This window comes from Nyctibius grandis, chromosome 6 (genome assembly GCF_013368605.1).
Source record: "Nyctibius grandis isolate bNycGra1 chromosome 6, bNycGra1.pri, whole genome shotgun sequence".
In the NCBI taxonomy this organism is placed as follows: Eukaryota; Metazoa; Chordata; class Aves; order Nyctibiiformes; family Nyctibiidae; genus Nyctibius; species Nyctibius grandis.
Window position 1 is genome coordinate 34476833 of NC_090663.1, and position 144179 is coordinate 34621011.

The 144179-nt window shown below is 37.5% G+C and overlaps 1 protein-coding gene across 1 annotated transcript; it reads left to right on the top strand.

The window, feature by feature from the left end:
- Window positions 1-9344: 9344 nt before the first annotated feature.
- TUSC3 (tumor suppressor candidate 3) lies at window positions 9345-100560 on the top strand. The gene is made up of 9 exons (XM_068403411.1): window positions 9345-9499; window positions 19972-20089; window positions 22470-22610; window positions 23198-23338; window positions 33003-33092; window positions 77718-77781; window positions 92124-92198; window positions 94533-94623; window positions 100483-100560. Exons 1-9 carry the CDS (start codon window positions 9360-9362, stop codon window positions 100496-100498), a joined length of 876 nt encoding a protein of 291 aa, XP_068259512.1. The 5' UTR covers window positions 9345-9359; the 3' UTR covers window positions 100499-100560.
- Window positions 100561-144179: the final 43619 nt, after the last annotated feature.

Below are 144179 nucleotides of genomic sequence, written 5' to 3' on the forward strand. Positions count from 1 at the left end.
ATCTTGGAGTTCTCCGTTAGACCTATGGTTTCTTGTGTTGTGAATCAAGAAATGACGTTTAAGAAAGTTCGTAAACATGACATGACCCGTGGTTTCTATTCCTGATTATAGACAAGTTCAAAATAGGGAATAAATACTTTGGATAAAGCTACTGATGCTGCGTGTCTTACTTTGAAGAGGAATAAACTTTCATAAATGTGAAATATGTTTTAATTTTTTGCCGGGTTCCAGAATAACCTAGGAAGTGTTGGAGAGAAGAGTGAAGATCTAGACAGATCAAAGAAATTACTCTTCTTTAGCACCTTCAAGTCCATGAGCCATGGGAGGTCTTGTTTAGAAGATTTGTGCAGGAAAGTAGTCATCTATCTTCTGCCTGTTTAGTATGTAGGGAATTATATAAGTACATAAATTACCTGAGTATATGCAAATATTGTTTGTCAAGGTTTACAAATGATAAAACTGTTTTTGATATGTTCGAGGATACTGATATATTGGTAGTGTAAATTATATTTATATGCAGGCATCAGGTGAACAAGGGACAACAGAGGAATGAATTAATGTAAATTTAAATAGGCTGTAACAACACTTTGAATGTTAATTCCACTGTCTTTCTACCATTAATGTAATGGAGTCATTAATGTGACTCCATTGTTCTTGCTTTTTAAAATAGCCCTTTATGCCTTAAGTTACCTATGTGGTGGTGTTCTTACTGAAGGCAAGGTAAATGAAAGGAGGTCTAAAGAAGAAACTTAATTCAAAATACGTTTTTGGTAATGTAAGCCCATCGGAAATATGTTTATATGATAAAGACAATCTGACAAAACTTTCGTGAGAACCAAGGAGAAACTTTCCTTTGCCATACTCCAGCTATTTTGCTATGATATATATTTCCCAGATTAACAAATCTGAATCAACAGGTATTTAAATCTTATTTTTTTTTTTTTTAATAAGAGGTTTGTCTTGAAAATGTCAGTGGCATCCATTGGACAGATGGAGAAGGCAGCATTTAGGAAAATCTGAGTGGGTTTTTGGTTTGGTTTGGTTTTTGTTTTTTCCCCAGAGAGTTATGGTTTTATTTGGGCCAAAATAAATTTAGAAAATCTGCCCAAGGAAGATTAACAGTCAAGTGAGGCAAAATGTATGTATGCAGGGTGGTTGTTGTTATTTATGCTTTGTCTTGTAGGCACTGTGTCTTGGGAAAGTTAATAAATAAAACTGTGTTTTGAGTAGCTAATCGCTAGTCACAGAGTATGAAAGGGAAGGCTTGTAGATGCCAAGCTCTGTTGGGTTAAGCAGCAGAGAGGAGATACAGGGGATCACTAGGAAGTAATCCCTAATAGGGAATTGCTTCAGGTGCAGTTGCCAGAAGCTGCACCTGCCAGCATCTTCTTTTTCATAAATTGTCACAGTTTGCCTGAGTTTTTGACAGGTGGCATAGTTGTTTCATCACATCACTGGAAACTGAGATCTATAATAGATGAACTTTAACTTTATTCTTTTGCTTTGTTCTTTATTCAATGATATGGACAAGTGCAAATGGAAAAATCTTTTGCTAACCATAGGGACAAAAGCAGAATTATTTAGAATTGCTGTCCCAAGCAGTTTATTTCAGTGGGGACTGCTCATCTGCTTAATGGGATTGAGGCCAAAATACCAGTGACTCTGCCCCTACTCCAGCAACAAAAATAATTTCCATAGGTGATCTCTTTATGGAGAAGTCACTGTCCTAAATAAAGAACTGCTTTCCTTGTTGGATCAGAAAATTCCTGGATTCTGGATTTCCTCAGTTACTTTTTAAAGGTTATTTAGTTTTGAAAAAATGCTGTTGGGCCATATATTTTCACTTGTTCCAAAATAGTGTAGGAACAGCAAGTAATGTTATAGTTCTGTTTATTTTACAGATACTAGCATTCATGTTGTTTCCACACATAGATCATACACGTTCTGCTATTCTGCTTGGGGCATTGGCTAATGAAAGTAAGTAAATGATACATGGCTGCCTCTTCATGCATTGATTTAAATATTTTCTATGCTTGTATCAATAGACTGTTGACCCTTTAGTAGTTACACCAATGCCACTGCAATTTTCTTTGTAAAGGAAGAATTTCTGTTCTGATTTATGCTTTTGGGGTTTTTTTTTCAGTGGTTCAACTAAACAGTCCCCTTGAGTTACCAGCATAAAGCTAGTAAATGCTCAGAGGAATTCTGTAAATAACGGAGTTTAAACAAATGTAGGGTCTTTACCTGTATGGACTGTGGAAAGGAGCAGAAAATTAGCAGTCTAGAGCAAAAATGAGATAGTGTCTCTCATTTTCTCATGGATGTCACTCATGGATGTGAGTAACAATTGTTCATGTCTCTCAGTCATCACAAGATGTATTTTGTCTAGTGGGTCTGATTTAGCCATCCTCTCCTATTTCCAGATTTTCTCTGGCAGAAGAGTTTCCCCAGGGGGTGGAAAGAGGCAAGTTAGTAAAGCTTCTGTAAAAGTCTAGAATCTTAGTGGGGATTCACTTTGGTGACAGTTTTATGTGTGGTTTTTATAGTTGGATGGTAAATGGTAGAAGAAAAATACTGGAGGACATGTTCAGTTTCAGTGCCTTCATGACAAGAATAATTTGGGATAGAACATTGTATTTTCTAAGAGTGCTTTCCTGGGTATTAATAGATTATTATTTTTATTATGATTCCGTAAGGGTAATGTAGAAAATTCTGCCATTTGTTTCTAAATGTTTTCTGTAAATTTTTCTTCACTTTTCAACACTGTTCTTTTACACAGGAGAAAATTTTTGGCTGGAGGTAGAGCTCATACATCTTTATTCAACAGTCTGTTTTTCTTTTTTTATACAGTTTTATCTTACAAATTTCTAATTTTCTTATACAAATATCAAAGTTACATTCTGAATTATGAAATTCATAAGGCCAGTCTTCTAGCTTGAGCATTTTTTTTAAATATACAGGGTTTTTTTCCCCTTTTAACAGACTGTAGTGTCTGAAAAGTGGGTGCTTTTTTGATCCAAAGCTAAAGTAGACAGTTGGAATGTTGAAATGTGCCATATTTCCTGAATACAAGTACTCAGCTTTAAAGTAAAATGCACAGCTAAAATGGAAACTCATTTAACACTGGATTTATTTCTTGGATTTCGTTATTAAATGAGATGAGGAAAAGCTTGATAGCTTACTCAGCAGCATATTGTGTGCAAATGTTTTATAAATGACAAAACAATATCAGACCTTCATCTATCTGTAAAGTGTTACAAATCAGAAAGCCATAAAATATAGGATATTCCACAGACTTCATTGTGAATTCTAGAGCTGTCAGTCCCAAGGTCTCTTCTATGAATTACTCTGCAAAAGGAGACTTTCTGGAATAAAGTGGGCTAAAGAGTGGTAGGGTATCTGAGTGCATTCAGTTACCTAAGAGAAATCTGGCCTATAGCAGAAAATTTCATGATGTACGCGATCTCCAATCTATTCAATGATAACTTTCTATTTGAAAAAAGTAGATTTCTTCAGAATCCAGTGAAGGAAGTAATAAAATCGTACCTAGTGACTTTATACTCCTGAACTACTAGCTACTAGCTAGTGTAGTAAACATATTAGGTTAGTTTAGTTACTAGCTTTTTACCTAGTGCATTTAGGAAAAGTAAAACAAAAGATACAAGTGGTTGAGAACATGGTGAACTTCACAGTATTGCACAAGAGCTTTGTGAAGGTGATGTTATACATGGCTGAATCTGAAGGAATCAAGGCAATTGTTTAGTGGCAACAAACTTCCAAGTAAAACTTTGTATGGGACTTCTCTGAGTAAGACCCTCCGATATCACTGATTATTTTGTAGAAACAGACCATATAGTAGTAATAGAGCTGGGTTTTTTTCTCCCTTGTTTTTTTCTGTCAAGATCATGCTTTTGCTTTAATACTCTTAATGATACTTTGTGGGTTTCTATTTCTTTTCTCTGAATAAGGCCTATTCTGAAAATTCTTTCATTTTCTGTACCAAGTAGGATATTATGCATCCTTCCTGTGTTAATTTGAAGGTTGTGTCTTTTTATTAGTTTTCTTTGGTTTATCTTTTTGCTTCAGTTATTAAAGCTTTTGGAAGCATGAGTACACATCCTTTTTAGCTCCTTATGTTTTATTGCACATTAACTACCAACTGGAGTGCTTCATGCAAAACTAGTGAATCTTTTGAAATGAACGGAAAGATTTAATCCAGGCACTGCTAATCCAAGGAAATATTACAAATGAGTAGGCTTCATTTTTATGTAACCTGCTTTATTATTCTTTTTAAAGAAAAGAACTTACATAATATCTTTTTTGAAGCAAAACTACCAAAACCATAATGTCTTCTAGCAGAAGAATAGTATTCACTGGTATTCTCATGATAAACAAAGTTGTAATCTCGTCTTCACATTTGTGGTTACAAATGTCAGCTAAATTCTGAAAATAGGAATGCAAACCTAAAAGATTTTCTTTTTTAAAGGCTTTATAGGGTCAAATAAATGTGGCTATCTCAGAACTGTTCATGATTTACGCTGATCAAAGCTTCTTTTGGACTCAAAACTTCTGATGACCAGCTGTGCCTTATAAGAAGCTCCAAGGGGCATCTTCTGCTAATTTTTAGGATGGAAGATCTGACAGGCAAAATGTAATTTTCCTTTATCCTTGTAGTTCACTCCTTCCTTCTCCTCATATATCTATCTCTACTCTTATTTATAGCTTTACTGATTTATCAAAATGTTACTAGATGAGCTATTTTTTTCTGTTTCATTCTGTTTTTTTTTTTAAGTCCTCGAAAAGCTGCCTTGTCTCCTTGCTCAGTTGTTTCTGCCCAGTATTTGAGTTTTATCCTTACCTTGCACGTCATCATGTTCTCTTTTCTCAAAGCGTCCCCATTTTAGTATGGTTTTTTAAGCTAGTTTATTCTTCACTTCCACAGTACACCCTCATCAGTTTGTGTACCCTTTTGCTAACTTGTGCATATTTCATCAGAGTTCTCATACCTTCCAGTCTTCTGAACGTAGTTTCTCTTTTGTTTGGTGCCCCTTCTTCACTTTCTGTCTCACTTTCTGTCTGTCCTCCTCTCTGTCCTTTCTACCTTCTCTCAGCAGTCAGCTTCTGTGCAAGTCGTAATATTCCAGTTTTCTCCACTCTTTTTTTAGCTCTTATTTGATATAGGCAGCTTCCACAGTGTCCTTGAGCAGGGAACTGAAGACTTAAAGCAAGATGTATTGTTTCATTGATCCTGAGATGCTGTTAGGTGTAGCAGTCCACCTAGAGCGTGGTCAGTGCAACCTCACTGAACCTAGGTAACTTAGAAGACTAAAAAGTCTGCTAAGCATGTGTGACATCAGGCTTACTTGATAAAAAAAAAATCTAAATAGATTTTCATAGGTGTAGAGGTTTGGTTAAGTGAGAAGGGGAACGATCTTGAGCCACTGAGCAGTCTGAGCAACCCAGGCTTTGAGCAAGGGTTAAGCCCAGAGCTAGCGACCTTGGACTCCCCTTGAGCGGTGCAGGGCGGGGGGGCTCCGCGGCGCCTGCTTCAGCGAGGGGGCGGTCACAGCTCTGAGTATGTAAATCTATAGACCAATCACAAGTGCGATCGGGGCGCGTGATTAGCGTGTACACAGTCTATATAACTGCTGCGTGCTTAGCGAATAAACGGAGAACTTCCATACTCACATTGAGATTGTGTCGTTACTCTGGACCGTCGCCCAGCACCTGCGAGCATGCCCCCCCCGTTTTCCCCCTTTCTTCAACTGGTAGCAGAGGATGGTTCCCTTCGGCGTGCTCTCTTCCAGACTGCGGTAAGCAGCGATCAGGAGGGTGTTGGGAAAAGGACGGCTGGGAGTGGTGCTGCTCAGGTCAAGAAGGCAGAGCAGACGCTGGAAGAGTTGGCCACTCAGCTCCCAGAGTAAAGGTGCTGCTCGGGTCAAATAAGGCAGAGCAGACACTGGAAAAAAGGGCAGCCATGGAGACAGAGGCTGCAGCCGTGTTACTCGCAAGTATTCCTTAGTGTATAACCGAAGACAAGCATACAGACTAGACCAGAAGCCATAGGGGAACTAGTGGGAAAGGGTAGATCTAGGATTATAGAATTAACAGGACTGGATCCAGCGGATATTAGTATTCCTGTTAATGCTGCAGACCTAGAATGGTGGTTCCGCAATTCTTGACCCATTCAGGAGGCGTTTTTGGGGTACGAAGGAAGAGTCCATTCACAGCAACCGAAAGGCAAATTATGGAAGATATTACAGAAAAATCAATGGATAGAAAAATCTAAAGTACAGAAAACACCAATAGTGGAAGGGTTAACAGTCTATACAGACGCGGGAAAGAAACGGCGCAAAGCGGTGTGCGTGTGGCAGGAAAAAGGGGATTGGGTACACCACATGCTGTATGGTCAGACCGATGATACCTCACAGACTCTGGAACTATCTGCCGTAGGCTGGGCCTTGACAAATTGGCTGGATGGGGCTATAAATATAGTCACAGATTCTATGTACGTAGCAGGTGTCATCCCACGCTTGGAGGAGGCATTGCTCCGAAACACACAAAATCCCTGCCTTGGGCAGTTATTCTTGCAATTACGGTCTATTATGTGACAACGCAGTGCGCCTTGTTGCATAATACACGTGCGGAGTCATCAATGGGATCTTGGTTTGGGGAAGGGCAATCAGGTGGCAGACTCCCTGATTACTCCTGCTTGCCATATTCCTCCTTTAGACAAATTTCAACAAGCCAGACAAAGCCATGAGCATTTCCATCAAAATGCAAAAGGAATACAGAGACAATTTGGAATAACAGAAAATGAGGCAAAATCTATTGTTCAAGCATGTCCGAGGTGTGGGGCTCAGGGACCAGGCATTGGTATTGGTGTAAACCCAAAGGGTTAGGCAGCACTTGAGCTATGGCAGATGGATGTAACACATATTCCGGAGTTTGGGAGACAAAAATATGTACATGTCACAGTAGATACTTTTTCGAAGTTAATCTGGGCATCCGCGATGTCCGGAGAAAAGGCGCAACAGGTTTGTAAACGTTTGTTGGCGTGTTTTGCCGTTATGGGGGTGCCAGAACAGATCAAAACAGATAATGGACCAGCATACACCAGCCAAAAGTTTCGTGTATTTTTAACACGCTGGGGAGTGAAACATGTTACTGGTATACCACACTCCCCGACAGGTCAGGGGATCATCGAACGTACCCATAGAACCTTAAAAGAATATTTGAGGAGACAAAAGGAAGTAGATACTGATCCAACATCACGGTTGCATAAAGTGTTGTTTACTTTGAATTTTCTGTGTTTGACGGGGGACCGAGAAGAACCACCGGTTGTAGTACATCACCAGCAGTTGAAATTTAATAATAACATCATTATACCTCACTTACAGGTGATTTATCGGGAACCTGCTACAGGGGGGTGGAAAGGACCGGTGCCAGTGATCCTTAGTGGACGGGGCTATATGTGCATGGCCACCGACCAGGGACCACTTTGGGTGCCGAGCCGATCAGTAAAACCACACCTCCCCGAGAAATCGGAGGGGCGAGGAAACGCGACAGATGTAAATGACTGCCCATGAATGAGCCAATTATTGGTGACGGGGCATGTCGCATTTGTTGGGGAGTGTGAGGATGAGGTAGAGCTATGGTCAAAAACTGAGACAATCTTCGCATCTATCTTTGCCCCCGGGGTTGATTCGGCACATGCGATCTCGCAGATACGAAGGTTGGCCTGCCGGAGTGGAAAAAGGGTCAATAAAACATCCCGGGTATTAGAAGCTTTAGCAAATGATGTAGACAGTGTTAGGCATGCAACTTTGCAAAATAGAGCTGCTATAGATTTTTTTTGCTTATGCATGGACGTGGGTGCCAAGACTTTGATGGGATGTGTTGTATGGATTTAAACGATTCTTTTCAGTCTATTCATAAGCAGATCCAGGATTTGATAAAATCCACAAACCGGTTACGTGAACACCATGGATCCCTGGATGACTGGCTTGGAGACCTGGGAATTGGCGGATGGGTGATGGAACTCGTAAAAATGGTTCTTACGGGAGTTTTTGTGATTGCAGTTATCTTGTTAGTGTTACCATGTTTATTTTCTTGCCTGCAGAAAGCTTTAATGAAACTTGCAAATCAGGCCTGGCTTGCTCACAAACAAGAAGGGGGAATTGTAGAGGTTTGGTTAAGTGAGAAGGGGCACGATCTTGTGCCACTGAGCAGTCTGAGCAACCCAGGCTTTGAGCAAGGGTTAAGCCCAGAGCTAGCGACCTTGGACTCCCCTTGAGCGGTGCAGGGCGGGGGGGCTCCGCGGCGCCTGCTTCAGCGAGGGGGCGGTCACAGCTCTGAGTATGTAAATCTATAGACCAATCACAAGTGCGATCGGGGCGCGTGATTAGCGTGTACACAGTCTATATAACTGCTGCGTGCTTAGCGAATAAACGGAGAACTTCCATACTCACATTGAGATTGTGTCGTTACTCTGGACCGTCGCCCAGCACCTGCGAGCGCGCCCCCCCGTTTTCCCCCTTTCTTCACATAGGAATAATTAGATGAATATATTTAACTTGAGGGCCATCTTCTAATATGTCTCATAGCCTGCTTTTAAATCATTCGTGTGATGGAATGCTTTCATGCAGAGGAAAAGCCACACACAAGCAACGTGGTTTTTTTTTTTTTACACACTTAGAGTTCAGCCAAAATATTCTGTAGATCTCAATCTTGAAAGCAACTAAAAACGTTGATCTCATAACAGAATGTGCCTAGATGGGTTTATAAGACAGTGCACTCCTGTCTGTAGGAAATTATAAAACTTATATTAATTTAAATTCAATATGATACATATTCATAAGGAAACTCTGAATGTAATAACTATTTCTCTCTCTTTGTAGCCACATTTTTCTTTCATCTTAATATTTGAGTGACTGACAATATCTTGCTGTGATTTTTACTAAATAGAATAAATATAACATAATGCTGCATTTTCTAAAGCTTCCAATTTTTAATGAAAGTTAAATGATTGATGTACTGGTATCTTGTATTTAGACAGTCAGCCTTAAGCTACTCCTTTGACTTTGGTAGCAACTTGTTTGATTTCATTTTATGTATCCTTTCTGTTTAAGACCACATTGAGTTATTTTTTTAAATATTTAAAATCTGCTTGTCTACATAGAACACTAAATTTTGCTATAAGCTGTATAGAGGTGCTCCCAACATCCTGCTTAAGTCCATAGGATCTCTGAGGATGCAAAGGCAGAATATAAGTATAAAGTGCTTGAAGTTTAAGCTTAAACATTCCTCATCCTTGTCCTCAATTACAGAATCTTTTGGTTGAGAAGGTGGAACAGCTGATGGAGTGGAGCTCAAGGCGCTCAGTCATCCGCATGAATGGAGACAAATTCCGAAGATTTGTGAAGGCTCCACCTCGTAACTACTCTGTGATAGTGATGTTTACTGCTCTTCAGCCGCAGCGGCAGTGCTCTGTTTGCAGGTAGTTTATACCTTAGTGATCTTTTTTATCTTTCTCACCACAGTTTTCAAGTGAACATTTTAATCAATGTGCAATACACTGAGTAGGATTGTTCTTTGCATGGGGTAGGTGCTTACTATTTAACAGGCTCATGTGTTTGTTACAGCGTCTTTTCAACTGCCTTTTAATCTATATGTCAAATTTTAAAAGTCTTCCTAGTTTTGGGTTTTATTAAATTACAGTTGAATAAAATGTACACAACTGAGGAAGACTTTCTCTTTAAGAAATCTGCTTTATTTTATTATGAGTCAACTATGATCTTTCCAAAGACGTTTTGTGACAGAAATGATTCATTACGATTTAATAATACAATAATTCACTGTTTTCTTCTGTTAAAAGATATCCAAGGCTCTGATGCAGATGTGAGTTACCCTGTGATTTCACAGCTTTTGACAGTTCTTTCATGGAAGCACCTTTTTCCATAAGGATGTGCTTATTGTGGAATACTGTCTGGCACTGCACTTTGATATGTTCTTGTGACTCCTTTTAGAATACATATTAGAGTGGCTCTGGTATTCTTCTAAGTTCAAGATCTTTCTCTGCAAGTTCCTAGTTCAATACGTTAATCCAAAAATGACTAATGATAGACATGGAAATAGGGCCAAGGGACTGAAAAGTAGTCATGCACTTAATTACCTTACTAAATCAGAAACTGAGCTAATAAAATCTTCTTCAGCCAAAATATGCGTTAGAAATTATTGTTTAGTAATAGATGGGATTATTGTGCAGGGAGTTCCAAACAGTCTTTAAATAGGCAGCAAAATACGCCATAGAACTATGAAATACATAGTCTGCGTATGAAGAAATATTATTTTCTTGGTTTTAAATAGGTGCACTTTAAACAGAACACAAAGTTGGTAAGTGTAGCAGCTTGTTAGATTTCTTAGGTCTTGGAATGCGACATTTACAATAGAAGCTTTAACTTGTAGTCATATATGTTTTTTCTAAGATTTTTTTAATAGATTTATTTTTTGTCATTGAAGTGAGTTGGTCAGTTTTGGGGGGGAGTATATAAATTGCATTCCCATGAGTTTACCCTCCCCATCTGAACTGTGAAGTTGAAGGAGTAGGTACTTCTAGCACTTGGTTGCTGTCATTTCTTCTTTATATTGCCAGAGTACAACTTTAGGAGATGAAATAGGAGTTAAAAGTTTACCATATTGTTTTAAATAGTTCCTTATTTTCCTATCCAGTAGATAAAGCTACAGGAGATGCACTAAGTTCAGCTTTATGAGGGTCAGTGTATTCATCATTATAATGGCCATAGCAAATTCTTCCCCTGTGCTATGTACAGCTCTTTTGTAGGGCATGTGAAAACAACATAAATATTGCTGTTATTAAGGAAGTTAATTTTGCTTACAACTGTATATGTTTACGGTACTGAAAAAGCACTTACAAACTTCATCCTGTAGTATGCCAGGCTAGCCATTTATGTACAGAAGCAACTGAAAATCTTTAAGCATAAAATGAAGGAAAAAATCAACATACCGCTTTCAGTTGGGTTTGTTTAAATAAATGTGAAGTTGGGAACCACTTTTTCATGTGAAATAAGGAATTTAATGAGGTTGATCATACTGCACATAAAACTGTTATCAGGAAAATTGATGTTTTCAAATCAATGGCTAATTAATGGACAGGAGCACTGAAAGGATATACAGAACTGAAATGCATGCATTATTTTATTATTAGGTATTCACTAGCCACTTTGCCTAAAGGAAAAATAGATTTTTAACTTTAATCTGTAATATTCTGTGAGGATGCTTTTGTCCAAGATTTAAGTTAACTGTTACTCATCAAAATATTTTCAGAACAATTGCATACAAAAAAATCAATGTTGTATTTCAAATACAAAAAAGCACCTAGTCTGAAATCTTTTAATAACTTTGTCACAAGAATTAGTACTTTTTTTTTCCCCTAAAAGTTGAGCCTGGTTAGTTTATGCACCACAGGATTATCTAAAAAGATGGGTTTTGTCTTTGGTGGCTAGATTTGACATTTCAGTATTTTATCTCTTCTAAATGTGCATTTTATAAGGAACAGGGACACATTATTTTCAAAAGGGAAAAATATATGTTTGCTGCTGTTGCACAGAGCTAGGTCAAATGCTAAGCATGTAAAACACATCATTATACAAAAAAAAATAAAAGATAAATAACAGGATGGGGAGCAGTGGAGGAAATATGGTCATCTTCTGGAGAACAGCAGTGAAAGGTGTTTGTTATTAGAGCAGGCCATTGCTGATTTGCACATTTGAGGCCAGACGAGATCATGTGTGCCCTATCTTGTTAAAATAAACTATATTCTTTGTGTGTCTGGTTTGCATTTGGTTATATTTAAATGTTGTTAAAATGAGGCCCTGCTTACAGTAAAATCAGTATGACTTTTCTGGCAGCTGTTTGAATGATTGTGCCACCAAAGATGGAGAGGTGGCTTCTTGCATTCAGGAAGTTAGTGTCACTTTTGGCACTCTTCAAAGTCCATTGCTGAAAAGTGCTGTAGTTTGGATGTTGTCTAGAAGGTGTGAAGGAAGGATTTCCACCCCCCAGCCCTCCTTTTTAACGCTGGAGAAGTTCCAAATTTTGGATAAAACTTGGTTGAAATGATCTTAGCTAAGTCTTAAAACACTTGGAGGCATGGTATTTAAATATTTTTTAAAAGGCTTACCTATCCATATAGCATGTGGAAAGCTGACCAAATTTGTCTCAGAGAATCCAAGGCTTTTCTGTGCACAGCAAGGAGGACATTGTAACCTCAATCACATAAACCACTTAACAGTTATGATATGTGAAAGTATATGGAAATAATACCAACTTACTCTTGAAATGCCACATACAAAGAAGTCCCTGGGACTCCAGATATTTGGATGAAACTTTTGTATGTAAAAAATGTCCTTTCAGTCAAAGGAGCTGATCTTTTTTCAGTAAAACCAAAGCATATTGTGTGTTTTGTAGGTATTCTCTAGCAAAAGTTACTTAACATATGATCTTTTTTTCCAATGGAATGAGTTTCTTTATCATTGCAGGAAATGAATACATAATCCTGTGTATCATCTTGAGAAAAATCAATTAGAAAAACTTTTTGAATGCTTTGTTTGCCAGTTTTTTGAAACTTACCTGTTCATCCAATGCTAGGCTTGTTTATTCCAGATATACTTCATATTGTTGTATTTAATGCTTTTCCTTTACTTAATTTTGCTTGATTTGCTTCCAGTTTTTGACATTACCCCTTTTCAATATATACTTTTGAAAGTTAGAAATCATATGTCTGCATTACTGATTGGAATTTGTTCTATGCCCGAAACAAATCAGGTTGATTTATAGATGTTTCTAAAAGACAACTACCAGTTTGTCATCTTTGAGGCAGAGATTGGTTCTATATTCATCTTCGTGAAATATTTTCACAAACTGTGTACTGGAAAATATATCCGTAGGCTATTTGAATCAATCCAGTCCGAACACATGAAGGCTTCTGTAAAACAGCAGCTCTGTGTACATGTTAGTAGTGTCTCTAGTCATGCCTCTAGAGTGTTTCTCAAGGAAATTGTGTCTCTATCCTAAAGCAGAATTTGGAGTACAGCATTTCTATCTAGCTTTGTGGACAAGCAAGTTTCAGTTTTCTGGTCCAAAAAACTACTGAAAGCCATCTGATGCCTTCACAACTGTGTAAGTAGTAGCATAAATGTCAGTCTTCCTGTTGACACAATTGTTTAGGTTCAATATGGCATAGCTGGTATTGAAAGATGAATTAACCATAACAGATCAGATATCCTATGTTCTCTCAAATATGAGGTCATTGGTGGGGGTGGGATGTGTTTCTAACAGTTGAAGATGTGGGGTGTTTTCCATGCATGTTCGGAAACATGTTTGATTAAACAGTTTTCGTCACAGGAAATTAAACTTGGTTAGTCTTAATTGACTTTACATGTTATTATTCTTGGTGTATATACTCTGCAACAGCACATTGGAAGCAGATACTAAAGGGCCCTTTGATGCATTGTGATGATGAATCAGTTTGGATTTTTTTTGTTTGGATGAACAGTCAGAAATAATCTAACTCTAAACAGTGAATCCTCAGGATATAAGACCAGCTTCCCTTTTTCCTTTGTGCTTACATATTCACTAAACTGGATAGTTTTCTCTGTTACCCACATAAGTCCCACTATGGAAAAAAAATTACTTATGTATATGTAAGAAGAACAAAAGAACAGCCACTCTGGCAACAGCATCTTCACAGAGATGAAGAGACTGTTTCTCAGCCTGTTCTTTGTATTGCATCCAGGCAAATGGTAACTGCTAGCCTGACTTGAATGCATTTTTGGGTGAAAATTCTCTTTCAGCTTCTCTGTTCTTCATCTTTTTGCCTCTTGCAATCTGTTCCCCCATTTTATTATCACTACATTTTCCCAAAGGGATCAGCACCATTTTACCAAACAGACTTCAATGACCCCCCCACTCCACTTGATTGAGTGTTAGTGCTTTGATTTTCAGCTGCACGTGGGCTTTGGCTCTAGCCTGCTGAAACCATCACTGTGCTAACTCTTCCTCTGCATCTTTAATTGTTATCATTAACTCATTCTTTTTTGTTAGTTGCTGTACCATCAAATCACTCCATAAGCAAACTATGTGAGGTCTTTTATTTTACTTTCTAACTCTGCTTCTCTCATCTCACTGGCAGAAGCAACGATCTCTGCTATGCATACAGGTGCATATCAGAGATGTCTTGTTTGTTGCCAAACAGTTCACATTTTTGTCTGGTTTATTTTTCAAATTCATTGCTACGTATTTTAATTTAGAAAGGGATATCTGGGTCAGAGAAATGAAACTGGTCACTTGAGTTTTTCCCCCGACAGCTGAAGCCCATCAACAAAAGGATGCATATTTTGTTTTGTTGTTTTTTTTCTTAGAGTAGCGTTCCTTCAAAAGATCAGAGCAGTGTCAGAGGCTAAAGATACTGCGTTTCAGTCGAATAGGGTCTATACCTTGACCTGTGCCACTAGTTTGTTATGTGATAATGGTTAAAACGTAAATTAGACATGTCCATCTCTCTGTGAATTTCAAGCTACCTGAAACAAATGGATTTTGTTTTGCATACATTCTAGTATGCTTGTTTATGCCTGTGAATTCCCAAATGTTTCTTTTAAAGATGTAAGTGAGCCTGTTTCAATCATTTCAAATCAAGATTAAAGCCTAGAATTAGCATCATAAATGACCAGGAGAAAAATGGGGAAATGCAACAGAGGAAGACTATAGTAACAGCAGGTGATCATTTGTGGAGACAAAACTGTGAAGTGCATGTTGTGGTTTAACCCCAGACAGCAACTAAGCACCATGCAGCCGCTCGCTCACTCCCCCCCAGTGAGGTGGGGGAGAGAATCAGAAGAGTAAAAGTGAGAAAACTCGTGGATTGAAATAAAGACAATTTAACCGGTAAAGCAAAATCCATGTGGGCAAGCAAAGAAAACCAAGGAATTCATTCACTACTTCCCATTGGCAGGCAGGTGTTCAGCCATCTCCAGGAAAGCAGGGCTCCATCATACATAACAGTTACTTGGGAAGACAAATGTCATCACTCCGACTGTCCCCCCGCTTTCTTCTTCTTCCCCCAGCTTTATATGCTGAGCATGACATCATATAGTATGGGATATCCCTTTGGTCAGTTGGGGTCATCTGTCCGAGCTGTGTCCCCTCCCAACTTTTTGTGCACCCTCAGCCTACTCGCTGGCAGGGCAGTATGAGAAGCTGAAAGGTCCTTGACTTAGTGTTAAGCGCTGCTTGGCAACAACTAAAACATCAGTGTGTTATCAACATTCTTCTCATCCTAAATCCAAAACACAGTACTCTACCAGTTACTATGAAGAAAATTAACTCTATACCAGCTGAAACCAGGACACTCTATAAACTGAAAATTGTGTTGTTTCGGTCCTGGATGATGTTTAATGGTATTTTACTGTGGAAGTAACAAACCTGCTTCCAGATTCTTGGAGAAAACAGTTTTCCAAAGACAGTGTTTATGAAGAAGAAGCTAGAAATAGCTGGTAATGCAGAGGAGTTTATGTAGCCAGTAATTTTTTTCACCCCCATATTGACCAGACTATTGCATTTTTAAAAGCGTCAGAAGTTTCCTTATATTTAAAGGAGCACTGATTACTCCCATTAGCTGAAGTTGTGTGTGTGTCTATAAATACTTATGTGTATGTAAATATGCATATAAAGTAGATACATAAAATATATATTTAGGACATGAGGGAGATAGGTCAATTTTACAGGTGTGGCACATGTTTTCTAAAGACTGACTTTGTTTCATTTGAGTGACAAGGTCGAATTCTGTCAGAAATTATTAATGGCACCTGTTGGAACAAGCTTGTAGTTACTGCAGAAAGCCTGCTGCAGGATGGGCTCAAAGTCAACTGCTTAAGCTATTCCTTCTGTATTTCTTACAGGATTATATAAAAGGTAAGTTATAATTCAACATAGAGTTACTGTATTTTTAAGTTTTGATCTTAATGTAGTGTGTGTTTCATAAAGGGCTCTGAATGTAGCTGCCTTCTGCTGTTGACTCACAATGTGCAGAAGGAAATGACAAAATATATGAGAGAAGAGATTCCACATAATTTTATTAACATCTACCCTATCAATGAGACCTCCAAGAGGAGGTTTTTAATCTAGGAAAGAGAAGAATTCTGTTAGTTTCCTTGTTCAAGAAGATATTTCAGAAAACTGTTTCAAGTAGCCAATCAAACAATAGGTCAACAGCAAAAAGAATTCTGACAGTCAAGGAGGTGTCATCAGAAAGAAGAAACAGGATCCTCTGCCTTTCAGTTTTTTTGCTGGTTGATCAAGAGTGGATAGTGAGAAAATCATTAACAGGTCTCTTAACTGTGCTGAGAGGGAATTATCTTTTGAACTTTTGTTCAAAGGTGGAACAGGAAATGTGGAAGGAGCTGTTGAAAGTTCTGCAATTGCTTTACCAGTTCACTTCAGGATCTTGATAGAAGTATTGATGAATCCTGTTTAACAAGGCACTAATTTTATACTTCGATCATGAGACTCCTTATTCTTCCTGTGGTCACAATTTTTTTTTTTTTTTTTTTTTACTTTACAACTTCTGCAAAATATGATCTCATAGCTTCTTTTAATCTGCAGAATATTGGAAACTTCATGGGATGTTGTAAATAGAATAGCATGGATTTTAGCTTGCTTTCTCCTAATATAGATAACTAGATTGCATAAATGGTGTAGTTTTCAACTAGTGTCCATACTCTCTTCATTTTGTCGTGTGTGTTGAATTTTCTGGACACATTTGTAGTTTCTTCAGTGCTTTTCGTCGTGACATTGAGTCACCCTATACAAAAATAAAAGCAAATAAGCATTCTGAATTTATCATCGTCTTGGTATACTGAGAAGAAGTCAAAATATGCACTTAGTCCCTTCTTCTCTTCATTTTGGGAAAACTATTCCAAATAAGAAACAAAAGTTGTTTTGGAAGTAAATTGCAGCATTGATCACAGTTTACTTTAAACAGATGGTTAAGAACGGGTAGGTGACCTAGTAGTGCATTCTTTGGCAATTCTACATTTGTAAGTGTTTTGTACAGTCCATAGTGTGCCAAAAATTACTGTACTGCTTTCTTTGGCAAATAATTCCACAGTCTCTTTTATTCTTTTCCTCATACTCCATTTGTGTTTTCCTTTCTATAATGTTGGACTAATAGAATAAAATTAATCTAATTTAATATAGGTCAAGCTATACAAATCTGATTACCTGCCATAGACACCCACATAATTAATCTTTTTAAATAAAACTTTTAATATTTCATGAGCACCTCTTACGTAATAGAAGAAATTTTTGTAGAGCATTTGCTTAGCAGCTTACTTTTCAGTATGTTGAATTTTCTAGGTAAATCTAGTAGTAGCATTCCCTTTTGATCTCACCACTGTTTTCTAGTAGCTGCATGATATTACTGTTGTTGTTGCTAGTTCCTGTGTTGCTGTTACGATGAAATTCTTAAGGGGTGACTGTAGCAGCAATAACATTTAAATCTGCTCCATCTATCAAAAAATCCTGTCAAACTAACAAGAGCAGTGCTAACATGTTATTATTCTGATGAAATATTCTGACTTCATAGAAACGAACTGATAGAATTGTTATTAACCAATGATAGAGATGGGTAGATAAGAAGTGACAGAGTTGATGTTGCCTGATGGTAATCGGAGGCTGAATTTTTTTTAGCCGAGTGCTTATGCTTTTTACTGTTATTGTATCTGAAAAGGAGAAACCAATGCTACAAAAAGTTATTAATGTGATTGTATCAGCATTGTATCCATTGGAAACTGGATGTAGGATGTTCTTCAGTTCTGTATGTGGTAATCCTGTAACTTTGTGTTCCTGCCCCTCCTTGTTTTGCTCTCGCTTCTCCACACTCCTCAAGAGCTGTTATGACGATGTATTACAGAATGCTTTGCTGTCTTCAGTGTGAGGATGAAATTGTGCTTTGAATCTGTTACAGATAATCTAAGACAAGCTTTTGCAAAATGATACTTTCTGAAGTATACTTTCTGCCTATTATATTCACTCAAAATAGTTCAAAGATGCAAAATACATAGAGATCAACAGGAAAAGGAGTCTTCTCTCAAATAGTGGGGGCGTAACTGAGGTGTCTGAATTTCCCAGAAATACTGTTTCATCACAAGTGAAAGGTAGACTAAGAAGAATGATGGCATCAAGATGAGGTGATTTTTATCTTGTTCTTGTAATAAACATGGTCCTACTTTAATATAGCAGTTTTAACAGAACAGTGCCCCACAGATATTACATAAGATTTTACAGCATTCCTTTGATGTTGTCTGACTGCCCTCTTCAGGATGACAGTGAATATGTTAGTTTGCTTAATGTTAATATCTGTTTGTAGAGATAACCAATCTAATGCCTAAATCACATTTTTTTTTTGTAATTGCAAACTTTTTCCGTTGAGTATGTTAAGTAGCAAATTTTACTCAGTCAGTTAATAAGAGTGAAAGTTGAGCTTTGTTGTGCTTCATAAGATTTATTCTTTTTTTATTCATATAATATATTTCATGCCTAAGGGTGATCTCAGTTATGAGGAAACAGGAGGGTCTTATGACATCTGTGATCCTGTCATCCTCTTCCCCCTCTTTGCTCTCTCAAAATACAATATGCATTGTGTGTGTTTAGTGCAGAGTTTCTCTTGCAACAAGCAGATTTTTACTCTACAGTTTTTAAATAAACAGCATTCTGCACCATCAAACACATGGAACTGGTTTTATAGAATCACTGTTTTGAGAAAAGCTGCAGAATACGTTTATTTATACTACTTCTGAATCTTACCACATGCAAAGAAGAGTTTCCAAGCAGTAGAACCTTGCTTTGGACTCTACAACAGTTATGATTTATTATTAATATGAAAATACTTAGCAAAGGAGCCTGTGTAAAGCCAAAAGTACTACAAGGATCCTTTTGGTTTTTTTTTATTTTCTTTTTTTTTTTCCTGAATTATTCATTGATATGGATTTGTCCTGTGGAAGAACCTGTGGTTTTATGGTTGTATGATTGTGTGCTTAGAGAACGTCTCTGCTGGTAAGGATCACAAATTCTTCTCCTGGATTTACTTTTTTCCTTTCCTCTCAGTGCAAACAGGGCAAAGTTGTTAGGTTTGTGGTGTTTTGTTGTTTGTTTGTTTGTTTGTTTTTTTTAAATGAACAAAAAAACCCAACCAACCAAAAAAACCTAATCTGAATAGAGTCATGAGTAAAGCCAAGAGGAAGCTCTCTGACAAAATTGAGTAGTAGCAATATGACTTTCTAGTGATGATAGAAAAGATTATTTAACCCTATATGTTTTGCAAAATTATCCTTTATCACTTTAAAAACAAGTTTTATAGAAATAATCTTGAGTGTATTATGCTACTTACAAGCCTACTGTTCATTTAGTTAGTATCATTTCCCCAGAGCTTAGCAGTTTCTATGGCTCTTTCTATGGCTCTGCTATTTTAGGAAGATTACTACTGTCACATTTCTGTGTTTCTTTTCCATTCCTTATGTGCAGCTGTCTCCAAGTAAATCCTGATATCGTACTCAAGGACCACATAAGCATCTCCTTGCATGGATCTGTTGGCAGATTTGCATGACACTTGCCACTCAGGCCACTCCTGTTTTCTGAGTCTTTCAAATATGGAAAACATTACTTTTTGTTAACATTATCTTGGGATGTCTCTGGTATAGTTTGACTTAACATATTTCTAATTTTCAAGAAGGCAAGTTTGAAGCAAAGAGTTGCATAACTAGCTGAAGCTTTTTTTTAATTGATAGTATGGGTGTTGAGAATGATACTGCAAGTGTAATTCATCTAACCACTGCAGCTGGTCTTTTTTGTCAGTGAATGCCCTGTGGAAGTACGTTTATTTCTTTTCCTTAACAGGCAAGCTAATGAAGAATATCAAGTGCTGGCTAATTCATGGCGCTATTCATCTGCTTTTTCAAACAAACTATTTTTCACAATAGTGGATTATGATGAAGGGGCAGATGTTTTTCAACAGGTAAATATTGGATACTGTAAAACAGTTTTTAGAACTATACATTGATTTGCCAAATGATAGAAAATAATTTGTCTTGTATGTGTAGGTGTGTACCTCTGTGTTTTGTATACAAATTGTTCCTGGTTACAAACACCAGGTACTGAAGTTTCTATGACAAAGACAGATTATACTTGGAAAATATCTAGTATTTTCCAAGTGTACTTTATAATGTTTGTTTATAGATTACATGTATGCAAATGTTTTTCAAACCATTGTTAATGCCATTTTTTAGAATTAAGCACAATACAACTAATATTTGCATTTAAAGATTTTCTTTATTTTATCTTTAGGGGAAAAAAAGCTCTTAACTAAAAGAGCCTTTTAATTGCTTTTATATAATACAGTATTCTTCAGCTCCAGTAATATTTGTGTTAGTCTGGAAGTTCTTCAAGGAAAAGAGAAGAGACTGGTTTAGATTTTATATATTGGCTACGAAGAGTGAAAACTCAATTGTTGGGGAACAGTCTAAGGCCCCCCTCTTAAACTGGATAGTCAAGGCAAATCAATACTAAATACTGACATGCTTTTCTCTGATATTTATCCATTGATTGAAGCTAAAAATGCAAATCAAGAGGAGTGACAAGTTTTGAAGTTCTCTGTACTTTTAACCACCTATTGGTGAGATGTGTGAGTTAAAATTTTCAGGGGAAAAGTTTAAAATTTGTTTTTAAAATACTTAATTTAGAAAGTTTAATTACTGTGTTTAGTAAATATTTTTGCTCCCAAATGACATCTTAGAATGTATTGTGTAAAGAATGGTTATTATTGGCTTAAGACTTTGCTTTAAAAATTTTAGTTCTAATAAGCTTTAAAATCCTCTTACGTTATCCTACATGGTTACAACAATACAAAATACGTTGTTTAATCTTGCCTTAAGCCAATCGACAGATATTAGAATAGTCCAGTCCAACTTATTCCTTGTGAAAAAGGGCCCAGATTCAGTTTATTTCAGGGGATATGCATTTGAAGTCATGTAAAAGTTAGACCAAATTAGATAAAATATGTACATTTTTATCTGTCTGAGAAATACAGTGTTAAGAATAAGTGATACTAATGACTATTTTAAGGTGGGTTTGAGGGAAAGGTAGTCTGACCTTATGTTTATGTCTGTGAACGAGTTGTGTAATACTGATGCCATAGCAAAAAAACCCCAATAAAGTAATGTGAATTTGATTTTTCAGCTTTTACTCTGTTTATAGAGAAATGACAAAGCAGTTGCAGACAAACTGCCCCCAAACTCTACACAATGTCAGAAGGTTTCTGTATCTCAGAATGTTTCTCTATCCTATGAAATATTTTATTAAACTATTTCACAACATTTGTCTTATCCTTTCTCAGAATATTTTTTTATTTCCAAATCAGTTCACTAAAGAGGAGGGCTGTTTTTTGTTTAGATGGAAAATATAATAGCTGATAATTTCTATCGATAAATTCAGTTCCATACTTGATTAAATATTTGGTAATGTGATAAAACTCATTTTGCAAGAATGAGACAAACAATTTTACTTTTCTTTTGTTATTTAAAGATCTCCACATTGTATCATCTCTAAGTATTTCCCCTGATTTTGTTTCCATTAATTTTCATTTTTTCAAGTGTTTTATTGCACTCTTTCTGAGATGGACTGAATATGGAGGAATTCTATATAGCAAAATCATATTCTCCTATACCACCTTGCAAAGTTGAAGTCAAAATTTAAAGTGGCAAATGTAAATGTAAATCTACTTGTTTATCACCTTTGAGTTTTTTGATATATAATAGTTCCAGTGACATCAACACATGGATTAACAATCATGTAATTTTTAGGGCAAGTTCTGTAGTTTAAGTTAGTTATCTAGGCCTTTCTGGATTCAAAAAAGACTAGGCACTAGTGGGTAGTCTGTCTTGAAGCCAGTGGAAGGCTAGATGAATAGTTTAGTCTAGTTAACTTTGGATTGGTGAGAGCTAGGCAAGAGAAACAATGTCAAGCTATTTGAACAGTTTTTTCCTCCCCTAGAATTATAACCTAATATACTTTAATATATTGGATGGGTGTGGGATCTCTGTTTTACTAACTACAGAAAGTTCTTGCAGTGTGTGAGAACTTTAAAGCATAAGATACTCAGAAAAGCTTGTGGGTGAAGTACTCTGAATAATTAAACATCCCAACAAATCTGCTGGAAGGAAAATTCTGAGCACTCTTTTTGCAGGATTACACATGAAGATTTATAAAAAAGAGTAATGAATGGAGGCCAATAATATTTTTCATGCTAATTAAACTTGTGTTGTCTCATACATAAAAGGTAAACATTTTTGAGGATAGAGTTACTAATTTTTTTTCTGCTATTTTTCCTGGTTTTGTAGCTGAATATGAACTCTGCTCCGACTTTCATGCATTTTCCTCCAAAAGGTAAACCCAAGAGAGCTGACACATTTGACCTGCAGAGAATCGGATTTGCAGCTGAGCAGCTAGCTAAATGGATAGCTGACAGAACAGATGTTCATGTAAGTCTTTCAACAATTTTAAAAGTTGAAGCCAAATGTATCTTTGTAGTCTGAGACAGGCTGATGTAACAAATTCTATCTTTCCTTAATACCTTTTCTCTCTCATGTGTAGGTTCTAGAACACATTTAAAAAAAACAAAGAAATGTAGTCGTGGTACTTGTGGTAACTTCTGCAGTTTGCAGATTAAGATTCCATTCTTGCTTTGTTAAATTTTATGTAGTCTTATTCTGGATGAAAACAAGCATTGATATTGTGATAATTAGTTGTTAATAAGTAAAACGTGCTTTGCAAAACTATAAACAAAACAGATAGATCCAAAGGTAGCTGCTCCTAATTCAAATGCAATGTGCAAATCTGTTGAAGAAATAATGCTTTGGAGTTGAAGAGTTCAAAATGATGCTTAAAACTTTTTTCGTATTGTGTGCTTATTAAAAGCAGTACTATTTTTTCTTATTTAGATATACCTTTAGGGATCAGTCTTTCTCACTCTGAAACCAGATTTCAGATGCTCCCTGTTCGTTTATATGGAAGATGATCTGTATGTATGCATTTATTTGCGATCTGTATTTGCATTTATCTTTTCCAGATTAGAGTGTTCAGGCCTCCTAACTATTCTGGTACAATTGCACTGGCTCTTCTGGTATCTCTTGTTGGTGGCTTGTTATATCTGCGAAGAAATAACTTAGAGTTCATCTACAACAAAACTGGCTGGGCCATGGCAGCTCTGGTATGCAGATTTTCCTTACTAATATGCTTTTTATTAGTTTCTTATCTTAGCATATGTGTCTTCATTACTTGCACAGTAAATTAAAAATCATTGCATTAATAAATTGTTCAGAATGGTACTATCAGACAAAGTTTCATAATCTAGATTTTGGGAGTAATTCTCATAAGCAGTGAATATCAGTTACTACCAGTGATTCGTTGAAAATTAGCAAATTCTCTGATAGTTAGCTGCAGATTTTTGTTTGAACTTTAACAAGAAAATATTTATAATAAAAAATGTTACTAATGTTCACTGCTATCCTTCATCTTGTCCTTTTTTGTAAAAGCGATGATGTTATGATTGGTTTGGTGTGGATATTAATGTCAGACTGTGTTGCTTTAGAGTAATGAAAGGTTAAGAAAAGTAACAAAGGTTTTATATGTTTGTAAGAAAATGACAAAAAGACTAAGAAACAAAGAGAAAGGTGGAATTCTTTCCAAAACTGATTTCAGTAGTACTGACCTTAGCATTCCACTGTTAACCTAAATAGTTGTAGGATGATCTTATAGGGTTAACTCTGAGGAAATTCTAAAACTAGCCAATAATCTGTTTGAAATATTAGTCAACTAAACGCTCAAGGCTGTAAATAATGAATTAAGGTTTAATGTGCTTAATAGTGTATTGCAGTGTGTTTATTTATATCATAGTTTTCAAATAACTGAGTAGACAGATGAAAAATGTGGACTGTGCAGCAGTCAGCTGTCTCAGTTTTAAATAGGAAATGGCATACAAGGATGGTAGATGATGGTTAAGGTGTATCAATAAGTACTTGTTATTCTGCCATCATTGTGACTGATAGAAGAGGAAAAAATCTGAGGAGCAGCGTCTAATGCTTAATTTTCACGGTCACAGTCAGGAGCATGGTTCTCAACACTAGAATAGTGTCTGGGGTTATCAAGTCCAATCCAACATTTTACAGCTTAATAGGGCTCCTTCCTTCTGTATTAGCAATATGTTAATTGAGAACAGTACTTTTAAAAAATGTATCCATTTTTTACAACATAGGCCAAGCTTTCCTTCTTTTTCCATGTAAATGGTTATTCATTCACTTCATTGTTTTAAAGACTTTTTCTCAACTTGCGTCAATATGAATTAACCTTTCCTGAAAACACATGAGTAGGATTGTAGATGGACTGAGTTTACTTGTGCAGTGGCATTCATGTTTTATTTCTCATTAGGCTCCCTTTGCCACGAAAGCTTGAACCAGATGGTCTTTTGAGGTCCCTTTTAACCTGGGCTATTTTATGATTCTGTGTATTTTAGCTCTGCTAGAAGTAGGTTACTGATATATCCTATAATTGTTTTTGCCCTTTCAAAGCCACATGACATTGATGCCTTGTTGTTCTGTTCCGATTCAACAATATGAGAAGGTACCTTCTTTCGTGACACATTCAGCTGATGGGCTCATTGGCAGCCTTTATTACATCAGTTCAAAGATGAAATTACCTAGTATCTGTTGGGCTCTAAGTCTTTTTTATATTTAAATGATTCACAAGATCTTAAAGCAAGCTGTTTGTTCAGAGGTCCTTAATATTTGGAATTACTCTTGAAAAATGACTAGTGATAATGCTGTTTTCCCTCATGTGCTATCATAGCATTTCCTACTAGAGTACATGGCATACATTCTTTGTTTAAGCAGTTTGTTAATCTACCCTGTACACTGAGGAAGGAATAAAGAACAAGATTTCAAATAAACCACCTACAGGTCTAGATTTCAAGGAGAATGTTGTTTCCTTTTGATCTAGAGAGCCAGGGGCAGAATGTCTGCTTTGTTACAGGATGTCGTTTGGAGTATCCTGAGCTCTAGCACAGAGTTTTGACAGTTCTCTTCTAAAGTAAGTCTGTCAGATTTGGTTCCATATATTTTTCTAGATTACCAGTATTTTTCAATGATAATACTTTTTAGAGATACACTACCACCAGAAAGCTCAAATTTGGTATGTATCAGTCTAACTTTTTTTTTTGGACTCCTAATCTTTAGAGATCAGCTGAGTAAAAGAGTAATTAGCACACCAAAATAGATATTTGTGTCAAAAATCAAATAAAGATATGTAATCAGTGGTATTTCCTTTGACCATGCACTGTATCTCTGGAGACAGCAATTTTATTCCAATTTCATACCCCAGGGTTTTAGATCAGAAGTTTAATGTTTGAATGTTTTGGGGAATTGTGTTTTTTGTCTTGCAGAGGTTAAAAGTCAGTTCTTCAAGTCAAGAATCATTCTATTACAATTGCATTCAATAACTAGTTGAAGACATAATTAACTTCCTAATTAAATTAAGAAAATGAACACATCACTTCTTTCTTAAAATATTTGCTTTTCTCCTTAGCAGCAGCTGGACACTTTACATCTGAACATAACTGTGAATTGCAACTGAACCCCTGTGGACAGGGTCAATGTCCAAATGTGATCAAACATTTAAAGAATTTATATTAATGCCATTCAGTAATTGTCATCCTGGTGATTGTATTGACAAACAATAATAGAGTTAAAAGGAATTAAAATGGCATTAATACCATTTATTGTTGTTGCTAAAACTATTTCCTGTAAAATTCTGTTTACTTTAAAAATGAATAGCACTTAGAGGATGTTTTAGAAAAAGGTCTTTTATCTGAAAGTATATAGCAATTAATCATGGCATTGAGCCCATGCTTCACTTTTTTAACCATTACTTTCTTTTGCCTTCACAATGTTGTCAAAGCCTCATACTGCAAAATGATGTTTTAGCAAAGATCATACAGTTACCAGAAGTCCTTTTGGTTTTATTCAGATCTACATGGACATACAAGTTAATGTTCATAAGTTCTTTTTGGTGGAATCAGCAGGGACTCCAGATTGCAGGCTTTTGCGCAGATGATGGTTCTGTAAAATGACTAGAATTTGTCAAGATCCGTAGAAGAAAATAGACAGTCATTAATATATTTATCTAAGGTGTTGTGTAGTTATGATTGTCTTAGATGGTGCTTTTTTCTGCCAGTAAAACTTAGAGCTTTTTTTTCATAAAAGCTCATTAAAAGGAGAAATGGAAAAGATGGTGTCTAGTTAAAGGGAGTGAGTCATGCCTAATAAAATGCTTTTATGAATGGTATAAATAACTAATAAATACTGAAGTTTAAAGAATTATATTCTTCATGAATATTTTTTCCTTTTTGAACTTTAAAAAACAAATTAAACAGGGAAAGCCTGGCAAGATGCATAAAAACTACAGGAAGCCCATGTTTTGACAGGAGTGTTGGCAATTATTTTTTTCCTTATTGGCAGTTCTTTTTATGGATGTTACAGAACTGAGAAAGCACAGAAGCTTTTTTCTAAAACCTTTGGTTTTGGGTTTTGATTGTTTTTGGGGAAGTGGTGTCCTGCTAGGTAGCCAGCATTCATTAACCATATGGAAAATAACATTTTTAATTTCAACTGAAACTCTTTCATAGATATCATGGAATTCAGTAACTAAAAACTGTATCACTGCAAACAGACAAGTCTCTTGTTTTCCTTTCCTTGTTTTTCAAAGCTTCTTAGTTTGTGTTGAAGAGCTTTTATGCTCCCAACTGTTGGATACTTTTTATTTAAATGAAAAATGGACAGTGAATTTCTGCCTGATTGAATGTTCAGCATAAAGTGCCTCTGCTGTTTTTACTAGCAGGAGAACATAGGATCCCAGAAACGTTGACCGTTTTGGTTTTTTTGTTTTTTTTTTTTTAATATCTCCATTGATACCAAAAAGTTCTGTCTCATAGGTAATATTTCCAGCACTGTTTTAGGAAAATATTTAGGAATGCAATTTTTAGTGATCCGTCTAATGGTTTTGATAGACTTTCAGAAGCAAGACCAGGGCTTTCATCTCACACATTGATTCCAATGCCAGTTCACACAAGACTGTTGAACTGGTTTTGTCCTCAACATTAGATTGCGCAACAGCCATGCTATTAACGGTTTCATCCCCGCGTTGAAGCACTGCAGACTCTGGTAGTATCATGTATGCCTTAGGCATTTTTACTTGCAACATTACCCAGAAAACATTTAGAATGGCAAACCAGGATGACTGAGTCACAGTACATAATATCCTAGAAGATGTCTTTTAAGATCACATCCAAAACTTATCCCCTAGATTATTTTAGACTTTAATTCAAATCCTACTATTCATGTATGGATATTTTTCCCTTTGACATGCTAGCACAAAGATGAGGTAGGACTTCAATCCCTAGATATTTGCAGAATCCTTTCCTTTTATACTGATAACAAGAAGCAATTCAGATTCCTGTCAAGACTCTTCATTTCTTAAGCAGAGGAATAAAAGGTCAGATGGTATAAACTGGGCAAATTTCTAACATTTTAGATAAGGAATTGTTACATTTTAGACAACAGTACTAGTGCTGAGAGTTTATTTGTTCAGCTGGCTAGAATGTGGGCTACTAAGGAGGTTTTTAAAGCATTTTCTTTACCAGGCTGCCACTGTAGTTTTCTGCATGTAATTTTCAGTTTTGTTTTATGTGTATAGTTCAGATTTGCCTGTATACCTGTGGAATCTGGGAAGGCAAAGTCTGTGCCCAGATTAGAAATCAGCTGCCTAGCAGTTGACTCTATTGGGCAAAATGCATCAAATCACTTGAATGAGGAGACAAAGCATGTGTTTTCTGCTGTCGTAACAGTTAATGGATATGAGAAATGTGTTCTGTATTGATACACTCCACAGTACCCGTACCGTACAGTACATTCATCATCAGTTATTGCTCCAAAAGAGTTTGAAGGGTATCGTGGCTACTAGTGGCTTCTTTTTACCCCCTTCTGGGAATAAGGACAAAAACATAATATGTTTTATTCAAAGATACAGCTAGAAAAAGTCAGGCTCCTCTACGTGAGTAGATAGGCATCTCAAAAGAACAGCAATAAATGCAGGTTATTAATTTCCTTTTCTTCCCATAGTTACAGGGTTTAGAAATGCACAGTACTTTTTAAAGATATAGAAAACCGTTCTCTTTGCTTCTGTGTTGTACTCCCTGTCCTTGAATCGTATCTCTCTTATTGGAGATTCTAATAGGTGATGGATTGTTATGTAGAAAACGGGTACAGATCTTGCAGCTCTGTAGCTTTCACTGAATACAAAAGCAAGGTTAAAGTGGATAGAAAGGATTACATTTCTTTAAAAGAGTAATTGTGAAATGGCTAAAACTTACGTATACAGAACAGTGTAGAAATCAAGTACAGAATTGGCTGCCTGTGTCTTCCCTTTTTTGAAACCATGCTTGAATTTAACTATATTCATAAATTAATCAGAATTTCATTATTTTTCTAATGTTACAAAGTATTTGCCATGTTCTTAGGACTAAACTTGCAGAGATAAATCTAATGATCTGCTTTGTATAGTATCTGCTAGTAGGAAGCTTCACGTCAAAATGCATACCAAATGGCTTTTTAAGTCTCTCAGTAATTTTGTTTAATAAACTGGCAGATAGTGTTAAACACTACACCTTTGAGAAAGTTGATGTATTAAACCCAAGTCATTTGACAAAGCTTTCAAGACCAAGAATAGTCAAGAAATTCTGCCCATGTATCTGTAAAGTTGTGTCTTGCTAGCAATTCAGTGTTCTGGTGAGACTCTTGGTGCTTATTTACTTTATGTCTGTTCTTAGAAGCCTTGTGGTACACACACAAATACACCACGAGTGAGCTCAAAGGAGTTTTCCATCTTGGCAAAACTAAGGGTGAAGTCATGCACTGCGAAACCATCAAGAAAGCACCCTTGACAATTTGTTAACAAGGTCCTTGAGCAGTCCTGTCTACACAAACAGTGTACTCACCTAGGACTGGTAATAGGGGTAAACTTCATTGCCTCTAAAGACATCCCGTGGACATTTGGTCCTGGAACCTTAATGTGTTGTAGCAAATCATTGTTCCTTCCCTCTGTATACTATACCAGCCAATAACGTAGATCTATTCTGTTTGCTTTTGTCATTTGTATGCAGAATAAGCTACCTAAATCTGGAAGCTCTTAAAATAGCTAAACCCTGAACGTCCCTGATAATTCAGGTGGCATGCAGCAGTTAGTGTTGATCTTGGAGTGTGACAAGGAGAAAGAAGGGAGCAGGTGGATGAAAGAGGTGTCTGTGGTACTTTTCTCTGTAGAACTGCTGAAGTACAGAGTCTATTCTGGATAAGTGGAGTTGAAAAATCTTTCTAAGTTCTCAGAGAAAAGTGCCTCAGCTTGAATCTGCTCCTGTTTTCCAGTTTTCATCCTTTGTACTTTGTCAAGGTCCAAGAAAACTACAGAAATGGACCATTTCTCTGCATATGAATCGTTCCATTGAAATAAATACAATGTAAACCCATAAGGTAAATATGAAGTCGTTAATCATGTTAGAAGTTGCTCATTTGTAGGAATGAATTTGCCAAAGTTTTATCTTGGGAAACACCAACTCAGAGTAATGGTGAGTGAACTAGGTGTTTTGGAAATTTTGGACCCCAAAGCATGGGATCCTGTGGAAACTGTGGGGTTTGGAATGGTAAGCATTGTGTATCAGCGTGATGTATCATGTATCGTAGATGCATGCATCTATTCTACAAATACTGGTGTGTATTTTACAAATAGTAGAAGTCTGTGGTTTCCAATGTTTTTGTTTTTTTTTTTTACCCAGATGATCATAATAGGAGAATATAGAACACAGCAAAATGAGCATGAATGTCAAGTGCTATCTGTAGTGTACCAAATGGAAATGCTCTCTTCTTAGGATACTTAAAATAGATGAAGAGTGGAAGAGGGCAAGGGAGAAGCTAGAGAATGTTTTTTGGCTCCTGAAAAAGTAATTTTGAAATACACAGTAATGGAAGGAAATCATGGTAGATCCAGGATGTCGTGTACTAAATTAGTTTTTTTGGTCACTTAAGAGTCTGAACTGGAAGAGTATGGAAGATGCCTTCAGGGTAAACAACCATATTGTTAAGTCCTTCCTTTTCAATAATGTTAATACTTGGAATTTGTTTCTCCCGGCTATGGTATCTCCTAGATATTTTTTTTGTTAGATGTTACCATGTTGTGAGACAGTGTATTTGTATTGGCAAGCATTAAAGATCCTTCGTAATTTGAGAGATTTATTTGTTATAAAGTATATGACTGTATATAAACTGTGTTTTTTTAATCTTGCCATATGGAAGCAGATTTGGCCCTAGAGAATGTAAATTAAATACAGTAATTTAATAATGAGTAAAATGACTTTTCACAGAAAACTCACTTTCAGAGAGCCACAGCTTGTGTACTCTATGCATGTGTTCTCTTTTGATGTTTTGGTTTTCAGCTAACTTCTTGTCTTTCAAAATATCTCTTTCACCTCACTTTTGTTACCCACATCTTCAGTTTCTACACTTATGTACTTTCACATAAGCTATCTGCTGTGTGATTCATCACTGAAATTGCAGTGTAAATTTCTCTGCTAAAAAAATCTGCAAGGTATAGAAATATCTATCTATCTATTACCCTTTTCCAGTAATGGAAGCGTATACTCTCTTCATTTCTTTGCATATTATTAATTAAAACATAATCTATTTGCTAATAATCACTACCAGTATGCTTTTATCTACCATATTAATTACTATACTGTTACATTCCAAATCCTGTTACGGGCAGAATGAAACACACCTTATATTTAAAGCCAAGAATCTGTTCTTAGTGTGACTGAAATCTTAACACTACAACAAAGAATTATTTTTAAACTGGATATGAAAATGTATTTTTTTCATTAGTTTCTTTCTATTACAAGGGCAAAAAGTCTCAATAATAGCAACACAATTAAAATTGTTATGCACACACATCCTAGTATCTTTCCCTTTCTCTGATGTCATGGTTACTCTTCCACTATTTCTCTCTGGATCTTGAGATCATTTATTGGCTTCAGTTTGGGGCAAGAGAGTGATATGGTGAGTTGTTAGCATTCCAGGTTCTTTGCTGGGAGGACTATGATGCTGCTGCTTTCATCCTCCTTGCTCTAGGGTCCACTTGGGGCTACTTTTACACTTTGTGCTACCTTCACTGATCTGCAACTAGATTTTACATCAAAATTTACTGGGTAAATGAGGATTGTTTTACATACATCAGATGCTTGTCCTTTGTTCTCTTTGTTACCCCTAAAACTGGTTTTGACCAGCTCCCATGTCTGTGTTTCTTTAATTCACTATTGGCATAACATTTATAGGCTTGGGGTCTCCAGTGTAATCCTGTCCCCTCTTTCTTATCATTCCATGCTGGTACACTGCATCCTGTGTTTCCACTTTTGTTGTCTCTGCTGTCGTTCCATGCCTACACTACCATCAGTATGTTGGTCATAATTATTTCATCCTAAATAAAACAGAAAATAAAATTACTATGCCATACAAAGATAAGCAAAAGTAATGTAAACTAGGCATAGGCTCTTGGTCTTTGGATAAATTGCTGTTTCAGCTGAACAAGTTAAAAAAAAATATCCAGGAAAGCCAAGACAGATTTGGATAAAGCCTGACAAGGTTCAGTCCTAAGCCTTGCAAAGTTTGTTCAAACCATATTGCTGGAGGTGGCAGCGCTGAATTTATGGGGATATAGAGCTACACTATCTTACATTTATTTCACGAATGTTTTACTAAACATTCTTTAAAGAAAACTCATTAAAGGGTGTTTTAGTAAACCCTGGTTTAGTTAACCATCATGGTATGAATTTTTACATTTGTGATCCATCTGCTTAAATCACTATGACTATACTACGCTGGTGGGAATATTGATGTACAGTAAAAATGAGCATATATGTAAAAACTGTACTTAAACTATGGAGTTTTTGTAAGGACTATCTGTACTGATAAGTCAGAAGGCATATTTAGATTATCCAAGTCTACTGTTTCTGTTTTTCTCATTTGGTAATCAAAAGATAGTATATTTTCCTCTTTAAGGCAGTCATAATGACTCTTGTAATGACTGTGATATTTGTCATGTAGATTGTACAGTATGACCTTCTCCAAGAATTAATGTCCATTTTTACAGTTGTCATACATCCCTAACCTAACTTCACGCTTCTTTCCGTAGGGAATTTCACTTTTCTACAAACTCAAACATTGTTATTAGTCATAGCTAAAATGAATCACAGTCATATAGGACACACAATGAGAATTTCATAAAATGGGGCAGACATTTTTTTTATAATTGGATTTTTTTTCTTATGGTTTTATATATCATTTCATACACCTGAAAGCAAACAGGTAAGCTAAACATTTGTATTGGATTAGAGGCAGAAATAACTTCATGAAAGGTTGTATAAATCTTGAACACTAGTTTGCAGAATATTTACAATGAATGCCTTCTACTGCCATGAGTGCTTTTTGCTATATAGATGTGTAACTGTGGCAATTCCAAGTGCACATAAAACCAGCATTATTTCAAGTGAGATTTTGAAAATCTTTGTCTTGAGCTAACTCATTTTCTAACAGAAGTCATTAAGTATTTTATGAGAGCAACACATCTGAAAACCCTATCCTAAAAATCAAATAGAGATAGATACTGTAGCTGGTTAGATAAACAATTATATATCTAAAACAAGCATCACCAGCAGAATGGGTTTCTATTCAATTCCTTTGGGTAAATAAATGAGTATATTGTTTTTCTATTTTTTCTAGTGTGTTGTATTTGCTATGACATCTGGTCAGATGTGGAATCACATCCGTGGACCCCCATATGCACATAAAAATCCTCAGAATGGACAAGTGGTGAGTTATTTCTTTTAATGTTATTTTGAGGGGAAATATTACATAGATAGTCACTTCCTATAGTGAACCTACAATTTCAAATAATTGCAGTTCCATAGCACTGTATGACAGTCTGTCAATCTTAGGCCTTCAGTTGCAAGCAGAGTCTGTTTTGGAATTTTAGATGTTTAGAAAGTGCCACCATCTTGATTTGAGCAATGAAATGGCCGTGTTTTTCAAAATTCTCTCTATCAGGCTTCCAGCTGTAGTGAATGTGTTATAAAATGTTCCATACCACGTAATTTCCACTGCCCAAAGATAAATGGATATTGTATCTTTTTTTAAAAATATGCTCACTCACAAAGTGAAAAGCAAGTATGTTGTTTTTTTTTCTTCTTTTCAGGCTTCATTTACCCAAACCTTTGAGGTTTGTAACCTCTTGTCTTTCTCTTTCTTGAGCATTTTAGTTAGAAAAGGAAATGGCAAATATTATCTTGTGCTTTGTACCATTTTCCATCGTGCTTGTAACTCTTCCACTGAACTTTACTTCCAATATCTCTTTACTCCTTCAATTTAAATTCTTTATCAGCTTTACTAAGAAGTTACCACTAGTTGACTACTGCCAAAATTACTTTTATATCCTCCTACTGCGGTCTTTGAAGGAATTCTCTTATTCGCTCCTTCCTGCTCAGAAATTAGCAAACATTCATCAGAGTTCAGAAGGAGAAACTCTCTTTGCCTACTGGGAAGGTAAAGAGGACCTTGGCTAGTTTCTACCCCTCTATTATTTACCACTTTTCAAGCAAGTTATTGGGATGGAGTCTATGAAACTTGCAGTGAACTTAGTGGTCAGGAAGCTTTTTCATAACTAGTGGCTTGTCGAGCTGTTTTCAGCTTTGACCATCATTAGCTAAAGGAGACTCACTTATGTATTAAAGAAAAAATTTGTTTGAAGCTCCCTTTGTGTCATATCTTAATGATGTAGTAAAAAAATGATAGTTTGTATTTGATTACTGATCTACTTTTTATCAGGAATGTAGCAGAATATTGATGTCATAAAATGACATGATTCCATCTGTCAACTTTATTATGCAGAAGTAGAATTGATAATGTAATAATCTCGGTGAAACACTGTGTTTATAAAAATTTAGAGTTTTTCATTACTACCTTGCAGTATTAAATTTATTATGCTTTCCTACAGTGACAGAAAGGAGAAATACTGCATAGAAGAAGCACTGTTTGTGACAAATTAGTTTTTACCATATTCAGTTTTATACACATTGCCCTTTTAAAGACCTGTTTCTGAAGTCTACCCTACATTAAATAATTTAAAAATATCCCTATAACTGTTCCTGAATTTGTGCCGTCTTGTCTCCGTTTTCAGAGTGTGAACTCATATCCTGTCTGAGTGTCTGAAAAGCTACTAGTTTGGTAGTGTTAGCGTACAGAAATAATGAAAACAATGGTAAAGATGGTTTTAAGTTCTCAGACTCACAGAATCAATCAGGTTGGAAGAGATATCTGGGGTCATTGAGTCCAACCATTGCCCTGACACCACCATGTCAACTAGACCATGGCACTAAGTGCCCTGTCCAGTCTTTTCTTTAACACATCCAGAGATGGTGACTCTACCACCTCCCTGGAAAGAGAGAAGGTTACTACCCTCCTCCCTGGAGGAGGTTAGTACCTTCTCGATACTAACCTAATATATTAGTCAACATACATATCTTCTTTTGTGGTTTTGCTCCATTATATGACTTCAGGTAAGTTATTTTGTACTTCTGATTCACCTGTCTCTCCTTGTTCATATGTGTCAGTACTTTCACCTCCTTGGAGCTATGTCTGTGTCAGTAAGTAAAACCGGTCAGATTCAAAGAATTTAAGAAATGTAGAAGCAGGATCACCAAGTTCCTAATTTATTTAAGGTGTCACTGACCAGTATAGCTGTAACTTAAAGCTCTGATTTTTACCAGTGTTAGAAGCTTAATAAATACTCTGCAAACATTTGCCTATTTTATATTTGCCTCTGTAAACATTTCCCTATTTTATATTGTGTTTTTTTTCAAATAACGCTATTGAACATTTTCCTATTTATTTTTCTAGCACTTATATATGTTCTTGTGAATTTGAAGTCATAAAAGTGCTTATCATCTAACACTTCTGTGAGATTTATTCAACCATGATAATTCACTGTAACACTGTTCTGCATTAAGTCAGCAACTGCTGTCTTTACATCTGGATGAAATTTAACTCATCACTCTTTCCAATGTCTAGGATTTAGTATCAATTCAAAATTTGCATGCCAATTTTGTACAAGGATTACTTGTATGTAATACTCTGAAACTTTGTTAACAGTCTTATCATGTAAAATTCTGGTTTTAAAAGGAGGCAAAGAATAACTCACCAAGCTTAATTGTTTTATTGTTAGGTTGAAATTTACTAATTCTTAGCTTTTCTTATTTCATACAAGTTAGTGGTTCAGTTCTGTACTAGCTGTAGACCCTGTTATGCCACCAGACTTTACAAGTGAGAATATTCTCCGGTCTTCATAAACTGTTCCTTGTGTCAGATATCTCTTATTATTTGCTTTGTTCTTGTCATAATTTTAGATGACACTTCTTTTCCTTAAATTCCTATGTTTTCAAAAGATAAGACATTCATTTGCTTTGCTTCAACAGCACTTACTAATGCCAGTATCTCGTACAAGTAACATTACCAGTTCTCACCATTTTTGGCTGGTGCACTGCGTTTATGATTCTTTCCTTGACTACGTGAACTACTTTAATTCTATGATTGTATTCTTTGAGGGAAGCTTTTAAACCATATTTTTGTGATTCTGTGTGGGTCCAGTCTGTGAATCACAGCATCACAGGATCACAAAATGTTAGGGATTGGAAGGGACCTCGAAAGATCATCTAGTCCAATCCCTCTGCCAGAGCAGGATTACCTAGATCATGTCACACAGGAACGCGTCCAGGCGGGTTTTGAATGTCTCCAGAGAAAGAGACTCCACAACCTCTCTGGGCAGCCTGTTCCAGCGTTCAGTTACCCTCACCGTAAAGAAGTTTTTCCTCATATTTATGTGGAACCTCCTGTGTTCCAGCTTGCACCCATTGCCCCTTGTCCTGTCAAGGGATGTCACTGAGAAGAGCCTGGCTCCATCCTCATGACACTTGCCCTTTACATATTTATAAACATTAATGAGGTCACCCCTCAGTCTCCTCTTCTCTAAGCTAAAGAGACCCAGCTGCCTCAGCCTCTCCTCATAAGGGAGATGTTCCACTCCCTTAATCATCTTTGTGGCTCTGCGCTGGACTCTCTCTAGCAGTTCCCTGTCCTTCTTGAACTGAGGGGCCCAGAACTGGACACAATATTCCAGATGTGGCCTCGCCAGGGCAGAGGGGGAGGAGAACCTCTCTTGACCTGCTGACCACACCCCTTCTAATACACCCCAGGATGCCATTGGCCTTCTTGGCCACAAGGGCACATTGCTGGCTCATGGTCATCCTGCTGTCCACTAGGACCCCCAGGTCCCTTTCCCCTACGCTGCTCTCCAAAGTTGATGTGCTTTCTTATTGAGGTTGTTGCAGTTACTTCCTTTATTCCACATTGCTGTCAACTGATTTCAGTTTTTGGGTCCACATGAAAGCAGTATCAATATTTATTTAGAAAGCTGAATCACACAGTACTGTTTGATACTTCAGTTCTGGTTTAGGTTGAGAAAACTGGTGCTAGTCTTCTATCTTGACACATTCTTTATCTCTGTTATATTTCTGGAGTTCTCCATCATTTTGCCTAATAATTTTGTTAGGATTAGGCCCTTACTGTGTGACACTAAAATCTGTACCTGTTTTACTGGGATTGAGAGTGAAAACTGAACATCCCATTGGTGTCTGTATATAAACAGTCTTGGGACAGTTCTGATTCTTATTCAGAGCTTGATCTGTATAGAGCTCGTGGTGAGACAAGTAGAGAGCTGGAGAAAGCAATTACATATTTTTAAGCCTCCTGCAGGGGTAGTTCTGTTGCTGTTTAATTGACCTAATAGCAAAGAATTCTCATTAGATTTTCATCAGCTTTTAATCGAATAGCAGCAATGGCTAAGAAAGCATTTAAGTATATCTATCCAGGGATTAGCAGCCATTTTTTTTATTTGGATACAAATTCTACAGTTTTTATTGTGCAGTATGCTCAAGACTGCGTCTTTAAAGTGGTTGAAAGTTTGCTATAAATGAGAACAGGGCAAAGGACAAGCTTGATCTAAAATACTGAATTAAGCTGGTTTCCAAAGCTCATAATTTTCTTTCCTTCTCTGTAAAGAAATTATTAGAAGTTGGAAAAGTTTTTGCGTGAAGAGAAAAATAGGATATTTTTATTGTCAGATGTTTGATAGTTTTTCCTACATAAACTGATGCTTTGTGAAATGGATAATGGTATTATTTGCCACAATATTAATTGGATTTTTTTTTGCATGTCTTAGATTTAAAAGCTTGTTAAAATTGCTTAAACGTAACACAAATTAGGTCCTTAGGAAGCAATTTATATCTGTCTAGCAGATCTTTTAGGTAGAACACCTTGAGATATCAGATCAAATATAAATATTTGTTCAGTTGTTGAGTTTATTCAGCCTTTTTTTTCCCTGCTTACCTTACACAGTTTTATAACCACTCATCTTTATTCAGAAACAGTCTCTAAAATATCACTTTTCAAATGGTCTTGCTGATATGCGTATGTGGTAATCTGTATGTTTCTGAAGTTAAATGAAAAACATATTTGACTGCTGGTACCGTTTTTGCATTTGTCAATGCAAAATTACGGTACTCTGTGTGAAAAATTTATTCTTAGAATATAAAAATTCTTAATTCACATAAGTCTTCTACTGCTAAGCAGGACAAAATGTCATTTGTTAAAGTATAGTCTTCTGTGTTTTCTGACATGTCTTTTTGATATGAGTCTAATTAAAATAAATGGAACTGTTTCTTGGAACAGTTTTAAAGAATGACTCTCCCTTTCAAGCTCAGTAAGTCACAGTAAGTACATTGTCCTTTTGCCTTCAATCTATCTGGAAGCATGCTTGAAGTACAGTTTGCCAGGATTGTATTTGTAATGCCTGACTTCTCTGAAAGTGGCCACATTGCTTGGTTGCAGTTTCAATATATACAAAAGTCACTTTACTGTGTGATGTATTATCACAGAATCACAGAATGTTAGGGATTGGAAGGGACCTCAAAAGATCGTCTAGTCCAATCCCCCTGCCAGAGCAGGATTACCTAGATCATGTCACACAGGAACACGTCCAGGCGCGTTTTGAATGTCTCCAAGACTTCACAACCTCTCTGGGCAGCCTGTTCCAGTGTTCAGTCACCCTCACCATAAAGAAGTTTTTCCTCATATTTATGTGGAACCTTCTGTGTTCCAGCTTGCACCCATTGCCCCTTGTCCTGTCAGTGGATGTCACTGAGAAGAGCCTGGCTCCATCCTCATGACACTTGCCCTTTACATATTTAGAAACATTAATGAGGTCACCCCTCAGTCTCCTCTTCTCCAAGCTAAAGAGACCCAGCTGCCTCAGCCTCTCCTCATAAGGGAGATGTTCCACTCCCTTAATCATCTTCGTGGCTCTGCGCTGGACTCTCTCTAGCAGTTTCCTGTCCTTCTTGAACTGAGGGGCCCAGAACTGGACACAATGTTCCAGATGTGGCCTCGCCAGGGCAGAGTAGAGGGGGAGGAGAACCTCTTTTGACCTACTAACCACACCCCTTCTAATACACCCCAGGATGCCATTGGCCTTCTTGGCCACAAGGGCACATTGCTGGCTCATGGTCATCCTGCTGTCCACTAGGACCCCCAGGTCCCTTTCCCCTACGCTGCTCTCCAACAGGTCTGTCCCCAACTTGTACTCATACATGAGGTTGTTCTTGCCCAGATGCAGGACTTTTTTTTTTTGTCTCGCTTTTGGATAAAAAAAAGTTCATACAGGTTATTATATCAGTATCTAACATAAGATATTCTGATTCGCGTCACTTTTACCACAGCAATATTTCGGTGTATCTGTCAACAATAATTACAACCACAGTGCTGTTGAAAATACTTCTTAATATTTTATTGACATGGCTAATTACTTATGTTAATATGCTTGTAGAAATGAGAAGTATGTTGTTTATGTTATAAGTGTACTTAATGAAATGGCTTTCCTGTGATTATCAAAGCAGTGAGTCTACTCAGAAGCTGCAACTAGTAAAGGGTTTCTCAAGCCTTTAATTTAAACTTCTATCTTGATTTAGTCAAAAACTGTAACATTTGGCAGTGTAGGAAGTAGAACTAGTATAAAACACTCTTAATTCTGTTAATAGATCAGCACATTAACAAACGGGCAACATTATATCTAAACTAGTGTGGGGAAAACTATTAACCTGAGTTAGACATTTGTCCTAATTTTTGAGATTGAAAGGGTGATTGAAGCTGTCATTCCAATAACTTTCTGTGTAACACGTTTCTACCTTGATATTGGAAAAGGGAAACCTTACACAATATTTTGTACCCTTTTTTTATAGTGAGAAGAAAAGGAGGTAGGAAAGTGGTCATGACAGAAGAGTTGCTCAGATGAGGTATTAAAACCTCTAAATTCTTAAAATGGTAAATTCTTGAATCATACACACTGTAAAAGTTCAGATAGTACCATTGTTTTGCAAGTACTGTAGTTTTGGCTGAGTAAAGATGGAACACATTCCCATCAAGTAAAACTGGATTTTAGACAAGTAATCAGGCAGCAAGTAGTCTGTCATGATAAAATCCAATAAAATGAAGTGCTAGATTTAAATTGCTGCTTGTAACAACAGAAATCCAATTTTAATTGACTGATACCACTTTCAACTAACAAACACTCTTCCTCCCCACTCCCCCCACCTTTTGCTGAGTGTAGATGGGCTTCTACAAGCAATTTAGTTTCATTTGAAAGAACTGTTCCGTACAGAACAGCTCTTTTTATGTCAGAAGTGAGGGACACCTCAAATACGTGAAGTTATGAAGTATCTGAAGATAGAATCGTAATGCAATATGGAAAATATACTTTTTTTTAAAGACAGAAAAACAGAATGACACAAGAGAAAAACCTGTTCATGTTGTTCTGCTACTACTAGAACAAGAGCCATGTTCTTAAACCCAGCTGGAGTGCCAGGTAGGAATCTAGTTTTTCTGTCTTCCTGGACTGTACTGGTTGTGTAGATGTTAAAAGGTAAGAGCCTTCTCCAGTAAAATAATTTTGATTGGAAGGTACCTCTGAAGATCACCTAGTCCAGCTGCTTGCTCAAAGCTGGTCAGGTTGCTCAGGACTTTGTCTAAGTAAATTTTGAATGTCTTCATGGTTAGAGATTCCCCAACCTGTTCCAATGTTTGACCATCCACATAATGCTTTTAGTTTTGCCTTTTAATTTATTTTTATCTATTTTTTATTTCCCTCAGGAACAGTCAAGGTAAATGTTATCATTCTCTTCAGTAAAAGCTGATTTAGCAGGGTTCTTAATTAGAATTTAGCACTGACTTTAATGAAAGTAGACTTAGCCCAGCAGTATACCTTTTCAGAGCTCCTGACAACATGCCTTTGCTTAAGTGGCACTAGTACTATTATGATATCACTACAATGTCCACACTGGAAACAAGAAAACATTACACCTGGAGCAGTCATAGAGATTTTTCTCTGTATAGATTCTGTTCTCTGAATAGAGCTGTGCAGACATTCTTCCTGTAGCTATTAAACAACTTAAGCATGTCTGTTTTCTTCTAAAATCTTAAAACTTTTCAACAATTTTTGAGAGAATGGGGAAGGGAAAAGAGTGGAAAGAACGCTACCATATTTTCACTATTGCACAACACAGTCTTTCAGTACTTTAGATGGATTATTGTCCTGATTTTGGCTGGAATAGAGTACATTTTCTTCCTAGTAGCTGGTATAGTGCCGTGTTTTGGATTTAGTATGAGAACAATGTTGATAACACACTGATCTTTTAGTTGTTGCTAAGTAGTTCTTACACAGCAAGATTCTGGGAGGGGCCACAACCAGGACAGCTGACCCAAACTGGCCAAAGGGATAGTCCATACCATATGACATCATGCTCAGTATATAAACTGGGGGGAGTTGGCAGGGAGACACCATGGTTTGGGAACGAGCTGGACATCGGTCAGCGAGTGGTGAGCAATTGTGCTGTACATCACTTGTTCTGTATATTTTTTTATCATTCTTATTAGTATCATTATTATTCTCTTATTTTACTCTCCTATTAAAATGTCTTTATCTCAGCCCATGAGTTTTACATTTTTTTTTTTCCCGATTCTCTGCCCCATCCCACCAGGGGGGATTTGAGCAAACACCTGTGCGGTTGTTTTAGCTGCCTGCCAGGTTAAACCACAACAATTATTTTGCAAATCTTTCATCTTCCCTGCAGAAAGATAATGTATATTACAAAGGTGCAGATATTCCTTTTGCTGAAGTAAAATTCCAGCATTTGGGAATTGTCTTGTGAATTACTAAGCAAGTATCAAAATATTTTCTATCCTGCAGAGCCTTCTAGAGTTATAGGCCTAGTGCATTTTTTCATTGGAGAGCTCTTGCCTCTCCATATAATTTTGCTAGTAAGCTGTAATGCTGTCATTTCAGTGTAACAGATTAGATTTCTCTTATGCCTGTGAACTATGTCAGGAGAAGGAACATGCATTTGAGAGTAGTGTTAATGCAAATGAAGCAGCATATTTCGGACAGTCCTTCATGTACTAATTCACCCATAATCTCTGGTTCAGAGCAATACCTTTTTACTGTGGTTGTTCTTTTTTATGATGGTTATTTTTTATTGAACATAAGGAACTTTTGATACTTTTTTTTTTTAAATCTGCAAGGCAACAGTTACTTGCTACTTGATATTTTGATCAGTATAAAATGCTTTTTGTATTTTTTCACAGAAAAAAAATTATTCTGGCATTGTTTTTTATCTAGCTCTTCTGCCAACATTAATTCCTTTCTTTGGCTCAGCTTTCATGGTTACTGGCTGTTCCTGAAGGAAGAAACAGTAGAAGAAGACATAAGCACTAAATTAAAAGGTAAACTAAAAAGTTTTATTGTATATGCAGGTTGTTCTTCTGAGTCTCTAAAAAGCAGTAGGGTAGTATTATATATCCCACCTTTTAGATAACAAATATTTCTCAGAGTTCCTGTATGTTAAATGGCAGGATATCTATGGTTTTTGTTTTTCTGTTCTTTGAATTACTCATAATAATTTCTTTTATTTATATATATTGACACACAGATGTTGTAGATAATATAGTGAGGGACAGGCACACACACCTGTTTTCATTCTTTTCCGTACATATTCTTTTGAAGCATTATGAACATTCACAAGGGTAGTGATGCTACCACTACTGTTCTTTGTACCTTTCATTTTGAGACTTAGAAGTGTCCTATTCTTCTTGGTTTGTTTTTTCCCACCACTGCCTAGCAGCATACTTACATAAGAATTCAGCAGAGTCTAAACCCAGGTAGCTGAGGGAACCAGTTTTGGCTTCAGGTAGTGTGCTCAGATAGGCAAAACCTATTCCAGTAGTAAAATGAAAATAGAATAAACTGGTACTTGGAAAGGTTATACATATGAGCAGAATATGAGAGTAGGTGCTCTGATAAAGGTAAGGGTTGACTACGGGCTTAAACAGTCTTTTTGTTTGGTTTTGGTTTTTGTTTTTTTTTTCCCCCAGTCAGTGCTAAAATTACCACTGATTTTTATAACAGTTGACCTATTCAAAGCATCTTTGAAAATCGTATCCAAGGAACATGTATGTATACATTTTTCTTTTGGCACAGTAATGCTTCAGTAGCAGAAATTAAATTTGGTCTAGCTTTAGAATAAACAATGACATGCTTTAAATAGTTGAAGGACCTTGTTTTCTGATTTTTTGCATTTCTCAGATTAATTTATACAGTTTATCTAGTTTTCACTGGTTGGTATTGTACTGCTGTTTATTACAATGTTTTTAATTATAAAAGAATTGAAATGTATGTATATACTTTCATCTTATCAATACTCATTGCAATGTTTCATGAAAATATAAAAGCTATTTCAAAATTCTTAGAATATACTCACTGAATCTATAGCGCTTATATCATCAGAAATGCCATACAAGTTGTTATTCAGATTAAAGCTTTCTGCTATTCTGTTATGTCCAAAGGACAAATTCAATCTAAACTATTTAGATTCTTTAGGATATACTCTAATATGCGAACTGTAGTCTTATAATTTAGTATTCTGGTGAAAAGTTCAATTTATTTAATGATTTTTATATTAGTTCAATTAGATTTTGCTCACAAGGGTAGCTTACGTGGCCGTTACATTATCAATGCTTATATGTAGAAGCAGATATTGCTAAGTCAATTGTCTTGCTGTGACTGTGTAAGTGGTAAGCTATATTTGTCAAAATAGTCACCAGAAATGTTTGAAGTGGAATTACTATTTTCCAGCTGCTCCACGCATCTTCCTTGGAGGATGAGGAGGAGAGAATTTAACTTCTGTTCTGATTGCTGGTCAGGATTCAATTCTCTTTATGTCCACATTGTTGAGAAACAAGTTCACAAAAGGAGTGGGCTTTTTAGTACAAGGAATTATTTTCATTTTGCACTACCCTCTAGACAAGCACACTCCTGTCTGCCACTTAAAAAGCCATTGCAGAACTGCCACATATATTGGTTAGAAAAGGTGGTCTAGAGCCCTTCTTAGGAGAGTTTACTTCTGCACAACACAACTGAGATTGATCTGCTCTTTAAATGTTTTTAAAGCATCTTGCATCAAGCTAATGTGATGCACAGAAGTGGGTTGAGGAGCAGGTTTAATATACATCACATTTTCTTAGTATTCAGTACTTACAGAATTAAACTTTTGCATTCATTGGAAATAGACTGCAGTTCTTCTGTACATGTTTGTACTGAAAGATGAGGCATTTTTCACTGTTGCCCTTAAAAGTCTATCATTAATACTTATATGAAAGCTGTTAAAGGCTGAAGCATTTAACTTTAGGTACAGTGCAAATTAAAGAGTTCTTTACTGAAGGTCTTGCAAATCTAGGTTTTGAGCAATAAACAAAAACATGAAATAACCTCCTTCATGTTCACAGGTTCTGAGGTCACTTAGCGTAGCAGAATGCTCTACATGAAGAGAAAATAGTATTATCATTTAAAAGAGGGAAGTTGTCTGCATTTACCAGCCCTTCACACTTCTCATATGGGTCAGTGGAATGAAAGAAGGATTTAGTCTATGATTTTTTTTTTTAATAATCGCTGTTCTAAAAAGCATCCCAAACAAAAAATGTTCATGTGCCTGTTGCACATCCATAATTCTGTAGTTCATATTAATCAGCCTGAGTAGTCCCTGTCAGATAAAAGATAAAGGAATTGTTCTATAGTCTTCTCTGCGGCTAAATACCAGAGTCATAGAACAAAACTGGAAATTGTTTTTTAATTATTGTTGTTTTATTTGCCTATATACAGAGAAGACTTCAATGAATGGTATTAATGAATGAATAAACACCATCTGATCTTGTCCAGTGCTGAAATTTAAGATATTATTAATGCTGGAAATGGGGGAAAAAAAAGACATAGATTGTCTTTAGAACACAAGTAGGTATACTGCCATTAAAATGCTTTGTGTGTAAAAACAACACTTTAAAATTGAGCTCTGGAAATATGCAGAAATATTTGGGCATAGTAGTTCTCACAGCCCTTTTGTGTGTGGCACTGTAAAGAACTGGAGAGAGTTTTGTCAATGTTAACTACTTCACCGTCTGAATGTGCGTATAACTAGAAGTATGCTACAGTAAGTGGAAATAATGCAAGCATTGGATCAGCTGCAAAGTTTAAGAATGGATTTTAAGAATCGATTTAAGAACCAAATAGAATTTAATTCATGCTGTTAGTCATTTAATATCCCCAAAATTGGTCACTTGCATTATTATTAATTATCTCTGGAAAATACAGAACCACAAGGACATGATGTGAATTTATATGCCACTTTAGGTGGTGCTCACAGAGGGACCATAGTGTGGTTGCTGCTGTGGTCTTTCCACTGTATCTCCCTCATCCCGTAAAAACATTATATTAAATTCAGGCCTACAAATATTTTGCAAAACTTGAGTAACTAGAAAAATAAAAACAGTACACAGACTTTAATTTGTATTTCTTCTGTCTTTTTTCTCCTGTTTGTTTAATTTCCTGTTTCCCTAACCCTACTAAAATATTGGAAAGCTTCATTTACTGAAGAGCAAACAATTGAAACCCGTCCAAACAAGCCTCTTTAAAGCTGAGGAAAAGATTCTAAAAGAAACAGATTAAAGAGACAGTCAAACCACTGTTACTCAGAGGATTATTTTCTGTATAAATTGAAGAACATACCTTCCAAAAAAGATAGCAGATATAGCAAGGGATAGAATGAATCCTGAAAATAGACAGCATAACTGAAATAGTAAACACACAATGGCAATTTGAAAAAGAAAAGGACAACTGGGAAAAAAAAAACAGAAACGACTTCCAGCAGAAACCTGGATTTTACTGGTATGGGTGACCAGTACACATGTCTGCTGATACATTTAATGTCTTTAAAATGAGCCTTTTTTTGGTGGAACTTATTCCCTTTGAGAGTTAAAGAATACTGTAAGGTTGGATTAACATAAGTATACTACCAAGTTAAGTTCAGTCCAAATGCATAACAGTGGTTTGAGGGTTTTTTCCTTCTCCTTTGCCACTTAATTGTTTGGGGTTTTTTTGCATTTGACCGCCTACAACATTTCATATAGCTCTGATCCAGCAAATAACTTTAATGCTTAATTCATGAGTTCACAGTAGTGGGAGGGCCCTTGTACATTGTCCAGTCATGGGCAAGTGCATCTTATTAAAATCTTTGACTTTTAGATTTTGCTCCCAGATTTGTTTTATAGTGCTGTGGTACCACCTTTTGAATTCAAATGAAACTTCTTTTAATTGTTGGGTGGATTGCAGATGCAATACTTTGTACCTTGATTTTGACTTCATTTTTTAAGAGTCAGATCACATTAATGAATCATATCATCTCATACTTATATAGTGGTTACTTTTTGTCTGGCTGAGTTCTTTTCAGATAATGTGAACATAATTTGTGGAAATCCTTATGGCTTTTGAAGCATATAACCTTCATTTCTTCCCATGTAATGTAGTAGTGTTTTTTTCCTCTGTTCCTTTCTGTCATCAGCTGAATTCATTAGTACCTATTTTTGCACTCAAGTCATCGACTTGAAACTTAATAAATTAGTCCCAAGATCTAGACTTCCTTTATGTGTTTTTAAACAGCTTATTGTGTCTCCCATTGAGCCAGTTATTCAACCTGCTTATAGTGTTTGTTCCAAACCCATTTTTCTCCAGCTTTACACGTAACAGAATGAATTGCCAAAGTCCAGATAAATAGTAGCACATTTTCTTTGTCAAGAGGATTAATTACCTTAAGAAAGAGATTGTGCCTGATGAATCTGGTATCTATCTCTTTGAAATAAGTGTGCTGTATTTCCTCTAGTTTTTCATGTTCCTTCATATGTTTAATTGTTCTTTATTTCAAAATCTATTCAGAAGCATTTCATGTTATTGAAATCTAACTTCCTTCCTTCCAGAATGTGTTTAGTTTCTATGTATGCTGTTCTATAGATTTACACTAGCATGCACAGATAGACTTGGCTAGAATACATACATAGAAAAATAAAATTACTACTAGACTTTAAGATTCAGGTACTAGTTTTGGAATTCTGCTTTTTGAGTTTTCCTTCAACATTTTATGTGGCACAGATGCGTTCTGTCAGCTGTGGACCCTTGTATCCCTTTTATTCATCGTAAGCATTACTGAAAACAGAATTCAGAAATTGTGTCTTTACCACCCTTTACTGCCTATTAACTTATTTGCTTGTTCTCTCTTTTAGTGTCTGAAATATGAAATACCTGTTTTCATTTCATTTGCAGAGCCACCTCAGCTTACCTCCTGACAACTTTTATTTTATCACTAAGCTTCTTAACCTTTTAAGAGGGAAATGTATTTGCTAGTCAGTCTCTCCATTCTTTCTAAGTTCGTGTTGTTCATTGTATTCCATTTGGGATTATTAAGCACTTAAGTCTGGAATCCTTCCCTGAAAGATCACTTATTTATTTATTTATTTTACTTTTATTTATTTATTTTTAAGATGTATGTGATACAGAGTCAAGATAGCTGAAGAAACTTAAAAAACTTAAACTGTCTCTGACTCATTCAATTCACCAGATTTTTCTAGTGTAGATGACTACCCTTATTAATTTTTCATTTAATTTGAACTCTTTTGAAATGTAAAGATCTTAAATTGAAAGTTTTAAATCTGTTACTATTAATCTTTCAGTTTAATTTACTGAATCAACTCAGATCATTTTATCTGAAATTATTTTATACTTCCTGTGTCTTCACAGTGTCCTTTTTTAATATGCAAAATGTGCTTAAAGTATTATTGTTCCATGTTGAACCTGTGGGTAACTGAGGATAGAATCAGAATCTGCCAGGTGTCACATACTGATCATTGAGGTCTGCTGCTAGTAATATATGCTTCAATTCTATCTAGAAAATTAGTCTCCAGTCTGCCACGAGGAGTTCTTTTTCTGAATGCTTTTCAGTTCAACTTTGTAATATCCTTTGCCGTGAGTGAGGTCTGAGTTACCTCTTGACCTTGTTCTTCTCCTCCAAAGCCTGAAATGTTCTGCTGAAGCTCAACTTATCTTTTCGTTTCCATTTTTCTGTGCATTCGCTCACACCAGTGCTTAGTTCAGATAAGGGGTGCTCTTTTGAAGCCCATGCCACCTTTATTCCCACCTTCTATATTTTGGTTCACGTTACACAGGGCACATGGACTATGATCTTTTTGGAAGAAATGAAGCCAGAAGGTGGACTCCAGGAGTTCAGCCAGTACGCTTCTAGCTGCTACTAGTTTGTTCAGTGCATTGGACCAAAGAGAAACTAGTGTGAAGTAGAACCACTTGAGATGTGTATAGTGTGGATATTGGGTTTGGAGAATTAGTATGCACTACTCGCTAATGTAAATACAGCCTTTGAGTCCTCAGCAGCTCAACATAAGTATCTTTGCATCAGTAATGGTAGTCTTCTTCCAGTCAAATTTTGAGATTTGTTCTGATATACAGGGTGATGTTGAGAAGGAGGCTCTGCTTCCATGAAGACATTTCAATCACAAATTTGTATCTGATATCCCTGTTCCTAGGAGAAGGTGTCTTACATTTTACCAGATATATTCTGATAATGGATCATCAAATGAATGTATATCTATTTCCTGCTAATATATATAGCTGAACAATAGCTAGACAGAGCTTTGGGTCATGTCTGCTGTTATCGTAGCTCTGTGCTGGTCTTTTCTCTATTTCTTAAAAAGACCGAACCTCAGTAGGCTCCTCAGAATCTTGACTTAAATGCTTTGCTACCTGCTTCGCTTTTATACTTTGAAGGCTTTGCTAGAGTGTATGTAAGGTGAGAAAATATATTATCTGAAGAGTCTACTTAAGTTGAAGATCTTTCCTCTTCAATCTTATGATTTTCTAATGAAGGTGAAAATGCCTCTTTGAATTAATGTTTACAAAATATGACTACCAACGGGTAAACTGCTTTTTTCATTCCAAATTTGTAAAAACAATTTCGATGTTGAGAAGAGATTCTAAATAATGTCTTATAGGAGGGGTCTGTATTTAATTAATAGTTAACTCAAATTCACAAAAATTTTAATGAATTCTTCAATTTTACATCTTGACTTACTTTAGGTCTTGTAGAGATAAGGCTGATATAGTTCTTGTTTAATTATCAAATCAAGATTTTCTCAGCTGAGAAACTGTAAAAGTAACTTAATACCTAAATGCTATTAATGTGTAATAATAAGAATTTAAAAATATATTGTGTCCTTTGTACATAACAAACATTTCAATGTGGATTTTCTGTCATATTTTTAAGTATTACAGAGGGTGAATCCTGGCCCCTTTTGTCATATATTTATTTTGAATATGCTATGAAGATAATTTTCTTTCTTAATATGCAATGAAGATAATTTTCCTGTATTTAACAGGTCATACTGTAGAAATATTTTTATAGCCTCTTATTTATGACTTTTAAACACAATATTCAGCTCCTTTAAGTATTTTTATAATTCTCTACAATTCTTTTGAAATTTTAGTAAAAAAACATATTCAAGTTCTTATTTAGATCCTAGACATCAACATTTAAAAGCTCAATCTTTTAACAGAACTAAACAAATACCTTGATGTGTGTATATATATATTTCCTAATAGTAATGCCTTCTCTTTTCATTTTAAAGGTCAGTTCTATTAATTTGGCAATCTAAAAAAAAAAAGGGAATAGAACACTTTCAAACATACACAGGGTGCATTTTAATATCTACCCCAAAATAGTACATATCTCAACAGAGAGTTTACCAGAAAAAGGTTGCTAGATGCTATTAAAAATACCAGTTTCAAGAGAGACAAAAGAGTAACCTTCAAGCTTTTTCTGACTTTGTCTCTTATCAGTCATGTGAGTGTCAGAGTCATAATGTGAATACTCATGAAGTCTTTGATTTGTCAATAGAAGCAGCTTCCTCTTTGAGGTTATATTCACTGGAACAGAAGAGTTAACACTATTATCAGTGTTTTTATGGTGTAGCCAATTTCTCATTGCATGTACTGAAATGCAGTTTTTAATACAGTTTAGATATTAGTATAATGATAAATATGTCAGACTTCTAAACTAAATTCTGACTGTTTCTGTCAGTCCTGATAGAGTATGAAATTCCACTCTGGTATCTTTCAGAGATTTTTATGAGCATTTTCTGGGAAAAAAAAGTAATTTTCAAACACATTTCTAACCTCCTTTTTAGGAAATTGACATTAAATATTCATTTCTTTATGGGATGGGTGTTGAATGGTCAGCCAATTGAAACTTCACAGTTTAGCACTGGAATGTAAACTTACAGAATAAAAGCTAGCACAGTCTGTAATATACAAATACCATTGCAAGCTATTTATGATCTCTGTAGTATGAATTTTTACGCTTTTTTTTGATAAGGCGTTCAAGCACTGTGTTTTAACTGCTGACTGTGTGAATTTGTTTGAACTGCAGTTCATGGGATTGCTACTTTTATTTCTTATATGTTGTAATTTTTTTCTGTGGGCTAGCTAATGTGCAAAATCTCAATGCGTTCAAAAAGTTTTGTGCAAATTTTGCATAGTACAATTGCGCTAAACTTTAACACATGTCCAACTTCAAATTTGTTAACATTTACACTGAGATTAATCAAGGGCTTAACCACTGCTAGTGGACTGTAGAGAGCTATAAAGGATTTAATTTGCATTGATTTGTAGGTCATTGTTAGCAGTATGCAATTAACTCAATTATTCAAGATCATTTCTACAAGAATTATGTGTTATCTCCACTACCAGATTTAGGTAGTCTTATGAATCATTACTGCATTTAGATATTTTGAAGTAATATTTGTGTTTTACTTCAGTGAAATTCTCATCCCTGATCTTCTAATGTACTGGTTAGCAAATAAAGATTGGCAAGTATGTCAGGGCTTAGGGTTTCACCAGCAAGCTCAAATATTTCGGATGTATGGAAATAGTCCTTAATATCTAATATGGCATCATGACAATTAAAATCCAATAATCATCAAATATGCTAAGTGTCTGGAGAATTCTTTGTAGGCAAAATTGTGACTCTGATGAAAGCTAGACCTTTTTTTGTTAGTATCACAAAAAATAGTCCATATTTTGTGGTTGTTGGAACTAATTATTAGTGAATATAGAACTTCATTTGGTGTTAAAAGTATCCCGTATCTTATAAAGTTGGCTGTGTTTCCCCTTAGCATCACTCAAGAGGGCGATAACAAACACATTGTTTTTGACAATAAGACTCCAAATGAATTCATATGATGGCCTTTAGATCAACTTTGGTTATTGTGCTAAGAACTCTGACAGTGGAAAACTTCTGTCAGAATATTACTGATTTTAGCAAGCTACATAGCTGATAATGTATGTTTTATAACACATGAAAGGTCAGGCTATAGTATTCATCTTACAGAATGAGGACTAAATTTTGTCTTATTTCCACTTTCTTGTTCTTAGTTGCCTTATCTCTTCTCCTGCCAATCTACCTGTCTTCAGGAAAGCAAAAATGGTTGAAGCAGTGGTTAAGTGCGTTCTTTCTCAGTTTTCCTGTTGCTGCTGTGCCGCTCGGCCGAGCAGATCATCTACCTGCTCACAGCACACACAGCCCCCTGTCACCAGGGAGACGCTGTGGCATTCCCTACAGCCTGCGACCTGCACAATTGCCTCCTTCCGTGGGAGCTCTGTCTGGGTTCCCACATCCATTTTGGTCTTCTTCTGCCGGGTGGAGACCATTGTTCTTTCACTAAGCTGGGAAATACCTGTTTGTGACACCCCTGGTTCACAGCTCCCTGGCGCCTTCCTCACCTTGTGCACTGGGAGGGAGTCAGCGCCCTCCCCAACGAGCTGCAAACTGCTGCGGCCTCTCCCGCCCTGGGACACACCCAGTCACAGCTGAGTCTCCCTCTCCCCTCTGTCTATACTGTTGGAGGCTGTCCTGAGGAGCCCCGGACCCCTGAGGCCCCAGAAGAAGTCAGGATAGAGGAGGAATCTGTCTTGGTAGATGAGGGCTGGGTCAGGGACCAATTAAGCAATCTGGACGTCCATAAATCCATGGGCCCTGATGGGATGCACCCGCGGGTGCTGAGGGAGCTGGCGGAGGTCATTGCTAGGCCACTCTCCATCATCTTTGCTAAGTCGTGGGCAACGGGAGAGGTGCCTGAGGACTGGAGGAAAGCGAATGTCACTCCAGTCTTCAAAAAGGGCAAGAAGGAGGACGCGGGTAACTATAGACCGGTCAGCCTCACCTCCATCCCCGGAAAGGTAATGGAACAACTTGTTCTTGGTGCTGTCTCTAGGCATATCAAGGATAGGGGGATCATTAGGGGCAGTCAACATGGCTTCACCAAGGGGAAGTCATGCTTAACCAACTTGATAGCCTTTTATGAGGACGTAACCCGGTGGATAGATGATGGTAAAGCTGTGGATGTGGTCTATCTCGATTTCAGTAAAGCGTTTGACACGGTCTCCCACAGCATCCTCGCAGCTAAACTGAGGAAGTGTGGTCTGGATGATTGGGTAGTGAGGTGGATTGTGAACTGGCTGAAGGAAAGAAGCCAGAGAGTAGTGGTCAATGGGACAGAATCCAGTTGGAGGTCTGTGTCTAGCGGAGTCCTGCAAGGGTCGGTACTGGGACCAGTTCTATTCAATATATTCATTAATGACTTGGATGAGGGATTAGAGTGCGCTGTCAGCAAGTTCGCTGATGACACAAAACTGGGAGGAGTGGCTGACACAAAGGAAGGCTGCGCAGCCATTCAGAGGGACCTGGACAGGCTGGAGAGTTGGGCGGGGAGAAATTTAATGAAATATAACAAGAGCAAGTGTAGAGTCCTGCATCTGGCAAGAACAACCCCATGTACCAGTACAAGTTGGGGACAGAGCTGTTGGAGAGCAGCGTAGGGGAAAGGGACCTGGGGGTCCTAGTGGACAACAGGATGACCATGAGCCAGCAGTGTGCCCTTGTGGCCAAGAAGGCCAATGGCATCCTGGGGTGTATTAGAAGGGGTGTGGTCAGCAGGTCAAGAGAGGTTCTCCTCCCCCTCTACTCTGCCGTGGTGAGGCCGCATCTGGAATATTGTGTCCAGTTCTGGGCCCCTCAGTTCAAGAAGGACAGGGAACTGCTAGAGAGAGTCCAGCGCAGAGCCACAAAGATGATTAAGGGAGTGGAACATCTCCCTTATGAGGAGAGGCTGAGGGAGCTGGGTCTCTTTAGCTTAGAGAAGAGGAGACTGAGGGGTGACCTCATTAATGTTTCTAAATATGTAAAGGGCAAGTGTCATGAGGATGGAGCCAGGCTCTTCTCAGTGACATCCCTTGACAGGACAAGGGGCAACAGGTGCAAGCTGGAGCACAGGAGGTTCCACTTAAATTTGAGGAAAAACTTCTTTACGGTGAGGGTGACTGAACACTGGAACAGGCTGCCCAGAGAGGTTGTGGAGTCTCCTTCTCTGGAGACATTCAAACCCACCTGGACGCGTTCCTGTGTGATATGATCTGGGTAATCCTGCTCCGGCAGGGGGATTGGACTAGATGATCTTTCGAGGTCCCTTCCAATCCCTAACATTCTGTGATTCTGTGATTCTGTGATTCTGTGATTCTGTGAAAGAAGCCAGAGAGTGGTGGTCAATGGGACAGAGTCCAGTTGGAGGCCTGTGTCTAGCGGAGTCCCTCAAGGGTCGGTACTGGGACCAGTACTGTTCAATATATTCATTAATGACTTGAATGAGGGAATAGAGTGCACTGTCAGCAAGTTCGCTGATGACACAAAACTGGGAGGAGTGGCTGACACACCGGAAGGCTGCGCAGCCATTCAGAGAGACCTAGACAGGCTGGAGAGTTGGGCGGGGAGAAAATTAATGAAATATAACAAGGGCAAGTGTAGAGTCCTGCATCTGGGCAAGAACAACCCCAGGTATGAGTACAAGTTGGGGGCAGAGCTGTTGGAGAGCAGCGTAGGGGAAAGGGACCTGGGGGTCCTAGTGGACAGCAGGATGACCATGAGCCAGCAGTGTGCCCTTGTAGCCAAGAAGGCCATGGCATCCTGGGGTGTATTAGAAGGGGTGTGGTCAGCAGGTCAAGAGAGGTTCTCCTCCCCCTCTACTCTGTCGTGGTGAGGCCGCATCTGGAATATTGTGTCCAGTTCTGGGCCCCTCAGTTCAAGAAGGACAGGGAACTGCTAGAGAGAGTCCAGCCATGAAGATGATTAAGGGAGTGGAACATCTCCCTTATGAGGAGAGGCTGAGGGAGCTGGGTCTCTTTAGCTTAGAGAAGAGGAGACTGAGGGGTGACCTCATTAATGTTTATAAATATGTAAAGGGCAAGTGTCATGAGGATGGAGCCAGGCTCTTCTCAGTGACATCCCTTGACAGGACAAGGGGCAATGGGTGCAAGCTGGAACACAGGAGGTTCCACATAAATATGAGGAAAAACTTCTTTACAGTGAGGGTAACTGAACACTGGAACAAGCTGCCCAGAGAGGTTGTGGAGTCTCCTTCTCTGGAGACATTCAAAACGCGCCTGGACGCGTTCCTGTGTGATATGGTCTAGGCAATCCTGCCCCAGCAGGGGGATTGGACTAGATGATCTTTTGAGGTCCCTTCCAATCCCTAACATTCTGTGATTCTGTGATTCTGTGTAATTCATTGAACTAAAAAGATAAAAATAGAAAAGAAGTTAAAATCCAATACCTAAACTAGTATTATTTTCAAATATATACTTTCATATTTCTCTGCATACCTTAGCACGTTGAATCCTAGTAGTTTTTGTAGTTCTAAAAGGATCCAAAACATACAAAGGAAGTAAAGAAACGATTGAAACAAATGAAAACACAAAAGAAAGACTGAGAAATATTTTACTTATTATCCAATTTTTCTTCCTATTATTTAGCTTGTATAATGATAACGTACAATATTCTTTCAGAAAGTGTCCAAAGACTGTCGTCCACTGGAAAGTAATTCAGATAGTAGTGATTCAGTTCAGCTTTTCAGCTGTAAAAGGTAATTTTTTTTTCTAAGTGTATGCTAAAGACTGTCTTTGAAGTTCCAGATACATAGGGAAGTAAAGGAACTTTATCCAAAATGCTCGAACAAAAGCACAAGTTTACTGGTGATATTTTTACTTATGATATCACATACTAACTTTTAAAAATAAAATTATTATGTTTTTAAGATAGCTAAACAATTGGCATCCATATTTGAAGTTGTTCTTAACATTTTGTTAACCAGCTTAGCTTACCTGTTTTGAAGGACATCGTAAATAAAAATCAAGGAACCCGTGTTATGAATCTTGAATTACTATTAGGATGAGACTGAAATATACTGAAATACCTGGAGTGACCTCCCTCCAGAAGCATAGCATCATTCTTTTTCAGTGATTCTAATCAGCATTTTCTGAAAATGGGGCATGGAGTTTGATGCCATAAAGAATGGTACTAGCAAGTATTTTATAGCAAACTGCAAAATAAGTCATGTCATTCCAAGTGGGGAAAAAATAACCTCCTTCATTCTTGGTTGTAAATTGTCTTGTTAAATATGATTGCTTTGGCTCTCTAATGTGTGACATTTTTACATTTAACATTAAAAGCTTGTTTCAATACTGATATTAAGTCAAACTCCAATATGTATGTATGTATATGTCAGTAATGTATAAAACTGATCACCTCTATTCAAGGATTATCTGAAGCTGGCGCACAGCAAGACAAAAGAATATGAATTTATTTTTGATCGTTAATCTGTGACTATGATAATCGAGTTAAACCTAAAGTTACCTGAAAACTTGCTATAATGTATTTGTGTCTTATGATTATTGTCTAGATATTTATATTTTTTTAATTTCCAGAGTTGTGGTGGATGTTGAAGATACTTTTCTGCTACCTTGTAACACATTTTGATTGCACATTCTTTATCCTTAATTCAAGAAATATGTAACCGAGGGGAGGGAGTGGATATGAGGGTGAAAAAAATCCACCTGATAGCTAAAGTGAAGCATTTCTTAGAATGGTTAATGAATTCGTTAAGAGTAATAGACTAGCTGTAAATACTTCCACGTGCATGTGCAAAGGTGTGTGTGTGCGTGTATACTTATGTATCCTTGTATAAGGATATGTTTTACAGTATTTTTGTGGCTTTATGGCCGTTATTGACTCTCTATCCATTACTTTTTACATCTTAAATTGTAGTATTTTGGGAGTGGTCCAGTATGCCTTTACTTCAATCCTTAGTCATTATTAATCTTTATGATGTTGCTGCTGACATATTACTTCATTACTACAATTCTTGTCCAGAATAACTTTGTATCAGTGTATTTAGTTTTTCTTTGGTTCTCTTCACCTCTTTACACATTCCAACAACTTAACTGCTTAATGCTAATTCTGAACTTCTAGTTATTTTGAAAATATGGAAACTGTCAACATTCAGATATATGCAACTGTTTACCACATATATGAAGATATTATTGAAAGAAAATAGAAAAACATTTCTGAAGTATATTTTTTAATAAAGAATGAAAGTTACACCTGAGAGCTACAAGGTCTAAAGGTTTTTGGTTTACTAGTATTATTTTTTTTCTCGTGTTCTGGGAAGCTGATAAGAGTCTAAAAGTTCAGGGTTCTGTCAGCTTAGTTCCAGGACTGGGTTTTTTTGGTGGGATTGGGTTTTTTGAGTTTTTTGTTTATGCGGGAACAACACAAGGAATGTTCTCATAGTCACAGACAGTGCAGTGTGTAGTTACTCTTGGGTTGAACAATGATATGCCTCTTTCAGATCTTTCTTTAACAAAGATCTATGACAAAAACGTCTACAAATTCCAGTCAGCTTGTTTTCTTAGAAAGTGGGCTGTATACAACCACTTCTTGTTTTTGATAGGCCTGGGCCTCATTAAAAACTAGTAAAAGCTAAAGGGAGGTTGTGTAGGAGGGGAAAAGCATTTTTGAGTCTGTCCCGTGTTCACTAAAAAGCTTTTGTGCTAGCAATTACATTTTATAGGATAGAAGTTTTCCTTATGATACACTCAATAAAATATAAATAAAATCTTTAATTCTTAAAGATACCATGTCATCTTTGGAAGCAATTTGAAGAACATGTGCCATGCATCAGAGATATGTAGTGAGAACTTCATTTATATTGAATTGACTTTCAAGCTGAGAACGGAATATTGTTTAATTTACATTGAAACGCAGTGGACAATGGGAACTTTTAAAAGGGGGAGATAAAGGATGAGGAGATTTAAGATACCACAGCTGTACGTTGCCAAGAGGAGCAGTGAGTCCAGGTCAAGCTTGTTGCAAGAGTTTAAGTATTGCATTATACTTCTTTAAGTTACATTGTATGGAATGGACAAGGCACACATTTAATGGATTAAAAACTTGCTCACTGCTGAAAAGGTTTTTAACAGGGAGAGGTGAATAAGGAAGACTTTTGGGGAACTAGTGTTTCCTAGTAATCTAGACACTAATGTTCTATGTCATTAAAAGAGTTTCAGATAAAATGAGAGAGGTAGTGTTGGTACTAGAGGACTGGGAATGTGGTTAATGTGATGTCAGTTTTTAAAGGTGTGGGGGTGCTTTCAAGACCCACACTGAACAAAATGCTCTAGATAACAGCTGTTAAGACGGAATATGTGTGTGAAAAATGTGTGTGAATGGAGTTCCAAAACTATGTGAGAAAGTATTTGCCCTAACACTTTGTTAAAGAGGGTAGTGAACATCAGATGGATTGAACAGTAACCAGGGAATTACAGAGAGAATTTGAAATAAAAGAAGGAATCATTTTGAAAGTAAGTGTAAAGGAAGAATGAGAATTTGTACCAATGGGGAAGGACCTCGGAGGGAGAACAGAGCAGCAGTAGCAACTTGCCTTCTCACTGCTGGAAGTGACCCCACTGGCAATATGACACTGCCTGGTCCTGGCAGAGCAGGCTCTCCCTCCGATGCTGGGCATAGCCTGTGTCTAGCTAATAGACTGATAGTATAGGATGCAATAAGTAGGGACTTGCACATTGGGTATGTGGGATGCTTTTACTGGTGTGTGCATTAGTGGATTGTAGGGAGCTTCATGGGTATACATAAAGTGAGAGCACAGTGGGGGAGATGTATATGAGCAGGGGAAACTGATTTGGATAAAACTGTGTGTACTGAGCAGTTTTTTTAATCAAGGCTCTTGAGATTTTGGGAACAGAAAACTAATAAGCATGATTTCTGTATTGAGCAAACTAATAGATACATGATTAAATATGACACATTGGGGAGAGCAGCATGGCAATAGAAAGAAGTCTTGCCTCATGTATCTACTTAAGTTCCTTGAAGGCATCAACAGGAATGAGAGCTACTGCTGATAGTCCACTTGAACTGACAGAAGTTTTGTCATCAAATAGGTTTGAAGAAGTTACAGAATGAGATCTAATAAGTTCTTCTTATGAACGAATAAGGAACTGATAGGTGTAAATTATCACTTTTCACGGTGAAAGGAAATCAGTGGTGTCTCACAGGGGTTTATGTTATGACCTTTGCTATTTACTGTTCATCCCTTTCCAAGAGTTTGACAGTTTGCTGTTGGCCTTAAGTTATTTGGAAGGATAAAGAGAAGGTCCAGCTGCGAAGAAGTATGGGTGGAGTTCTGTGCGGAAGAACTGTGCAAGAGTGTTTTCTGCCATTTTATTTCTCTGTTGGAAGTAACTGTAAAGTGATGTGAATGAAAAAGCAGATCATACGTTTTCCCTATAAAAGTAAAATGCCTGTAAAATGGCTCTCAGCAGACTGTTTCTATTCAGGAGTAAGGTCTTTTGGTTAGAATAGCATAATCAAAACAACCTCTAAATATTCAGTGGACAAAAAAGCAAACAATGTTTAGAATTATTAGAAGAGAAAAACACTTTCAATGCTATAAATTCTGTGTTTCATGTACAGCTTGGATACAGTCTGGAAAAAGCTCAGGAGACGACACAGGGTGAGCTAAACTGTGGAAGTGCTTGTGTAGAAGGAATGATAACAGGCCAATTTGAGTGAGGTGCATTAAATAATGACTGACATAGACGCATGAAGGGAATAATTTTCAATTTATTCAAATCAAATTTGAGATAACATTTTCAAATGAAGTGTTTCTACATGTTGCACAGCTGTGGAACTCTTTGCTGCAGGTTGTAGCACATATTGAAAGTTTACAGCTTTCCAAAAGCTACTGTAAAAATTTATAGCTATTAAAACACCTTCAAGATGGTAGTTTCAAGGTAGTCTGCCTAAAAAAGAGGAGTATGTCTTGGGAGGCAGTGTCGCGGGGAGAGATTTAAAGGGACCATTCTAGATCATAACATCAACATAAACGTTAAACTGTAGTGTCATTAATAGCTTCTCTCTGTGTGAAAAGACAACTATCAAGTGCAAAGTTATTCTTCCTTTGTCCACAGGATTTAATAACATAACAGAATAAAATTTGACTGCAAATTATTCAAGTGTGTGTGCTTCAAGAGATGTGAAAACACTGGAAGTATTGTCACAGGAATAAAGATTTTCAGTAGTTGGCCATTAAAAAGGAACTAGTGGATTTTTATTGTTACATTGCAAGATGGAAGAGTCTTCTGTGCGGTCGTGCTAGAGCTGTCTTTGTGTCACACAAAAAATGAGGAATACCCTCATCATTCACATGGTGTATATACTAATTCACATTCTTTGAAGTTAGCCAGATTTAAAGAGGAAGGGAAAATGAGATGTAGACTTGTAGGGAGCAATACATACTGCTGCTAATACATGCAGTCGCAATGCATGCCAGCTGTTCAGATTAGCTTTTGAGAGAATATGGATCGCTGGAGACAGGCACCTAAAAACAGAAAAGATGTACACTAGTAGGGGGCTTTTAAACTGCTTAGGCAAAGAGATAAAAATGCACTTCCTAGTATTGAAAATAATTTACATTTTGGAGTACTTTATCAAGGCAAATGCTGCATTCCCTATTACTTGAAGGAGTTTTAGAATATGTAAAGATGCTTAGATTGAATTGGGAGAAACTTACATCCTACTAGGAGAAGTTGAGAGGTAGTAGATGTGTAGTACTTAGAGGACTGTGATTGTCTCTTCTCATCCTGATGTGTGATCGAAGCCTCTTCCCTTCATAATCTTTGAGAAGAGTGAGCACATACATGTATTACATACAGTAACGTCTAGCCATCACAGTTCCTTCTTGAGATAGACATTGCAATAAAAGTCAGTGCTTCATCTATTAGTTGCCTTTTGGAGTAAGCAAGGAGTAGTTGCCTCATCACAAAAAAAAAAAAAAAAAAAAAAAAAAAGTATTCTAATAACAGGAAGAGAAAAGAGCTCACCCTAGAGAAACTCCAAATGCCAAATGGGGGATACTGGGCTGGATGTGGAGCATTACTGTGAGGATGTCATGAAGTGTCCCCTAGATGTTTTTTCTTGTTCAAGCACTTAGTGTTAGCCTTATTTTGGTTCACTAAATACTTCACTCACCAGGTCACTTTAGAAGGAACTTGGGAGAGGCATTTCTAACCTCCCAAAACAGTGACAGTTTACCTGCTGAATGTCTTGCCTGGGTTTTTTTGCAGAACCCTTCCTTTTATATTGAAAGCTTGCTTTTTACCTTGTGACAGCCACTTTAGTCTTCTGCAGCTAAATGTTATGTAGAAATAAATACATTAGATTGAAATTCTTTAATATAGAGTAAATTGTTTTACTTTATCATTTGTTCTATGTAATTATGTGGCTTATTGTATACTATATATCTTTCTGAATATTGATGTTCTGAAATTCTATCACCAATAAACCATCAGAATGAATTACTGGCTCTGTTGAAATCAATGGCAAAATGCTTATTGACTTCTTTTGAATCAGCATTTCACCCAAATTATTTTAGGTACAGAGAAGAAACCTCTGTGCGCTTCTACGAATATCATGGGACTGGAAATCTGCTTAGGTCAAAGTCACTGTGAGGTTTTGTAACTAGAGCTTCATACCATGTATAAACTAAAGAGAGAGGTTTATGGCAAAAAAACTTTTCCTTCTTTTCCCCCTTCTTCTTTTCCCCCTTCTTCTTTTCCCCCTTCTTCTTTTCCATCCTCTCAGCTCTCTCTTGTCTTTTTTCTATAAAAGATACTTTGACAAATCACCTGTTGTGTTAAAAGGATTGCCTAATTAGTTTATAAGAACTGAAAGAAGTCTTGAAAGTCCAGAGAGGTGAAAGGGGGCAAAATTCATTACAAAGCCAACAGCTGCTCCTCTAACACTAGGAACAACCCTTTGTACTGAAATGGTGGGATGTGTGGAGAAACAGTCTTCAGATTACATGTTCATGTTGCTAAATTAAAGACAAACCTGCCTGTATAGATGAGTTTTGAAAACTGACAAAACCACTGAGTTTTCTTGGAATTGTTGACTGGAGTCTTTTTGTAATTAATTTAGAGAAAACAAGAAAGACCATACTAGAACTTGCTTGTCTCAGTCAGCAGTAAATTAGTGAATTAATTCAGAGAAATACAGCAGGTTGAGGCAGTGTTCTGCCTGTCAGACCCTGATTCAGGCTCAGCTAGTGAATAAGTTTCACTCTAGCATACATCTAAAATGCAAACTTGGATTTTTTGCTTAGTTTCAGTGGGGTGCAAGTACTCAAAGTATTAAGAAAAAGTTGTAAAAGTCTTAAATTTTAATCGGATTTGACATGCTGTCTTGAAATTCTGTTGTGACAAAAGTATTAATGAAAAATATTTTTAAATGCCATGTGTTTATGTATAATGTCCAAATTTATATACAATGGGACTAAACTTAAGGAACTCAATGAGTAAGCAAACAGTTCTTTGCCATCACATATGTGAACGCTGTTTTTTGCATCCTTACTTTATGCTAACTTTGTAAGCCCAGACATCCATGTCTTTTCTGCCACTTTGCTAGAGAACCATGTCTTAGGCGCATCATATATGCAATAGGTACTCCTATACTAGATGTTTTTATTTTTTATTAATTTTCAGTTAGCTGCTATGGGCACTAAAATAGAGTACAAAAGTTTTCAGCTTGGAACAAATGTTTGGGAAAAAATACACTTTTAACAGAAAAATTAAACTATAGCGGTTCAACTGTAATGTAGATATTTGGATCTAAATTTTGGGTCTAAAAATTTGGATCTTTCCAGAAGCCAAGAGGAAAATAATATTTCGTGACCTCAAAGTTGTTGAAGTTTCTTAATGTTCTCAAAGCGTTCAGTCATCTTGTACTGTGATGCATTTAAGTATCTGAATGCTAAATTTGTAACTACTTACACCACATGAAAAACAACACGATGGTTCATAACTAGAACATTTTTGAAAATCTACTTAAATGCAGATCTGTCTGACAGTGCTTCAAGATTGTTGATCAGTTTATCAAGCTGTTCTTCTGTGTTAATTTTAATTTGAACAATTCTTTTATGTTAATATAGTAGACAACTGTCTCCATTTAGCCCACATCCGGGGCTAAACATTAACCAGTTGTTCTATCACCCAGTGACTTCTCCCCAGCTGAGAACGGGAATCAGGAAAAAGGAAAGGAGTCTCATGGGTTGAAACGGAAACAGATTTAATAAAATAAGAAAACCAATATTAATACTAATGCTAATATAAAATACACAGAGTTATACTCAGACCATATAGTAGATGCAGTGAATGCCAGATGTCAAACCCTGCGAGCACAACAGCTCCAGCGAAAGCATGACGGTCACAACAAACAAGAGAGCAGGCCTCGGGAGCAGAATGATGGGCGAGACCCTCCAGGGATGACGACCACTGAAGAGAGAGGGGCTGTCCCCAGCAAACTTTCCAATTTATAGTGAGCGTGACGTTTATGGTATTGAATACTTCTGTTGGCCAGCCTGGGTTAGCTGCCCTGGCTTTCACTCCTCCATGGCTGGCCAGAAACTAAAACAAAGTGTCTTATCAACTTTGTTCCCACCATATCGGGTGCTGCAGTCTTGTCAAACGTGCAGCTTTCCTGAACAGAAAATTGATTCTATGATTCTGTCCCAGCGAAACCAAGACAACAACATATGGTCCTTAACTTGTTCAGTTTTTCTCCTTCATCTAAAATCTTCAACTTTTACTCTTTTTTTGCCTTGGTGGTTATTTTTGTCTTAAATGTAAAATTTTTCTTCCTTGTGCATGAAAACTGTTGACCTGTTCTTGCAGTTCCTCATACAATGAAGTAACCCGTACACTATGGGGCATACTTAAATTGCTAAGAAAATTGTTGTCTCTTAAAGCCTCTCAGGCTTTCCTTTTCTGCCTGTGTTACGGCATTTCACAGGTAAGATGATAGTACTAACTTTCTTTTGCACCTTCCCAGACAGCAGATCACTCTGATGTTTTTATACCTGCAACTTTTATTGGCAGCTTTGCAGCAGACTATTCAACGCAATGCTATGTTTTCATATAGTATATAGAAATCCCATGTTGACCATTGGTAAGTGTCACCAAATGAAATGCCCCTAGTGAGGTACAAAGAATGTTTTAATTCTTGTATAATGGGGTTTGTTTTTGGTTTTTTTTATGGTCCTGAGGCTTGCTACAACATCTTTGGCCTCCTCGTTTTTTTTTGTTCTTACTGTTCAATTAATATTTCTGGGTTTATTATTTCATAAATTCTTTTCAGAACCACCTTCAACATAAAGCACTAACTACAAAGCACCAAAAGAACATTCTGTAATTTGTAAATTCTTTTCACTTACTGCTGGTCTTGGGAGGCACGTCAGTTTTCTCCAGATATCTAGGCTGCACAGACTGAAAGCATCTTTTCACTGCCATTCAGCCTGAGGACATCCATAGAAACATTTTTCAGACCTGGAACTTTTCTTTTCCTGCTTTAATTGGGAGAATAGTTATGTATGTGCTTTATTTTGTATTTCATTTATGTTTATATTTTGCTGTGATATTCTTTCACCTGCTTAATCGGTATCATGTAGTGTGATTCTTCTTTGTATGTTTTCTTACAGTTATTTCTATTCTAATCCATGTCTCTCTTTCTCTCTCTTTTTTCCTTTTTATTTTCCTTTTTTCCCCCTCAAGTAGTAATTTGCACTTTAACCCATAAGAGCCCTCAAAATCTTAAACATCTCACTGGATTTACTCACTTTGTTGCCATCTCCTTCGTGGTATATGAGCTTTTGAGAAATTTATGTGAGCAGTTTAACTTCTGGATTTTTCTTTTTTTTTATTTATCCTGTCCTGTCTTTTTTGCCTATTCATGGTGCCCTTTTCAGACAAGATGTTGACCTTTCTCTTTCCCTTTTCTTCTTAGTGTGTTCTCATCTACCTCTTTCAGGTATCATAGTGCTTTCACATTGAACATATGAAAGCTATTACATAAAATTTGGTGTCAGTGTCAGTATTGTGCCTTTTTCTGGGTAAATCAATACACTATTCTTAAAAGTAAACTGTCTAAGGTTTTTGCTTTTCAGCAATTTTGCCCAAATTAATAGTTCTTATTTGCAAACTGCCCTCATTTCTGTAAAGCCATGATCTACTAAAGGAAAGTTATTTCTTCTCTGTTCCTTACCGCAAAGAAAGCAAAATCATTTATTATGAGGTATTGTGTCTGTTCTTTCAGATATCTGCTTTGTATTTCACTCCACTTTGTTAATGAAATTCATTATATGGCCTTTGCTTTTGACCTAAAAGCTTATTTATCCACAGTGGCCTGTTTATTGTTCTTTTTTAATTTCAAAACACTAAATGTGTCATGAAAGTACAACTTTGTTATTTTATTAATTTAAGCACAATAATTGATCTTTGAACAACTCTGACTTCTGATATTAGTAGAATATGACTCAGCTTATTCTCTTCTTTCTGAGCTGAAAACATACTGCAATTTCACAATTCAGTACTTGTAATATTCTTTTAACTTCTTTGCATATTGTAGTACAAGTGTGAAAGTCTCACATGAACAAGCACTTATTACATTGTAAGATAATTTTTCATTTGGCCTCAAATAATTCCTAGGTTTCTTTGTCCCAAATACATGGGCATTCAATGTTCTATTGATTTTTTCCTCTTCTAGGAATTAATTTTTATGACTTCTTTAGTAAACCTAGCATTTTAAGTATTTCTGTATAAGCTTGAATGTAATGGTCATTCTGAATGTCTATAAGACTTGTGTTGTTTTTTGCAGTCCTGGAACTTTTCAGTTCTTGACTATTTGAATGGGTTTTTTTGAGACAGATGATGGACGGAACTTGAAATGCAACTTGTCTTACAGCAGTATTTGATTTGTATTCATTGCAGGCTGGAATACTTGCTAAGGATAGCACAGCAAATAGGTCTGAGGTTCTGTGTCATAACATAAAATTTTTAGCTACTGGCTTTTATGGTATATTAAGTTAATGCCTGCCAACCTAAACAGAACTTTATAAAATACATCATCAGAAATTTGATAGCTGCTGAAGTACAAGATGTTTAATGGCATAGCACAACCATTGAAAAAAATCTTCTCTTATATTCTAATAATTAGGAAGCATCTGCCAGTGTGTTAAACAATGAATTTAAATAAGTGACTCCCATAGCTGCCTTCATAAATTGTGGATTCAAAGCATTTGTTATTGTGAAATAAATTCCTATTTGTCAAGTGTATCTACTTTCAAATTTTGTATTCTAAACATGGAGTGATTCCTTTGTTCTCAATTTGTCCCGCTAAAGGCTTCATTTTGCTCAGTTTCTATGTCATGTCAGCAGTACTTCTTCCAATGTGCTAACTAGACCTAATATACCATGCAAAAAAATTGCTCTGGGCAACACAGAACAATTTTTTTAATAACTCAGCTGTACAATTCTCAAAAATATAGGCTTATTCTAGAATGCTGATATGAAGATTAAAAACAGTACAGCAAAACTTTGTTTGGACCCTTTTTTTTTATGCATTCAGTTCTATTTTGAGATTTTTCTTCAATGATGTTAGGCCTGTCCTTAGTCCCCTTCTCCAAAAGACTGCTTCTTTGTAATCTTAAGTGTTAATTAGCAGAAGCAAAGACCAAATGAGAGGGATTATACTGGGAAGAAAATAACAAGCATGTCTTTTCCATTGAGGAAATTCAGGTGTAGATTTGAATTTTCCATCATAACAGAAGTTACTATGTTATCTTGTAGAGGAATGAGGAGAAGAAAGGAGGGATTAAATATTAACAAAGGGGTTTGGAAGAAGAAGAATTAAAGGAGTGTAAATAAGTTTCCCTCAAGTAATGCATTCCAGCCTGAATTCTGTTTTCTTAAAAATTTGATGAGATGTTCTCTATATCCCAAGAATAATGTTAGTATGTAATGCTGTGCAGCAATAATATGTAATGAACTTAAAATGTCACTATTTAAAGCTTTAGATCATCGAAATGATATCATATTATAAAAGCACCAGATGATAAGTTACACCTAAATCTGATCAGAATAATAAAACTCTTCCTATAGTGAAAATATACTTCCCACTTTTTATTGACTTAAATGTTGATACTTTATGCACTTGCATAGTTTGGTACATAAAATTGTTTTTAATAAAGAATATTCATTTTTAAGGTTTTATTCTGGTTCATTGTCACATAATGACAAAATCCCAGAGGATATAAAATCCTAGGACATGCATGTATGTATGTAACTGTATGTGCTATGTGACAGGTAGTAAAAAATTGGTTATAAAACTGTGCTGATAAAACTTCAGAGTATTTGAAACAGTTATATTTTTCACACAAGTATAATTTTGGTTTTGTTACTGTAAAAAAAAAGATCCTGAAATACAAATAGCTGAAAGCAAATACATTACTACAAATATGACTTGTTGTCCCTTAATGGCAGCTGTAGGTCCATTCCCTTGTGTTCACGTTTTGTCAATTAGCTGTCAATCTTCCTCTCAAGAATACTCCAGTGTTTACTAAAAAGTGTAATTTGAAAGGGGATCAGAGACCAACAGTTTTACTCAAGAAATAAACTTTTTAATTCATAAATCTGTTAGTTTATACAGTGCTCACTCAGATACCTCTTTCTGAAGTAAGTGTTAAGGTTTATAAATTGATGTACAGACTGTGCTTCAGATGGTACTAAAAATTACTTTGGCCAGAAAGACTACCATGATTTTCTTCTCTGGCATATATCTAACTACTCAGTCATATAGACTAATTCTTTATGCTCAGTTTTGCATGCCTGGTCATGCCTGTCTAGTATGTCTCACCTTCCTAGTTCATTAGCATTTAAAAAACAGCGTTCCAAATATACAAATATTTCCCCTGTACTCAGCAAGTTTCTGTGCTATTGCAAATCCAAAAAATGACTTAACCTACTATGGAATTTGCAGTTAGCGGTCATCTGCAAAATCTGTAGTTGAAATAACTTAATATTTATCTCCAAACTCTGTGTGGCTGAATTAGCGGTACCGTCTGATTTGCTTGGAGTAGGTAACGACATCAAACACAGGATTATTCTCACATTCTCCTGTTTTTGTTAATTGGATTGTGGCTTTGGGGTAATTTGGGATATACACCTCTGCTTGCTTCTGCTACAAAGTAAACTTTTTTTGTCTGTGTGTTTCACAGCTGTTTGAATTCAGCAAAGCCTATTTTGGAGTTAGTGTCATAGTAAAGCCTCTCTGTCTTCACTTCTGCTTCCAGCACTAGCATTCAGGTCAAACTACCTTTTTTTGCCTCAGAGCTTGAAAACCAATTGAAAGAACACTTTGAAATTTCAAAAGAGAAAATATCATAGGTCCTGACTCAGAAATTAAAAACATCTCTGAGTTCATAAATATTACTGAAAAGTATAGGTTATTATGGTGAAGGCTATATCCAAAATGGCTGTAATTTCTTTGTCAAAAGAAAATGTTACTACAGACCCAGGAAAATTTAAAGGTATAGATATTTTCTGGATATCTACAATCATATGACACTTCACTAGCCTTAGATTCTAAACCATAATTTAAATAACAGCAAGAAAATGAGCTCAACTGGATGGCTATTTCAGCTCTTCCATCTCTATAATCTGTAATGAAGACTTTCTTTGAGTCTACTATATGGTGGCTGTCTTACCTGTGTTACGCCATGACCGGTCTTTGTCAGCACACCAATGGTGTGAAGGCCATCACACTTCCACACTACCTTGGACAGACGGATTCAGGAAATGGGGTGGGAAGAAGAGTTCCCACCCTACACCTTGCCAAGGGGAAAAGTAAAGTTATTTAACCATGGCTTTATCTGGTTGTCTGGACTTGTGTCATCAGTGCTGCCTAATCCCTATATTGAAAGTAATTATAGGTATATGGCAGCATCTAGGTGAATATTTTACCTTTGACCATTATTTTTTTTAAAAAAAAAAAAAGTTAAATTATCAATGATATATATCCCATATTGTGCTTAGGATCAGAATGAGGGAAAAAAGTGCAGGGATATTTCAGAGTTCAGAAAATAGTTCTTATTAACAATGTGTTTGTGTTTTTAGCGGAGTGCTGTTCATGTTCTTTTGTTTCTTAATTAGAAGAAGTATCGTAGTTTGGCTTCCATGTCTTAAGCAAGCAGTCCGTACTCCAAAACAACTATTAACAGTTGAACTTTAATTGCAGCTTTTCTTTCATTAGAATCACTGGTTTGGTTGTCTGGCTGTAATGAAATGTGTAGGAATGTCAGTTTTCTCAGAGACTTTTTGTCCCTCTTTAAGTCGATTAAAAAGTTGTCATGTTGTTAATCAAAGCATCACAGTTGCAAAAATTTCCTTTCCTTAGGCAACTAGACTAAGCTGTGTCATGTAAACTTCCCAAAACTACCAGAATGCTGTTTCAGAGATACTGGAAATCATACCTTCATCTCTCTTAAAGTCTCTCATGTAGGTACTGTGTGTCGTAATGCCCATTAAGAGGGAAGACATTTGTTGCATGCAAATCTATTAAGTTACTTGGGAATTAATTGCTATAAGGGTAGCAAAGTTTTATTCCTAATGAGAAGTTAAGTTCTGGGTTTTTTTCTGAAACCCACAAAGTAATGATTCATCAAAGGATTGCTGTGTATTCTGTCATATTATTTAGCAATTAATAAATGTGGGACGAGTCCGGCTGAATAAGAATTTATTCTGAGGGTTTTATCAAAGCCTCTGTGTAGCTGAGCAGAGTGTTCGCAGTTTCTGAATTTGTGAGATCAACACTACTAACTAATTCCTTTGATAGCACTTCTAGACACCCTAAATAGTGCAGTATAGCTATAAAAACTGTCTAGGGACAACCAAAGTAGCAGCACAAGCTAGTATTTGTGTACTATTCAAAATTATACCCACTACCATTTCCAGCCAAGTAGTCTGCAAAAGTAGGCAGCATTTCTCCACTTTTTCTCTAGGGCTGGGAACCCAGATCATATTCTGTGCTTGATGCCAGATGGACTTTGTGGAAGGCAGCCAGCACAGCCTGTTTCAGCCAGCCAGTCCTGTGAAAACTGGCTGCTGTCTCTGGACTCTGTTTTGGTTTGGGGCAACGGTGAATGCAGCAGTGAGCTCATGGAAGATGTAACTCATATTCATTGAATAAATATATGAGTGAATCAAGGAGTCTGTATGAGATTGTCATGTGTATGTGTATTATGTAAATCTTAAAAAAAACCCATGAAATATTTCTTAAATAGGGTCAAATTTATCCATAGCTATTAAACTCTCCCATCAAAAGTGGCTGATAAGTTTTATGGTCATATTTAGTAAGTGGGAACCTGAACACCTGCGCTAACTGTTACACCATGGATGCTGAGACAGGTGTAAATACATGGAGTTTTATTTGTGGGGTCCAATGTTGATTTTCTAGATTATCCTTCTACTTTTTACAGGGAAGTGCTTGAGTGTAAGCTGAACAAAATCACTAGAAGTGCATAGTCACCACCTCTACTAATTCTGTCTATTCCTCACCATTTTGTGTGTGCTGGTGTGTGCACCTTAGCTGTTTTCTTAGTCCTGGTCTTGTTGACCTGTAACTGAGCTGGATTAGATTTCATGTAGAGACATTGCTTAGAGCAGTTGCTGTCTAGGAATATAATAAATGAGATTTTCACCAGAGTGGCATTTTCTTGGCTTATATTTGAGTTGGAGGTGTTCATAGAGCTAATAAATGTCTAAAAGAAAATATTTATTTCAAGTGGGTTAGTGCTAAACTGAAAGGTTCCTGTTTCATTGTTAAATAAAATGAAGATCCCTGAAAAAGCTACTGGCTCAAATAGCTGGCTGCATATTTCTTTACTATAGTCATGTACGGTCTTCATTTTGCCAGAAACACAAATTCATTATTTCAGGATTTCTGTTAGCAGTAAGTGACTTCAGATTTATTTTGTGTTTAATACTACGTTAAATTTTGAAGTAGTTAAGCATCATTTGCAGATATACCCTTTTATAACTGGGTATCTACAATAAAAGAAATTGCCGTATTAAACATTTGCACATTATCCTAACTGTTGGAAATTAGTATGTGATTAGAATAGTCAGAGGTTTCTGAGCTGTTTAGTAAATGAATTGGAGTCAAGACATTTTGTATTTCTTTAGTTTTGGAAATGCTACTTAATATATTTTTATATTTTTGTATATATGAAGTATATATAAACTATTCAGTTTTGGTGTTAAGTTCTTTAAAATAAACTCATACCCACATTACATCCCGCTTCCAAAAAAATGTTTAAAATTATTTTGGCAAATTGTTTCCATACACTAACAGTTGTTGTTCTAAGGTGGTAGCCATTCTCACACATTTCATAGAATCACAGAATCGTTTTGGTTGGAAAAGACCTTTAAGATCATCAAGTCCAACCGTTAACCTAACACTTCCAAATCCACCCCTAAACCATGTCCCTAAGCACCACATCTACACATCTTTTAAATACCTCCAGGGATGGTGACTCCACCACTTCCCTGGGCAGCCTGTTCCAATGAACAGCTTAGGCCCAAAACAGCATCTTCTCATGTTTTTCACATCAGTGGTCATGGTAAGAGCTTTTGAGGACTGGCTGCTACAGGGGAATAGGCTTCTGTGCATGTACTATCCCCAGCAGTTAACAATACCTTCTATGATGGAAAGGAAACAGAGAATTACATTAGGTTCTAATTTCAGATTTTCACAGACTTGCCTAGGCTAATAACTTCATATGAAGTCCCCTGTTGGGTTCTTAAGCAAGTTAAAACTCTGGTCTGCCTTTATGAACTGAACAGATACTACTATGTAGTAATCAAATAGGCATATTTGGAGAGCTTTGCTTGAAGTGAAGCTATGTGAAACTATGCTGTTCTTTAGAAAACATAGCATTTAAACAGATGTAAAAGTGTCAAGAGTCTGAAAGGTAGGGGGCAGGGCTGTGGATGTAGTCTATCTAGACTTAAGTAAGGCACTCAACACTCTCTCCCACAGCATCCTCCTAGACAAACTGGCTGCCTGGGGCTTGGATGGGTGGACTCTTCAATGAGTTAAAAACTGGCTGGATGGCCGAGCCCAGAGAGTGGTGGTGAATAGGGCAAAGTCCAACTGGCGGCCGGTCACTAACGGCATTCCCCAGGGCTCAGTTCTGGCGCCGGTGTTGTTCAATATCTTTATAGATGATCTAGACGTAGGGATTGAGCGCACCCTCAGTAAATTTGCAGATGACACCAAGGTGGGTGGGAGTGTCAATCTGCTGGAGGGTAGGAAGGTGCTACAGAGGGATCTGGACAGGTTAGATAGATGGGCCGAGACCAACGGCATGAGGTTCAACAAGAACAAGTGCCGGGTCTTACACTTCAGCCACAACAACCCCATGCAGCTCTACAGGCTGGGGGAAGAGTGGTTAGAAAGCAGCCTGGCGGAAAGAGACTTGGGGGTGCTGATCAACAGCCGGCTAAACATGAGCCAGCAGTGTGCCCAGGTGGCCAAGAAGGCCAATGGCATCCTGGCCTCTATTAGGAATAGTGTAGCCAGCCGGTCTAGGGAAGTGATCGTCCCTCTGTACTCGGCACTGGTGAGGCCGCATCTTGAGTACTGTGTCCAGTTCTGGGCCCCGCACTTCAAGAGAGGTGTTGAGGTGTTGGAGCGAGTCCAGAGGAGGGCGACCAAGCTGGTGAAGGGTCTGGAGGGTATGACCTGCAAGGAATGGCTGAGGGAGCTGGGGTTGTTTAGCCTGGAGAAGAGGAGGCTCCGAGGTGACCTTATTGCCGTCTACAACTACCTGAAGGGAGGTTGTAGTGAAGTGGGAGTCGGCCTCTTCTCCCAGGCAACTAGCGATAGGACAAGAGGACATAGCCTCAAGCTTCACCAGGGGAGGTTCAGGTTGGACATTAGGAAGCAGTTCTTCTCAGAAAGGGTCATTAGACATTGGAACGGGCTGCCCAGGGAGGTGGTGGAGTCACCATCTCTGGATGTGTTTAAGAAAAGACTGGACGTGGCTCTTAGTGCCATGGTCTAGTTGACATAGTGGTGTCAGGGCAATGGTTGGACTCGATGATTCCAGAGGTCTCTTCCAACCTGATTGATTCTGTGATTCTGTGATTCTAGTTTTTGAGCTGCATAAGATTTTATTCTTAATCTTGCTGGGCAGGGTGCTGCTTTTGAAGTATTAATAGTTAATATGGAAAAAAACTTGCCTGGAGAAATATGCATATAATCATGAAAACACAATAAGACGTTAAATTAATATATGTTGGTGTTTGGTCTTGAAGTATCTGTTTTACTGAATGAACTATTTGTTCTTCATAACATGTTTAACCTTTTTCTGAATTCGTACTTACAATCGTAAGGTGTATAAATGGTTTTGGAAGAGAACGTTGTAAAACTTCTGCTTTTTAAGCACTTAAATACGGATGAAAGTCATACTACTCCTGGACATTACTTTGAAAACATATAAAACTGTGATGTGATAAAGAATGTTGTGGGGTTCTTTTTTTTCCCCTCTAAATTAAGAGAAAAGAACAAATTCTTCTAGCTAATATATGTTCTTGGCAAAATTGATGGACTTTAGTTGAAATAGGCCATTCTGAAAGCTTAATCATAATTAAGTAATCTATGGCCTTCTGTAATGTTCCTCTCTCTGATGAATTTCACCCTGAATGTTAATGTAGTAAAGGAAGACGAATTAATATTGTTTATCCTATTGGTGTGGAGTTCGTCACTCTCTCTTTTTGGGGGCAGTTAACTCGTGTGTTGCTTTACCTCTTTCCACATATGTTAGCTTGAATTTGACCTGTTGTCTCCTCCAGGGTGTAGTCTCCACCTAGAGGTTTCTTCAACAGGCAATCCAAATCCATCTTCTCATTAAGAAGGATAATTATTATCAAAATTGTTTGCTTTTGATTGGTTTACAATACACTTTATAGATGTGTGTCATGTCTTATAAACTCAGGATAAGTTATTTCTTAGTTATTCCAAAATGATAATACTTCATGAAGTAGCTTTGTATGGTATGCTGTTACTAAACCCAGCTCAGTTTAATCCCATCCCTCACCCCAGCATCCATCATTCACATACTCACAAAAAAAAACCCATCATTATGTTTATTTTAAGAAAGAGTACTGGGACACCTGAAATCGTGTTTCAGTTTTGATCTTGGGTACTCCACAGGATAATTGTATTGCCTTAAGAATTAACATATAACTCACAGAGGCCTTATCCCCAATTACTTTGTTTCTGTTTTATTTACATTGCATTAACAGGAAGGAAAGAGCTCAGATTACTTAAGTATTTTACTGAACCATGACAGCTATCACTCTTGAAGGGAAATCACAAGCATATGCTGTATTTAGGGAAATTTAAAAATATATTACATTGTTGTTATCATTGACTATCCTAGTGAGGGATTATAAGTATGTGGCATCTGCAGTTCAATAACACTAAATATTTAATGAGATTACGAATAGTAGATAAGTATTTAACACAGCTTTGTAGAAATTTGCATGCATTGAACAATTTTTTGTCACTGCCAAAGAGAATGGCCTGATCTGGGGACATGATTATTTCAGTTAGCAATGCAAATTGCTTCTGTGGAATCAGACCTGAGATAGAAGAATGTTAAAGTTGGAAAAGGACCTGTTGTTCAAAGTGTCAGTCACTCATGCTTTGATTCCCCTATTAGTCCTACGAGTGTGGCTTTGCTGTTGCATCCATTGTGTGGCTGCGGTAATTGTGTGGCTGTACAGCTCTTCTGATGGACTTTAGCTTTGCATCTTACATGGTACTCCCTCTTGATGCCTCTAAAATGAAAGGGAAATACTGAGTTTATTCATGAATATTTTTAAAGCATTTGCCTAGAGCATTTGCAGCCAGATAGACTTAACAGAGCATCCAAATATTAAATAGATTCAGTGTCAAAAAGTAGAAAAGATAGCAAAAAACAGAAATCTTACTTCTGAGTCCCTTAATAGCTCATAGCCTTAAATAAAATTTCATGAGACTATAAGCCTTGCATGTAGGTCGTTCAACAATTTTCTTATAGAGCGAAAGAAGCAGCATGAAAATAAAGAAACCTCACATGTGACCAGATCCTTTATTTTGACTATATGGATATAATTTCAAGAACTTTACCAAATTAAATGTTTCCAGAACTAAATCAAAGAACTTCCACTTCCTTGCAAGCAAGGCTATGCCTTTAGCAACTCACATTTAAAGAAATATAGTTACAACACTAATCCCTGTGAGATGTTGAGCCAGAAATTCATATTCGTCAGCTAGTTTTCAAATTACAGGCTCTGATTCAGGTCTTCTGGACAGGTTTTGCTTGTTCCAGGTATCAGTTTGTTTGGTTTTGGTTGGTTCAAGTTTCAGCATTTGCAAATAAACTGTTTCTAGTCCATGGTTTTTCTTTATACTAAGTGTTGGGTGGTAGCTAGGACTCTATCTGTCACCTAATTAATAGTGATAATGAGAATATCTTAGTTTTCATGATTTTGTCTTCTTAAGGACTTAATCTTTTGAGAGACTGGGCTGGTGATGCATTTCGTACCTTGAAAGCTTCTCAAACAGCTCCTGGAAAAGCCTCAAATGAAAAAATCCTGAGACAAATATACATATTTTACATCATGAAATAAAACTAATTACTTTGGGAATTTAACGAACAGGCAGGCAAAGATTTCCGATTGAGAATGTCTTTCCAATAGCCATATCCTTGTTATATCATTGTGATACCAGCCCTGCTAGTAGATTAGATCGAATCACCGTACCGCTGCTGTAACATATAAAAACTTGCCTTCTCAGGTACAGAATACTTAAGTTTTTTAATAAGAATATGATTAAAAAAAACATTAACAATCTAATTAGTTTTTATAACTTTTAGTCTTTTCTTTGTGGTATTTCAGCTTTGCATTGTAAATAGTCTACATGTACAGCATTGCAAGCTGGGTTTACCTGTTGCAAACTCTAGTGATCCTGAGATTAAGAGAGAATTTTTCAGTCAATTTTTCAAGTACAAATAACTAAGGGAAAATCATGCTTGAAATTTTCAGAGTTGAGAACATATCTGCTGGCATTTTTAAAAACATCATTAATGTATGGGTTTGACAGCTAGATAGTTATGAAACTGTCCTGTTTCATTGTAGTTATTCTTTGAGATTAAAAAAAAATTCTTTGTAGTTATTTGATATTCTCAAGTGAAACTAGAAGTCACACAAACTTTAGTGATATTTTTAAACAAAGTTACTATGCTGGGTGATGACGAGTAGCACCTAAAATGTGATTCTTCCTCAGTGTGGGACAGATTTATGTCATCACAAGCAGTAGCATAAAATTTACTTTTTTGCAGGTGAGACTCTTCCTCCCTATTAGGATGAAAGCTAAACAATTTCATGTCAGTAAACTATTTTGAGGAAAGGAATGATTTCTCTATACAGTCTCTGCATGTGTATGTGTTTACGTACATTGGATTCAGTTCCTTCAATGGTGTTATGGTGAATTAAATTGCTACCACAAAGAGAAGAGAAAAATAATTTATTTTGACAAAGTATAAAGCATATCGATAAAAATGACATCTCTCATCTAAATTTTTTACAAGTACAGACGGCATGTATAGTCTTAGGAGTCATGTGACAACCAGTTTTATTAATTGGTGATAGTAATGTTGCCTCTTCAACAGAGAGTTTTTCTTTAGTTCCCAATGCGCATTTCTATACAATTTAGCACGTGTGTAGCGAAAGAGGTAGGGATTATGTATAAATGCATATAGGTATTTAATAACTAAATAGTGCTACTAGACCTTGTTACACTTTTCTGATGAAAGGCCCATTTTTAATTTCAGTTCACATTGTATTAAATACAGTATGTATTGTAATCATTGTAAGCTTTAGACTATAACTTGGTGCTATGACTGTAAGAAGAAATAGATGTTTAGCATTTGTTAGGCACACTTGAGTCCAGATCCTACAAGTGTATGTGTATGCCTACATATATATGTTGCTTTAGCTGCATGAGAAATAATGACAGGGGGTCACTATTTGCAGGTCTGTGGTCACAACTGAGTCAGAGTACACTATCTATGAAGTATTTTAACTTCATCATTAATTTTTGTTAATGTGAAATATTCCTGTTTCCTTCCTTTGTTTTATATATATATTTGTATGTGTAAATATATTTATATATGCATAGCCTTAGTGAGATTTATAAGGGGCCCTGCAAAAAAAGCAAGAAATACAGATTGGCCTGTCATCGTATCATACTGCAATGAGATATTCTTATGAGATCAGTGATTTTTATCTTGTTAAAGAAAAAAGGTGTCTTCTCTGAGAGGTGGAAACTTTGGATACATGAAGTTCTTCCCTGGTTTAGCTTTGAATTGGTTATTTGAATGAGCATAATAAAGTTGAATTTTGAAAACAATAGATAACCATCTACTGAGTAAAAACTTTTATCATATCTTACGAACTGCATGTTTTGACAGTGCATCAACCAGAATTTAACCAGTGTGGATGAAGGCATTCTTTTGTATGCTGAAGCGTCAGAGTATTTCAAATCTGAATTGTTCTGAATCTTGATAAGGATGGTATTCAGGCAGAATTATTCAGAGTAAAATTAGTTAAAGCAAACTATATGAGTTAAAAAGTAAACAAACTAACAAAACCTTGAATCTGTAAGGAGGGCAAAAAGTTTCCTTTTTATTTAATAGGAGTGAGCATTTTTCTTTCTGTTTAGTTGGGGGGAAAATTCTGTCTATGCCCAAGAAAAATACATATAAATAATACATTGAGAACATAGATATATTTAATTTCACATAGAATAGTATGACAGGCTATACTCAATATTTGTAATTGATGTAGTAGAGGAAGAGAATCTCCCTCGTTTTGTGCATGTTTGCAGTCCTTCAAATGTTTGCTTTCTTTTTTGCTATCATAGTTAACAATAAACACTAACAAATTCTGAATAATATGCTATATGTTCTTAATAATATATGTACAACATGAGCCCATTAACAACAATTATTTGGGGGGAAAAAAGTAGACTGTTAGGTTTGCATTTAGTATTAACATCTGTGATTGCATTTACTACAATTCCATATAAACAAGATATTTAATGATTTAGAATTTTGTATGGACACAATTGTGCCTTCATGGAGTAAGACGGAACAGGCTTTGTATAAAGAAACTTCACTCAATCTGAGTAAGACTAAAGTAGAACAATTTTTTAAAGGCAGTGTTCAGTTTTCACTTTTGTAAAATACATGCTGAGGCATGTCCTTGATTTCATCACCTCCTTTCTCAAAAATTTTCTCCCTTGAGCAAATAAGGCGTGTTCTTTATTCCACACTAGCAGCAGTGTGAAAAACACTCCAGCATAATGCACTCATGTATGAAACATTACGTTCACTGTATATGTATGCTTTGCCTAAATTGCTATTTTTAACACTCCTTTTTACTAAACATACATACATAAACTGTGTTTATTTTGATTCTCACGTATCCAATTGTGCCATTTTCAACGGATTTCTTTGTTTTAAAGAGGATTGTTTTTCATTTTTATTTTACAGAGTTACATACATGGAAGCAGTCAGGCTCAGTTTGTTGCAGAATCACATATTATTCTTCTGCTGAGTATCCTTCAAACTGGTGATGAATAGAAAAAAAGCAAGCTGAGGCACAGTGTTCTGTTAAATAAATTGCTCTGACAGTGAATATCATTGAACTTGTGAGCAGGTATTGTATTTTGGCTTACTTAGTATATGATTAAGTAAATATTTAATGTTGTTGCTTTTTACTAGCAAGTAAAGCTGGCATTGTTTTTCACTAATATGTACCTTGTTATCTCCTTTGTTACTCTTATGCCTGGTTACTAATCTTAGTGTTTTTCCTTTTGGTGTTATATTTTCAGTAGCAAAAACTAATTTTCCTCTCTTTTTCATTCTTTATTATAAAAGTTAAAAATTCGATGTTAAAAATTATTTTATTTCTTTTAACTGACAAGGAAAGCATACTGAAATTTACTAATCATGCATGAAGATGTTTTGTCCTGACGTAGTCTTTGGTTTTGGGTTTTTTTTCCCACCTAATCTAAACAGTTTACTACTGCTTCTTGAAACAAATAACACAATCCCATTTGTTCTGACATCGTCTCCTCACAGAAACACTCTGAGACCTACTTTTGCTCTTTCATTCTTTCTGAGTCAGAGCAAGTTAAAATTTTTTTTGTGAATGTGTCTTAATAATCTGTAAGAAAAACTCATATACTGTCTGGTTTCTTTAAACCCTGCTTCTAATCAGCTTTGCTCATTGAGTGAAAACTCTAGTTACCATTAACCACTATTAAAAGACAGTCATTCCATCACAAATACATTCCTCTAAGGAGAATAAGAGGAAGAAAATAACATTTCCCAATTTGAAGTAATAGCCAGATCTGAGTTTGATGATCATAGCTACTCTCTTGTTCTCTCCCTGAAGTTATGTTGGCTTAGATCCTGCCCTTCCTCTGGCTTCCCTGTCTACCTTCATCTTTGGCATTTACTATCCAAAGAGAACACTGTCATTACATCTTTTTGCTTCATTACATTCATTTGCCTGGCATCAATTTTTCTACCTGTAAAACCTTATTTGCTCCATAGATAGCCATTACAATTTTAATTTCAAAGCTATGATCATATTTTGCAGAGTAAATGCAATATTCACGATTGAATTGGAATACTGTGCCCAGTTCTGGGTCCCCCAGTACAGGAAAGATGCAGACTTACTTGAACAAGTCCAGCAAAGGGCCACAAAGATGATTAAGGAACTGGAGCATCTCTCCTATGAGGAAAGGCTGAGAGATCTGGGACTGTTTAACCTGGAGAAGAGAAGGTTATATCAATGTGTATAGATACCTGACGGGAGAAAATGAAGAAGGAGACAGACTTTCTTAGTAGTGCCTTCTGACAGGACAAGAGGCAGTGGGCCCAAATTGAAAAACAGGAAATTCAATCTGAAGACAAGACGACACTTCGTACTGTGAGGGTGGTCAAACCCAACTGGACACGGTTCTGGGCAACCTGCTCTAGGAGGTTGCTTGAGCAGAAGGGTTGGATTAGATGATCTCAAGATCATCTCAATCTCAACCATTCTGTGATTCTGTCAATTCTTCAGGTTTTATATCATACTCTACTTAATGTTGTGTCAAAATCGCATTGTATTCATTAAAGTTTTGGAAGCACATTTATTCATTATTTCTAAATTTGGGTCCTTTTTTTGGGAAGAGAGAGTTAAAGCTAAATAGCTTTACCTGAAAACTGCCAAGTCAAAACTCAGTGATTATTAATTTAATTGCTACGTTTTTTTAAAAGTACACAGAAACAGCTATTATGTTTCAGATGAGAAGTTTCTTGTACAGTAGATAGTAAGCATCATCTTAGTATCATCTTTATGCTGTCTTTTGTATAGCCACAATTTATTTTTTAATGTTTTTTTGCTTCTCCTGAACTGCCACAATTTAAACAAATCTGCTATCTAAAACAAATCCTGTTGTCTGCTTGAGAAAGGGAAAAGTAAACCCCAAAACCAGCTAAGATTAAAAATAAACAAAACTTTTTTTCATTACATATTTTGTTTGTCTGACTCAGGCATGAAAGTGATATCTTTTTGTTGGCAGACTGTCTTTAAACTGGAAAGTTGTCTAACTACGCTAAAGCAACTGGCTGCAAGAATCCTTTCAGTGAGGTTGTTCATTGCCACTTGCAAAAAGAATTCTCTAAGGTTTCATTTCATGGCTCAGTACTGTTGAGCTGAGTTTTTGGTCACACACAAATTTCACAAATGACATGAAACCTTGACAGATTTTAACAGTTGTGCATGAAAATTAATATTTCTTCATCCTTTCAATGTTGGTAGTCATTATGAGCTGCTTCATTGCTTCATTATTTGTTTATTCGGGAAATATTGATAGGGAATTAGAAAAAAAGTATAGCAGATCGATAAACAGTAGTACATTCACTTTATCCTTTAAAAGATGACATTTAAAACAAGACATTGCTATGCTGGTAATGTACATGCTTCATTTCATTGCTTCTTTTCACTTTGTAGTAGTGAGAACAAGGACAAGATTGTCACTTCTTGCTAGATGTTGAAATGTAATGTTTTGTTTCGCTATAAAGTGAATTTTTAATACCTGTGATGAGAAAATATGAATTTCCATTGCATTTCTATACTTGCTTTTAGATAGTGGTTCTACTCAGTCTGCTAGATGATTTCCATATAAAGATCTGCTGTTTTTCAAGAGCTGTAGCTACATAATTAGGACATGGGTAAGAAGGACTTGTGAAGATGTCAGATACTCAGTTTCCATTATATTATAAAGCAAAATTAAATTCAGAAAAAACTATAAAATGTTACTGATTATAACTAGGTGTTTGCCCAAAATTTTTATAACTGGGTTCTGATTCATTCTGAGTCTCCTTAGAGGTGGCTGATGGGGGCCATCTTATCAAGTCCACAGTATCTTACACCGTGGCTGAAGTTTCCTTTTAGAAATGGAAGAAAAAAAATCACCGTATTTTGCAATAGACCTTGTTGAATGCCAGTCTGCAGAATAGTGAATAAAAATTTGAGTAGGCTTTTAAAAACTGAGTGTGGTGGGTTGACCTTGGCTGAATGCCAGGTGCCCACCAAAGACACTCCATCACTCCCCCTCCTCAGCTGGGCAGGGGAGAGAAAATATAACAAAAGGCTCATGGGTGGAGACAAGGACAGGGAGATCACTCACCAATTACCGTCACAGGCAAAACAGGCTCGACTTAGGGAAATTAATTTATTACCAGTCAAAATCAGAGTAGGATAATAAGAAATAAAAACTAAATCTTAAAACACCTTCCCCCCTCCTCGCTTCTTCCCAGGCTCAACTTCACTCCCTAATTCTCTACTTCCTCCCCCTCCAGCGGCACAGGGGGATGGGGAATGGGGGTTGCAGTCAGTTCATCACACATTGTCTCTGCCACTCCTTCCTTCTCAGGGGGAGGACTCCTCACACTCTTCCTTTGCTCCAGTGTGGGGTCCCTCCCATGGGAGACAGTCCTCCACAAACTTCTCCAACATGGATCCTTCCCACAGGCTACAGTTCTTTATGAACTGCCTCAGCGTGGGTTGCTACCACAGGGTACAGTCCTTCAGGAACAGACTATTCCAGCGTGGCTCCCCGATAGGGTCACAAGTCCTGCCAGCAAACCTGCTCCAGCAGGGGCTCCTCTCTCCATGGGTCCACAGGTCCTGCCAGGAGCCTGCTCCAGCTCAGGCTTCCCATGGGGTCACAGACTCCTTTGGGCATCCACCTGCTCCGGCATGGGGTCCTCCACTGGCTGCAGGTGGATATCTGCTCCACCGTTAAACTCCACGAGCTGCAGGGGGAGAGCCTGCCTCACCATGGTCTTCACCACGGGCTGCAGGGCAATCTCTGCTCCGGTGCCTGTAGCACCTCCTCCCCCTCCTTCTTCACTGACCTTGGTGTCTGCAGTTGTTTCTCTCACATACTTTCACTTCTCTCTCTTCTCACTGCTGCTGGTGTTGCCCAATTTTTTTTCCTCCTTCTTAAATACGTTATCACAGAGATGCTACCACCGTTGCTGATGGGCTCAGCCTTGGCCAGCAGTGGGTCTGTCTTGGAGCTGATTGGCATTGGCTTTATCAGACATAGGAGAGGCTTCTAGCAACTTCTCACAGAAGCCACCCCTGTAGCTCCCCCACTACCAAAATGTGGCCACACAAACCCAATCAATACACTGAGAAACAGTCCTTTATGTAAGAAGCAGCCCCTGTAATTCTGATTTTTTTTTACCTTATGAAATGAGGATTTATAGATCTTTCAGACTCACTTGCCCAAGCTAGTTCTAGACTTCGTTGTTTGAGGTGAAATGCTTGTGTGGTCCAGAGCATGTGGAAACACCGAGCTGGCTGAGTACAGAGGCAACTCCAGTCAAACTCCAGCGCAGCATGGCATCACTGCCTTTATACTTGTTCCAGGAGCATTTTAGTCCAGAACAGTTTAACTCCACCCTGCCAAGATTCATCTGTCTAAACTGTAGTATATCCAAATCCATAGAGTTGGCTTGGCATCCCAATGCAGTTTTCCCATTAGTAGGAATGCAGTACAAAGTACCTGGTAGCCAATGCTCAAGCTGATCCACAGTTGATAAGCTTTGCTACACACACACTGATGCCTTCTCAGTCACTCAGATGGCACTCAGGAACAGGCTGTTATCTCAGTTACGGAGCAAATACATAGAGCTGACATCCAAAACTGTGCCTGAGCTAGTAAAAGTTCTTGTGGGTGAGCACCTAACAGAGAACAGTGAAAGAAGATGGTTAGATATGGTGCTTGTTATATTATACACTTCAGTGACTTGCAGGCTATTATTACTCTAAAACTTTGAGGGGTTTATGTTATGCTGACAACATGACTGTTACTCAGTTTTGTTGTTATTTGGCTCCCCTTTCTCTTGCCTTGGAGAGTTAACTTCAAGAAATAATCATGGAAGTCATATAAATGTTGTTTAAAAGGGACCTCTGAAGATCACATACTCCCATCTTCCTCTTAAAGCAGGATTATCACCTACACTGCATCTGGTTTTCCATGTCTTTTTCTAGTGCAAGTGTTTAAAACTCCAAGGATGGGGATTGCATAATCTCTCTGGACAGTTACAGAAGTGAAGTTGTTCCTAACATCCCGTCTGAACCTCCCAAGCTACAATTCATGCCTCGTGCTGTTGTGTGTAACAATCTTGTTTGTCATAAGGTTTTGACTTCCCTTTGGATTTTTTGCCAGCCTAGTAGAATTAGTGGAGTCTTCAGTGATGTTTTCATTCAAAAATGAACAGAACATTCTATGGGGTAGAATAATGAGAACTATGATGGTTTAGCTTTTTTTATTGCCTAGGAAGAAAACAAAAGGCAAGGTTTGCTTTTATTCATGCTACTTTACAGCTCATTCCTAGCCATAGATTGGCAGGTAAAAATTATTTTTTTGGCACAGAAAGAATGCTTTAATATTTATTTCCAGAGAAAAAGTGATACTGAATAACAGTTATGTATAAATTTAATCTGGGGTTACATTTAATCATCCATAAAAATAAGCTGGTCTTTTAAATACCTGCTTTCAGTTTTCTTTGAAATTGACCAACTTTGATTTCCTTGCCAGGAGCAACAGAACCTTGTTATCATTGCAATTGAGAAGGAAGTTTTAAGTAATATGTAACAGTGTTTATCCCCACACCAGCCTGATGATCACTGCTTTAAGCAACTGGGTCTAATTTACACACATAATAATTTGGGAGGTTATCTAGAATTATATCAATATTGGGACTTTCCTGTGAAGTAAAAAAAAGTTATCAAAAAGTTGTCACAGAAATGGATGTATAATTGCTGTAGAAAAAATATGGCAGACTGCACAAACAAAATTTATTTAAAATGAGAGCATGGATTAGATTTTATTTAAACAGAATTTTTTTTTTTGTTAAATGGATATGAAAGCAGTGACTTATGTGGAGCTATCAACATGCTAGATATTGTGTAGCCTGTAACGCAAGATTTTTACTTCTGAAGAGTTTGAATATCTCTGAGGACCCTAGAACTGCATAATTTACACAAATGAATAACTTTGTTCACATGAATAATCCTGGTAAGAAAATCTGTTTGTTGGCTAGATATCTAATTCTACCACATAAAAAGAGCATATCTCTAAACACTTTATGATTTAACAATAAAGTTTAGCATCTTCTCAAGTTATCATCACAGTTTACATCCCTGTGTATAAGTGCAGCAATGACTGTTAGATAGAGAAGGAGTGTGCAAAACAAAACATCCAATCATAATCAATCATTTAGGGATTTTTAAGCTAGATCCAGCATACAGAATATCATAGCTCCTAGCCACTGATCAATACATTCTTATTTCTTTTTAATCCTTTTTAGAATTAATTATGGCACAACATTCTATAGCAATGAATTTTCAGTGTTAACTTCATGTAGAATGCAGAAGTTATGCCTTTAGGATCTTTTTTAGCCTATGATTTGCACGATAACTTTATTTTGTGACTTTATTTAATAAGCCATGGGAAATGGTCCTTTCTCTCTTTTTTTTTTTTCCTCCTAATTGGTGCTTTCTAGAACTCAGCATATAGATTTCTGTTTCTTTTCTCCTTTCCAAGTTGAAAAAAACTCTACTCTTTCCTTGTGCAGAAGATGTTCCAGGCTTCTGGTGTCTATCTTGCAATGCTTTCTTGACAGAAATGGGGTCATAGATAGATAATAACAGTCAGTGGAAATGATCAGCTATTTATTTAAAAAAAAAAAGTGCAAGGTAGTTCAACATTCTTGGAGAGACAAAGAAGAGGAACTAAAGACAAGGACATTGAATTACTGTTGCTAGAGTTAAGGAGGATGGAGTTATTAAGAAGACATAGAGGCAGAAGAGATATAACTGTGGAATTAAGAGCTGTCATTTTCCAAGAGGAACAATGTGAAGTAAACTGCACAACTATAGACCGGTCAGCCTCACCTCCATCCCCGGAAAGGTGATGGAACAACTTGTTCTTGGTGCTGTCTCTAGGCACATCAAGGATAGGGAGATCATTAGGGGCAGTCAACATGGCTTCACCAAGGGGAAGTCATGCTTAACCAACTTGATAGCCTTTTATGAGGACATAACCCAGTGGACAGATGATGGTAAAGCTGTGGATGTGGTCTATCTTGATTTCAGTAAAGCGTTTGACACGGTCTCCCACAGCATCCTCGCAGCTAAACTGAGGAAGTGTGGTCTGGATGATCGGGTAGTGAGGTGGATTGTGAACTGGCTGAAGGAAAGAAGCCAGAGAGTGGTGGTCAATGGGACAGAGTCCAGTTGGAGGCCTGTGTCTAGCGGAGTCCCTCAAGGGTCGATACTGGGACCAGTACTATTCAATATATTCATTAATGACTTGGATGAGGGAATAGAGTGCACTGTCAGCAAGTTTGCTGATGACACAAAACTGGGAGGAGTGGCTGACGCGCCGGAAGGCTGCGCAGCCATTCAGAGGGACCTGGACAGGCTGGAGAGTTGGGCGGGGAGAAATTTAATGAAATATAACAAGGGCAAGTGTAGAGTCCTGCATCTGGGCAAGAACAACCCCAGGTATGAGTACAAGTTGGGGACAGACCTGTTGGAGAGCAGCGTAGGGGAAAGGGACCTGGGGGTCCTAGTGGACAGCAGGATGACCATGAGCCAGCAATGTGCCCTTGTGGCCAAGAAGGCCAATGGCATCCTGGGGTGTATTAGAAGGGGTGTGGTTAGCAGGTCAAGAGAGGTTCTCCTCCCCCTCTACTGTGCCCTGGTGAGGCCGCATCTGGAATATTGTGTCCAGTTCTGGGCCCCTCAGTTCAAGAAGGACAGGGAACTGCTAGAGAGAGTCCAGCGCAGAGCCACAAAGATGATTAATGGAGTGGAACATCTCCCTTATGAGGAGAGGCTGAGGGAGCTGGGTCTCTTTAGCTTAGAGAAGAGGAGACTGAGGGGTGACCTCATTAATGTTTATAAATATGTAAAGGGCAAGTGTCAAGAGGATGGAGCCAGGCTCTTCTCAGTGACATCCCTTGACAGGACAAGGGGCAATGGGTGCAAGCTGGAACACAGGAGGTTCCACTTAAATTTGAGGAAAAACTTCTTTACGGTGAGGGTGACTGAACACTGGAACAGGCTGCCCAGAGAGGTTGTGGAGTCTCCTTCTCTGGAGACATTCAAAACGCGCCTGGACGCGTTCCTGTGTGATATGGTCTAGGTAATCCTGCTCCAGCAGGGGGATTGGACTAGATGATCTTTCAAGGTCCCTTCCAATCCCTAACATTCTGTGATTCTGTGATTCTGTGAATTAACTATAGTTGAATACAGATAGAGCATGTTGACTGTCGTAAACCGAAGAGCCATTGGAGTATGCAGTGTTGAGCTGTAAATATGGCTCTGGGTGTGAAGATACGGCAAGAAAGATAAGCAATAGTGAGGCTGGACAGGCTGTGTTGGAGTTGAAAGATTTCTTCAATTCTTTCATTTCTCCCTTTGGTAGACACTAATCAGTACTTCTAATGAACATCCATTTTCATCGAGCTTTTATGTCCTTCCCTGGAAAAATAAAACTGATTCGAATGTCATGCATCATATTTTTTTTCCTTTTGCAATAACAGTGAATCTTTATTATACAGAATAAGTTTAAAAGTTACAGTAAATAGTTTATTATCAAAAGAGTTTCAGTTATTAAGCAAATTATTTGTTGTACAGGAGATAAATCTAATCCATTATTATAGGAATTAGCAGTTACTATTAACCTGATATTTTTTCTCATTATTACTATTAAGCTTAGTTAACTAGGTAAAGTAAAATGGAAATTTTACTAAGTAAAAATGGAAATGTCTTTTCAGTTTGTTAATTTGGATTCCCAAGGCAGAGTTTAATTTGACAGCTTTGTAGGTGGATATGAGATGTTGATTGAGAAGGAAAAAGAAAGTTGATTGGCTGCAAAAGAAGATTAATCTTTTCTATAGCATTAAAATTATACCTTTTACGAAAGATATTTCCTGTCCTACATAGTGAATTTAAATGAACTGTATTAAGTGCCTCTCTTGTGTAAGGGAACTTAACCACAGAATGAATTTAAATGGGAGATGTCTTTCTGTGTGTCAGTATGGCTTGTGCAAAGTTACTGAGCATAAGAATCTGAAATTTTGAGTCAAAGTCAGTAGAACAATACTCATTTAGCTCTTGGTAGTAAAACTCTATCAGTTGTGTATAATGGAATCAAATTGTGTTCCCCAGAGATTATGTAAAAGTGGATGATAATGATAACTAAAGCAGTGAGATAAGGTTTTTGTATGCTTGATCTTAAGGATCAGAAAAAAGGGAAGAACACCACAGTGGAAAAAGAACTAAAAGCACAAAATTATAGCATATTTAAGCATACTTCTTAATTAACTATGGAAATCAACGTCCAAAGCAGCAAAACATACTGCACATTTTCTGTTCTTTACTTGCGTTATCCACTAATACTATCTGTTAACCTTGTAGGCTCTTCTGGCTCTTCTGGAGGCTGCTTGACTCATCCTAACTGTAATACAGCATAAGGAGATGATAGCTAGAAAAATCAAGACATTTCCTTCCATTACCTCATTCTCCTACTGCTTGACCTTAAAATAATTAATAATATGACCTTTGTAGAAAGATACCAAAGTCAGAGAGATACGCAGACACCTTAAAATGCAAACTTCCAGCTACTTAACTGTTGTGATTTGCATATTTCAAGGAGTTGAGAGGAACTCCAGTGCGAAGACTCATGTAATAATTCCTAAAATTCTTGAAAAGCCATTTGGTGTAGCTGAAGCCAGAAGGTGTTAAGCTGAAAGAATGTTCAGGGTTATTGTGAGTATCAGTACAACCAGATTTCAGGCCATAAAAAATACTGAAGTACATCCTGATTGTGTACAATTCATGCTTAAATTAAATTCATATTCAAATAAATTATTTTCAGACTATGCTCCACTTTTTCAACTTCTGAGTAAGGACTCATCCTTCACTGAGATGAGACATAACAGTGATTGGTATCTTAACCATGCCTCCTTCCTCAACCCTCAGTCACTGAGGAATAATCCACTGGGCTGGTTATGGTCTAATTGAGAATTGATTGCACATTGAATAGTATAAGTGGAATATTAGAATCATTGCTCATTGTTTCCTGAACTGAAGCAACGTCTTGAAAGAAACCGTGAGACCTGTTTCGTTGCAGAACCATATTTTTTATCTTTATTAGTTTCTTTAACCTATGATAAAAAAAAAACCAGACTCTCAAGCTGGGAAAAGTGGCTAATACCTTGTTTTCAAGAGCTGCATGAAGCTGAAGAATATTTCCTAAATAGAATGACTAGAATGCGTGTTGTGCTTGGATTTTTCAAATGTAAGTTGGAAGTTAAATCCACATGGAAATGGTTCAGATAAAGAACCTGTAATGTGTTCAGTATTTCTGAAATTATAGCAGGTGTTTTAGAGGTTTAAGTATTAGTAGGAAAAAGTTCAGAAAAATATCTCTCTCAGTTAGCGAAATATGCCCACCATGATAAAAGGCCAGCAAAGAATTTCTCATGTTCTAATCATCACCCCCGCAGCCAAAGGAAAAAAAAAAAAAAAAAAAAAGATAAGAAAAAACACCATAGATTTTCCTGTTGATCTTATTACTCCTTCACAAAAAATGTGTGTTTTTCTTTGTTCCATGTATGATAAAGTGAACCACAAGTTTTTAAAGTTTGTGTGATAATCTGTCCCCATTTTAGTCAACAGTAAACTGGGCACAGACGAGTGGATGAATGTTATGTTCTCCAGTTTTTCTTGCTCATGTGTTATTAAGCAACTGCACGATCTGCAACTAAAAAGTGGTTGTTTCTTCATGTGTATAATGCTAATGCCAGGTTTTGTACTCTTGTCAGAAATCCAGCAGAATATGAATGAGACCACCAAACTTCTTTCACAAAAGTAACCAAATATTAGTCAACCTATTTTCTCTCCTTTTATTCCCCACTCACTACTAATTAGGACTAAATTTGTGAGGTAAAGATATAAATTATATATCTCATTAATAAACTTATAAACTAGCAGGTTTTCTTCCTTTTGGGCACTCTGGCTGGAATTAACAGTGATTAAATTTTCTGTTGAAGTATGCTAATAAAAAGTATCCAGAATTTACTGGAGTTTATTGATCCAATCTTTTTTTTGTTTTGGTTTGGGTTTGCTATTACGGGTTTTTTTAATACTTCTGATCAGGCGTCTTGATTTTTGCACAGCTAAATATTATGCTCTGTTACTGCTGATCATTTTCTGAATAATCTTACAAATTTTGATGATCACTGTCTTTTTCATCTTACTTGAACACTGTTCTTCTTCATGTATCAAAACATTCAGAACTTTTTCAAAAGCACTAACTAAATAATATATGTTGTCAATTTCTATGAAAAGCATGTACCAGCTGGGAGAAGGAGCAGCAGAAGTTTAATATGTAAAAGTGAAATCATTCCAAACTTGAGAAGACATATAACTGGATTTACACAGAAAAAAAATTGCTACAGAGGGATACATTTATGAGAAAACATGTGCATCTGAATTTAACACATTTGCTAGCCATGGTGTATCTGAGTGCCGCATTCCTCTCATCTTTTCAGAATAGTTTTGTAATGCATAGTGAGGGAGATAAAGAGGAATTAGGAAATAAGTACATCTTTTGATGCCATCTCATTTTTTGCAGATGGAAAACTGTCCAAGTAACCACTTGCTAAAATTTTACATTCTGCACTGCTAGAGAAATATGATACTGTAAAAGATTATTTTCAGAGCTAGGACTGTTACTTTCTTTTGTAGAATATCAAAATAATGTAAAGACATAACATACAATGTTAGAAACAGGAGAAAAAATAACAAACTATATATTCTGTGGTAAAAAGCTAATTATTGCATTGAAATCACAACTCAGTAAGATTGAATTTTTACTTCAACATCACAGAGCTGAGACAAGTGACATGCTCAGTGTTAGAGTGTGAAGTTACGAAGCTGATGTCATTGAAGCTAAAAGGCAGACAGTGAGGTTGAAAGCTCAACAATGATGACTAAACTTAGAAAGCACCATTGAAGCAAAAATAGTGACAATGTGAGGGAAGCTTTAGGGGTAATGACGTGAGACTCCAAAAGAGAGGAAAAAAAAACAGCACGGTTCAGCTGGTTACAGATCTAAAATTCTCAGTTGCAGAGCAGTTACTTTTGTGAGACTGTTATTCCTGATGGTAAGAAAAGTGAGTTAAACTCACAGTCTGGTAAGAAAATGGGAAGTCAGTTACCGAATGGTTGTCTGCCAAATGGCTTTTTAGTGTGTGGCTGGTTGGTTTGTTTGTTTCTCAGAAGTAACCAGATAAAATAAATAGCAAAGGACCACATTATGTGCAATATTGCATGAGATAATCAAGCAAATAAATTCCATTTACAGTGCAGTCCAAGACCTTTGCAAAAAGTAGCGCTTCCCAGAGAGGGTCTGGTGAGTTACCCTCACATCTTGGGGCTGTGTTTTTCCCATGACTTTGGTTAAACTGAGAACAAAAACAAAATACATCTAAGTCAGGTATTGGTAAAATAGAGTTATTAGATAATGCTACATTAGGGGCTTTTCTTAATAGGGTAGAAATTTATGTGGATTTTTTTTTCTGAGCCCTTCTTATTGCAGCTTCCTCAATTAATTAATTTTTATGCTTTTTTGAAAGTAGAGAACTGAATGATTCTCATGACATTCTTTCCAATTCTTTTTCCTACTTGAAGCATAGCAGTAGCACAAGAGATTTCCAGTCTCTTATGCTCATGAATCTGAATCTTAACAGGGAAAATTTTTAGAAAGTAATTTTTGCCTTCCCTTCCAATTTGCATAGTGTTGTGGATTCTAGAGTTGTTTTTTTTCACATTTGGCATTTTTTTTTTAATATTTTGGCAAGTCCAATAATAAGCTTCTGGAAAACTTGAATATAACCATTTATTCATGAGAGTGACCCTATGCCTTATACCTTGTGCATGTGGGAGAAAGTAGTTTGGGCTACTAGTGTGTTTCTAATTAGTGTCTAATTTAGGACTGTAGGTAGATGTCTGTATCAAAGAAGTGGTGTTAAAACATATTTCCTTGATGTTGTCTGTTGGCATCTGCCTCCTTTCACCATCGGTATTTGCTTTTTCTAATCCTGTTATTCTTTATTTGACTTTTCTCATTCTGTGTATAGAAAATTTGAAATTCTCAAACCTGAATCAGGCTGCTAATCTCTGATGAAGTGTGATGATGTTGGCATTGACATTTCTAAATCCTTTTGCTTAGGCTCAACTTAATTGAAATTGTCTAACTGAAATTTCAGATGTCTTTGAGCATTTTCGTCTAATTTTGAACATTTCTAACATGAAAAATGTTAATATGAACATTGATAGGATTAGTGCAAGTATATTGTTACAGCATGAAGATATTGTTTATGGATGTAGCATGTTTGAAGTATCTCCCATGAATTATCTGTGTGCGTAAACAGAAACATCTGATCATTCTTAAAGTTTGTAGTCAACTTGCTACCTAGCCCTGGGGCAAGCAACGCTTAAAAGTCCAACCTTATTCCAGAATCGGTGAACTCTGGTGAAGTTCGTATTTCCTGAAATGGTGACATGTAGCTCACATGATGCACTCTTGCTTCAGTATAGCATTCAGGCATGCCTCCTCTTCAGAACAGATGTTATGCACAGTAGTAACCATTCCTTTTTGTTTATACAGTTTCAAATAAACAATTAAGTGAATGGTTTAAGATCTTGCTAAATTAGTTAAATTGTTTTATCATTATGTACTTGTTCACATTTGTAACAGTTATAATGAGACAATAAAACACTGAAAGTGACTGAGGACTTTGCCTCTGAATGTTTCTTTGCTAAACTATTAAGCAATATGACACTAAAGAGGGAGCTAATGTCTTATCTAAAAGCAGAGGAAGATAAAGCAGTCCAGCTCCTTCAGTTTGCATCAAATAATCAATGAATTGTGTGAATAACTCTGATTTCTGGTTCTTCCAGTTTTCATTTTTTAAAATCCTTTACTACCTATATACAGAATATTGTAAGACATTGGGGAATAGCTATTTCCATAACTGCCCAAAATTTGTGTGTTCAACTTGACAACTTGTCCTTTAAAGCTTTTCAAACCTTCTTTCCTTTTTTATCTAGAATGCACAAAGGAAAATCTTACTACACATTTTTGCCACAGGTGAGTGTATAGGTACAGTACAGATTGTGATATGCAGTTTTATATATAAATACTTTATTTCGGTTTATGAATTTGAAAGCTTTAGTTCATAGACGTACCTTTGTGGCTTTCTGAGGTATCCACACATCCGCTGTTTTCCTTGACAATGGCGATACAGATGCTGCTATCACCATGGGAATGGTACTCCTGAATGAAGCTGCTACCTCTAAAGGGGATGTTGGAAAAAGGAGAAGTAAGTTATTTAGTACAACAAGGACAATGTTTAGACAATTAGAAGACACTGAGAAATTACAAATGAATATCTGATTAAGTTTTCAGAACATCTCTATCTTAAACCAATCGTTACCTTTTGTGGGGTGGAGGAGAGTATAAAAATTCTGTTGATAAAAGTGCATTCACATGAAGTTGTAACAGTAAAAAAATGTTTTAAGCATACTCAGCCAGGGTACAGCTTGACAGAGTCTCTCTGCTACGTAGTGCTGCATAAATGCTTTTTGGCTCTTGAATTATATTGAAAGTCAGAGACATAACGAACAAGAGTTTCAAAATATTGTTTTCAAAATTAATTTAGGCATTTAAGATTCTTAAGTTGACAACAACCAAAGGAGTGTGAAAATTCTTTTACTTGGCACACTTTGCCAGTATCACGTCTCCAGAGGAAGGTGAACGCCCAACACTAGATGTAGTACAGAACATATCCTAATCTGTAATGTCTAAAGATTCTTAGTCTGAAGTGTAAGTTTTATGTTTTTCTGAATGTTCTTGTCATTCAGAATATTTGCAAGATTTTTTGGCAATGAATTGCATAAACACAGAATATGAAAGTATTTTATCCAGATTTAACCTTCCTAACTGTTATGTCAAACAAACTTTTACTGAGTATGACATAGGTTGAAATAAATATGCCCATCTGCCTTTGTACGTTTTATAATATGTTTTTTTCATATCCCATACCACTTACTCTTTTTCTCATATAAGGCATTGAAGACCTTTGAAAGATTACAGACTTCCTATGCTGCTTCCCCTTTCTTTCTAGATCAGTTCTTGAGCTGCTTCTATCTAATTCACAGTATTGCAGATAGGACTGGCCAACTGTTTTCTATAAAAGCATTCTATAATTCTTCATAATAGCTGGTTGAATGGTGGCTAGAGATCTCTAATTTATAGTGATTTGAGGGTCTCCTTCAATGAGCTGTAGATGTATAATTTAATTTTAATATCTTTTACAGTATCTAGCTTTAATGCTGGTGTCAAAAGAGACAGTGACATGAGTTTAATTGGAATATGATCATAGATCACGATTGAGATCTGAGTCTGTGAACATGGACACAGCGAAATAACAGTGGGCTGCAGTACAAATTAGGGCTCTCTTCCACTTGAGGCCATTATGTGAATGCTTTCTGTGTACCTGCCTTGCACTGTTTATGCTTCGCAATTTATTCATCCATGTTTTAAAATCATGTTTGTGAGTGGTGATTTCTTATATAATGAAGTGTGTTTTTAAGATTTGTACATGGCTAGTTTTTTCAAAATAACTGCAGAAATTTTGTATTTCAATTGGCATATGTCAGTTTCCACATAGCCAGTTTTAATGAAAAAATGCATCATTGTCAGTTTCCCCGGCTTCATGGTTGCTCATCCTTTGCTCAAAGCCAGCACACTTTTGAAGCATGAATATTGCAATTAAATAGCAAACGTTTGGCTAAATTAGGAATAGTATAAGAAGAGAAGCTTTTAAAGTCAAAGTAGCTCACTAGAACCAAAATGTAACGTAGAAGAGCTGCATCTCAATTATACGCATCAGCTTGTAACATGTTGCCTTCTTTTTATTTATTTACATGCAACTGAGCAAGCGATCATGATCAAAAACATTTTATGCTATTATTACACAGGGTGCCAAGTGGTGTTCTAAATTTTATTTATTAATTTAAGCATTTTGCTAATTCATTCTTTGCCTTAAAAGGCTCAAAGCGCTTGCATCTGGATGCTATCAGAAGGTCTGTGTCATTGTTATTCATCTTCAAAACGTAAAGATTTATTTTGCTATCAAGTTAACAGTAAAAAGTGATTTGGCTACCAGCCTTGGAACTTAGAACAGTGAAATGTTTTAGCCACTGAGAACTAGATAAAGTAGTTAGTAAACTGCCTTGGCTGTTACTTCAGCCTGAAATGGTTGACTAGAGAGAACATGATACCATTAGTCAAGGGATCTTTTTCTAAATATACTTTGTTTTCCAAAAAGAACAAGCAAATACCTGAAATTACGTTGCTTGATATGTGTAATTTACAGGGTTATTAAATCCATTATCAGCAGTAAGATGTTTGCATCCACATATATTTGAGTTGCAAATTGCTGCTCTTCTTGAAAATACATTCACACTGACAAGTTATTTTTTCTTAATGACCATAAATGTTATTTCCATATGTGTTTGAAGTCCTGTCAGAAGTAACATTTTTGTATTCAAATGTCAAAATTCTTCACAAATGATTGACATAAATAATATTCTTTGTAGAGATTCCAGTTTTAAATCTTTTATGTGCTAATAAACAGTTATTTTCTTTCCAGTAATATGTCTGGTAGGCCTGGGTCTGGTGGTCTTTTTCTTCAGCTTTCTGCTGTCAATATTTCGCTCCAAATACCATGGCTACCCATACAGGTAATCTCTCATTTTTTCCCCACAATTGAACCTGTATTCAGTGAAATATCAGACATCTTTTCTTTGGAGTGTCCAGCAGAAGTTGGAGCCCTATATAGATTTTTTATTCTTCTGTTAGTATCCAAGCTAAGAATAAAGGACATCAAGAATCAGGAGTAGGGGGAAGAGGAAGAGAACTTCTGAATTCTATTAAAAGTTTAATTTAAATAAATTTAGTTTGATATGCAGTGCGTGTGGAAAAGAAGTGCACCTGTTGTTAGTGTGTTAAAGCTGGTGAGGAAAGAAATAAGAGAAACACAAGATAGTGCTGAAGAGCATGATTCGTCACAATCCTGTTAAAATGAGATAGTGCTGCTTCATGTTGTTACTATGAAGGAATTATTAGATCCATAAACCAAATTCTGTCTTAAGGAGCTAAGTAGATTCAGTATTGCAACTTACTAATCAGTAACACTCGTCAAGTAAATTCATAAAAGAATGAACCCTGTGGATGCATAAATACATGAGAAACATTGAATAGCTAGCTAAGTGTTATACAGTTTTCTTTGGGGTTTTTTTATAATATTACTGCTCCTGTAGAATTAAGCAAGATGTTACAGGCTTACTTGGACTGTCCTAGATTCTTTGTGTTTTCATAGGAATAAATTAATCATTCAATCTTAAATCATCATTCAATGAAGAATTACTGGAAACTGTCACTAGAATTGATCCTTTTGCTTTGCTATTATCACATTTCATTTGCTAGTTTCCCAGATGTGTAATTTACTTATCTGGTCCTTTCCAGCGTTAAATCTTTCAGGTTTCTGTTGGTCTCTTGAGCAACTCTGACCCCATTTTCTGTTGCGTTATTTTAAATAAACATACTGTTGATTCTTTGACACTTCAGTGATCTCAACCATGTCATCTTCATGACAATGCCATAGTGTTTCTTAAGAGAAGCCTCTTTGGTTTATGTACATAGTTCTTATGAATTTTAATGAAGTGAATGTGCAAAGCACTAAGGAGGACCAAGTCTATAACTTATTTTCTCTTTTCCCTTTTAATTTAATATCTTGCATTTTAACTTCAGTCATATATGCTGATATACATTAGTCTTTCTGTCTGAATTCCGTAGGATCTTCCAAGGAGCTACATGTCTCATCAATTGATCCCAGTGTAGATATATCTTAAGATGTGAAATATGTCTGTCTTTTTACTTTCACTGGTTGTAGATTTCACCTTGAAACTATCAGTCTTTATGTGATAAATTGTCCTCAGGCTAGTAAAGCTCTTCCTTTAACGATACTAACAACAATGCATACTGATGATCTGTCAGAAAAAAGAAAGAATGTTTATGTTGGCATGCCTAAAGCAACAGTTAAAGAAAACTGAAATTGTTTTAATGCTATATGCACGATCTCAAGCATCAACTTTACTGTCCTACTTTTAAAAAAGCAAGTCAAATATACTAAATTGTTTCTGTTCTCTGGGACTGAACAACCAAATAAGTCTTCTATGAAGCAGCATGCATCGATAAAAAGTGAAACAGTAACACAACCTACTGTGCATTCTCTTTCTCTCCAGTGACCTCTGTGTAATGAAGATAAATCAAAACAGAGGTGAATAAACATAAAGCAGGAGTCAAAAACTGGAGAAAGACTGTTATTTCCTTTTCTAATGTGCATAATAAAAGCACTGGGAATGCTGTTGTTTCTTTGACCCTGGTAATGCCATTGTCATTGTTAATTTCTGTGACAAACAGAAAAGTATCCAGAGGAGTGCTAGATAAGAGCATAGGTCTATAAGTGTGCTCTTCAGAGGGCATGTATGTAGGAAGGGGGAGTAACATTTTGTTTACATTTTTTTCATCCACTTCAGATATTTTCCAATTAAGTTTTTGATTCTTCCTTCCACAGAATTTTCTTCTTGAAGTCTAGGGTTGGGGAAAAAATGTTTTAATTAATATGCTGGTAAAATACCCTTATACAATAAATCATTGGAATGGGAGAGGTGATGCAAAATGGAGGTCATCATGAAGGTTACTTACTGAGTGAACACAATCGTGATGGATGAGCTAACATGTAACAAATCTCTCCGCTAGAGCCATTTTTACCATGGCAGGGCTTTTCATGCCTGTACTAATCCACCTTTTTTATGTGAACTAGGTGAAATTTTTCATTTTGCTAGAACTTTCATTTTAATTGCTGTCATTAACTGTTGAAAGATAATGCAATAATTTTGTTTTATGCCATTGAACATTTTCCTCTCTATAATGCTTTCTAGATAAGACAAGAGTGTTGATATATCCGAGAGAATCTTTTTTTGGAAGCCTTCTCACCCCAATATTTAAACTGAATAAGTGATATATTAAGTATCAGATACTCAGTGATTGAGCAATAAAATTTCATTATATCAACACAGAATTTTACCTGTTAACTAATACATATGGTATGACAGAGAGACTATTCTTAACTATAAACCAAAAGCATGAACTCTTAAGTTAGCTTTGCTAGTCAGGAGAGAGCTTGGAGGGCTCTCTGGAAGCCTGACTTTAGGCAGTTTCTGTCCAAAAAGCACACAGAATACTAAAAAGAATGAGGAAGGATGGTAAGAACAAAACAGAAGACATCAGTACCCTAGCACAATATTTTATTACTGGGAATGTTAGGAACGTAAATATTTGTAATGCTGGTTTCTTCAAGAGGACAGACAGACAAGTCTTATCCACTGTTTACTGATGTTAAAAGTAAGTTTCTCGATTTTTTTTTTTAAAGCTTTGCTTGAAACTTATTAACTGCTCTGTGTTGTCTTTTCTGCTTTGTTTTCTGGATGAAACTTTTAGCACAGTTTCATTATTGTTGACACTTCCAATTGTCCTTTCAAGTCTACATTTTATCATTTGCTGTTGTTTTAATCTGAATTTAAATTATATGAACACCTGAAAATTCAAATTTTTCATATAAGTTTTCATTAACTAGCTTGCATTAAGTAGCTTTTTAAATATTTTTTTGTACCTGCAGATGAGTGTTTCATTATCAAATTATTCTTTATAGCCATTGTATTTGGGTATTATTGAAAAGAGTAATGTGAAGAGTTTTTAGTTAAACCATAAAACATAATCAGCCTTCTAAACTATGTATTGATGGAATATAAAATACATATTCTGTATTGACTAGAAGAGAAAATTAACTAAGCTGCAAGAAAGTACGATAAATAAAACATGCCTTATTTTCATCAAAAAACATAGATGTTAAGTCAGATATGAAGTATTCATCCATTGCTTAGAGAAAAAGTCAATGCAACAAGAACAGACAAATTGCAGATGCCCCAGAGCTTGAAAATTCCTTATATTCACTATATACACCATATAAGAAATGTCTACCCTCATTGTAATTAAATTAATTTCGTTAAAGAAATCCTGTATAATATTGAGCAATTGAAATTAAATACAAGTGAATAAAATAGAATAGTTATTTCTTGGAAATATACTCGTAAAATATAGTAAGTAGAGCAAATAGTATTTGCAGACATATATAATTAAATTTATTAATAAACGTGAGCACTACTACCACTGTTCAGATGTTCCATGTTGATTTCATTCATAATTAAATTGATTCACCTAAAGTTTATGAACTGGTAAATCTGCTTCTGTTAAACACCAAGATTCACATTCAGGTCTGTAGTGCTTAGCAAAATAGGCTGCTTCAGAACAGCAGGAATCAGGTTTATTTTAAAAGACAGGAAAGCAATAATACACAGTTGTCAAAACAAAGTGTCTTACATTTAGCATTTTCTATACTACTTCTCTCAATGTGGCTTGACACCGTCTTCTTCAGCAAAGCAGCTGCCCATTGAAACAGAAGGCAAAACAGATCAGTCTTCTCTGTTCATCTAAAGCATCCAAGAGCACACTGAATTCATGAATATCCGCAGACCTCCACATTCCTCTCTACGTGAAGTGTCCATGTTTGGTGCTGATTTCTAGTCCTCTAAAACTGTGAGATCAGAATTCCAGGTGTCTGGCCCCACAGCAGATCTCTTAAGAAGGGTGTGCTTCTTCTTGTGGCAAACAGTTTGCATGCCCTTCTATGAGTAGGACCTTCCTTCTGTGATTGCCACCATTAAGAATGCCTCGTTTTGCTTTTATGGCTTTCCTGTAAGTCTTACAGTTTACCATTTACTTCTACCTATTCTACCCATTTCCAGCTAGTTAATGTCTGGAAGGGCACAGTTTGGCCAGCCTTTCCTGTTTTGCTTTCCCCTGCTTTGTGTAAGGGGACGTGATTTCTTTTTTCTTTTTGGAGATCTACTCCAACAGACGTTGTCCAATTTGTTATTCTAGATTTCTCAGAAACCCTGCCCACCTCCCAGTCCCTCCTTTTTGTCTACTCTCTAGGTTATGATTTTTTATGGTGTTTTGGCTTTTTGTGGCTTTCTGCCTTAGGCTTTTTCCCTCTTTGTGTATCTAGTCTCTTAAGTTTGTTTTATAACTTCCATATAACTTTCAGTGTTTACCTTATCCATATTCTATGTCATGTCTCTTAGCTGCTAAAGATGCAGGTCGCTTGTAAACAGAAAGTAAGGAACAATAGCTATGGTAGTAGCACATTTATCCAAAATGACACTGCCATATTTGTATTTCCTTACAGTTGTATCACTCAGTCTTTTACCTCTCCTGACCTACCAATGCTACCTGCCTGATTATTGTACTCTTCACCCCTTCCCACTCTTCACCCCCAACTTTTTCACTACCAGTATTCCTTTCTCTTCTCCTCTCAATTCCTTTCCTATACATGGCCTTACACGTCTATCCTAGACCCGAGTTATCTTTTTAGTCTCATGTGCTCAGCATTCTCTTACTTCTCCACTCAGCACCCCACAATTCACCTCTTCAAGCAGCTGTTCTTGCTAGCTTGTCCCTTGCAAAAATCACTTCACCCTCCAGCACGCAGCCAGTTGCCATCTGTTTTGGCTTGGTTTGTATGTCTTGCCTAATGAGCTTGTCAGCTTTTTGCAGCAGGAAACATCTTTATACTGATACAGTCTTTTAAGCTTATGGCACTTATATTTATGTTTTGTAATGATTAATTAATTATGCCATGAATGGAAAACTGATGAAATTACTACAACATGTGTATGCTAGAGCACGCTGCAGATCTATAAGGAGATGAAAGATCTTCCATGCAAAGCTAGAGGCGGTGAAGAAATCCCTCCATTCAGTAGTTCGTTGCCTTTATGTTTGTACAGTTAACTCAGTCTGTAGTCATGCAGAAGTCTTTCTCTCTGTGTTCCTGTTTCCCAGTTTAGGAGATCACTGTTCTTTGGTAAAGTGCTTAGAAAGGCATGGCAAGCAATATGTATCTACTTTTTAAAAAATACAAAGTTTCGTTCCAGGGGCAAAGAAACAGAAATGTCATCTGTAACTTCTTCATTTATTAAATTATTAAGTATTTAAGAGTCTGCAACCCTACTGAGCCTTGCCAAGTCCTCTATACCCTCCCCACTCTGGGGCCACTTCAACAGTAAAACAAGAATGTTATAAATAAATCTGAAACATCCTGGGAGAGGTAGTTCTCACTTTAAGTAGTAAGAGAAGATGTAGAACTTGATTAAAGAAAACAGATGTTTGAAGTGCACTTTGCCTTTTAATTTTTTTAAATAGGCAAATTTGAGTTTCAGTCACTCAAGTTTTATTTGATAACTGTCATGCTTGCTTAGTAATTACTAAATGGGATGTAAAAACTTAAGAGATTATTACACAAATGTCAAATGACTTTTCAAATGAATGTTTTGAAGTTTTTGTGTATTCTTTTCAAATAGTGGTGATGCTATGTTTTATGTGTATTTCTCAGCATTTAATCATGTTTTCTTTCTTTTCAGCTTCTTAATTAAATGAATTTGAGGGATTCATTTGGAGCTGCTTACCATGAAGATAAGCTATTGCTGATATTATCTGCCCACCAATGTTACATGTATTCAAGAATCTTTCGTTGGTTCATCTGTTTTTGTGATAACTTATATAGTATGCTGATAGAGAAATGAATGAAGTTTTATGCAATAAATGCATAATTTATATAAATATACAGTAAACACCTCATTGGGAAGTGCTAAAAAGTTATGAATATAGTGTGCTCAAGAATTTAAATAAATTTCATTATAACGTGCTTCTGTTTAAGGCTTCCTCATTAACTTTAGTACATGAATCCAAAGGGTATTGCCAAGATTTTTCACCTGAAGTTTGTTATAAGGTTTTGAGATGTGTTTTAGAACTGAACGAAATATCAATGGCTCTTCAACTACCGTTAAGAGAAATACCATGGTGGAAACTATAATTTAATGACTACATGCACCTTGCCACCACTTTGCTTTGAAACACTATATGTATATATAGTGTCTCTGATCACCTCAGACATGTTGAGCCATTAATATAAAATTATATTCTACCTATTTTCATCTTGGATTTCTTCTTTTCCTGGCTCAGCAGTATTCAAAGTACATGCATTGCCAGTTTCATGCCAAAGGATGTAATCCAAAATGGTTTATGGAATCTTGAAGGCAAGAAGACTTACATCAGTCAGAACTCAGATCCTTTTAAGGTGGCAAAATGGGAGGATGAGGGGCAACAGTGTTTTGTAATCCACAACATGCTTTTTTTCTTAGGTAGCAGCAGAAGGAATGTGTTATCTTGAATGATGTTTATAAAGCAATACAAATGAGTCTGTTGGAACAGGAGTTATAGCAGTTGCCAGTTTTCTGTGTTCACCCAGCTTTGTGAAAAGCTTATGTAGGAATTTGTAATGTCATTTAAAAATGCCATTTTTGTAGCTGCGCACATCTCGTGTTATATGAATTGCTCATAAACCTTTGCATATGCCTACATAGTGTATTCTCTGTGGCTCAGGAAACAAGAATCACATGATACTCTACGTCAGTCCTGCTTCTTCTTTTCCTCTCTACTGCTACTTTTCCAAGTACAAGTTCACTGTCACTGGCATTCCAGGAATGAAATCAGGTTGGAATTTCTTCATTCATGATATAGGAACGTCTCTAAATATGAAGATAAAATTGGCTAGACTTTACAAAACACACTTCCTCTAATTCTCTATCCTCTAATGCTATATCTATACCAGTATGTTAAGAACTGGAAAACACTTTAGAACAAGAAAAAACCAGGAAGGACAGGTTGTATCTTACACAAAAACAGAGCAAGACAGCTAGTATGGAAATGCTGTGAGGTTGTAGAGCAGCGTTTAAACTAGAAGCTGGGGAAAAACTGACAAACTCAAAACACCTGGTTCACAGACTGATATGGACTGCGAAGGGGGATGCAGCCTTTTCAGAGGTGCGTTGGCTGTCAGCTAGGAAGACAGATCACATAGCGTAGGGAAGGCAAATCAGACTGCCTACAATGTCAGCTGACCAGAATATTCTAGTGTGGTGAAGCTAGGGCAGAATTTTCAAGGAGCTTTATGTCAGTGCTAGAAGCTTGAGAAATGGATGAAGGAATGAGAATGTGTAGTATCAAACAACAGCCTTGGTATAACAGGCATTCAGAGACCTGATGGGGAAAAAAATAGTCACTAGGACACTGTTGCCAGGCTACTGACTTGAGAATGGCACAGCAGGATATGCGGGTGACAAAGTGGCACCATATGTGAAAGATTACATGGAGTACAACAGTACAGACATCTTACAGGAAAAAAAGAAGCATTGCAGTAGGTCTCCATGGTTGGAAGTCTGTACTGACCTAATAAAAAAAAAAGTCTAATTCTAAAAAAGAATTAGAACTGTGCTAGTGACCCCTGATCAAGACGACAATAGCAATCAGGAAGTGAGACCAGAGGAACTGCAAGTTTCAGACAGGTAGTAATAGTGAGAGATCTCAAGACCACATCCTGATGAGATTAAGTATTTCAGCTTGTGATGAGGTGTAAAGTATTCCAGTGATACATGACTGCCTCCTGAAACAACTAGTAGAACTCAAATAATAACCAAATTAAAAGTTGCAGAAAGTAGCAGCTTGAGTAGTGCATGGGTACTAGCATAAAAGGCATTCATGAGAGAGCTACTCTAGAACAGCAACCACAATACAGTAGTGTTAATACTGTCCTCATTGCAAGAGAGGACAGTCAAAGTGAAACCTGAACTAAAAAGTTACAGCAATGTAGAAATAAAGGCAGTTAATAAACAAAAAACCCACAACAACAAAAAAAGGAACAGTCCAAATAGCAAGACACCTACAAACAGTCTGGGGGCTGTTAAATACTGTATAAGAGGCCCAGGTAAAATGTGCCACAACTCAAAAGAAATAAATACTTACATGGCTCAATAGGAAAGTTACACAGAGGGAGTTCTGTGTTTTGAATGCTGGCAAGAGGCCCAGGAAAACTCACAGCACATCACAGGTCAACTGTAAACATAACAGGTCTAAAAAAATAATCTGAAGATGATGCTCAAGGTGGTAGCATGGTAGCACAGAATTCTTTAAATATATCAAAAGCAGGGGACCAGGTAGGGAGCTAGTGAGAGAGATGATGACAAAGGTTTCAGAAGGGCCACCCACTGATAAAGACTGTGACAGAGAAGCCAAATTCTCTCTAGCAGCTAGGCCAGAAGATCTAGATCAATGTAGTCTAGCACCTTCTGTGTAACTGCTTTAAACAGATAAGCTATATGCTGGCAAGAACTCAGGACCAAATGGCATTTATCAAAGAGCTCTGAAGGAAATCAGGTGTGAGATTGCGGAACTGCTGAGCAAGTGCCTTCACCTATCATTACAGATTGCCTCTGTATCACAGGACTGATGGATTGCCAACACAGCTGTCATCTATAAAAAGGAGAGTCTAGAAGGAAGATTGAGCTACAGACAATGAACAATTTCCAATCCTGATAGGGTGGTCAGGTCTGCAATAAAGAGTAAGTTTACTGAGAGCAAGGGTAAACATAGTCAGCTGAGAAAGGTGTAGGACTCGTATAAAGGAGAATTTAAGCTCACAAAGTTTGGAGAGGGCTAAAATAGTGTCAGAAAAGCACATGGATAAAAATCTTTTGGCACAGCTTTATTAAAGAACCTAATCTGGAATTGGGAGAAAAGTCGTTTTCATTACTTGAAAACCAATTAAAAGATATCAAGCAAAGGATAGGGCTTAATGGTCACTCCTCATGACAGAAAAGTCACCAATGGGACCTTCCCAAAGACTGATGCTGAGACCACCTGAATACATCTTCATCAGTGACCTGTAGAAGGGCATATGCAGTGCAACCTGCATTATAGGTGAGCTCATATGGTGCTGTGCTGATGATATATGCAGTGCAACCTGCATTATAGGTGAGCTCATATGGTGCTGTGCTGATGATATATGCAGTGCAACCTGCATTATAGGTGAGCTCATATGGTGCTGTGCTGATGGGGAGAAAAGTTGGCAAGAACTTCACAAAACTTGATGAATGGGTAAAAAGTTGTCAGGTGAGTATCAATGCACCTAGAGAAAAATAAATCATGCCTTATTCAGCTAAAACTCAGGAAAGAGACAGGAGAGTTCTAACTGAATAGATTTTAATAGAATTGTCAATGTGTGCTGGTAGCCAAAGAAAAGATGTTCAGTGTCATTGGTAGGGGTATGGGTAACAAGACAGAGGACAACACTTTGCAGCTACACAAAATCTCTGTGCACTCCTGTGGAGTGAGTGCTGCATGTATTCTGATCTACACTTCTCAAAGACACAGGGCAGTTCAAGATACAGAAAAGACACTGAGAATTGATCGGGGAGATAGAGTCCTTCCTTATGAAGGCACTCGAAGAACACTGGAACTCTTCACCTGAAAAAGAAAAAACTGAGGAGTGACTATGATTGTGGCTTACAAGTTTATAAATGCATTAGATAAGCTGAGTACAAAACATTAACCAAGTTCTACAACACTAGAACCAATGTGCAGCTGATTTAAAACAGAGGAAGTACATCCTTACTACTTTTTCAAATTCTCTGCCATGGGAGGTTGTAGAGCTAGATGATATCAGCAGGTTTAGAATACAGTCAGAAAATTCGTGGTCACAGTTCCACAAGAAACTCTAGAGGAGAGGCAAGCATGCACTGTTTACCATCCTTAATACAGTAATTCTGGATGCTAGAAAGAGTATGAGGGTAATGGACCACATTCTCTCTGAATAGTATCTCCAATCAGCCAGAACACTCTGCTAGATGGGCTTTTGGTCTGACCTTCTAAGGTGTTTTGTAAGCTCGTTAAGAGCTGTGAAGGAGGAAGGAGGTGACATTAAGAAGACCTCTATGATCTCCTGCAACTTTTGTTCTCTTGACAGCATAAATAAGCAGGCCTGGAAGGCACCAGCAATCAAGGAGGAGGCAGATACAGGTATTAGCAGGGCTCAGGAGGATAAGCAACATTTCAAAAGACTCCAATCCCAAGGCATGTGGTCAGGCAAACCCTGTAGGAAAAAAAAGTACAAAATTTAGCAGAACAAAAATACACAGAGTAATGTATTTAAATTTCAAGTGCTGAGCGACAAGAACACATACAACCACATTTTTAAATATATACATAAATGTGTCATTAACAACTTTAAGACATTTTTATCACGTATGATGCATCAAAAAATCTTTGGATCTTCTTTTGATGCTAGTGCACAACATTTTATGAAGTACTAGAGTGAATGCTATTTGTTGTCTTTCCTTCCTGTTACATTCATAAGGAGCTGATAACTCAGTTCCTGTCGTCTTTCATAGTGATCGCGTCCAGTGCTGTGAATTTGTCACCTTAATTATGGCATTCAGAGTAGTATAGGGACAGGTTGGAGTTTGATTTAAAGAATAAACTGAACCGCTGAGAATCAACACAGCTGTAGCACAGGCAATAAGAACCTCAAGTCTACACACAGCAGGCAATATGGAGTCCTCCATTTTTTATGCTTGCTCTGCTGCATGCTAGATGTTGATGTAGTTGGAATAACATATGTGTTGTCATTAAAGGACCATTTAGATGAAAAGTAAATGATGTATGAATCTGAAGGTGGAGATAAGCAAGCAGTATCTCTTAAAAGTACACAGAGTCTAAATGAGCAGGAGTATGGTACTGAAAAGCTTGATGGCATTTTTCACATTTTTCATGTTTGCAGCAGTAGACACCTACAAACTTGTAAAAAAATAAATTCATACTTGAGGATCAAAGCATAAAGATTTATAGCAGCAAAGCCTTGCAACTGAAGTTGCAAAGAAAGTGGAAAAAAACAAACAAACAAAAAAATCACCATTCTCTTTCCAATCAAATTCAACTCCAGATGCTCTTCAGAACAGACAAATAAAACTCTCCACAGTCACGTAAGTGACATTACCAAGGCTCAGTGTCCTGTTAAGGATCTAGAACAGACCTCTGCATGGATGCAAGTGTCTGGTCAGTCAGACTCACACACAAACTCAGGACCTCATCCTTAAAAGCTTTAAGATGTCTTTAGACCAAGTTAGAAACTCTGGTAGTTATTCTTACAATTCTTTGTTATATATGAACAACTGAGTATGACTTTGCTCTTTATGTTTGGTAGTACTGAATAACTGTATTCAAGAGAAAAACAGCCTATAGTTTTTGCCTGTGATGAAAATGTAATATAGGTGTATTCTTGCATGCTCTAATATAAGTTGAACATTTTATACACTTGTCAGGATTTTGGGGTTTTTTTACCCCCCCTATATTTTCTATCCTAGAGGAATTTCACCCCCATATCTATCTATCCCACACACATGCACACATACACAAGAGTGCCTCGTTAGGAGTTCTTAATGAAGATTTCAGGGCTCTGACAACTTCTTGTTAGAACCTCTCAAATCCAAGAGCAGACATTCATCTATGCACAGTCCCATGTATGAACAGGAGCACTGTATGAAATATGGATACATGCTACAATAAAAGCTACGCAAGTTCAGAGCTCATTGTCTGCCATGTGGCAAACTGGACCCAACACCATCCATAAAGAAAGATTAGGCCAAACAACTCAAGTCTTTTGCTTTCTCTGACATTGTCATATAAAACCAGTATTTGTAGGGGAACAAACCTTCACAGGGTATTTTTAATTTGATGTTGTCTATGCTAAAAACTTAAATTTTGTATGCTCCATTCACCCCAGTTAGCTATACTATTATGCAAGGTACAGCTAACATGAATAAGCAAACCCAAAGTTCTTTCTTTGTGCATCACAATAAGTGTATGATGCCGAAAGAAGCATCTTTCCCTATTTTCAAGGGAGGTTTGTATTGTGCATTAACACAGGTCAGTACATTTTATTTGAGATTAGTAACTTCCGTAACAATAGGCTGTGTGTTGGTCCCTCTAAAACTACTTGAATTAAATAGGGGATATTTCTCCGGTTTGTATTTAGCCTTTCTGCCTTGCATTTTAAAAATGCTTCGCAAGTATAAACAGTAATGAAGAAGCCTCAGAAGTTCCCAAGTTGGAAAGCTTTGTTTTATCTTCTAATGGTTTCATTTTTGCTTTAGGAATCTTACTCTAGAGAGAAAAAAAAGCCTCAAGGTAAGTCATTACTGAGGAGCGCTTCAGGCAAAAACAGTGGAAAATATGAGTTTATCTAGGCTGTAGCACACACACTTCCATAAGTATTTGTTTCCCCTCCAGTAGCACTTGGTGCAGGAGTTTCATTCTCTGGGTTTAAGGATAGAGGACGGGAAGCTTTACATTACATTTAAAGGAGAGCTGTTAGAGTCCTATTCAGTTTTAGTTTGCTTTGTAATAGTATGTATTTTCACTAGCAATGGAGTCAATTTGCAGAATGAAAGTAAACAGAACTGCTTACTTCTTATCTGAAAATACTTTCGTTGGTCAAAGCTAGTGGAAGTTATTGTTAGTATCAGAGGAAGCTTGTAGACAGTTTTTGCCCTCAAGGGGGCTATCTACCACCAGCATATCTGATGGCAAGTAATAAATCACCTCAATACTGAGGCCAGATTTGGCCATCCATCTGCGTCGATAGAAAGTTCTCCCTAGTTAAGGTATTTGGAGCTAGGAATAATTGTACCTGGTGCAGAACAGCCTTTAGCCCTTCCTTTTCTATAATTACTCACTCTCCTCAGCTGTGTTGAACCAATTCTTTCACCCACCTTCCTCTTGGATAGGGTCATGGCAGGTTGATGGCCCTACTACTATGGCACTTAAAATACTCATCAGCTAACTGTGGCTCAGATGCCCTGTTTTCTCCAGGCTCTCCTCTCGTATCTCTGACTCGCCACTTGTAAGGCAGAGCCACAGATCTCAACTGGATTGTGCTGTGACTTTTCTCAGAGAATTTCATTAACCCCAGAGGTGTCCAGCCCCAGCCCAAAGCTCCCTGCCCTTACACATGGTGTTTCCCATGGCTGCCTGACCCAAGCAGCCTCTCACCTTTGCCACCTTCCCTGCTAGTCTCCTCCTAAGTTGATCATCTCTCAGAAGAGGGCTTGGCTGGCCCGATGCCCCTGCCCTTTGAAGCAGAATGGTCTTTTCCTTTTCACAGTGTATGTATTGTAAAACCATAAGGGGAAACAAAGCTAAAAATTTGCCTCTGCTCTATGGTGTCACATTAGTCCAGAGAGGCCTTCCCACAGGTAGCAGCCCATTTGTTTCTGGAGGACAGGCTGAAAGCACAACAGAAAAACAGATACAGTTTTGCAAAAATAAATAAAGTTTGTGAACAGTATTTTCATGCAAACACTGCAATTACTTGCACCTAAGATCTTCAATCAACATTATCATGTGACAAATACTTGAATACAGAGAACATGTAGAAAGAGCAGAGTAAGCATTTCTCCAGCACTTCTCCTTCAGTGAGGGAGGGATGTAGTCACAGTTCATTGGCTTTATAATGCTGCGTCTATCCTGACGCCATTGTAGGTTGATGTCATACTTACCCTCACAGCTCAGTTATTTAGGAATTTTTATAAGTTCTGAGAATTTTAATGTGCATTTAAAATGCTGCAAGTTAAGAAATTGATGACAGAAATGGTACAGCTTCATCCTACATGCCTTTTGGTAATCACGTCTGTCAAAAGCCTTAGCCCAGCAGTGCCCAGTTCTCATGTAAGAGCTGTCTCAGGGGTATTTCCTCAAAGGCAGACAAGATTTCCTGCTGGGCGTATAGCTGCTTCCCCAGACCAGTTCCACAAAAGAAGTGTGTAAGCCACAGGCACACACATCACAGCAAAACCTAAGACTACATTTTAGTTCACAGAATAAAAACAGTGAAAGCATTCATGCCAGTGTATCATGGTAGTAAACAAAGCCACTATCATTTATCACAGAATCACAGAATCACAGAATGTTAGGGATTGGAAGGGACCTCGAAAGATCATCTAGTCCAATCCCCCTGCCGGAGCAGGATTAACTAGACCATATCACACAGGAACGCGTCCAGGCGGGTTTTGAATGTCTCCAGAGAAGGAGACTCCACAACCTCTCTGGGCAGCCTGTTCCAGTGTTCGGTCACCCTCACCGTAAAGAAGTTTTTCCTCATATTTATGTGGAACCTCCTGTGTTCCAGCTTGCACCCATTGCCCCTTGTCCTGTCAAGGGATGTCACTGAGAAGAGCCTGGCTCCATCCTCATGACACTTGCCCTTTACATATTTATAAACATTAATGAGGTCACCCCTCAGTCTCCTCTTCTCCAAGCTAAAGAGACCCAGCTCCCTCAGCCTCTCCTCATAAGGGAGATGTTCCACCCCCTTAATCATCTTTGTGGCTCTGCGCTGGACTCTCTCTAGCAGTTCCCTGTCCTTCTTGAACTGAGGGGCCCAGAACTGGACACAATATTCCAGATGCGGCCTCACCAGGGCAGAGTAGAGGGGGAGGAGAACCTCTCTCCACCTGCTGACCACACCCCTTCTAATACACCCCAGGATGCCATTGGCCTTCTTGGCCACAAGGGCACATTGCTGGCTCATGGTCATCCTGCTGTCCACTAGGACCCCCAGGTCCCTTTCCCCTACGCTGCTCTCCAACAGGTCTGTCCCCAACTTGTACTCATACCTGGGGTTGTTCTTGCCCAGATGCAGGACTCTACACTTGCCCTTGTTATATTTCATTAAGTTTCTCCCCGCCCAACTCTCCAGCCTGTCTAGGTCTCTCTGAATGGCTGCGCAGCCTTCTGGTGTGTCAGCCACTACTCCCAGTTTGGTGTCATCAGCAAACTTGCTGACAGTGCACTCTATTCCCTCATCCAAGTCATTAATGAATATATTGAATAGAACTGGTCCTAGTACCGACCCTTGAGGGACTCCACTAGACACAGGCCTCCAACTGGACTCTGTCCCATTGACCACCACTCTCTGGCTTCTTTCCTTCAGCCAGTTCACAATCCACCTCACTACCCGATCATCCAGACCACACTTCCTCAGTTTAGCTGCGAGGATGCTGTGGGAGACCGTGTCAAACGCTTTACTGAAATCGAGATAGACCACATCCACAGCTTTACCATCATCTATCCACCGGGTTATGTCCTCATAAAAGGCTATCAAGTTGGTTAAGCATGACTTTCCCTTGGTGAAGCCATGTTGACTGCCCCTAATGATCCCCCTATCCTTGATATGCCTAGAGACAGCACCAAGAACAAGTTGTTCCATTACCTTTCCAGGGATGGAGGTGAGGCTGACCGGTCTATAGTTACCCGGGTCCTCCTTCCTGCCCTTTTTGAAGACTGGAGTGACATTCGCTTTCCTCCAGTCCTCAGGCACCTCTCCCGTTGCCCACGACTTAGCAAAGATGATGGAGAGTGGCCTAGCGATGACTTCCGCCAGCTCCCTCAGCACCCGCGGGTGCATCCCATCAGGGCCCATGGATTTATGGACGTCCAGGTTGCTTAATTGGTCCCTGACCCAGCCCTCATCAACCAAGACAGATTCCTCCTCTATCCTGACTTCTTCTGGGGCCTCAGGGGTCCGGGGCTCCTCAGGACAGCCTCCAGCAGTATAGACAGAGGCAAAGAAGGCATTCAGTAACTCTGCCTTCTTTTTATCCTCTGTCTCCAGGGCACCCACCTCATTCATCAGTGGGCCTACATTGCCTCTAGTGTTGGCTTTACCTGCAATGTATTTGAAGAAGCCCTTTCTGTTGTCCTTGACCTCTCTTGCAAGGTTTAATTCCAAGGAGGCCTTAGCTTTCCTAATTGCCTCCCTACATCCTCTGACAACAGACTTATATTCCTCCCAAGTGGCCAGCCCCTCCTTCCATGATCTGTACACCCTCTTCTTCCACTTGAGTTTGCCCAGCAGTTCCCTGTTTAACCATGCAGGTCTCCTGGTACCCTTTCTTGACTTCCTACCTGCTGGGATGCTCTGATCTTGAGCTCGGAAGAAGCAGTCCTTGAATGCTAACCAACTATCTTGAGCCCCCTTACCTTCTAGTACCCTGTCCCATGGGATTTCCCCTAGCAATTGCTTGAAAAGGCCAAAGTTGGCCCTCCTGAAGTCCAGGGTTGTAATTCTGCTAGCTATTCTGTTCCTGCCATATGAGATCCTGAACTCTACCATCTCATGGTCGCTACAACCAAGGCTGCCCTCAACCTTCAGCGCTTCAACCACACCCTCCTTGTTAGTGAGGATAAGATCCAGCAGCGCTCCTCTCCTAGTTGGCTCATCCACCATTTGCATCAGAAAGTTATCATCAATGCACTGGAGGAACCTCCTGGACTGAGGATGGCTGGCTGAGTAGGCCTCCCAGCAAATATCAGGGTAGTTGAAATCCCCCATGACAACCAGGCCCTGTAACTGAGAGACTGCTCTCAGCTGCCTGTAGAAGGCCTCATCACCCTCCTCATCCTGATCCAATTTATAATTAAGGCAGACAGGCAACACTGAAAAATCTAGCCACCACAGCTTTAGATACAGGATTTTTCATGTTTTAAACTGTTGCCAGGTGAGGCAATTCTTAAGGGGTCAAGAAAATTAGTCTTAAGTGGCTACATACTTAATTATCCAAATGTCATAAGGTCTCAAGACTTCTGTGCCCACAGAGAATCCTGCTAGGAGAAATCTGAAGTCTCCGTGGTTTCTCAGGGATGCTCAAGACATCAGTGTCCTCTGATGGACAACTCATGGTTACTCACATCCTAGTGTTCATATCCATAAAAAAACACCAAAACCCACAGATGCTACCACTCATGCTCTTCAGAGTTATATTAACCATCACCAACAGGTAAACCAGCTGATACAACCCAGGAACTATTGAGATATTAATTAACATTCAGATTTATTTTTCTTGTGGTTCCCTCACCAGAAATTGCTTCCACAAAACATCTCTAAATATCCTACATCTCTTTCCCTATGTATTCAGGGACATATGAATGCCTCTGGGGTCTCTGTTTATTATGAAATTAAGTTGCATGAAAAACTGAAAAAACATTTTGATCACTAAGAGCTCTTCAACAGCAGTGCATAATATAAGAAGGGCATAACATATAACCAGTGCACAATGAGCCAAGCTTGTCCAGTATCGTGTATTAAACCTGTCTTCTGCTTAAAACCCTCATTTCATGGTCTTTCTTTCAGCTTCCTTTCTTGCCAAATCTTAGGCATATTTAAAAACCCTAAAAATTTACTGTTCCTTTAAGAGGCTCTCTGCTACTGTTAGTGCACAGGTATCATCACTTTTCTTTCTGAAGTGGCTTAGTACTTTCAAGTGTCATTCACACTGAGCGATACCCGAAGAAGTGCATTAAGAGCCTTTGGTTTCAATTGGTTGTGCTTTCTGGATTACTCTTCCTTCAAACGGCTGTCTCATTCATTTCGGGAAAACATTAACATTTAATGTCATCACAGACTTAAGCAGATATTTATCATGCTTTTGAGGGAGGGAATTTCCTTTTTTGTGGGTCGCAATTTTGGTGACACTAACATAAATCAGCACCAAAGGATGCTCTAGTGTTTCATGCATTAATAAAGACAAAAAACTGGGCAAGATAATAGAGATAAATGAAGATGTATACTAGAATGCTTTGATACAGACTAGCTTTCAGCATGATTTGCAGATGGGGTAAAGCAAGCAGCAATACTCCCATGAGTGTCAGAAGTCTAAAAGCAAGAGTACTGCTTAACAGGTAGATTTATAATATTATCATATCAGTGGATTTATAGATAAATTATAGCTACAAAATGTACTTGTGATACATAGCAGGCTCTCAGTTATCACGTTAGCTGCAGTTTACTAACAGGTATGTTCATGCAAGCTTTCCTGGTGTCCACACTTGCCATACTTTCCAAACCAATGTTTGTATTGTGAAGAAATAATGGAATTAGGCCTCATTCTCCCCATAAATATTATATGCATTCAGATACGTTATGTGCTGATAATCCTTTATTTAAACTTATGTGTTAGTTGCAGTCAACACTATATGGTATTCTGGTAAGTAACTGAAAAGTGTACTCCTAAATAACATAACTAAAAGCGGAAAGCCATGTTTGTTGCAAGGAACTGCTGGCATCTGGTGCTTAGTGTTACAGCCTACACAAAGAACCTAACTGCAGTATTGTTAGAAGACAGAACACAAAATAAAGCTTTTGCATAATACTAATTATAGGATATGGCTGGGAAGAGTTCATTCAACCCATACTCTGTACAGAGAGGATGCTGCAGGTGATTTGAGCTTAACCAAACAACTATCTTCGGTGCTATTACCTCCACCAAAGGAAGGTTTCTCCATTTCCAGGTAGCCATAAAACAAAGAGCATCCGATGGTCTCTAGTGGAGAAGATAACCAAGTTTCTGAAACAATTAATTCAGCTGACTAAAGCAGAAAATTTAGTTGCCTTTCTAAATTACTACCAGCATATTTTTTGCTATATATGCCACCATCATCTCTCAGATGGATTAAATGCAAATATTGCAAATTAGGTATTTTATCACATAGGCTACACCAGCTGATACAGGATGCTGGGTCATGCCTCATACACAAACTAGCTAAGGTAAATAGATAGTCTGCAATCAGCACTTCATTATTATTATTATGGAATCAATCTCCAAAACAAAATCAGTTCCATTAAGTAATTTGACGGGAAGAAGAACCACAACATAAGTGGTTGCTCTCAACAATGAAATCCTAGAAAACACCTAAGGAACAACAGTACAAAGTCTTATTTTCAGCTTTGATGGGAAGTTGATTACAATTATATCAAAACCCAATAATAAGCATGCTTTATTCTTTTTACAGACCATAGTTTTCATCAGGTAATAGCTTGTCGATTGCTGTGGCCTTTCAGTTCAGCACCAAATACCGCATCTACTATAGAGCTAGATGCCAAAAATTATGGAAAGAGGTACAGATATTCTAAGCCATGATCCCGTAAAGGTGCGTATACAAGCACATTTAAGTACAAGTATTTTGTGAGCTTAAAAGTAGTAGATGCGTAGTCAGAGCCATTAAGGAAGGTAGTTAGATGTGTGTACATAGGGCACAAATCGGAAAACACTAATCGCTTATCAGTTGCTGAGTAACTTTGGGAATTGGAGAGCAATTTGTTAACTTCTACATAGAGATAATGCTTCTTAAGCACCTTGAAATGAAAGGTAATGTTCACACATACAGTATTACTGTTTTCTGATTAGTTTTATTTTTTAAAAAGCAATAGTAAATCTTCAAGATAAACCTCTTCACCTCATATCCATAATTTGTACATAAGTATAAATTATAGTATTCCCTTGTTAAATCTAATATAATCCAAAGCACTGGAAATTTATTGATGTTTTATTGTGTTTCTTCAATTACAGTTAATCATTAAAGAAGAGTAGCTATCTCTTAGTGTTACTAATGTTTTTTCTTGAATCACTATACTTTTCTTAGTACACAGTCAGCTTTTCTTGATCCCATCCAACATAACAGGATTCAGCAAGTTATCCAGAAAATATTATTTAGAACCTATGTCTCATCCCTTTAGCAGTTCATTGTTCTAAATTATCTAAAACATGTATTATATTTAGCCTCAAGAAAACATTGATTTTAAAGCAAATCTGATTATTGTTCACAAAAAAAAGGACAATACTACACAATTAGTCATATCCTTAGAGTAAATATTTTAAGACTAGAGGATATAGGAGTAATTTGGCTTGTGGATCTGACATGTAGCCTTCTATGTAATTAGGATTACAGCTTTATGAGATACATAATAATGAATAATCCTGGCTTATAAAAGCAACAACTATATTTTACATTAATCTTTTCTTATGCAAAGTAGTTGTCTTCCTACTTAGGAATAATTGATTGGTTACCAATTTGCTCAGTTTAGGAGACCGCTGGACTGAGTTCTTCTTCACTCGTGCTTCCAGCAGGCACACATTTGCACTAATTATCAGTATTATCTTCAAAGTCCCAATCAAAAATGACATGGCAAGAACATGAGTGCATAGTATTTCTGATAAAGAGATTGAATCAAGCTTAGAAGTCTCATACTAAAAAGCAACTTTATATTTACAAGTTATGGCTCCTGTACCTATTACTTCAGTTACTACTTTCAACACAGTAAGTCAAGACTATAAAAAGCAAAAGAGAGCATGCAACATGAAACTGAAAAACATGGAACATTTCCAGTTATAAATGCAAATTATGAATTTCCATTATTTCCAAGCAGATGTGAGTTCAAGATGATGGTAAAGGTAGCTGGAATGTGGATAAATAAAATCAATTGATCAAAATGAAAATAAGAAAGAACCTATGCACCTATATACCATTTTTCCCTCCATCTGCACATAGTTGTCATGGATATTGTGATGGAAGGTACAGGTTGTTTGCTTAATTTACTAGCATTAAATAGCCCTAGGGTTTTGTTCAAGGTGAGCACAGACAAAAAGGCAGCTTTGCTCCCAGTCAGACACAACCCCAGGAGTGAAGGACATGGCACGCTCCCCGAGGGTGCTGTGCCTCTTCTTCTGGCACAGGCTTCTTAGAGCACAGGGTCGGGCAACAGGCTGGGGAGAGACTAAGTGGGGTGTCTACAGCATAGGCTGAGGTTTAAGGCACTCTTAAGAAGTAGAGGAGAGCAGATCCACACCTAAACTCAGATATGGTAGAGACTGTCCTGTCCAAGGAGCACACAAGAGACCACGTAGTTTATTGGGACCTAAGAGAAAGAAACCCACCCATTGTACAAGGAAATAGCGAGCAAGGTAACTCACAGAATCACACAGAATCACAGAATCACAGAATCACAGAATGTTAGGGATTGGAAGGGACCTCGAAAGATCATCTAGTCCAATCCCCCTGCCGGGGCAGGATTGCCTAGACCATATCACACAGGAACGCGTCCAGGCGCGTTTTGAATGTCTCCAGAGAAGGAGACTCCACAACCCCTCTGGGCAGCCTGTTCCAGTGTTCAGTCACCCTTACAGTAAAGAAGTTTTTCCTCAAATTTAAGTGGAACCTCCTGTGCTCCAGCTTGCACCCATTGCCCCTTGTCCTGTCAAGGGATGTCACTGAGAAGAGCCTGGCTCCATCCTCTTGACACTTGCCCTTTACATATTTATAAACATTAATGAGGTCACCCCTCAGTCTCCTCTTCTCTAAGCTAAAGAGACCCAGCTCCCTCAGCCTCTCCTCATAAGGGAGATGCTCCACTCCCTTAATCATCTTCGTGGCTCTCGAAGTTTAACTCGAGGTTAAATAACTTATATTTTGTTCCATTTTACATAGCAGCTCTGCATTCTTATTCAGAGTACCTTAAAAAAACTCAATCTTTAAAAACTGCGAGGCCTTTGGCATCCTAACTTCAAGGAGAAGATAGAAACAGATAGAAACAGCTCAATTTCAGCTATCTCTGATCAACTCAAGAAAATCAGGGATCTGAGATAGACACGGTACTTAAAACGGCTTCGTATGTCACACATGGCAATTCTCACAAAGGAAACTTGTGTTTCTTCCTATGAGTTCCTAGCACAACACGAAAAGCCCTGAGTTCACAGGACATGCAATGAGTGCTTTCATAGAGAAAGCTGAGTTACAGGTGAGGTGTAGCTGCATGTTCATATAACAATAATTTTCACAAAGCAACACGCCAGCACAGTGCCAACACTGGGCTGAAATCCCACAGCTGTACCTGGGACAGCCTCTGTCCTCTAGGAAAGCCTCTCTGACACAAAGGGCAGATTCATAACACGGTTCTCCCCAACACGAGTCACACACCACTATTGCTCATGGAAATCAATACCCTCCACATCCCTGAGGCTTCCTTACGCTCTGCAAAGCTTTACCTGCCTCCTCCTGCTGTTTTATTCCCAGCAGCTGAGCCCATTTCCTTTGTCCCTGCTTTATTCATGAGGTTAACCCCGGTCTTGCCATGGCACGTAAATCCTGTTGGTGCAATGTATAAATATTAATTGGAACCCTAACACTAGCTGAAATTGTTACATATGTGAGTTGTGGCTACCTTTCAGAATAGCTAAATAAAAATTAACATTGGCCATTTTATACTGGAAACACTTTCTCTAAAATATGCATATTAATTAATATAGTATAATTAGTATATTTAGGAAAAGCATAGATATATCTTATGGGTTCATATTATTTTTTTTTACGGTTCTGTTTTGTTCAAAATAGGGAACGGCTCTGGAATTCAAAGCACAGAAGCTTTGAAACTATCAATATGATTACAACAACGAAAGACATCCCTTGCACTTCCTTTTTTTTTTTTTGGTTGACATCATTGCACTTACTAATATATCTGAGCTACTGCCAGAGTCTCCTGCAAAGGGTGCATTCATTAAATTTTAAAGCTCGGATGTGCAGTGAGTGACTGCCTGCGAAATGAAAGCTCTGTTCTAGTGAGATTCAAAGCTGAATACAAGCTCAAAGGAAAATTGCTTCTCTTGTCAAATCCTTCTTAAAACTTTGAGCAGATTTCCACTTAATCATCTTCAAATTCACTTGCCTCCTAAACTGGAGGTGCTTATTTGTAGCAAAGGCAAGACTATTTTGTATTTATTATTGAAGCTGGGCACCACTTCCAAGTTGATTGTCAATAACTGGATACCTTTATCTGAGACAGTCCTGAAAGTGACATTTGTATTACTTGGGAAAAAAAAAAAAAAAGGTAATCTGCAGGACTCTAGCTATAAATAAACAGGAGACTCCTATTTTTCAGGCTCTGGCTACCAATGTATGGTTTGAAAACATTTTTCATGGGCTTTTTCCTTCTTTGATCTAATTCCCTTTGATCTAACAGCTAGTGTTTAATTACGACTAATCTTTGCTAATGAAAAGGAAAAAAAAATCACAAAAGAGAAAATTAATGGTCATACCATCACACATAGGTCACCCTCTGACAAGGTCTGCAGCTTTTTGAGTGTGAATCCATTCAATGGACTAACTGCCTGCCATTACTGCTCTTGTCCAATGTCACAGGGGTACAGTCCATCAAAGTAACTGTTCATGAAGTATGTTGTACTGGTGCTGGCTGCCAGGATGAGAGATGTAGTTACACTATTGAACTGCACTGTGGCTGAATCCATTTCCTTCTTCTCCCTTTACAGTAATAGAGAAAAGGATTAAGAAAAAATACTAACATTAAGGAATGCTGCTGTCCTCACAACTCCAAATGTTAAGCTCTTGCATCCTTTTCTAATTGCAAAGAAGGACTGGAAAATTTGTGGGAATAAGAATAAAAATAAATAAAAATAAAATAATGCAAGTTCAGTGTTGAGAGAGCTGAACCAGTAGGTGACATCCTGCGGTTTCATTGCTCTCTGCAGGGCCACCCAGCTGGACATCACCTATCTATCTCCTGAAAAAAAACCATCACTGAGTCCCTGCAGTGATCTAGCACAAATCTGGACAGCCACTCCATTTGGTATCCACTCCCCTTTCCCACCAATGTTTCCTGTCCTTGCCCAGGTGTAGACAGCATTATCTGGACTCATCTCAGTGATCAAAGAGCAGCCACCACTCTTGGCCCAGCTGCAACGTGGAGGGGTGAGGGGAAAGAGGGAGCACAGCACCACTCAGGGTACATGGAGCACACCCGCTGCGCACACAGCTCCCACACCTCCTCTGGCTGGAGGTCTGCTGGAGGAGTGACCTTGTGTTCCCCAAGCTCTACCTTTCCTTACCTGCAGGGTTTCCTGCCTCTCAAGGCAGCTCCAAGTGTCTCTACCCAGAACGGGGGAGCTTGCTCTCCTGTGTATCAGAAAGCACAGTAAATTCTGTATTCAGCAGTTACTTTAAGTGCTTATTTACTAAACTCCAAGCATTTCACCTTAATTAAATAATACTAAAAAACTTGCAACATTTCTCATATTGCAATCTTACAAACAGCTTTGATTCTGTAGCTTGGAGAAGGGTAAGCCCTGAAGGCGTCTAAAGGAAAAAAAAATTTAGTTCTTAGTGTGAACATCAAGAAAACAAATGAAAAATAGCACAATGTGTATCCTAGAGAAATGTGCAAGTCACAGTTGTGGTTTGCCCATGTAGTTGGTAAGATGTGATACGGCCAAGGAAAATGAGAGCTTTTAGGTGCTAATATCTGAGCCTACTAGGATCTATTGATCAGTTGAATCAGTAAAATAAAGCAGAAAGAATAGAACAGAATTAGAATAGAATAGAATAGAACAGAGAATAGAATAGAATATAGAATAGAATAGAACAGAAAAATAAAGTGAAATGAAGTGAAATAAAATAGAATAAATAAAATAAACCAGAGAAACTTAAAACCCTCCATATTAAATATAACTACTGCTGGCGTCTAATCAATATATGTTAGAATTGTACCAAATCTTCTACTGAATTCAGTGGCGCTGTTCCTAAGCTGTGTCTAATAAGCTGTAAAAGAGTACTATAATTAATAAAATTATCCCCCATTTGCAATTACACATAAATATTTTGTGGAAAAAAATCATAGTTGCAAAATTTGACTGTTAAATAGAATTATAAATTGTGTAAATGTTTCAAGGAAATTAACTGTAAATTGTAAACAGATTTTGATTATTTATGTGTTTTTAAATGTTACCTTAAATGCTTGTTGATAACTTGTTTTGGTTAGTTAAACTATACATTTATAAAATGCATATTACTGTAGGGAATGATCTTACTTCTTCCATTCTCTATGTTACTTTTGAACAAAAGTGCTGATCAGTTCATAGGGATTCTTGAATGGTTTAAAGGTTCATGAAATCCAATTCTAAAAAAACTCTGTTTATGCTGATAGTATGTTGAATAGTGCCTGCATTTGTTATCTTATCAGTATGTTCCTAAAGTAATAACCCGCATAATTTTTTGGTAGAGATCCGTTACCAGGAGTCTTTGCTTTCTGATCTTTTTCCCCTCTGATTGCTGTTTGTACAGCAACAACGTCTCTGCTTTGCCCTGATAAGTGTTGTTTCCCAAGTAACATAATGAAACATCATTGGCCACTGATTTCCCACCCCCCAAAAAAAAGAAAACGTCCTTCATGTTTTGTTTCACATTTATTTTTACCTGTTACTATTGTGGTCCCACCCAGTCAGGATTGGTGACATGCAGTGTATTAGTCCATGCAGCTACTTGGGAAACACCTGTAATGTTCCTCCTGTCTCCTCAGAGTACCACAGATATCAGTGCATGAGGTGTGTGAGCACATTTTGAAATATTTGAAAATATTTCTGAGTAGAAGTTCACAATAAATTTCCAGGGATCTGGAATTTGCTGCCCTGATTGCTCTGAAATAGTACAAATACAATGAGCCTCATCTACATTCTGCCACACATCTCACCCTTCCACTTTTCTAGACGTTTAAAAATAACAAATTGGTTAGACTACAAATCACTTTTTGAGAACAGGAAGGGTAATGCAATGAATTGCTTTGAACTTCTTTCAACTTTTCAGATGTTTATTTTCTAAGCATGTAAATATTCCCACCAATCTAACTGCATCTGCTTTACGTTGTCTGCATCCCATAGCATCATTATATTGTCTAGTTAAACAACTGCTGTATCCCGGAGGTCTTTGTGCTTGTTTGACAGAGTAATGCCTGCATGCATCACTTGTAAGGGGCTTTGGGATCTTCCACACAGGAGAGCACTGAGCCTTATCTTAACTGTACTTCCATATTTTTTGGAGGTTTGTTGATTTGTTGGAGGTTTGATATTATCAGAATTACTGCTTATTACTACTTCTTTCAATACCTCAGGAGAGGAAATCAGTTCTAATATTTCCACTGATCCATGGAGGAATAGTAAAGCAATGGGGAAAAAGATATGAATGTACTTGAAGAATGAAGATAAGTTTCTCTGATGATGATGTAGCGGGATGTTTTGCTCACTACTATCTCTGCCTCTTAATTTTCATTCTTTTTGTTCTGCAAAGACAAAGGAGCTGCAATTCATAACTACCTTTATTTGTTTCTCATAAAATTCCTTGGGATTTACCCATCACAGGAAAAGTTTTAATTGCATTGTCAGTATTCATTAAACTGCATTTTGACTTGAAATTCATTTTCTGTCATGAATGGAAAATTTTAGAATATTATAGCTCCTTTAGGGAAGCTATTTGAATTCCTTTAACCAGGAGAATTGATGTTTTACAGGCTGAAAAGAGGCAACAAATCTAACTTTGTAAATGCTTAGCACAAAAATCGATGTAAACAATAATATGAGCAAACATTTATAGAGCCTGAAAGAAAAGTAAAAGTTGGATAAACGAGAGACCAAAAAAGACCTTGAGAAGTAGGGAAGGAAATGCCAAAATGACATAACCTACTGCTGTCAATAGCTTGGCCATAGAGAAAAACTGCTCCCTGACTCACCCTGTTCCCATTAGCACGGGCTGAGCATTGCAGCTGGGATGGAATGAGCAAGAAGACAAAACCCAGAAAGAGCCAGAAAATGTCAGCAGTAAGACATGGTGAGTGACTCCTCCTTCATCTAGTCTCCTGACCACATTTTAAATTAGAGAGAGATATCTTTATGGAGTTAACAGCAGTGAGTACACAGTAAGCCTCACCTATCTCAAACTCTGTTTCAGTTTAATCTCTGTCAACCTGTTTTTCTTAATTCAGGTTATCCTTAATTCAGGAAGAAGGAGATGGCCAGACTTGGGTGGCCACAAAAAGGATAGCCAGTGTGAGAATCCAGTTTATGTTACTGATTGTATCTACATTCAAAAACCCTAGGCAGAGAAATTTATTATATTCTCCATTTAACCAAATGCCTTAGCACATTATGTTCTCCAAAGTCTAATTAACCATTAGGTTATACATATTCTTTTAAGTGTAGGCTCATTATAACTTCTCCCTTAGGTATTTAACATCTTTGGATGCCCACTTTAGTTTCAATTTTAATCTTTTTTTTTTTTATTTAATCCAGCAATCGGAGAAACCTGACTGTTTTTAGACACTTTGGTTATAGTTTTTGAACTACTTCTTTGGCTGTTCTTTCTGCTGATTTACAGGAGCTGACAGATGATTAAAGCTCCATGTGTCCAATCACCAAGAAGTTATTTCCCTTTCTGCATTCTCTGATTGACAGGAAAGGTGAGAAATGAAACTTCAAACAGACTGTAGCAAATGAGATGATTTTAAATTTACCACTGTGCAGAGAAAGCAGCACTTCACGTTACCAAACAGAGAAAAAATAGTGCCCCAACTGTCAAAGTTTTGACACTGTCAGAATCTTTATCCAATTATGGGTTTGTTTTTCTTGTTGATAGAAGGAACTAAGGCACGATTATGATGTGTCCTGGATACAACAAAATGCATTGCATTATTTTTTTGTGTGTCCCCTTTGGAAATCTAAATGTGTTTTAATGCTGTGCAAAATTCAGAAAACCAATGGGGAGGGGAGGGAAGGGAAGAGAAGGGGTGGGAAAAGGAAGGGATGAGAAAGGGAACTCTTGAGATACTTGTGAAAATACTTCCAGATGGAATGCATAACTAAAAGATAGATGAGGTAACAACAGTAGAATATAATCAGAAGCAGTTTTGCTTGCTCTTGTAACTTGTTTAAGGGATGCTCAACCAGGAATCCCTGTTTAAATCCAGGGGACCCATTAGACTGGGAGACAGATAGACTCCTTGCAGAAATGGAGACTGCTGTAGTCGAACAGTCTCTCGTCACTGAAGGTATTCAGGAGATTCACATGCACAGATTTCTCTTCTTTAATCCCCAGTGGTGTTCCTGGGTTGAGAAATAGCTGTATTGGGATTATGTGAGTCAATTTGGTCTGGTCTGACAACTCATCACACAAGCACTTGCATCATGTATAGATATGGAGAAATATGCACACAGCTATGATGCAAATTTAGGCGTCTTTGGAAAGAGTACAGAGAAAAACTATTTCTTGATTATGCCTCTCATGGGACACTAACTGAACAATATCCCTTCTTCCTTGTTAGGCTGAAATCCTATTTCAGTGTAAACTAAACTTATTAAGTTTCCTAGGCTTTTTGCTGTTCGACTTAGCCAGCAGACAATAGTTTGAGTGAAATTTGCTCTTGTCCGGCAAGTACTTAAACTCAGTATTTGAAATCATCATTACCTAATCAAATACTCCTAGTAATTTAGAGTGCAGCATAGTTGGTATTCTCATCTAGATGAGCCAAGTAAAAAGTATTCTTTAAAGACTTTACATTTGTTTGGTTTTCCTGAAAGGATGTTTGCTGTATGTCAAATTCATTAGACTGTGACTTAACTAACTAATATTAGAACTTTGTGCCTTGACTGTAGTGTTATATTAATCTAATGCTATTGAAATATTAGTTCTGGCAGTTATCTGTGTCTGCAGAAATAATTCCTGTTATTATCACATCTATAGAGCAACAATAAAAGACAAAGATCAAATCCTGATGAGTGAGATGCAGGCAAATTTCATTTGTCTTGATGTCTTTGAGCCTAAACAAATATGCACAGCATCCACTTTTTTTTTTAGGAGTCTCTTGAGCAGACAATCAGGATTCCATGACATTACATTTTCTGCTTCAGTTAATATTTGGGAATGTATTGACCCACTTCATCTAATTTGGGATTATTTTAAGTCTTGGAAGAATGAGTAAAAGAGAAACGTAGTTAGCAGGCTACACTTGAACTACACAGTGTTGTGATTCTCAAGCAGGGAACCAGTGGCAAGTGACTAATAAGCACTGTAGATAGAGTTATGCTCTTTTATTACACATTCTCGGAAAACACTAGACCTACTTTCCACTGCAGTGTGCTCACAGTGATGCAGAGAAGGAATGCAATGCCTCCTCGCTTTCAACAACACGTGTCGTAATCTCAGAAATCCATAGGCAGTTTGCCTAGGGAGCTTGTAATGGTTAATATTGTGTTCCAAGCATGATTTTATTCCATGTTTTTAACCCTGGGGATAATTCTTGTCTATGAATTCCCCCATGATCTTGAGCTCAGCTGAAAATGCTTTTATACTTTATAAATTTACAGATTTCTAGTTCAGTCCCAGTTTTTTTCTATATTGCAAATTATTTCAACTCTTTGTGTCTGAGATAAATGCAATAGGAATAACCCAAATTTTTATCTCAACTGTTTTTATTTCCATGTGCACTGTCTTCTGTGCTAGGCTTGGTGATGTTCCAGGATCATAACTGCATTACAGCAGGGACTGTCTTTGAAAGTGCTGTGGGATCTAACCTTGAAATAATTCTCTAGTAAGACAGTAATTTTTTATACTTTTCTCAAAGATTAGCTACTTGGTCAGGCTTGCTTTTTTTTTTTTTTTTTTTAATGGCAGTTTTACATCTGCAGAGCTCATGCTGCTACTGAGTCCACCTCATTTCCCCCATTACCCAGTCTCTATGGTGGAATTTCAGGACAGTGCATCCTCTTTCTTATAACAAGTTTGGAAATAGCCTTATTTAAGTGATTAAGGTAAAATTTCTTTCCTATTTAAAAAAGTTTTAAATTGCGAGGCTACAGGGATTTGTATGAAATTTCCTTTAATATGTCAAAGATTTCTTAGTTCTAGCATTATCCATGAAAGGCAAGAAATGTGAGACATAAGCTCTGTCCTCTGTGGGCAGAATGCCTCTGGCAGCTAAAACTGAAGGAATGGACTTCGTTACCCTACATCTCCAAAACAGCAATAGTTGCAAAAGTTGCAATATTGCCTTAAGGTTATTTCTTATCTTACCAAATGCCTTTAGGGGACAGTCGATCTTTGTTCTCTCTCACACACTGAAATACAGTTCATATTTCATTTATTAAGGGAAGAAGGGGTAAGAATTTTTTATATATTTTTACCTCCTCAGAAATATGTTTATATAAGCTTTCATATAAGTACAGGAAAATAAAAAAAATGTATATACAATAAAAGAGAGGAGGGTTGGTTTAAAAAATATTATTCAGCATTGAATGTTTTCATGCTTACTGACAGTTGACTTGTTTGGGTCACTTAAATGTATACCTTTCTCAACAATATAAGGTGCTTTGTAGTGATGACACAGAAGATGACATTAAAGAAAGCAAAGAGTACAACAGCTTGCTTATTGTTCTCTTTTACTAAAAAAATGTGTATTTAAAAATAACTGTAATCCAACCATTTATTATCTGCTCAATGCTTTTCAGTTTGAAATTGTGGCAAAAAATTGTAGTAAAAAAATGTTGGCAACAGTTCTGATCAAGACTTCCATTTGAATTTCAGCAATCTAGAGTTCTGGTTCTCAATGTCAGAGGTAGCTTCCACTACTTACAGTAATAGGAATAGCTGGAGTCTGGGTATAGACAAACACAGAAGATATCAAATATAACAGAATTTTTTTATGCTTTGTTATAAACTGTACTGTATACACCATTCCAAAGTTAAACCAAAGATTAAATATAGGTTTTTTTATAAGAAAAGTAATTGTGCTGGCCTAAGATGGAAGAGAACCAAGAGATGATGGGCTATCATTTTAACAGCATCTAAGATATCAAAAGCACTGGCAAAGGAGAGCAAGTCAAACCAGTGTCAGTGTTTGGGCAGTTGTATAGTATATTGGTCAAAGCTTCCAAACCTAATTTCTGACATCGTTCCAGCCCAAGACAGCTGTCATGACTAAATGTTGGGTTTGTATGGCAGATATAAAAAATACTAATGCTCTGATGATTTTCATTATACATTTAGTCATTTTGATTCAATACAGGGGGCAAGGTGGAGGGAGATAACTAGAGAGAAGTAAACAAGGTGGAGATGTGCAGTAGGAAGGACTTTCCACCTTCAGGGACTGTCAAATCACCAAGCTGATTTGGAAAGCTGAGCTTTCTGTCATAGGAAAAGAAGAGACAGTGGGAAAAATGCCTTTAAAGTTAATAACGTACCAGTTTCTGTATAGGTAAATGGCATTAGGAAGAAGCAATGTAGTTGAGAGTTGACAGAAGGTGAGCAGAGACCTTCACACTAATGCCTATGGGCAAGATGGAAATATTCATGAATGTTCTCTACGTTAGATCCGAGAGGAGTGAGAAATCAAACAATGAGCCAGACGGCACACAAGCAGAGGGTAATTTACCTTCTGAAAAAAGGGGAGGAAAAGAGAAGTACAGAGAAAACTGTTCTGTTAGAGATTTCATCACTTTTCAAGATAATGTGCACTAATTATTGAACCAGCGTATGACCCAAGCAGGGAGAAGTGGCTAATTCTTATTTGATTAAACTAAGCTTCCAATATTGCTGTAGCACTCTAAGTTCATGGCCTATCCTTGCCATCATATCCTATAGGCTGCTTGGGATGTAGCTCTTGGATCTGCTCAGTCCAAAAATATTTCTGCCTAGTGCTTGTTTCCTACTTCCTTTTGTGATCTCCTTTGATCAAGAAATATCATGTCTTCTGGGATGTAGTCCCAGCTCTCAAAGTGTTTAAGTCCAAGTTCAGAAGGACTGGGGCATAAAGCATCTTCTTTTATAGCAGTGAGAACCTGCCACCTTGACAGTCAAGGCATCCTGATTCTCACTGAGCTGGAGCGTTGACAGGAGCCAGGGAGAAATCACCTTTCATAAAGGCTGTATCCTGCCTTTGCAAAAGTCTGTGACTTACACTCTGTCATGAAGTAGTCATCATAGGGATTACTGCTGTCCTGGTTTGGCCCAAACCAGGCCAATTAGTCTTGGAGAAACCAAGGTCACTGCTAAATTCCTCACTGCTTATGAGTGAAGAGCCAAAGGGGGGTCGTACCTGCAGGGAAGAGTGGACGGGACAGGTGACCCAGGATTGACCAACAAGGTATTCCATCCCATACACGTCATTCTCACTTTCCTATTTATCACTAACCCACTGCCTCCTGGAGGTGGGGCCCAGGAGGGAGGGGCCCTCCTGTCTCCCACTGATTGGTACCAGCTTTGCCAATTCTCCAGTTAAAAGCCTGCAGGTGTGATGGCAGAGGAGCTATTGCATTTTACTCTCTGCCCGTGCTGGGGGGAGCTACTGCATTTTCCCCTCTGCCCGTGCTGGGGGGAGGTACTGCATTTTCCCCTCTGCCTGTGCTGGGGGAGCAACTCTGCCTGAGGAGGATTTCCAAGCTCTCAGTCTTGGTTTTGTATATATTTGATTATTTCTATTATTATTGTTATTATACTCTTTTTCATTATTATAGTTTATTAAAACTGTTTTAACTTTCCAACCCATAAGTCTCTCTCCCTTTTCCCTTTCCCTTGGGGGGGGGTGGAGAGGGTTAACAGAGAGCATCTGCCACCTGGTTAATAGCCGGCCCAGCTTTAAACCGTGACAACTGCTTCCCACAGAAGCAAGATCCTACATCTAGACAGAAATAAGTGCTCCTGTCTCCATGCTTCCCCTGGGTTCAGACCTCCATGGGTACAGGGATGCAGGCTTAGGGTGAACCCAACCTGAGATCCAGGATGGGTCTGAGACACTGCAGTTCATCAGGACTTTGCAAGTGGGAGAGGTGCTGCTCTGAACCCTGTCTGCTCCACCTGGAGTCACACCAGGGATGAGGGTTAACACTGCTCCTGCAAGTACACCGGAAAGAGGCCCTTTCTCCAGTGTGAACCTAGAGGCAGGAAGAAGAATGCATCATCAGAAATACCATTTTCCACTATATATCACCAATCTTTTTTACTTCATTTTTTAGTAAGCCCTGTATTTCTAGCCCTGCCTTTATTTACATTTTCTTTTGAGAAACTAATCTTGATCATGAGTACAGCATACAGGCACTAGTGAGAATACTTTTTGTGATAAAATCTGGAGCAAATATGCAGCCATGTGTAGCACTGTATGATGCATTTTGTGTTTATCCAGATCACAGCAGTATTTATAGTGACTGCCAATATGCATTTCCCATTTAAACTAAAAGACCTAGTATGCTCTGATGTATTTCAAGTAATGTCTAATTTCCTTTTTTATCATGCTATAAGGAATGCCATCAGCATTTTTGTTGTATGGCTGTTTCTACCTGTGGTTACAGCCTATATGAGTAAATACAGGTCCTAATCTTACAAAAAGATCATTAACTGTTTGAAGAGGAACATAATGAATATGATCAGTAAGTTTCACAGGGGATCACTGTTCCTGTTAATTGGCAGTTATCCTAGAAAAGGAAAATATGATAGCACAATGAATTATATAAGCTATACTATACTGATGTTTCAGGATCTTTATGCTCCTTTTAATCTTCTATTCTACAAATATCTCTTGAACTAAGAAAGAAAAATCAGAAAGCTTCCCAAAAGAGAAGAATGCTATTACTAAGAGCATGGCCTTTCTGATAAGTGCCAACTGACAGTGCCAATAATTCTAGCTGCATACATAAAATAAAACAACTTCTTGCAAAGACTGTGATGTTCAAATTCTGTTATAAATTTTAACCATAGAAAAATATGGTAGATGACTGTGCAAAAAATAGTTACTTCTATTTGCCTGTGTGCATCAGGTTTGTGAATTTTGAGAGACAGTGATTATGTCAATACATGAGTGTCAATACAACCAACTATGAACGTCAGTTAAGTCTGCTTTATTTTTGGTGATGCATATTGAAAGTGAGTAATCCAATGCATCAGTTGTGACAATACAAACAGATTACATACGTACCTGGCACTGGGGCAGGCAATTCTGCTGTGGATCCAATCTTATTATCAGTTTGAAGAGGAAGTTTGTTGCATACAAACTCTACTGCATATTTAATGACATAAGGAATCCCCTTGGACCAATTAAATTTTTTGTTTACATTTCCGTTAGGTAAAGTTGTTTCCCAGTTTGGCATTACTTACTGTAGTTATGCAGCCAATGCAGGATTTATAGCTCATATATTTCTCAGCGGTCATAAATCTAAGGTATTCAGACAGATTTTTCTTAGCAATCCAAAATTATATGATCAATTTTTTAAGCTGCTACATATTACTGACTATTAGATCCAAATCCACACTGTTTCTGTCACCAAAGTTTATGATGTTTGACATTTTGAATGGAATATATATTAACTTTATTAATTTACTTTGGATGGTGTTGTCTTAAGCTTAGGAAAGGTGTAGGGGCTGTGAAAGGATATATTGCTTTTTAATATATCTAGGGAAAATGCGGGGGAGGTTTGGGTAGAATGTCACAGAACGACATAATCTTGCAAAAGAAATTACCTCCAGTGAAGTTACACCAACAAGGAAGCTGACCTGCAATTTTCACGCCACTCTGAATCATTTAGAGAAAGGAAAACACTACAACTTTCATTTTGTTGCTGTTACAGAAACTTCACAAAATAGTAAAACTGTCCAGTGAGGTTTTTTTATCTTTTATCCATTTGGGGGAGTAAATTTAATTCATATGGCTCAGCTGACACGCGTTGTGCCTTAGAAGGCAGAAACCGCTGGTTTTATAGCTAATACAGTTAAAACAACATCTTATTATTCACGCCTAACAAGGATCTTCAGAGTCTTCAGAACAGGGAGCTGCTGGAAGGAGAGGCAGATAACAAATGGGGTGGGAAGGACTGAGGTACTTCCACTTGCACATCTGAAATCGGCAATAAATGCTGAACGAGAATGAAGTCTATATAAAATCATGCACAGGAAAAAAAATAGCATATTTCAAGCATGGGCAAACAGCATCAACTTTATAAATTCTTGTTGTCCATGGTAGTCTAGTCTTTGCTAAGGGAAAATGAATGTAAAATGAAATAGTGGTAGGGGTTTCATTTGTTTGGTTTTTTTCACCTGAGTTTTTTTCAGTCCAAGTAAGCACATTCATTACTGGTGTTAACTACCACTCTCTGGGAGTAGTACAGCTTATATTCTCATTTATTGAAATACTCTAGTGAATGACTATATACCAGTCTCTTATATCATTGTTTCAATATTCATGAGTATTGCAGAGGTTTAGGTGTGCTGGAGGATAAAAAATCATATCCAGCTTTGAACAGAATGGCCAAAATGAAGCATTATCTTTACAAAAAGTCCCAAATCCCTGGACTCGAATCTGTATTTCTGAGAGGCATAAAGACTGCACCAGCTACTTTCTGTAAATTCCACTCTTCCAGTTAAATTAACTTTTGTATTTTATTTGGCTTCAAAGGCATTTAATCAGTACAACTTGAATATTGTAGCCAGATCTTCCAAGACACAACAGAATATCTAGTTCTACTTTTACTGTAGTCTAAGGTCTACTTGCACTTACTTACTCAAATGACAACAGAATCATAACCCATAACAGATAATTCCCTGGCAGACAGTGATGAAGACTAAAATTAAGTTTTAGTCCATCGTGCTTTTCCTTACTGGGCTTGGTCTGGCTGGGATGGAGTTAACTTTCTTTATAGCAGCCTGTATGGTTCTGAGTTTTTGATTTGTGACTAAAATGGTGGTGTTAACACACCAATGTTTTAGCTATTGCTCAACAGTACTTGCACAGTGTCCAGGCTTTCTCTGTTTTTCACTCTGCCCCACCGCAACAAGTAGGCTGGGAGTGAGCAAGAGGTTGGGAGGGGATGCAGCCAGGTCAGCTGACCTGAATTGACCAAAGGAATGTTCCATGCCATGTAATATCATGCTCATAATAAAAACTGGTGGGGCAAACTTTCCAAAGTGGCTATTTTCCAGACACTGGCTGGGCATAGGTCTGCTTGTGAGATTACCTTTGCATCACTTTTTTGTGTGTGTGTGGGGGTTGTCTTTCCTTCATTTACTAAACTTTTTATCTCAACCTATGAATTTCTCTAGCTTTTGCTCTTCCAATTCTTTCCCCCATCCTGCTGGGGGCAGCAAGTGAGCGAGTGGCTGGGTTGGTGCTCTGTTGCTGGATGGAGTCAATCCACCACACACACACTTAGAGCCCCATTTTTCAAAAACTCCCCAAGTTGCACTGCATTTAAATTGAAAATATTTTAGTAAAGGTAGATCGATATGATCAATGCTACTGGAATCCTACACTATTGCCATCCAATTTATTACTAATATTTATATTTGGCATAATGTCAATGTAGCCCAGGGGCAGAAGTAGCAGTGAGACACTCTCCTAAAAGCATTTTTAGCTCCTAAATATAACCAGATAATCACGGACAGGCACACATAACACATACAGCTGCACCCAGAGGCAAACTTGCTGAGTGTAAAAGTGATGTGGGTTTTTTTTCAAAACAAATGTAACGAGTATATTAGAAAAAATAATTAAATACAGACCATAGTTCTGAAGATGGACTTTTCTTTGCGTACTTTTAGTTCTTTGTCAGTGACTACATCAATGCTTTTCTGTGTATGACATGCTAAGGTGCTGTACAATGCCAAGTGAGTAGAGAAAATTATTACATATAGCTTGCAAATTCAAGGTGGCTTCTCATATTGTACTATAAACATCAATGACAATGTCTGGACAAAGATTATAAGATTTTATTTTCAGAATCTAATTTTCAAAGTGGTGCAAATACCTCCCATAAATTCTGCCTCTTTTTTTTTTTTGGTAGCTAAACCTTGTCTATGTACGAATGCAATCACATTGCTCAACTGAGAAACTGCTTCAGAAAATACATTCCATAGTCTGTATCATAATATTCTTGCTATTTTTTGCTTGTACTCTACATTATTGTACTTAAAACTTGAAGGATATAGTGGAAATATACCAAAGTGTATAGGGCTTACAACCCAACCAATCTTTACTACTTTATTTTCATGTATTTTACTTTGGGATAGGTTTGGGCAAATAAAACAAAGTTACATTCAATAATGTATGCCATATATGTTATATCAGATACACTTACATTTCTGAATTCGTATAGTATATTCACACAGCTGCACATCAATTTCAAAATTACTGTTGCAGCAATGCAACGTTTTAAAAGATATTGTGATAAAGAACCATAGCAACTCGGGGCATTTCTGTCCAAGTTGTTTTCCATTAAAGGTATTGGTTGATATCATTCATCTTCAACATGTTATGTTTCCTTTGGGCTTCTATTACTATACCTGCTATGTCAGTCCCATTGTAGCAATGACAGTGATTTATCAAGCACATTAAATCTCAGTATCTCTGGCTAGAAAATCTAGTTTTTCAAATATTAAATCTCAGATGTGTCACATTTAACCTGCCCTGAACTCCTGAAGCAACTCTGTGCTGCTTTTAGAAAAAATCAAATTTAATTTTATTAGCAAACTTTTAACCTCAGTGTAAAATGAAGCATTATCAGCTGCTGAAGTAAGAGGTGTCATAGAAGCATAAGAATTACTTGCACAAGGAAAGCAAACTTATCCCAAAAAGTCTGTACTTCTTAAGCTTATCTTACCCGTTACTCACTGATATGTCACTGTCTCCTTCAATTTTCTCTCACCATAAAAACGTCTAGCTGTCTCTTGAGATGATTTCGGCCATTTGCCTCACTGGGCACAGTGTACCAGGCTGAGCAGGTTAGCTTGTGTTACTTTGTCAAACGAGTTCCTAATTTAGAGCTATCTATCTATTAGATCATCTTGAAGTCTTCCCTTTTTCTGTGATCACTAATGTTGACACATCTAAGAGCGCACAGACAGGAACAGAAAAGACTACAAGAAGATATTAAAGGAGAGATGAAAAGAGCAAGGCACTTTTAGCTTTGTCAGATATAAATGAATAGATGCAAGATGACAGATACTCAAAGTACAAGTGTAAGGAGTTAGAAGAATTTTTCAAGTCAGAACGAAATAATCAACATTCATGGAATAACTGTATATGATGGATGTTTTTATAACAGTATATATAATGGTGTCAAGTGTTTTCCGAAAACTCTAGGAAAGAAAAGTTTCTGTTCCGAAGAGCTTGAAATCTAAGGTGAACATGTTCAGAAGCGTGGGCAAGAATGAGTCACCAGCACCTATAGTCTTTCTTCTACTATGTGTTGTGGGGAGCATCTGTGCTTCTGAAACTCTTTTCTCTCTCCTAACCCTTCTTTCTACATTCAATAGATTAAGTGAGGGTGATGAAAAGGAACACAGTGAAATGAACAGTGATTGAACTAGATATACATACATGTTGATTGTGTGTATAAAAGGGCATGTTCAGAAAAATAATTCACATTTTCTTTCACATACTGATAGGTGTAAGAGTTCCTCACTAGCTTCTTTGTTTAGAGTTGATAAGACTTTTTTTTTTTGGGGGGGGGGGGGGTAGCTGATTCCCTCTTTGAAGCAAAGATATTAAGCTTATTACAACCTATCTACCTTTTAAAATGATTATAAGATAATATTTTCCAACAGTGGAATCTCTAAACTATAGACAGTAGTGTAAAAGCTTTGTGCTGGCTTAATGCACATGGATAAGTTTCAGCCTCTAATAATAAAAGATGTGCTTACTATGTCTCTGATGTAGCTTTAAAACCTAAAGTTACTTTATCCCACTCATAAGTAATCTCACTCAAAGCCAAATCTTCATTTTATTTGAGTCAATTGCAAAACTCCCTTTACCTCCAATATGATAATACAGACCCAATAGATATAGCCTTTAGGTAAGTTATCACAGAATCACAGAATCACAGAATGTTAGGGATTGGAAGGGACCTCGAAAGATCATCTAGTCCAATCCCCCTGCTGGAGCAGGATTACCTAGATCATATCACACAGGAATGCGTCCAGGCAGGTTTTGAATGTCTCCAGAGAAGGAGACTCCACAACCTCTCTGGGCAGCCTGTTCCAGTGTTCGGTCACCCTCACCATAAAGAAGTTTTTTCCTCATATTTATGTGGAACCTCCTGTGTTCCAGCTTGCACCCATTGCCCCTTGTCCTGTCAAGGGATGTCACTGAGAAGAGCCTGGCTCCATCCTCATGACACTTGCCCTTTACATATTTATAAACATTAATGAGGTCACCCCTCAGTCTCCTCTTCTCCAAGCTAAAGAGACCCAGCTCCCTCAGCCTCTCCTCATAAGGGAGATGTTCCACTCCCTTAATCATCTTTGTGGCTCTGCGCTGGACTCTCTCTAGCAGTTCCCTGTCCTTCTTGAACTGAGGGGCCCAGAACTGGACACAATATTCCAGATGCGGCCTCACCAGGGCAGAGTAGAGGGGGAGGAGAACCTCTCTTGACCTGCTAACCACACCCCTTCTAATACAGTCCAGGATGCCATTGGCCTTCTTGGCCACAAGGGCACACTGCTGGCTCATGGTCATCCTGCTGTCCACTAGGACCCCCAGGTCCCTTTCCCCTACGCTGCTCTCCAACAGGTCTGTCCCCAACTTGTACTCATACCTGGGGTTGTTCTTGCCCAGATGCAGGACTCTACACTTGCCCTCCATTCCTGTTAGGCATGTCTATCGCTTTCCATGTAAGATTATATGGCAGTGGGCTGAACAACCAGCCGAGGAAGATGAATAATGTTCTCACCAGTGCCAGAGTTTCAGTCCCTGTTCTCAGGGCTTTCTGTTATTGATTTATAAAGCAAAATATTTCAAACAAAAAACCCAAGCCACCTGAAACAACCAGAAAATTTCCAGCTTCATCCCAACTACTTCTGCCCTTCAGGTAGGGTGATAAGGTGGAAATCCTGGCTACTACCGCCTTGCCTTAATACCTTACCTTCTGTGACAGGTTCCATGTTAAACTCTCTGTGTGTGTGGGATCAGGAAATTCTTTAATTTCTGTGTAATACTTTTCACAATGGTGCAATTAGTATTAGTTTCATACTATCACATACGATGAGAAATGGAAGATACAGTCAGGTTTTGCAGCTTGCTTTATTTGCTGCTGTGTATAAAAAACATTGAATTGTTGTTTATAGTTATTTTGTGCAAACAGTGAGAATATTCAGCTACTAGGTTGTTTCACTACACCAGCTCAACAGCTTGGGAGTGGTGTCTTGGATTTTTGTTTTTTTAAATCCATTCTCTGCAGCTCTTAGATTGGAAGGTGGTGATGAAGAACAGAATACTCATTATTAACTCTTTCATTAATATATTTTCCCTGAACTCTGATATAAGTAGGGCCCAGGTTAGAAATGAAGGTGAGAGACTGGGAGAACCACTGTGTGGATCTTACAGGCTCAAGTGGAAACATACATCATGATGCAACATCCCTGGCTCACTTGAATTTTCTACCAATCTTCTGCTTCTTACTGTTATTTTTCAATTAGATAGCATTACATAAACACACATTGTTAGAGCACACAGTTTCAGGGGTGTCCTAGAGACCAGGAGATCTCCACCTGGAGAAAAGAAGGCTCAGGGGAGACCTTATTTCTCTCTACAACTGCCTGAAAAGAAGTTGTAGCAGGGTGGGGGTCAGCCTCTTTTCCCAGGCAACTTGCAACAGGACTAGAGGACATAGCCCCAAGCTGTGCCAGGGGAGGTTCAGGTTAGACATTAGGGAAAATTTCTTCACAGAAGGGGTTATTAGGCATTGGAATGGGCTACCCAGGAAGGTGGTGGAGTCACCATTCCTGGAGGTGTTTAAGAAAAGGCTGGATGTGGCACTTAGTGCCATGGTCTAGTTGACACAGTGGTGTTAGGTCAAAGGTTGGACTCAGTGATCCCAGAGGTCTCTTTCAACCTAGTTGATTCGGTGATTTGTTAACCTGCCTGACCTTTTGGAATAAGGCCTGGTGTTTCAGGAGAATTGAAGGACATGGTAGTTTGCATGAAGGTCTAATTCCATGGTTTTTTGATTGATTGAAGAAAGTTTGTTTGATTTGATGAAAGCTGTAGTCACAAGTTCAGGACACCAGGGACTAAAACCAGAATGGCTCTTTTACCACCTCACTTTCTTTTGCAGTTCCAGTTACATTGGGATAAACTAATTTCTTACTCGACATATAGTTTATGGCTGTTTTTCTAATTCTTCCCATTCTATTAACCTATTAATACAGAAAAAATTTCCAGATTAATTGATTGTTTTTACTCAAAGCACAAAACCATATCTCAAATGTTATGGAGATAAAATTAAAGAAGTAAAATTCTGGCTGTTATAATTAATGAATGAAATCTTCCCATGAAGGGTGTCTTATCTGCCAGTATGATTCTGCCATGTTTGCAGCCTCTTCCAGAAACTTCATTTTGATTTGGGAAAGGATCAGATCTGACTGACAGGAGCAGAACTAAGTTTTGCCGAACCTTTCTTCTGATGGATAAACCCCAAACCATCTTGAACTCTGGCTCTACACATGATTTGATTAAGTCAGACTGTCCTCAAATACAGCAGTCAGACAGTTGCCAGCTAGGAAAAGATTATGTAGCAAAACCAATGTAAATTTCATAGCACAGAGTAACTGCTAAAACCTTTCTACTTAAGTGGAAGCAGCAGGGGGTTTGGCATCAAGAATGCTACAGCCACATACACTTTGTGCTCTCAGAAGAAAAGGTTCCTCAGGGTTAAGTGGGGACTGACATGCGTAGCTTCAAATATGAACGCATTTCCTTATCTCTTGCATATCAGTGGGAGCAGCTGTCTTTATAAGAATGAACATTAATTATTTGTATTTTAAACTTGGTTTATGCATAGGTTTTAATCCAATGTTGTGCTTCTAGAAAATAAAGACAAAGTTTTGAACACAGTCAAACACAGACCTTGTGAATGAATCTTCACCTATATAGTTAGGGCCATTTTCTCAAAGGTATGTTCAGTCTTTTAGACAATAAACTCTCATTGTTGCATTTAATAGGTTTTGTGGGTTCTTCATGCATCTTCCAATTTCTCTGTTCTCTCTTCACCATCATCATTTCCTGTAAGTCACATGAGTTTACTTGTGGAAAAATCAAATAAAATTATTAAATTAATGTGGCATGATCTTAATTTGTTAAAACTGTACTGCATTGTATTCAGTTTTTCATTTGTGTCCAGGTTCCATTTTACTCTTCCTGCAGCCTTTTTGAAAGCCTTGTGTAATCTTTGTGAAGGGACGCATGATGGGAGATCCCCAGGACGTTTTACCCTCTTTGTTAATATGGGTTCTCTCTACCTTTGCTGTTCTCTATGGCTGTGACTACACTCAAATGAGTAATTTAGTCTAACCATGAATCAGAAGACAGATTAAAAAAAAAAAAAGGAAAATAGAATCACAGAATCATAGAATTGTTTTGGTTGGAAAGGACCTTTAAGATGATCGAGTCCAACCACTGACCTAATGCTACCAAGTCCATCACTAAACCATGTCCCTAAGCACCACATCTACACGTCTTTTAAATACCTCCAGGGATGGTGACTCCACCACTTCCCTGGGCAGCCTGTTCCACTTCTTGAAAACCCTTTCCATGAAGAAATTTTTCCTGATATCCAATCTAAATATGCTAAGGGACCCCAAATATCTTGTGCTAGCTTTTCTGCACTAGGAATATCCAGTCTTCTCAACTAGCATGCACTTTGCAGGAGTAAACTCCATCTCCATAGTCATTCATATCCCTATTTTGGTTTTGCTTTCATGGCAAACAGTGTTTTTGTAACTTGAACACTGAAGCTAAATATTAATTCATTTTGCATACCACACACTAGTTCTTCTCTCACATTTCATTATTGTTCAGTCACCTCCATCTTCTGTCCTTAAGAACAAGCTTTCTTTGTTTTAATATTTCCTTATACTTCATGACTTCTAGTTTGACACACTTTTCTTTGCTGATCGTCCCTCCTTTTTCCCCTACTTTCAGATGCTATATATAGTTCAAATATCTATCTCAAGGTGTTCATGCTGGTAAGTGTAGTCTTTTTTCTCCAAGGATTTCTCTGTCTTTTTCTGAGATGTAGATCCTGAGTATTTATAGTGCCTTCAACTGAAATAAATTCTTGGCTTCTGTCACACTTCTGTCCCTCAGCAGTTTGCTTGCTTTTCCCCAACTTGTTTCATTTTTTTTTCTCTAAGTCTGCCATTTCAAAATCAAGTACCTTAGTTATTCTTACATATTTACTGTTTAATTTACAATCTTCTAGCTTTGGTTATTTTTAACACAAGCTGCATCTTAAGTACTTACCAAAACTAAGTTTAAAATAGCATTTCCTCTTTTGCACTCTTTTTGATGAAGAAAACTCTCAACTACCATCTCCAAGATTAACTGATCCTGTGAATATTTGCTTTATTTATTTGGCAGTCTACCTCCAGTAGCTCTGCAGATTCTCATAGTTCTATAACTGTTGGTAATATTTCTCTCTAGAGAAACTCCATGAAGATCTCTATCCTTATCTATACCTGACCCAAAACCTCCCAGTATCCTACCTGTAATTCATCTTTTGTCATGCTTCTCCACATGATTTTGACTCCAAAAGGTTGTGCTTTATGCATCTCTTATCTTCTTATTTCCTCAAGTTTTTCATATCCTTAAGATACAATCACCTTATGTCTTTATTTCTGTCTGTCCTGAACAACGCATATCTTTTCATACCCGTGTTTCTGCCACAGCTGCTCTTCAAATATGCTTCTGTTACCTGGAGAATATTATTTCTCAGGTTCTGCATGAAGAATTCTTATTCCTGAGTTTTGCCACTGAGACTGCTAGCATTAATATATAGCATTTCAATTACTTTTTACTGACCAGAAACTAATTTCCTTAGCTGGATTAATCTTTCACTATCAGTTTCAGCTAACTGGCTTCAGCTCTCATCTATCTGAGTAGCTTCTGCTTTCTATTCATTCTCCTGACCACTGATAATCTTTTATCCATTGCTGTGCCTTATCTATCTGATTTCTTTCTCCCTGTATATTAAAACTACGAGAAGATGTGTAGAAAGGTTGATAAAATAGAATATTAACCCTTAGAAGAAGAAGTAACTGTTTTTCTTTAGTTTAAAGGTCATCACAAAATTGGCTTTTAAGGCCATGGATCAGATGACTCTAGAGGGAAAGGAGGAGATACTATGTAACCATAAACTTAATTTCTTTTACCCCAAAACATCTATTAGTGCAAAATGATAAACTTTAGCTGCTTTTGTGGATCCTCATCACCCCATTTCACTCTTTTTTAATTCGTCATGTATTGAATCTGAACACAATGACAACTAAAGAGGTCTGCTTTCTTTCCTTCAAGCATTATGGAGGGAACTATTTTTATTTAAACTCCTTTCTGAAATGAATGCATACTGGGGATTTGTAGAACATACGAAAGCCAGTTAATACTGGAATGCCTAAGAGCATATTTACAGGACTGCAAATGACTGAGGTACCATCACTTAGTGAAATGCCTCTTTCAAGTATTTTACTCAGATTTACTGCTGAGATGCAGTAAATGCATGCAATTAGTTCATTGCAAATGTAAGATAAAATGGATTAATTTATATTACCTGAAGATTGTTAAAAAAATGAATATAGTTTGAAATTACATTGGAAACCCTTTTCCTTTAAGTTTCTGTTTAGGATTATGAAGTGATGAGTGACTATATTTTGCCTAGAATAATAAACCAGCAATGTTGCAGCCAACTGGTTTACAATACATTATTATTTTGGTTTTCTAATTATATTGTTTAACCCTTAACTTGTTTGATGTAATTTACAATGGTTTAGTTTTAGTATTTTTAATTTCTTCTTTTCTTCTTTGCTATAAAATTAAAATTACATTGAGTTACTCTTGGTTAAATGAGCAAAATGCGTCAAAATCTGCATTACTCAAAGTCATTCAGATTCTCCAAAACACTTCCTTATATTTCGCTGTTGATTTTCACTTAGTAAATCTTCTGTTTCACCTTTTAAAACAAACAAGATTCTTACAGGACTGCAAACATACTGCAAATATTTTTCTGGGCAAATCTACAGATACTGAAGTTATTCGGGCTCTTCCAAATTAAGGTTGAGATTTTGCACAGGGTTTTTCAGAGAAAAGTATTTCATTGTTTCCTCCAAGCCTTCCATCTTCAAAAGGCACGGTAACAACTGCACAGAATTCCTATTTTGTGGAGCAGATTCAAACCACCCACTACAAGGCTATGATGGCTATAATACACTGACCTCTTTCTGTGCTCCCTCTTACAGGCGAGAATACCTCCAGCACCCTGTGTCAGCATTGCGGCAGGTCTCCACATCTGCCTCTTTTCTCCTCAGTGCACTTCCACATACAGAGTTGCCAGAAGCCTTCTTTCTTCACGACTGTGCTCTGCATTTTCTTGCTCTACTGGCAACTCTGTCAGCAATATGGGGCTTTCCTCTTCTCCTTGCAACTTTTCCACCCCAGATATCATGTTGCTTAGTTTTGGCCCAGCACTGGGCTAGCTTCTGTGCTTTCATATGAGAGTGGAGGCAGGAGCAAAATCAGTATTTGTGCAGAAATAAGAAAACTTGGTTTTGAGCATCATGTGTTGAGTGGTCTCAGACAGAGCTGATGAAATACAAACTGTAACAGCACCTAATGCTTACCCATGACCTCGAAAATTCTTAAAGATGCTCTTCCTCTGGACAGATGTCTAAGGAAATTTCAGCTGACGAGATAAGACAAATGGTAAGTACCCATATGCACCGAAAATAATTACACTATTTAACAGACCTTCTCTGTAGTTAATAGTTCATTAGGTCCTTTATAAGAAATTGGTGGGTTTAGGTTTTTGCATGTTTGATCTGATATTGATTTAAGAGGAAGGAGAGTTTTTTAAAAATAAAGAAAACCCTGTTCATTCACTTTTAGGTTATGTGAGGGTGCAACCAATGTTGCTTTTTCATTACATAGATAACAGACTAAAGGCAGACCAAAAGTAACACAGTGCAGCTTCACAGTGTGGACATTTGACTGATAAATAGTCAGCAAACTTCATAGAGTAAACTCTGCTACTCAAAATTAAAGCATATTTTTAAGTATTAAAAATCCAGTGGTTTTATTTTTAAAGGTTTTATCCTGCCTTTTCCCACCATATTATTTCCTAAATTTTCATATGAGGATTGGTAAGTAAATAGTCCCTAAAGGTAATCCTTGAAATGTTAAGCCATTTCTTGGAATTATCTCAAAACTCCAGATTTTTTCAATAGTTGCTAATTACAGAATCACAGAATCACAGAATGGTTAAGGGCTGGAAGGGACCTCTGGAGATCATCTAGTCCAACCCCCTGCCAAAGCAGGTTCACCTAGAGCATGTTGCACAGGGTTGCGTCCAGGCGGGTTTTGAATATCTCCAGAGAGAAGACTCCACAACCTCCCTGGGCAGCCTGTTCCGGTGCTCTGCCACCCTCAAAGTAAAGAAGTTCCTCCTCATATTCAGATGGAACTTTCCATATTTCAGCTTGTGCCCATTGCCCTTTGTCCTGTCACTGGGCACCACTGAGAAGAGTCTGGTCCCCTCCTCTTGACACCCGCCCCTAAGGTATTTGTAAGTGTTGATAAGATCCCCCCTCAGTCTTCTCCTCTCCAAGCTGAACAGACCCAGCCCCCTCAGCCCCTCCTCACCAGAGAGGTGCTCCAGTCCCTTGATCGTCCCCGTAGCCCTTCGCTGTACTGTCTCCAGTAATTCCTTATCTTTCTTGAACTGGAAGGCCCAGAACTGCACACAGTACTCTAGATGCGGCCTCACCAGGGCTGTGTAGAGGGGCAGGATAACCTCCCTTGACCTGCTGGCCACACTCTTCCCAATGCACCCCAGCAGGATACCATTGGCCTCCCTGGCCACAAGGGCACATTGCCGGCTCATGGTGAACTTCTTGTCCACCAGAACACCCAGGTCCTTCTCTGCAGAGCTGCCCTCCAGTAGATCAGCCCCCAACCTGTACTGGTGCATGGGGTTATTCCTCCCAAGGTGCAGGACTCTACACTTGCCTTTTTTGAACTTCATGAGGTTCCTCTCCGCCCAGCTCTCCAGCCTGTCCAGGTCACACTGAATGGAAACACAGCCTTCTGGTGTATCGGCCACCCCTCCCAGTTTTGTGTCATCAGCAAATTCGCTGAGTGTACACTCTGTTCCCTCATCCAGGTCATTGATGAATAAGTTAAACAGGACTGGGCCCAGTACTGACCCCTGGGGAACACCACCAGCTACGGGCCTCCAACTAGACTCAGCACCGCTGATCACAACCCTCTGGGCTCTGCCATTCAACCAGTTCTCGATCCACCTCACTGTGCACTCATCTAAGCCACACTTCTTGAGCTTCCCTATGAGGATGTTATGGGAAACAGTGTCAAAAGCCTTGCTGAAGTCAAGGTAGACAACATCCACTGCTCTCCCCTCATCAACCCAGCTAGTCATGTCATCATAGAAGGCTATCAGATTGGTCAAGCATGATTTCCACTTGGTGAATCCATGTTGACTACTTCTGATGACCTTCTCCACATGCTTAGAGATGGCATCCAGAATGAGCTGCTCTATCACCTTTCCAGGGATGGAGGTGAGGCTGACCGGTCTGTAGTTGCCTGGGTCCTCCTTCTTACCCTTTTTGAAGACTGGAGTGACATTGGCCTTCCTCCAGTCCTCAGGAACCTCTCCAGTTCTCCATGACCTTCCAAAGATGATAGAGAGTGGCTGGGCAATAACATCTGCCAGTTCCCTCAACAATTACGGTTACTCTCCACTAAATGACACAGAACAAAACATAGGCCTAAAAGCAACAATCACTCATCACTGGCAATTATAAAACAAAACACTATATTTTCTTAAAAATACAAACATGAGGCATTTTAGGGAAGTTCCATGACCATTCTTTTACAGGAAATTAGATGTCTTGATCGTCCTAGCCTATTAAGGCCTTTCAATCTACTCTTTTCCTTCTTATGTGAGGAGAATGTATTTACAGGCATAGATGTTTGTCGGAATCATGCTCAAAATTTAGACAGAATGAGAAAAGTAAAGTGCAAATTCCAAGTTTATAAAGGTTTGGCTAGAAGATGAGTCATTCCCCCTCTTCACTTGATAAAATAAAGGATTAACCAGCAGGTTTCGATGTTACAATTTTCGTGTTTAATAAACTTTGAATAACAACAGTGACAGCTTTCTGTCCATAGTATCTGATATTTATTGTTTATTATTTATTATTTTAAAACCTTTAAAAATAAAACCAGCAGTTTTTTAATACTTAAAAATATGCTTTAATTTTGAGTAGCGAAGTTCACTCTGTGAAGTTTGCTGACTATTTATCAGTCAAAATATTTGTATTTTTGTATGTTGCCATTGTTTCTTTCTGTCCAGAAAGTAGTGTTGCCTTACTTTTTTGACTTACCTAAAAGTATAGTTGTTCAAGAATTAACCAAGATGACAGAAGTGTCTGTCTTTCCAAAATTAGTGTAGTACCCCAGCCACTATCTTACTAGTGCCTAATATAGAAAGAAATTTATATTGCTCAGATAATACCTGGTAAACCAGATGCACCTAGTTTACACAGAGTGACTGCTCCATCTGCTTAGTTATATGAGAGGAAGATTACATGTGGAGTCCTAGAGAAGAAGATGTGTTCCGAAGACCAAATCTGAGGACTAGGGTCAGAAACTCTTAAGCAAGGTACATTTTTTAATCTGCTATCTGGTTCTATATTTCAAAATGTCTGTTAATTTGTCATGTTTGCAAATATAAACAGTGATAAGCAGGATAGCCTGCTCTTCAAAAAGTTCTGTTTACTGGCAGCCCCATTGTATAAATAAGTTTTTGTCAACATACTCAAGGAATTTGAATATCACATTGTTATTGTTTATTTTAAAACACAGTACACTAAGCAAAATAATACCAAGTTCTGCATGTTAATAAGTGCTAATTAGTTCTGCTAATTGCTTCCTGAGCAGCAGGTTTTTCTGCTGTCCAGAATTAAGCTACTTTGTAAAGTTATTAAAAAAGTAAAGATGAGTAATACCTTGGAAGTAAAATAGTTTGGGAAATGCCCTTGATAGTTTTTTCCCATTATAAAAAGCACATGTTAAAATCTTTGAGCAGCAAGTATATTTGAAAGCCTGTAGGAAGTAGCTGCTTTTTGCACAATTCAAAGTGAGCGGGGAAGGGGCAAAACGGTAAGCATTTTTCATATCATACAAATGCTCAAGATTCCCAGGGCTCTCTTTGAGAAAGCTAAAATCTCACTTTCCTGTGGGGACAATGGAGAAGTCAATGCACAGATAAGCAACTTGATGCCAGTCCAGAACCCACAGCACTTGTAATATGGAGTGTCTGAAAGGTCCATTACGTTATAGGAGGCATGAAAGGATAGTTTTCAGGCAGGATGTGGCCCAGTGAGATACTACAAGGACTAACACATAGATATCAAAAAAAGAAAAGAGGAAAACAACCACAAAAAAGCATCTCTTATCACTCTTGGAAGTACTGGAGGCATTAAAGTAATATTATCAGCTAAATCATAGTGTCAGTGGAGGATT

Excerpts from the sequence above, each read along its gene's own strand:
- TUSC3 (XM_068403411.1), top strand. The coding sequence starts at position 9,360 with ATGGAGTGGAGCTCAAGGCGCTCAGTCATCCGCATGAATGGAGACAAA. Across the intron at positions 20,090-22,469 it reads GGGCAGATGTTTTTCAACAG|CTGAATATGAACTCTGCTCC; the intron begins GTAAATATTGGA and ends CTGGTTTTGTAG. Across the intron at positions 23,339-33,002 it reads GCTGGGCCATGGCAGCTCTG|TGTGTTGTATTTGCTATGAC; the intron begins GTATGCAGATTT and ends TATTTTTTCTAG.